At 43.0% G+C, this 107,366-nt stretch overlaps 3 protein-coding genes and 1 non-coding gene across 7 annotated transcripts; 3 read left to right on the plus strand and 1 right to left on the minus strand.

Moving 5' to 3' along the window:
* Positions 1–993: 993 nt before the first annotated feature.
* LOC129828022 (NF-kappa-B-repressing factor-like) lies at positions 994–5,848 on the plus strand. 2 transcript variants are annotated; one of them, XM_055889422.1, is made up of 3 exons: positions 994–1,365; positions 2,585–2,709; positions 2,910–5,848. In XM_055889422.1, exons 2-3 carry the CDS (start codon positions 2,619–2,621, stop codon positions 5,168–5,170), a joined length of 2,352 nt encoding a protein of 783 aa, XP_055745397.1. In that variant the 5' UTR covers positions 994–1,365; positions 2,585–2,618; the 3' UTR covers positions 5,171–5,848. The 2 variants fall into 2 exon arrangements, with proteins under 2 accessions (XP_055745397.1, XP_055745398.1); XM_055889423.1 differs by having other exon boundaries at positions 994–1,324.
* A 683-nt stretch (positions 5,849–6,531) lies between these two features.
* LOC129828023 (ubiquitin-conjugating enzyme E2 A) lies at positions 6,532–10,576 on the minus strand. The gene is made up of 6 exons (XM_055889424.1): positions 10,329–10,576; positions 9,973–10,053; positions 9,700–9,725; positions 8,189–8,278; positions 7,943–8,031; positions 6,532–7,750 (listed from the first exon to the last, which is right to left on the minus strand). The coding sequence occupies exons 1-6, from the start codon at positions 10,370–10,372 to the stop codon at positions 7,622–7,624; spliced, it is 459 nt and encodes a 152-aa protein (XP_055745399.1). The 5' UTR covers positions 10,373–10,576; the 3' UTR covers positions 6,532–7,621.
* A 7,031-nt stretch (positions 10,577–17,607) lies between these two features.
* On the plus strand, positions 17,608–17,679 carry trnae-uuc (transfer RNA glutamic acid (anticodon UUC)). The gene has a single exon. It is a non-coding gene; the product is annotated as a tRNA-Glu (tRNA).
* Positions 17,680–17,971: 292 nt separating this feature from the next.
* LOC129828024 (ETS-related transcription factor Elf-4-like) lies at positions 17,972–103,036 on the plus strand. Of its 3 annotated transcripts, XM_055889428.1 has the most exons (10): positions 39,016–39,515; positions 57,172–57,224; positions 74,496–74,833; positions 86,395–86,566; positions 86,753–86,857; positions 87,163–87,318; positions 87,608–87,691; positions 88,570–88,762; positions 90,714–91,094; positions 99,286–103,036. In XM_055889428.1, exons 3-10 carry the CDS (start codon positions 74,762–74,764, stop codon positions 100,067–100,069), a joined length of 1,947 nt encoding a protein of 648 aa, XP_055745403.1. In that variant the 5' UTR covers positions 39,016–39,515; positions 57,172–57,224; positions 74,496–74,761; the 3' UTR covers positions 100,070–103,036. The 3 variants fall into 3 exon arrangements, with proteins under 3 accessions (XP_055745402.1, XP_055745403.1, XP_055745401.1); XM_055889427.1 differs by lacking the exons at positions 39,016–39,515; positions 57,172–57,224 and adding an exon at positions 17,972–18,527; XM_055889426.1 differs by lacking the exon at positions 57,172–57,224.
* Positions 103,037–107,366: the final 4,330 nt, after the last annotated feature.

Genomic DNA, 107,366 nt, shown 5'->3' on the forward strand with positions numbered 1-107,366 from the left:
CGCGACGGTTGGAACCAATAATCTCCAAATTTGGACAAATTTCCACTGGTCTAATGTCCATTGCTCGTGTTTCTTGGCCCAAGCAAGTCTCTTCTTCTTATTGGTGTCCTTTAGTGCTTTCTTTACAGCAATTCGACCATGAAGGCCTGATTCACAGTCTCCCCTGAACAGTTGATGTTGAGATGTGTCTGTTACTTGAACTCTGTGATGCATTTATTTGGGCTGCAATTTCTGAGGCTGGTAACTCTAATGAACTTATCCTCTGCAGCAGAGGTAACTCTGGGTCTTCCATTCCTGTGGCGGTCCTCATGAGTGCCAGTTTCATCATAGCGCTAATTAATTTTTAAGAAGGCACACCTATTAATTGAAACGCATTCCAGGTGACTACCTCACGAAGCTGGTTGAGAGAATGCCAAGAGTGTGCAAAGGGTGGCTATTTGAAGAATCTCAAATATAAAATATATTTTTATTTGTTTCAACACTGTTTTGGTTACTACATGATTCCATATGTGTTATTTCGTAGTTTATGTCTAAACTATTATTCTACAATGCAGAACATAGTAAAAAATAAAGAAAAACACTTGAATGAATAGGTGTTCTAAAACTTGTGAAGGTAGTATATATATATACCTAATACACATTACGTAAGATAAGTCGACCACCTCCAATATTTTTAGTTCCTCTGCTACATAAGATAATACAGTCGACCACCTCCAATATATTTAGTTCCTCTGCCTGTCTGCTACATGTCGACCACCTGCAATATATTTAGTTCCTCTACCTGTCTGCTACATGTCGACCACCTCCAATATATTTAGTTCCTCTGCCTGTCTGCTACATGTCGACCACCTGCAATATATTTAGTTCCTCTACCTGTCTGCTACATGTCGACCACCTCCAATATATTTAGTTCCTCTGCCTGTCTGCTACATGTCGACCACCTGCAATATATTTAGTTATTCTGCCTGTCTGCTACCAGCTCCGTGGTTGAATGCGGAAACTGACGCCACGATTTCAGAGGGACAAAAAAAATGAGGCTTATTATGGGAGGTTGATGCGAGTAGCTACTGTAAATTCACTTTGAGGGAAATTCTGCAATTGCTCTACACATTTCTGAATGCCACATAACGACCAGTCTCAATATAGCTACCAATGCAGCATTCGAGTCTAATCAGCTAGCTCGCTGACAGCGATGACCCCCCCACCCCCCCGGATGTTATGGTGATGACCGAAGCCTTTTCTGAAGCTGTTAGTTAGCTACGGACATTCAATACGCATTGAACTTGCTAGCCAGCTAACTGTTATTGAAAAACTGACATCAAAGGTACAAACAAAGAGACGTTGGACTTGGAACTTCGCATAGAGGTCAGAGTAGCTCAAATATTAATTTGAGCTAAAATCAATTCGACAATCTGTCTCGTGCTTCATATCACATTTCCGTGCAAGATGATGCATCAATCTTTTTTCAATGAGCTAACTAGCTACCGTTAGCCATTTTTGCTCGTTTACTGCGTCACTTGTTTCGCCAGATAACATGTGGTTTACTTTTAGTCAGATAATTGTCTACAGATTAAATCATAACTAAAATGAGCAAATCATGCTTGAATTATTTGAATTCAATGATAACGTAGTTAGCTGTTGTGCTAGTTGTGTGCATGCTAAATCGGTATACTTCGTAGACATTTTTTAAAATAAATTGTGCACGAAATTGATTCATAATTAAACAGAAATGTTGCCAATGTTAGCATAAATAATTGCAGTTTCCACATTAATGGACGATTTTGACTGAAGCATCAGTCAGCCTATTCTTATTGATCTATCACTGAGCCCCACAATTCTTAGCGATAGTGGCCATGCTGGCAGCTGGTAATAGTTTTTGCGCAGAGGAAGAGGCGAAGCGAGAGGCATAACTGGGCCCAAAACCTGTCTTCTCCAGCAGGGGGCGTTTTGTTTTTTTCTGCTCACCAAGCGAGGAGCTTTTCTTGGGAGTTCAATGTGTCGAATGTGGTCAACAAAAAATGTAATGGTTTATTTGCTACATTAGGCTTATTTGATCGAATAGAAGTTTCGTAATGCATATATTGTTACGACTACTGATATAAGTAGGACAGGTGACATCCCGGTAACTTTGAAAGAAAATAAACACTATATGGGAGTTGTTCCTGTCGTTCACCCGCGTCTCTGCCCTCTCATTGGCTAGAATGGTCCCACCTGATCTTGCCTCCAATCGACTGCCTTCCATTTTTTAAGACATTTATTATCGTTTTTAGAGCGGCCACTTGAGTATCTGGTCAATATAATGGATAATCTGTGACTGCAGTCTGTGAACTGAGTTTGTTAGCTATCACTAGTTATGTTGGTGCCATCTTCCAACAACAAAGCCTATCCTGTCAACTGGATAATGAAATGGGCATCTACCTTGCCTACAGATTTGTTTTTAGTCCTCAATTTGATGTGGGAAGTATAACAACACAAGTTCTCTCCCGAATAGAGTATTTCCGGTAATAAAGTGTCAGTATGTTACTGTGCTAGCATGGAAATACACATTTAGCTTGTTTACCTAATACAGCTGTTTTCTTTTAAGGTATGGACCTGATCTGAGGAGAGAGGTGCTGGATATGGCTGAAGGGATTGACATTGGCGAAATGCACTCCTTCGACCTAGTTCCAAGTGCTGAAGCAAAAAAGAGACCCAATTCATCAGATGGCAGTGAGTGATTTTGGTTCTTCAGATTAAATTCCTTGCCACATCTTAACTAATTTTGGACGTTGTTGAAGTGTTTTGCTTATCTACTGGAAGGTGGCAAATAACTTAACTCAACATAATGTATACTATATCCTTTTTTTATTGTCATATTATTGTGATATACTTGTCATTGATTGATTCTCTGATTTGTTCTTTAATGTTAGGAGAAGAGCCAATGAGGAAGATGCCGGTGTCCAAATTTTGTTCCAGACCGCTGTTTGAGCCTGTGCACTTTGTTAGTGGTGGCAGCAGTGGCGGGTCTGGTAATGATGAGAAGGAGAATGACAAGCAGCGCCGGAGGAGTGAGGTGAACAGTTTGAGACAGCGGGACTCTGACCGTCCCCTTTATGGCAACAACCGAGCTCAGGGCTCCTCTGCAGCTAGACCAGCATTCGACAGAGTTTCATCATACAGTTCTTCTTCTGACTCTTGGAGGGACAGAGATGGACAAAGTGATAGAGAGAGAGATCGAGACATACCCCCAGTTAGCACAAGTGGTTCAGGTTATGGGAGCCGAGGATCCACTTCAAATTATATGACTAAAGTGCAGCAGGACTACTCAGACAGATATGAAGCCCATAGCACTAGGCAGCCGGACTCATACTCTCAGGCCCCTAGGTTTGATGGATATGGAGGAGGCAGTCGGTCAGGGTGCTGGGGGGATTCAGGACGCCAAGGCCTTGGCTTCGGGCATCAGGACAGAGGGAATCAGGACAGACCATCTAGCAGGCCATTCAGCAGAGTCTACAGTAGCCCAGGGAGGAGTAGCCCCTCCTCGGTTTCAGGGTCTTCTTCACAACCCATCCCCATATCTCAAGCCGTACTGGATGAAAAGCAGAGGCTGATCAATAGTGTGGCATCTGCCATAGCTGTCACTTTAAGAGACCCCGCGTTTATGTGTGGCGCTGAATCTCCAAACTACAATTTCATGCTAAGCCGTAGCATCCAGGCCTGTAAGACCAACCCAGAGTACATCTATGTCAACCTCAAAGATATCCCTCCAGCAGACCTACCCAAGAACAGGAAAGTACCAACTGATGGCTATGCCTGTGAGCTGAGATGCCAGTGTGTTTACCTTGCTACTGGATACTCTGGAAGCAAAAACGGGGCAAGGGACCGTGCTTCTGAGCAGGCTATTAAGCTTTTCTTTAAACAGGTGGAGGTCCGTGTAGTGCAGCGCAAATTCAAACACTCCTTGGTCAATGATATTGTGGTCTGCCAGATTAACTGCCCTACCCCTGCTTTTCTACCAGCACTGCGTAACCCAGAGGATAAACCGACGCCTAGCTCCAAGGGGCAATACGAGCCTGACAAACGCAAGCACTGGACAGATTTTGTTATTGTTGACAACGCTCATGATGCCATCTGCATTCTTAACAACTCTGCCGCCTTCAACCGCATGAAGATTGACTACAAGTTCGATGTGGTTCCCAACAGCAGTGCATGGCAATGTAGCGTGTACCTGCAGGACGAGCTGGTGGCACAGGCCAAGGGAAGTAAGAAGACTTCTAAACATACAGCAGCTGAAGAGGCAGTGAGGAAACTGCGCATGAACCAGGCAGCCCGGCAGCAACAACAACCACAGCAGTTCTCCCGAGGGAACAATCCCTCTGACCCATCGGGTGGCCGTTTCGGTCACCAGGGTGGTAGGAAGAAACACTTGAGTGAGCTGGTCATCCTAGAGAACTCGGACAATGCCATCTGCATCATTAATGACACTGCCCAGTTCAACAAGGTAGCTGCCGATTATAAGTTCACAGTGCTACCAGATCACCGCTGGAGGTGTGAGGTATACCTGGAGGGTCAGTATGTAGCGTCAGGCATCGGACCCAAGAAAACGGTGAAGCACATTGCAGCAGAGGAAGCCCTGGCCACACTCAGGCAGACACAGGCTGTGGTTAAATCTAACCTCAGGAAGGACGGTAATGCTGACGCCCTCTCTCGCCACCAGATTCTGACGCGCTCTGGTGAGGAGGCCTCGAGACAAGAGATCAAGGAGGATAACATTGGGAATCAGCTACTCCGCAAGATGGGCTGGAAGGGTGGCGGATTGGGCCGGGAAGGGGAGGGCATCTCTGAACCCATAAAGGTTAAAGAGCAGTTCTCCAGAGAAGGACTGGGTATGGACATGGACAAGTCTGGGAATCAGCTCACCAAACGGAACATCGAGGACATCATCCGTAACTATGCCAGTTCAGACCGCCAGGACGACCTGCGCTTCTCCACTGAACTCAACAATGATGAACGCAAGCAGATCCACCAGATATCCCAGAAGTATGGCCTGCGGAGTAAGTCATATGGCCAGGGCAGGCTGCGCTTCCTCATCGTCAGTCGCAAAGTGCACAAAGACCAGCTCATTGGCCAGCTCCTGCAGGAAGGGCAGGTGGGACGCTACGAGCTGGTGAAACCTCAGGCCTCACACTGACTGGATGTAGAATAGCTCCAACAAACTACCGATGACCGATACTTCAGAACAAAAACAGGTGTGCCTGATCTGGGCAAAGGTTGTACTTTTATTGGGGATGTTTCAATCTTCTAGGCTGGTCTTTTGGGGGAAATACTTCAGTGTTTTCTGCATTCCATTTCCTACAATTGCATATTTTCTGGCATTGTTTTGACGCTTTTTGTCATTCTACAATTTGGTCTTCTGTCAGCTTCACATTTGCACAATATTCTAGTGATTTGTGCAGTAACAGTTGATTAGAGTTATGTATCTTGACAAAAAGGTTCAAAACATTTTAGCAAATGTTTTTCATGGCTACAGAAATAGCCTAAACCAGCAGAATGCCCACCATTTTACCTAAACGTTTCATTAGTAAAAATGTATATGGCATCACATCAAGTGACATCTGTAACTATATGCTGACATTGACACATCCCTGACATAATACTTTCTATGTTATTTTCCCCCCTTGGATAGTTAGATAATTGAAAAATAAAAGCTTCCTCCAAGACTTGTAATATGATTTTTGTCACATGGTAAAAGCGCAGGCTGTGATCCCTTTGAAATGTCAAATGTATACGTCTTAAGTGAATAGTTAACTTGTCTGCTTGTTTTCACAGCTGTAATCAATAAATTAATAAATTAAGTCTTATAATTGTCTACTGTCTGGACTTCAATACTTGTGAGTTGACTGATGTGATTTTACAAATATATTTATCAAAATGCATTGGAACATTTATTTTTATATTAACACTCCTATGAACAATTACTATATTCCAGTTCTGTTCAATGTTTGCAGGTCTGTAAGTTTGTAGCAATATTGTAAAGGTTTTACCTCCACCACTAGTGGTTAGAGCGTTGGACTAGTAGAAGGTTGCAAGATTGAATCCCCGAGCAGATAGCTCACAGATACACTAAATTACCAAAAGTATCACGCATTAATTTGGATTTGGTCCACCTGTTTCTGTATGGGTTAGGGTTAACCCTAAACCTCTTTCTGTATGGACCTGGCTTTGTGCACGGGGGCATTGTCATGCTGAAACAGGAAAGGGCCTTCCCCAAACTGTTGCCACAAAGTTGGAAGCACAGAATCATCTAAAATGTCATTGTATGCTGTAGTGTTAATATTTCCCTTCACTGGAAGTAAGGGTCCTAGCCCGAACCATGAAAAACTGATTGATTATTTGAATCAGCTGTGTATTGCTAGGGCAAAAAACTCAAATGTGCACCCAGGGGGAGCCCCAAAACAAAATTTGGGAAACCCAGGTCCAGTCTACATGAGATTATTATGGACGCGATCGAGAATATTTTTGTCAAATGGCAGTCAAGCATCGATCATCATGTCACCAGAATAAGACCCTCGATATTTATTGGAAAGCAGCATTAAGCTCATCACATGCACTTTCACCCCCCTGTGAAGTTAATCAGAACTTATTTCAACTGCAGCCTAATAAACTGCATAAACCGAGTTGTAGTGGGAAGATCACACACACCATATCACCACGACTCCAAATGTACTTGAATATTATGGTTATCAATATTTACGCATAAAGGCATTGCCACTGCCATTTCCCACATAATTAATTTAACCGACACAAAAAGATCCCACCGTATCAAACAAACAAATTATCTGGCATTTATAAAATTACACCGAAACATCCTTTTTCTATCACAGCTGGCGTGATTTTTTTATACACACACACACACGACATTACGTAACTTGCATAAAACTGTGCATGGAAACATAGTTACTTCGTTTTTTTGTTGTTTCAACATACAGTTACAGGACTTTTGAAAGTGCACCAAGTACGTCCCTTTCTGAAACACTTGATTCCTGATGTATATCATTCATTGATGAAAGCGCCATTTGGCACAAAGCCCCAACAAGAACACGGTTTGTGCATGAAAAAAAGGATAGGATATTGAGATTGACATTGGTTGGGAATAGAAGTCCATGACAGGTGTTCATCAAATTGTTTCTTAGTTAATATCATCCTAAAGCTTCAAAAAGGCAAATGGGCGAGAGAAGCTAGAAACAAAACATTCAAAGAATAGAAAACAAGAAAAAAATGTTGATCCACACAGCAAATCACACTGTAGAGGACTTAAAACCACTAAAATGACAAGATACAAAAGTAACTCCAAATGAACATACCCTTTTGCCTCAAGATAAAAATATGGGGGTAAATTACATTGTAAGTAACCCAGATATAACAACGTACATTTACTTTAATGAAGATGTGCTCTTGTCCAGGAAGAGCATTCTGCATGAAGTGATACAACAACATACAAACCTCACTACAGACACACATAATGCGGAGAAAGATTCAAACCATGATGTGCATTTCATTTCCTTTATGAGATATTTGTCTTCTGTGTTTTCATTTTGACTTGAGGCTGGATATTGTTCATTCTTTGTGAATGGTGAGGGGGTCAACAATCACGCCAACTCTGTTCCACGATGGCAGACACTCTCTTCTCATACTCCCGCTTGTTCTCCTGGTACAGCTGAGCTGCCTGGCTGTTGGCTGGGCTGTTCGGATTCGGCTCATCCAGTAAAGACTAGGACAATGCAATAAGACACTTTTCAATAACAACAATATTCCTTTTTTAAAGAAATTGTTCCTAACATTGAATCAGACAACACCAATATTTGAGGACTAATTAAAGTACATCAAAAGATCTTTACGATGCAAGAATCCAGCGATTTATGAGTATTTCCCGCTGAAATCCTTTGGAGAATGTTGAGTTTACCTGTATTGAAGTTAGGATTGAAGAAACATCATATGTCGGACTCCAGCGGTTCTGAAGAATGTCCAAGCATATACTACCATCTGCATAGACTGCACAATACAAAACATACATTTACTCTTCATAACAATGACTGGTGGATTGACTTGTTGACAAAGATTCAGCCGTTCCATTATAAAAGGATCCTGTAAGCAATACGCATGTTTCTAAAATGCCGTTCCCACCTCCTATCCAGAAAAGAAAACGTACCGTTTGGATGAAACATTTTGGAGACAAAACGCACTGTCGGAGGCTTGTTAGGGTATTCCTCTGTGAATTCTATTGTGAGTTTGAAAGTTCCTGAAATGAGAGAATTTATAAAGTGGGCACATCACACAAGGTTAACTGGTTAGCTCGACAATGACAACAATGGAGTTGGTATTGGCAAGAGTACAAACAGATATGGGACCAAGCTAAAAAAAAAATGTCTTAAATTCAAAGTTGTTCTTGCTGCCAAATGTTTTGAGCAACCAAATAGCATAAGCATACTGTATTTGGCCAATACATTTTTGCAGCTATTCCAATACCAGAGAACATTATCTAGTATACAGAGAAAAAATACTACCGGTAATGTACATAACTGCAACTCAATCACAGACATTCACTTGAACAGAGGATTACTGGTGGCTGGTGGGCCTGATTAGCCCTTGATCACACATAAGTCATTAGACCAGGGGTGTCAAACTCATTCCACGGAGGGCCTAGTGTCTGCAGGTTTTTGGTTTTTCCTTTCAATAAAGCCCTAGACAACCAGGTGTGGGGAGTTCCTAACTAATTAGTGATGTTAATTTAACAATCAAGTATAAGGGAGGAGCGAAAACCCGCAGACACTCGGCCCCCGTGGAATGAGTTTGACACCTGTGCATTAGACAAAGGGGTGTTCTGTAGGGGGCAGTCTTGTTAAGATCCCTGACGCTCGATCAGAACATTAACATGCATCGCGGTTTTGGAAGCATAAGGACCCTACACACCTCGATATGGGTTAGGGTTAGTGTTCCCACACAGAAATATCTCCATGTTACAGCGCTTGTTTACGGAAAACAAATGGCAGACAAGAGACGACCACCTGTGCTAATTAGCAATATAGTATGCGCCGAACACCTGTGTGTATGTGTAACTCGGAAAGTGTAGTTTTGTCAGATGGAGGCACACAGCTGTATGGATCTGTGCTAAACTGCTAAGTGTAGCTTTTTTCAATTTTAAGCATTCTTTCTCGCTGATGAAAGACAAGGGCCATATGTTTCGAAAGCCGTATTACAATAAATGATTACTGACTTTTCTAAACGTTAAAACAGTGTAGGGAATCTAGTTCACGAGGCAGTCATGGGCAAAGTTAATGGCTGAGAACTGTAGTGAGATGGCAGAATGCCACCTAGAGTTTGAGAGCTAGGGTCTGATAAGGCATATTCACTGATGGACATGTCATAAACAGATACAATCCCCTGGGTTTGACCCAAAAACTCATTCACTTGCTGGCAGGCAGTAATCTCAGCTCAACCATGCAACAGGTGAAAGAAGCTCATTCAGCTGGATTGCTGTACTTTCCGATAAGACACCACCTGGTCTAAAATGTACTGTTCCAACTAGCAGGCCCCTCCCAATTAATTAGCCAGTATCATGGTACTGATCACTTCTATTTGAGTTATCAAACATATACACCATAATGTAGCAACTACAGAAAGTCAACACACAGCTAGCTAAAAGTTAGCTAAATCACTTACCATCTTCAAAAGGGGTTCCCTCTGGGCTGGGGGAAGAGAGAAAACAATTTCAATACAGCTAATCACCTGTGTCAACTAGCTTGATAACTTTAAATGCTTCGGCTAAGAGCTGTACTATAAGTTAATTGCTTGAAAATTAACAGAAAGTTCATAGTTAATAATACTCTACTTTGGATACACATTGACGTGCGGGTACCGGCGTTTCTGTACTACACAACTCTACTCATTCTAGCTAGTTAGCTACTAACTTACTTTTAAAGTCCAGTCGCTTACCCAAAAATAACGGCATTCCACACCATGATATTGTTTTCAGAAGGGGCTCCACTAACTCCAGCAGGAGGGTCCTCTTGAAGTCTGAGAAATACGTTTATTTTCGATGGTTAGCATTAGTTAGCAGTTAGCTAGCTAATTAAATAGGCTAACGTTAAAGCTAACTGGCACGGCTAGCTAACGTTCGCTATAACTTGAAACGATCAACGTTAAACTGTAATCTGTATGTTAAGAATCCAAGTATTAGCTAGTAACTTAAGTTATCCAGTAGCAGATAAGATAAAAGTTAACATTTAGCCAGGTAGCTGTGAAGTGAGCTAGCTAGCTTAACAGATTCACCTAGCCCTAACTAACGTTACCGTTTAAAGTCTCTCATTAAACGTCGTCTTGCTGGAGTTGACATCTTATTCAATTGAAAAAAAAAGAGGTGTGGAAACGGTTAGAAGTTACACGTTTTAAAACAAACGAATTTCACAGTAATTATTATATTTCCAAAGATAAGGTTCCACAATCTTTAGCTAGCTAGCCAAATATGTTTGTTTCTCGCTAGGAGTGCGTTAGTAGGACATGATCTGGGCTAGGCACTAAGCCGCGAAAGGGGGGTGAATACGAGGGCATAGTGAGTGTTGCCTGTCTTAGATTAGTTTAAATTCATCTGTAATTAAAATATACAAATAACGTATATTATTCAGTGAATATTCAACATAAAAAATTATTTGTACAACAAACTTCCAAATTTCAATGGTCAAGTATGTTTGAATGTAGCTACCTTCACTTTCACGTTTGTTGTTCCCCTGTAACTATTACGTCAGGTTTAGCATGGGGTTGTTACCACAGCCACAAAGTCAAAATTGTCTATATCGTAAAATTTCATGAAAACAAAAATTAGATTTTTGGTCTTAATTTAAGGTTATGTTCAGGGATACGGTTAAAATTGTGGTTAAGGGTAGGTTTGAAACAGTGGTATTCAAACATTTTCAGCGGGGACCCCATTTGTTCAGACTGAAATTCTGTGGACACCACCCCAAATCTAATGACACAACCTTAAAATAGGTGCATTTGGATTTTTAAATCAACAAATAACCATCAATAAATAATTGCATTTTCATCTCTTATCAAAATTCTGCAGTCTACGCTTAATTTTTTGTTCCTAAAAAATAAATACAATAATTCTTATTATTATTTTGGCAAAATATTTGTGACCCAACTGCAGGTCCTCCGTGACCCCTGAATACTACTGGTTTAAAATCAGATTTAAGAAGAGAAATTGTAAATAGTCGGGTTAAACCATAATTAAGACTTTGTGGCTGTGATAACTAGTGACGACCTTAGCATGGGTGTGCAAGGTAAATTCTAGAATGTGCGTAACAGTTATTGTAAACTGTAAATCAATCTGGGTCCAGTCACGTTAACTTAACCTACTCTAAAAAGCAGTTGGTGATAATCATTGGTGATCCACCAATGGGTATTATTATGTGAACTGAGTGACAGGTTATGGCCAAGATGCTGTGCCAGAGATGCTAGCAGCAGTTTATATAACCTTCAAGCTCAGGGATGGGCAACTTTGATGGGGGTGGGGGCCACCAAAAATCTGAATTAATCATGGAGGGCTGCAGTGGCTTGTGTTGGGCCAGTAACCGAAAGGTTGCTCGTTCGAATCCCCGGTCAGACTTGCTAAAAAAATAACTACCAGACTTATGGAGGTCTATAATTTTTTTTCTGAGGTCTTGGCTGACTTCTTTTGATTTTCCCATGATGTCAAGCAAAGAGACATTGAGTTTGAAGGTAGGCCTTGAAATACATCCACAGGTACACCTCCAATTGACTCAAATGATGGATGTCAATTAGCCTATCAGAAGCTTCTAAAGCCATGACATATTTTCTGGAGTTTTTTTGCCAAAACTAAAGTTTGTTAACAAGAAATTTGCGGAGTGGTTGAAAAACGCGTTTTAATGACTCTAACCGAAGTTTATGTGAACTTCCGTGTATGTAAACTTCCGACTTCAACTGTATGTCGAAAGAGGTTACAGAAGACGAAAATGCAAAAAGTGTCCCACTTTTTCAGAATTCACCCTACTATAGTTCTGTTTGGTGCCATTGCACTCTGGAATACATGTAACTTAAACAGGATGACAGTACTACAAGAACCAGAGCCCTGCCTAACCTAAATACAGGGGGTCCGTAATGTAAACTGGATCTCTTTTCTCCATTGGAAAGCCTATAAGACTATCCCACTTTAGCTACTCCATGCTGTCTATGGTTGGTGAAGAAGGACAACCAAAAAAATGACTCAATTACAACATTTAGACATAATAATGGCAACTTTGTTGTTTATTTTGATGCGCAAATACATATTATGCACAGTTATATCACAATTTGGCCCTGTGCATTATTTAAGACAGTTTTACAATCTTAACATCAAAACAGAAAAAAAGCTATGTCACTGATCTTACCATGCTCTTCATGGCGGAGAGCTTCCTGTTTGAAGCTTGTATTACCCCCTCTATGATGTCACACCAATGAAGTGATGTGAAATTCATAATATGGTTTTTCTGCAAGGTCTTAGAAACAATAGTTTTGATTGTCACTTGTCAGACCAAGAAATAAACACGTCAGGATTAAGCTGTCCCAGTTTAAATGATGTCCCACTTTTTCTGAATTCACCTTGATTGAATTGTTGACAATACACTATATGATGCAACATAAATCTGATGAAGTGCATATCATGCCTTGGGGTCAATTATGCCTTGGGGTCAATTAATCCTCTGAGTTGAGGGCCTGGTGTGCGTCCGGTTTGGTCAGCATGTTAGCAAACAAACAGTGAATTTACACAAGCTACTGGGGAATCGACACCTGCCTACGTTTTCTTTCTCCTCTACTCCAGGAGCTGGGCGCCACTCTGGGCGGGTGGAAGTGTCGCCGCCGTGTCTGCTTTCCACAGCCAACTGGCTGGTGCTAGGCAGAGATCCCTCCACGAATGTGTCTCCCTCTTCCCTGGAGAATGGAGTCAGTAAGCTGCTTCTGGATGACTTGGTGGATGTTCCTGTTCTTGATCCTATCAACCAGCCATAAAGATACGTCACTCAATGTTGAAGTCGAAAGCAGCGGCATCTGGCAATGGGGGCCTCCTTGGCGATGGGAAGTCCGGACCAGACACAGACTTCAAACAGCTTCGCCGCCTTGGATCCAGAGGTTCCGGCACCTTCATCCCTGGGGGCTTCCGCTTCAAGATCGGGTCTGGAGGTACCTGTTCCTTCATCCTCTGTTCTCTCTGTTCGGTGGCTTCTAACTCAGTTTCAGATTTTCAGAGCTCCCCCATCATCGGACCGTGAGGGTGTCTGAGACTCCGGCCCTCCATCAGCCATAATGGATTCTACAGCCTCACAGCCTATATATCCTCGGGGGGTCTGCGAGGCCACTCGAGGTGAAAGAGTGGCCGCACCTCCTCAGCTTTTGCACCAGCTGTCGTCATTGGCAGCTCTATGGTGAGAATTATCTTGGTTCCTGGGGCAGAAACCCTCAGCTATCCTGGAGCACAAGCACAGAACATTTCAAGGCTGCTTCCTACCCTTCTACGACAGATGCCTGGGGCTGACGCTGCTTTTAATAAATAAAAGCAACAAAATACAAAACAAGAAACACGAACAAAGCACAGACATGAAACAGAAACAGAAACAATAACGCCTGGGGAAGGAACCAAAGAGAATGCCATATATTGGGAAGGTGATCAGGGAAGTGATGGAGTCCAGATGAGTCTGATGACGCGCAGGTGCGCGTAACAATGGTGACAGGTGTGCACCATAATGAGCAGCCTGGTGACCTAGAGGCCGGAGAGGGAGCACACGTGACAAAAGCGGCCAATTATTTCAGGCCCGGTACCATCATTGGTCCGCGGCTTTGAAAGATTCAGCAGGCTACTGGAATTACACATCTGGCTAAAAGATTACTGTAGCTCTGTTGGCATAACTTTTATAGATAACTTTGCTCTACAGGAATGACGGAGTTCATCCAAATCATCTTGGCACATGGACTCAACGCATTTCAAGGCTGCGTTGAGACAATGACTTATCAATGACACAAGCCCTGCTCAGATAATCCCTACCATTGTGTCGCTGAGTTGTCGTAGAGCTGCAGCAAATGTACATTGGAAGCATTGGAAGTCATAATGTAAGTAACCTAATTGATGTTCCTCTAAGTCCCCTGAATGTGTCTGTCGATCCTATAGCTATTGTGTCATGTGTCTATGAACCAGAGTTATACTGTTAGCACTGAGGCTGTGTGCCCTAGTAGGAAGTTAGCTGTGTATAGCTCACCCTGCACTATCAGCTCAAACATAAATATCACTGTCATTTCTACTTCTGATAAGCCACTCAGTAAAACAATCAAAATAATCAACCATCCCAGAAAAGTGATATATATTAACATATGTAGCCTAAGAAACAAGGTTCATGAAATCGATATGAACTAGTAACAGATGACATTCATATACTGACTATCTCTGAAACTCACTTAGATAATACCTTTGATGATATAGTGGTAGCAATACATGGTTATAACATCTACAGAAAAGAAAGAAATGCCAACGAGGGTACATTACATAACACACTGTCAATTCTTAACTAATATCGTTACCTATATTAAAACATGTTAGAAACCAAACTATAAGTCAGTGTTTTGACATGATGAAGATATTGTGAGTAATCATATTGAACTATTCTGTTTTTTTCATTTTCAGGAGAGCTGATTGGTGTGGACTAACTGCTCAGGCAGACTGGGAAGGCCATGCAGAACATGAACCCTGACTCAGAGGAGACTGATTTTGAGGACGATGCAATGGACCCCCCACAGATTGTATGCTTCTGGATGACTTCATCACCACCACCACCACTGTTGACTTCACTGCTGACATTCCCACCCGGGCTGCTCCCTCTACAGTCCAACCTGCTTCCTTCAGTGCCAAGTCCGCTGCCACAAGTATCTGACCTGCTTCACCCACAGCTCAGTCTGCTGCCAGCCAACTCCACCCATGCAAAAAACTTGATTGGTTTGATAAGTAGCAACTCATCACTAGTTTCCATATAGACTGTGCTGTACTCCAGCCCTTTTGATCTTCTTTCTAAAATGTAAGGTCTCTATTCAATCAGATACAGAGTTAACCCGCGGTTGCTCTTGTGTGTCACAATCCACTCCCTTCCTACCCCGTTAGAAGTTCAAATCAGTGATAGAAAGTGTAGGCTATTTGGATGGGGGGGGATTTAAAGCCTATCAGTCGAATCAAGAGTAGGGTCTATAGCCTACAATAGAACATCACACAGTGTTTGAATGTGTAACACGGCTGCAGGAACTTCTAACATGGCTGCATGGGTTTTGTCGAATAGAAAGTTTGGTCGTTTTGTGACATCCAATGGCAGCGTAGGCGAATAAGGTAACACAAGGAGCTGCTTGTGGATTTGACAGCTCGAACACAGTTCCACCTCCGATACCGCCAAAGCAATCACTACGTGTGTGTCGACCAACATTAATCTGATTGAATCGAGCCCTAGAACTTTCAGGTGGAGATTTTTCCTCTGTTTGCATGGATGTTGTCATATGTTTGGATCCTTCTGTGTTATTCACTCAGAATCAGTCAGTTGCCATACCCACTCATTAGCTTGTGTGTGTAACGTTTTACATTTGTCATTCATAAACATGTTTCTACATTTCGACCAGTTCTTAGAATGACTTTTGATTGTAGGTAAATCATTATTCACTTCTAAATACAAAAATGTTTTGCTCTCAGAGGAATGTATAATAATAAAAATTACATCAAGAAATATGCACAATATCCACAAAAAAAAACAGAACTGATAATTTAAGATAATAATTGGATAAACAAGGGAGTATAGTACAGTAATAAACCAACCTCAGTGGAACAACACTTCTATATGTTATGATTATGCTACCATAAAATGTTCCAATTAACTCAGGTGATCTTAAATTCACCAATATGAAAAATAACACTTTTAGACACTATAGTGGATGTTTAGAAATGTTATTTCTGGCCAAGGCAGGATTCGAACAGGGGTTTTCGGGGGCCACTCTTGCCCTTTCTCAAACAGGAAAAAAACTAAATTTTCATAGTTTTTCATCATAAATAATGATTAATAAACATTTAACTTATGAAGAAGAAACATCATTTTTTCTTTTCCTCTTTTTTCTTCTCCCCCTTCTTCCTCCCTTATCTTACTATTGTTCGCCAGCTTTGTTACGCCCGTCGCTTTGGATAAGTCGCATTTGCCTAAAAGTGTCTGCTAAATGGCATATTTTATTATTATATTATAATCCATTTTCAGACTAAAGGTCGCCTATAAAATAACGCATATAATAGTAATAAAAACTGCACTTTGTTAAATATTATTTAAAAAAAAAAGGTAGTCTGAAACATTGTGGAAAAACCTGGATCACTTCAAATTTAAGAGAACCGTTTTAGGGGAAATTGCACTATACACAACCTGAAAACGCATACATTTCAATGTAATTGAATATTTGTGTAATAACACACAAAATGACAATTATTTGTTCAAATATGACATTGTCCTTATTTAACAATGCTTACCTTTGGATCCTGTAAAAGCCATTGAAGCGTACACTGAGTGTACAAAACATTATGAACACCTGCTCTTTCCATGACAGACTGACCAGTTGAGTCCAGGTGAAAGCTATGATCCCTTATTGATGCCACTTCAAATCAGTGTAGATGAAGGGTAGGTTAAAGACAGGTTAAAGAAGGATTTTTAAGCCTTGAGATAATTTAGACATGGATTGTGTATGTGGGTGAATGGGCAACACAAACTATTTAATTGCCTGGTAGTAAGTGCCAGGTGCACCGGATTGTGTCAAGAACTGCAACCCTGCTGGGGGTTTTTCAGCTTAACTGTTAAGTATCAAGTGTATCAAGAATGGTCCACCAATGTGAAGCATTGGAGTCATCATTCCTCCTTGTGGAACACTTTCGACACCTTGTAGAGTCCATACCCAAACGAATTCAGGCTTTTCTGAGGGCAAAGAGGGAAGGTGTTCTTTATGTTTTGTACACTCAGTGTATATCTAAAGTAATTTATGTAATATTTTTGACATGAGTAAAAATACTATTCGAATTTTCATTCTAATATGGCATTGCTGTAATGAAATTCCTTTTAACTTCTCAACCACTTGGTAAAGCTCTGTAATTTCCAAAATAATCAAACTGGGGGAAAAACAATTGGAAGTTCTTATTTGACTTGTAAGTAGTATGATTTAAGGGGGAGGGGGGGGGGGGGGGTCTGCATGTTTTTTCAAGAAAAAGGGTTATTTGCTCAATGGAAAGCACATACAAAAAGGGAAGCAATAAACACATTGTTGGAAAGCAGTTACACTTTTTTCTAGTGCACTACACGAAGTCGACACTAGGTGGGGGTGAATTCCCATGAATAGCAGAAATGTGTTAAATTCAGGCTTTAAAACAATTACCGTCTATCAGTAATAATCTAGAAAATAATAATGGAATGGAGGAGGGCTGGTGTAGGAGGGCCAGCTAACTATAACTGACACGTTTGAAATCAATAAAAAAAAGTATCCCCATAGATTTCAGATATAGTTGAGTGCTGCAATTACATCGGTTCCCATATGGTCTAGCGGTTAGGATTCCTGGTTTTCACCCAGGCGGCCCGGGTTCGACTCCCGGTATGGGAATGCACTGTTTTAATATTGTCTCGTTCTTGTACCGCGAACTTGTAATTGTTTCCCAATCAAAGACTGTAACAAAGCAGGACCCGATGTATTATCAGCCTATATGATGATGTCTGAAATATATCTTACTGTTCAACTGGACAACCCATAGAAGCCTATCCACACTGTCATATTTATAACATAAAGTAAATTCCCAAAATAGGCAATGTACCAAAACTGCGATCCCTTAAGTGGGCGGGTTTGAAAGTGTAGCCAGTACTGTTTATACCACACGGGACAGTGTGCATTTGGTTTCGATGTGAGCCACATCCTTGAAGTTGTATATTCAATGCTTTTTTGCTCGTGATTGTAAATTTCATTGGTGTTATAACAATCTGCTAAAGATAATGATTAAGATAATAAAAACGAATTGTCGGTATCCTTTTCATTTCAGCTAAAAGTCCGATACGTAGTTTATTCTAGCCTATCCCAGTAAGTTTCTCAGTATGAGTAACCAACATTACATTATTTTTCACAACATCCTGTTTTTTTCCCCAACCGAATCCCTAATGCTGGCCAATCATTTCTTAGGGAAAATGTGACTGCTAGGAATTCCCCACGCATCGGTTTTCGGTAAGAAAAAAAGAAGAAAATTAACAGTGTAACCTTACGTCAGCCACGCGAACGTAGTGAAACTAGAGTTGGCATATTTACTGTACTGATGATGTCGAGCATCATCTCACAAATGGGATTATTTTTTGGGATAATAACAAGATGCTGATAAGTGCCTACTGAAGATATTATGCTACTGGACGATTTTGATGAAGACATTGTCATTTTAAATGTCTGACATTATAAAATAAGGATTTAAGGTGAGTCTTTGCAATTCGAATTGCTAATGATGTACTTCTAATTTGTTATTTTTTTTATGTTGTCTTGACTATTAGTCTGGAATGTGTATGAAACAGTTCTGTTACCCCCGCCTAAGCAGTCCTTTTCATATCGTAGAATGCTCTCCCATTCAATAAGTTAATGAGCGGGATTGAGTGCATTTTATATTTTTCTTTCATTCATTTCTATATAGACTACATACGGCATTTTTTATTTATGTAACTCCACTTGTAAATCCACAACAAATAAAATACAAGTTATTTGCTGTACTGCATCTATTCACATGGTAGACTAGAACAAATATGGACTACTTTCATTTCTTAAATTCAAAAGAGTTCTATACACAATGTGCTGCCACTGACACACATTACTGAACATTTGACATGAAAAATCACAGAGATGTATGACCCACTGCTCTGCTTTATTAACCCTCCTACTGAGAAGCCGTGTCATTGTGCGATACACCCTTAGAAAAAAAGGTGCTATATAGAACCTAAATGGGTTCTTCGGCTGTCCCCTTCGAAGAACCCTTCGAAGAAGCCTTTTTGGTTCCAGGTAGAACCCTTTTGGGTGCCATGTAGAACCCTTTCCACAGAGTGTCCAACCTTTCCAAAAAAGGGTACTCCCTGGAACCAAAAAAGGGTTCTTCTATGGGGGACAGCCAAATAACTATTTTGGAAAAGTTTTTTTCTAAGAGTGTACCATGCCTTCCATGTGACAGGGGTGCTGTGTGGTAAATGTGAGAGGCTGTTGTGTGCTGCTGACAGAGCTAGCCTGTCTGCAGTGTCTCTAGGTTCCAGTTGCCATTTGTGCTTCATGTGAGTGTGAGGGATCAATTATACAGCCCTGAAAGCAGAAGATTGTTCATGTTTTATCTGTTAAGTAAAGAGGAGTTCAACTGCACCCTACTGTTGCAGCCTCCACAGATATTAGACATCACATTAATAAGCATACCCAATATCTCTTCAGACTCAGAAAATACTATTGGAGAATATTCTGTATCATTGCACCAGTGCTTGTATTTCCCTCTGATTTGTAGAAATGGCATATGGTACCATTACCATTGTTCTGCTGCTCTATCATGAAGTTTGCCATTTAGTTCAAGAGGCTGAGAAAGACCCCGCTCTTTATTTGGCATTCGTATGAACCATGTCTACTCATCATGTTCATCTAACATGTTCATCAGTTAAGATATTATTATTTTCATGTAAAATCACTACTCCCAACTACCAGAAAAATGTGATGGCTTGGATCTACACTAAACTGTGTTTTCTCAAATGACCTGATCTCCTCAACCCATCTGTGGTCAATATAAACGTTTGCCAGATGTTTACATTTTTGGTTTAAGATGCTGGCCTTGTGGGACTTTGCGAGCTGAGAAATCTCATTGGTCTTCCGTGCCTACTGTTGTCCAGAGAAAAGTAGGGGCGAGACAGGGGGATACTTGTGCTCTCCTTATTCGGAGGGTTAAGGGGACGTTTGCGCTGCTCAGCTCAGCCCGTTAGCAACAGAGATCAGCTGGTCCCGCTGACCCCCACCCCTCCTCCACTGTCCACCCACCCCCACCTCTTCCCACGCAACACAGCCCGCCTATCACAGAGGCCCAGTAGATAATTGGAAATCTCAGTCTTCTGAAACCAATTATCCCCAAACAAGAGCTTCTAAATATACTCGTCTGCAGTTTAGTGGTCTCTTGCATATGTTTCAAGCCCCAGACTCCATGCATAGTTTAAAAAAAAATCCCATGGTGCCTGCCTCACTGCACACATCCCACCCTCTTTCCCTCCTTCCCTCTCTCTTTTGGGTCTCGACAGTCATGTGCATTAATGACCCTGCCTTCTCCGCCTTTGAACTTTGTTGCTGGAGGGATTTCTCCTTCACAAAGGGACTTTGAGGTAGTAACCTCCCTTTCATGAGACAGGGCCTGGATTAACATTATGGAGGATGAGAACAGGCCAGGCATCAGGTTTCAGTTAATAGTCAGTTTATGCACACTGACTGGGAACACTAGCCTATGCTTATCTGGGGCTAGTGACATGCCTGGTACTTATCGTGTGACCGTGATGTCACCATCAGCAGGGCACAGCAGCCAGAGCAGCTGAGGATTGTGACTGGGTGACGAAGACTCCAGACAATGGGAGAGCTGTTCTTATTTGTGCTTCATAATATCGAGGGCTGCTATCAATGTCCCGGCCTCAGTCTTGAGTCTTTTCTAACTGGCCAAGAGCTGCCCTAATGAGCTCTTGGATCTGCCCTGGGCTCTTTGTGTACCTCCGACCAAATCTTCGGCTACCCAAGAGGAAACGCAGATGAAAAGAAAGCAGGAGAGTGGGCATCCTGGTGAGTCTAAGGTGATGTGAAAATCAGCCACCACTTCCCTCCATTCTATTGGCCAAATGTACAGTCACTTGATAATAAAATGGATGACCTCTGATTGTGGATTTGCTGTCAACGGGACTCTCATAACTGCAATACTCTGTTTTTCTGACACATGGCTTTCGGACAAGATACCCCCCATGAATATCCAACACAATGGATTCTCCATTCACCAAGCGGACAGGACATTGGATTCATGCACCCAGAGACTACTTTTCTTATTGCCGGGGATTAAAATTCAGCGTCACTAAAACACGTGATGCCCAACTTCTAGCAACACGTCTCCTTCGTCACTAGGGCCAATAAAGTCCTAAACCACTGTTACTCAACCCACAAGCAAGCATACAAGCCCGCCCCTCTTCCCCCCTTCGGCAAATCAGATCAAATCAAATCAAAGTTTATTTATCACGTGCGCCGAATACAACAGGTGTAGACCTTACAGTGAAATGCTTACTTACAGGCTCTAAAAGGTGTGTGTGTGTGTGTGTGTGTGTGTGTGTAGGTAGGTAAAGAAATAAAACAACAGTAAAAAGACATTTGAAAAAAGAATAGCAAGGCTATATACAGACACCTGTTAGTCAGGCTTATTGAGGTAGCATGTACATGTAGGTATCGTTAAAGTGACTATGCAAATATGATTAACAGAGAGTAGCAGAAGCGTAAAAAGAGGGGTTGGCGGGTGGTGGGACACAATGCAGATAGCCCGGTTAGCCAATGTGTGGAAGCACTGGTTGGTCGGGCCAATTTAGGTAGTATGTACATGAATGTATAGTTAAAGTGACTATGCATATAAGATAAACAGAGAGTAGCAGCAGCGTAAAAGAGGGGTTGGGGGGGGGCACACAATGCAAATAGTCCGGGTAACCATTTGGTTTACCTGTTCAGGAGTCTTATGGCTTGGGGGTAAAAACTGTTGAGAAGCCTTTTTGTCCTAGACTTGGCACTCCGGTACCGCTTGCCATGCGGTAGTAGAGAGAACAGTCTATGATTGGGGTGGCTGGGGTCTTTGACAATTTTTAGGGACTTCCTCTGACACCGCCTGGTGTAGAGGTCCTGGATAGCAGGTAGCTTTGCCCCAGTGATGTACTGGGCCGTACGCACTACCCTCTGAAGTGCCTTGCGGTCGGAGGCCGAGCAATTGCCATACCAGGCAGTGATGCAACCGGTCAGGATGCTCTCGATGTTGCAGCTGTAGAACCTTTTGAGGATCTCAGGACCCATGCCAAATCTTTTTAGTTTCCTGAGGGGGAATAGGCTTTGTCGTGCCCTCTTCACGACTGTCTTGGTGTGTTTGGACCAATCTAGTTTGTTGTTGATGTGTACACCAAGGAATTTGAAGCTCTCAACCTGCTCCACTACAGCCCCGTCGATGAGAATGGGGACGTGCTCGGTGCTCCTTTTCCTGTAGTCCACAATCATCTCCTTAGTCTTGGTTACGTTGAGGGATAGGTTGTTATTCTGGCACCACCCGGCCAGGTCTCTGACCTCCTCCCTATAGGCTGTCACGTCGTTGTCGATTGTGTCGTCAGCAAACTTAATGATGGTGTTGGAGTCGTGCCTGGCAATGGAGTCGTGGGTGAACAGGGAGTACAGGAGTGAGCTGAGCACGCACCCCTGGGGAGCTACAGTGTTGAGGATCAGCGTGGCAGATGTGTTGCTACTTACCCTCACCACCTGGGGGCGGCCTGTCAGGAAGTCCAGGATCCAGTTGCAGAGGGAGGTGTTTAGTCCCAGGTTCCTTAGCTTGGTGATGAGCTTTGAGGGTACTATGGTGTTGAACGCTGAGCTGTAGTCAATGAACAGCATTCTCACATAGGTGTTCCTTTTGTCCAGGTGGGAAAGGGCAGTGTGGAGTGCAATAGAGATTGCATCATATGTGGATCTGTTTGGGCGGTATGCAAATTGGAGTGGGTCTAGGGTTTCTGGGATAGTGGTGTTGATGTGAGCCATTACCAGCCTTTCAAAGCACTTCATGGCTACGGACGTGAGTGCTACGGGTCTGTAGTCATTTAGGCAGGTTGCCTTTGTGTTCTTGGGCACAGGGACTATGGTGGTCTGCTTGAAGCATGTTGGTATTACAGACTCAATCAGGGACATGTTGAAAATGTCAGTGAAGACACCTGCCAGTTGGTCAGAACATGCCGGGAGCACACGTCCTTGTAATCCGTCTGGCCCCGCAGCCTTGTGTATGTTGACCTGTTTAAAGGTCTTACTCACGTCGGCTACGGAGAGCGTGATCACACAGTCGTCCGGAACAGCTGACGCTCTCATGCATGCCTTAGTGTTGCTTGCCTCGAAGCGAGCATGGAAGTGATTTAGCTCGTCTGGTAGGCTCGTGTCACTGGGCAGCTCGTGGCTGTGCTTCCCTTTGTAGTCTGTAATAGTTTGCAAGCCCTGCCACATCCGACGGCGTCGCAGCCGGTGTAGTATGATTCAATCTTAGCCCTGTATTGACGCTTTGCCTGTTTGATGGTTCGTTGCAGGGCATAGCGGGATTTCTTGTAAGCTTCCGGGTTAGAGTCCCGCACCTTGAAAGCGGCAGCTCTACCCTTTAGCTGAGAACTCTCTAGGCAAGTAGTGTGGCCTGCAATTTATCACAATATACTCTACCTCAGGCGAGGAAAATCTAGAGACTTCCTTAGATTTCGTGCACCTGCTGTTGTTTACAAATATGCACAGGCTAACCATCTCCGCAACCAGCTTCATCAGGAAATGCATCTCCGACATCATCCCCACGTTGAAGGTTCGCTGCTTCCCCAATCAAAAGCCCTGTATTAACACAGTGGTGTGTGCTAAGCTAAAGGACAGAGCTACCACTTACTGGGCTATCACAGCCAACACTGAGGCTATTGCTGAGGACAAGAAGACGTACATGAAGTCCTGCTACAACCTCCACAAAGCCATCAAACAGGCAAACAACAATATCGTAACAAGGTGAAATCCTATTATACTGGCTCTGACACTCAGTGCATGTAGCAGGGGCTACAGTACATTATGGACTATAAAGGAAGCCGTGATCTGTCAAACAATGCCTCTCTACCAGACAAACTCAATGCCTTTTATGCACGCTTTGACAAAAACAACACAGAGCTCTGCATTAGGGCCCCTGTAGATCCGGAGGACTGGGTGATCTCTCTCTCCAAGGCTGACGTGAGTAATGTTTTTAAATGGTTCAATACTCGTAAGACCGCAGGGCCAGACGATTTCCAGGGCATGTCCTCAGGGCATGTGCAGTCTCCTTGTCCAAGTCTGTAATCCCCACATGTTTCAATCTGACTACCATCATTCCTGTTCCCAAAAACTCTTAAGGCTTCCTGTCACATTGACTACCGCCCTGTGACATTCACATTTGTAATAATGAAGTGCTTTTAAAGGCTGATCATGGCACACATGTGGGAAACATATGCTCTATCACATCCTCTGAAAAAGCATTACATTTGAAGTCCCTGTAATGTCTCTGAGATGCCTGGTTTGGAGTCTTCTTTCCAATCTAGTCTAGTGATCAGTCTCTCTGAGGGAAATTAGTGTCATTTGACACCCTTAACGTAACCACAAGGTAGCAATGTTTGTGTCTCTGACTATAGGTAATTCCACATTAACACTCAGAGCACCGGAATGCCATAACTACTAGAATGGCCATGACGGTCATTCTGACAGTTGATATTTCAATTGTATAAATATTCCATAATAAATTGCTAAATGAATGCATTTATGTTAAAATAGGTAATAAGAAACCTCGGGACACCAAATGCAAATTGTAATCAGTCAGAAAATGTATTGATTGATCCAGAAACGCATAGACTGTAAATACTCAAATAAGATGATAGTGTATTTTGTGACTGTAAGACAACAGTTGCCAAACTACACCTAAATGATATTGAAACTAATTTCACATATAATAATAATAACAATAATAATATATATAGCCTAAAGACAAGATTAAATTGACTATAGTCTGATGGGTGACGATATTATCAATCGTCGAATAGAGAATGATGTGACTGATGACCTGTGCAGCGTGCATTGACAAAGAAGAAAGGAGCTTACCAAATAGCACTTCTTCCATATCATCCTACAGGAGTCCATGCAGATGTTTTGATTGCTATACCCTATCAGAAATAGTTTCTAATGAACCTATTTTTGACAAACAACTGTACAAATTGCGAGGATGCCTCGGTTTTAAAATATTACTTATTCCTAGAATAACCGTGGATCCATGCGTTCCTCAAGTCAGTAGGCTACCGGTGACAATCAGCGATAGCCATTTGGGATATTCAATTATATTCTTACTGTAAAATAGGTGTGTTGACTGTGGCAGGGCCTGGGATGAACTAAACGAACAGGCTGATTTAATTGGCATGGCGCAGCCATAGACATGTCTACCAAGCACAGATAAATACAACTGAAAACATGCTACTCTGTTCTCTTGAAATTAATTAACTTGTATCATGTTTATGACCTTCCTGAATGAAATATTAATGGATTTATTTGTGATTGTATATATTAACACTAGAAAGGTAGAGAGCATAATAATGTCTCAAAATAAACTGAAATGTTTAATTACTTTAAAAAAAAGTCTAAATACGTCTATATAACACACTGTTGTAGTTAGAATCTTAATATCACAAACAAAACTGGAGTTTTAACCATTTTTAGGAGGGCATGTCATTTAAAAAAAAATATTTTCCCCAGCCTGCTCCACTCCTATGATAGTTGAATGTCTCATGCCCAGTTGATGATCAACCGATAATTGCCTCAAAACTGAACCTAAACTATACCGTAACTAATTTCAAACATATAACAGATGAAATAAATGAAGTATAATGGGGGAGAAAAGGGGAGAATGGGTGAGTTGATGAGTGAGGGATTCATAATTATGTAATCCCCAATTGTGAATGAAGAACAAGGCGGGTTCATTCTATTGTATTGATCCATTCTAATTCTAATCTTCAAATGGTATGTACCCTATATCAGTCCACTGAATCCAAGTAGTCTTATCAGTCTACTCTAGCCTACTTGGAGTAGGCTACACAGTGAGAACGTGCATCATTTACAATGGCAAGACCAAGACAAATGGATGGCGGGGAAGACACGGATCACATCTGAAGATTATTATTCTGAGTCATGCTGAACGGCTTTCCGTATTTGGGAAAGGATCCATATCGGGCAGCAGGTGAGCGAGTGTTGGAATATGTTTTTGATCAGAAGGTACTGCTGTACTCGGTGAAAGGAGGAACTCGCCGCTGGCCTGTTACTGTGTCCTACAACATGCTTGACTTGGCTGCTATCACCACACACGTGTTGTTCAAGCAGTGCATGAACAACACCCATGAGCAGGAGAGACTTCATCATGAGTCTGGCACACGGGCTACGTGAGAGACATATGAGGGCCAAGGCAGCAGCAAAGATTCCACGGGAGCCATTGCGCGAGCCAAATTGCACACAGCTCCCGGGGAGGAGAAGCTGCAAGGTGAGCAGATTCACTCGGAAACAGAACCTGGACACCTGCTTCAGCTGCAAGCGACTTGTCTGGGGGAAGTGTTGCAATCAAGTGAAAGTGACAAAGATTTGTGGTGACTGTTCAGACAAGGGATAACAGCTAAATAAAATAGATTTTATACTTGGAAAGCAGTGGCTTTTTTCTGGCCACTCTTCCGTAAAGCCCAGCTCTGCGGAGTGTATTTCTTAAAGTGGTCCTATGGAAAGATACTCCAATCGCCACTGTGGAGCTTCTTCTTTGCAGCTTCTTCAGGGTTATCTTTGGTCTCTCTGATTAATGCCCTCCTTGCCTGGTCCGTGAGTTTTGGTGGGCGCCCTGGCAGGTTTGTTGTGGTGCCATATTCTTTCAATTTTTTTATTAATGGTGCCCCGTGGGATGTTCAAAGTTTCTGATACTTGTTTATAACCCAACCCTGATCTGTACTTTTCCACAACTTTGTCCCTGACCTGTTTGAGGAGCTCCTTGGTCTTCATGTGGTGTTGTAAACTCTGGGGCCTTTCAGAACAGGTGTTTATATACTGAGATCATGTGACACTTAGATTGCACACAGGTGGACTTTATTTAACTAATTATGTGACTTCTGAAGGTAATTGGTTGCACCAGATCTAATTTAGGGGCTTCATAGCAAAGGGGGGGAATACATATGCATGCACCACTTTTCAGTTTTTCTTTTTTAGATTAAAAAAAAAAAAATCACTTCACCAATTTGGACTATTTTGTGAATGTCCATTACATGAAATCCCCCCAAAATACATTTAAATTACAGGTTGTAATGCAACAAAATAGGAAAAACGGCAAGGGGGATGAATACTTTTGCAAGGCACTGTATAGCCTACAGTAACATACACTTGTGAAAATTGTATCATGTTCTTTCAAGTATTTACATTTGGTATTCTAATGTTACCTAACACCTTCATAAACACAACCAAATGACATTGGCACCAAAGGGGGTCCAATGAGTCCAGGCTTTTTTTCTAGTTAAATGTATTTATTAGGCCTTGTGGTACTCCACAAGGCCTGGCTATTCTACTGTTAAATATGCATGAGGTCATTTTGACCATAATGGCTCTTTGAGGATGAAATGATGTATTTTATGATATTTCTCAGAAAGTACTACTAGAATGTAAAATACTCGTATTTAGGAAACGTCAGAGACAGGTGGGTTCAAGGTTTTTATTGAAATGAAGGTGCTGAAGAAACTCACTCAACCATACAAATGTCCCGTCTTCAGTCAGATGTTCGTCCCACACAGAAAACAGTTATGGCGGTTATTTTATTTTCATGATGGTCTTCATCCATAATCGTCGGTGATACTGTAATTGTGCCAGCCCTAAAGACATTTCATGGTGGCCCCCTATTTTTGTTGAAAGACAGTAGGGATCTTGCTCTGTAAAGTTCCTTATTTCACTGCGAGTTGGTTTCAACAACTGAGGCTCTGTCAACTGAGTTTCACGTCCTCTGATATATCAGTTCGATCACTAGGCAGCGCTACAGCCAAGCGGCCGACGTGACGTCAAAGAGAAAGGGGAGCCAGGGGAAATTCCACCTGTAACCCCATCCCGCCTGCATGCTGCCTCTCACAATGTGAAGCATGTGACTCCAGTCCAAACAATACACATGGACTCCATATCTCCATGTGTACTTACTGTCATTTGTCATGTCATCACGTTAACCTCAGTTTTGATGTCTTGTAAACTACATAACTTATCTTGTTTGCCCCCGAGAACTTAAGAGGTCATAGTTTTTGACTCTGTGTTCCCTTTTCTCCAGAGGCAGCCTTGAACAACTGAAAACATGCTCCAAAACAACAGTGCAATGTCTCAGTAGGTTTAACTAAGAATATATCGTTTTTATTCCCATGCCCCATATAGGCTATTACTCAGTTATTACGCTGTTGCAATGGTATGGTGGCAAAAGATGACCAACCACTAGAGATTGACAATCAGGCTGGACTGATCTAGAGGTTTTGTTGCCATCTCGTTTCTGATGCGCCATTGTCTGTTGGCACCAGTAGCGGTGCGTGAGCAAAATCACCGGGGAAGCCAAGCCAGAATAAGGCACATTACATCCTATGTCTTTTGATAATTGCATTTTTTGCTCTATAACCTGTTAGTTCGTATCCCTTGACATCTTGATATATAGGCCTAAGGCCGAGACAATAAGAAGACACAGTGGCAGAATAAATTAAACCTCACCTTTCTTTCATCACAAAACCGGAGAGCAACATCTGTCCAGTGAAGTCCACAAACATATTGCATGTAACAAACAGTTACATGACCTACAGCATGGTCAGGCAAGTTAATATGTTTCTGACATTTTCGGACTACAAAACAACTCTTGATTTAGAACCACGGAGAGTTACCACAAGTCGCAAAGAAAACAGGCGATGCCTCCACTATTCCAGCACCATTTCAACATGACCTAATCACCTATGCTTATTATTATACAGTGACAACTAAAAGATACCAAAAACGATTTAGTCCAATCAACGTAAGCTAAATATGTGGCTGTCGATCGTACTTATTTATGTGTGTATGTACAGTTGAAGTCGGAAGTTCACAATTTCTGACATTTAATCCTAGTAAAAATTCCCTGTCTTAGGTCAGTTAGGATCACCACTTTATTTTAAGAATGTGAAATGTCAGAACAATGGTAGAGAGAGAATGATTTATTTCAGCTTTTATATCTTTCATCACATTCCCAGTGGGTCAGAAGTTTACATATACTCAATTAGTATTTGATAGCATTGCCTTTAAATTGTTTAACTTGGGTCAAACATTTCAGGTAGCCTTCCACAAGCTTCCCACAATAAGTTGGGTGAATTTTGGCCCATTCCTCCTGACAGAGCTAGTGTAACTGAGTCAGGTTTGTAGACCTCCTTGCTCGCACATGCTTTTTCAGTTCTGCCCGCACATTTTCTACAGGTTTGAGGTCAGGGCTTTGTGATGTCCACTCCAATAACTTGACTTTGTTGTCCTTAAGCCATTTTGCCACAACTTTGGAAGTATGCTTGGGGTCATTGTCCATTTGGAAGACCCATTTGTGACCAAGCTTCAACATCCTGACTGATGTCTTGAGATGTTGCTTCAATATATCCACATAATTTTCCTCCCTCATGATGCCATCTATTTTGTGAAGTGCACCAGTCCCTCCTGCAGCAAAGCACCCCCACAACATGATGCTGCCACCCCCGTGCTTCACGGTTGGGAAGGTGTTCTTCGCCTTGCAAGCGTCCCCCCTTTTCCTCCAAACATAATGATGGTCATTATGGCCAAACAGTTCTATTTTTGTTTCATCAGACCAGAGGCCATTTCTCCAAAAAGTATGATATTTTTCCCCATGTGCAGTTGCAAACTGTAGACAGGCTTTTTTATGGCGGTTTTGAAGCAATGGCTTTTTCTTTGCTGAGCGGCCTTTCAGGTTCCGTCGATATAACCTCGTTTTACTGTGGATATAGATACTTTTGTACCCGTTTCCTCCAGCATCTTCACAAGGTCCTTTGCTGTTGTTCTGGGATTGATTTACACTTTTCACACCAAATTACGTTCATTTCTAGGAGACTTCCTGAGAGGTATGACGGCTGCGTGGTTCCATGGTGTTTATACTTGCGTACTATTGTTTGTACAGATGAACGTGGTACCTTCAGGCGTTTCATCCTTGCTCCCAAGGATGAACCAAATTTGTGGAGGTCTTGGCTGATTTCTTTTGATTTTCCCATGATGTCAAGCAAAGAGGCACTGAGTTTAAGGGTAGGTCTTGAAATACATCCACAGGTACACCTCCAATTGACTCAAATTACTTCAATTAGCCCATCAGAAGCTTCTAAAGCCATTACATTATTTTCTGGAATTTTCCAAGCTGTTTAAAGGCACAGTTACCTTAGTGTATGTAAACTTCTGACCCACTGGAATTGTGATATAAGTGAAATAACTGAAATAATATGTCTGTAAACAATTGTTGGAAAAATTACTTGTGTCATGCACAAAGTAGATGTCCTATCTGACTTGCCAAAACTATAGTTTGTTAACAAGAAATTTGCGGAGTGGTTGAAAAACGAGTTTTAATGACTCCAACCTAAGTGTATGTAAACTTCCGACTTCAACTGTATGTGCGTGCTTGTCAGTAGAAACGCCAATGCCATCCTCCTCTTTCATGTTGTCTAAATGGTCTATGACTCTATCATACAGTACATGCATTTCGTTTTTGTTGTCCTAGGCTACCTGGCTAAGACGTTTTCTCGCTAGCCTAACTTCCTTTCATGGGCAACGACGTGCCATTCCAGCCAGTTAACGTTAGCCTAATGTTACTATATCTGTTGAACTTCCATCCTCTCAGGCCATGGGCACAATATATGAATTTATTGTTCGATCAGAATTGCCATTATAATCATTGGCAAGTACGGAGAATTAGTAAAACCACAAATCCATATCCCTATCTCCATCAATGTATAATTTAGGAAAGGGCCACTGGAGGACAACAACACAACGAGATGCAACAATTCAAGTTTTCTGTCAATGACGTTTGGCTTCTAATCAATGTGATGCGATTGATGTGAAGCCAAATCCAAACTGGCTTCCCTTTGCACTTTTTTTGGTGTGCCAGGGCCATTCACAGCTGAGCTCACTCAGTTTAGCTCAACTCAGTTTAGCTTTATTTTATTTAAAAATGTATCAAGGGAGGTCAAATGCTCGCTGGCTTCCCTTGCATTCAGTGCTACAGGTGGCAACAATTTCATGCGCTTCTTGACCAGACAGCATAGATGGGCGCTGTTTTGTTCGCTTGGATGCTTTCTCCAGTGAGATACATTCAGCCTCTTGTCAATTGAAGGACATTTATGAAACACATAAAGATGAAAGACACAAAATAAAAATAAAATTAGAGGAAACCTGGCTTCCTTTGACATCCATGAATACACACCACCGTTTTACACTATTTGATTCGTGCAAATTCAAGATAGAACCACTCAGCCCGTTACTTTTTTGTTGATACTGATGCGATCCATGCATAGGTAGCTTGGGTATTTTTAGTCAATGTAGCAGTCACACTGTGTATCCGATGCTTGATTAGATTGGGGGGTTGCTGGGTGGTGGTTTGACTACTAGGGTGATCCTCAAGCAACAGCCAGCTAAGCTAACCAAATTAATAGCAGTGGAGGCTCCTCAGAGGAGGATCGTCCTCCTCAGTGAATTTAATTGAAAAAAAAATAGTGAAACATTAAAAAAGTGCTTATTTTTATAGTAAGTATATTCACCTCACCAATAATTGATTAAAACACTATTTTGCAATGAAGGTCTACAGTAGCCTCAACATCACTCTGTAGGGTAGCAGCATGGTTTAGCCGGAGGACAGCTATTTTCTGTCCTCTGAGTACATTGCCTTCAATACAAAACCTAGGAGGCTCATGGTTCTCATCCCCTTCCATAGACTTACACAGTAATTATGACATCTTCCGGAGGACATCCTCCAACCTATCAGTGCTCTTGCAGCATGAGCTTACATGTTGTACACACAATCAAAGGATCAGAGAATGAATCTCATACTGAAAGCATAAGCTACAGATAGCTAGCACTGCAGTGCATAAAATGTGGTGAGGATTTGACTCAAGAGAGAGAAAGACAATAGTTGAACAATTTTGAACAAATTAATTTCTTAAAAAATTAAGGAGAAGCAAGATGGAGAGAGCTAGCTATAGTTTTTGTATTTTTTTCCACTTTCATTTTGACTTAGCTAGCGAAATCAGCTAGCTAGTTTAGCCTGCTCAAACACCCGGCTCAAACAGAAAGGGATGCTATGTTAGCTAGCTGGTGATGGCTATCCAACACTGGAACTCTTCCAAGTCAAGGTAAGCTTTTCATTTTACTAATTTATTGCCATCGGGGCCCGCCAGTGTAACTGCTAAACTGCTTGCTGACTGTACTGCATGATTGTAGCGGGTTTACCTATGCGGTAGTTCTAGTAGCTATGTTGACTTTGACGTTAGCTAATATGGTGACATCGATGTAGGCTGTGTGTAGCGGTTATGATATGAAGGTTTGGTTTGGAAAGTTTTTTCCGCCTGGTCACTGTCACAGACAACTGATGTGTTGTGTGCTGAAGTCCACAAGCAAAGGGAAAAGGTGAGAGGAGGAGAGAGCATAAATGCGAGAAGGAATTATAACTACAATGATCAACGTGATCATGCTGTTTGTATGTGGCTGCTATGAAAGTGAATTGTATTTGCGTGTGATCAGGGGTCTATTCATTCCGCCGATTCTTTTGAAAAACGTTCTTAAACGGAAGAAAACGGAACGGAACGGGATAAACATACCTGAATTAGTCCAGTAGAAACTCTGGTTTGGACTAATGATTACACCCTAGATCAGCTAGGTGCAGGCAAGAGTGTGCAAGGCAGTATTGAATATGTCACTGTCTGTCACCTTGATTACTCAAATTTCTCTCAACCTGTGCACCTACATTGTAAACTTCCATTCATGAGCTAGGTTGTAGCAACCTCATGATGGGTATAGGGAAAGATGTTGTATCATGTAGTAGCATAAATCTATCGATATTACATTGAGCTGGGTGAATGGAATATGAATGACAGTCATCCAATATGCTGTAAAAAAAATGCAATATGCTGTAGAAATAAGGCCATGCTCACAAAAAAAATTATAATTGTCCTCCCTCATCTTAAACGGCACCGACCACCACTGATACATAGCAGCCTTTCACGACAAGGAGTGTCGCCCTCTCTTTGCCTACACTGTCATTTGAATTGGTGCTTTGTGTTGGTATGTATGTTGGTCAGAGGAGTGCTAATATGTCTGTCATGAAAGCTTGACGTGCAGAGTATTATCAGTGTGTGTCTGTGACCGTGTGTATGATGAGCTGCCTCCCAGGAGAGAGAATAATCTCACCTCACTCAGCGGATCCACAGCGTCAACAAGTTCATGTGTAAAATGTAACGGCATCTTAAATAGAGAGCTCACAGCAGGTGTTAGCCAGTTAGCAGCTCATCACCTACACTGAGAAGCATTTACAGTATGTAGCCTGTATCTGTCACCACATTATATAGGCTAATGTGGTGAATTATAGAGTGACAGACTGTCCCTCCTTCGGGCCTGATATTTGAATTATTTAATATCTACACTCTACTATTGGCTATTCATTCAACAGTACACTTTCAAAGACTGTGGCCTGTATACACTGAATGTGAAACAAAAATACTTAGTTCTCTTAACGGCAAAGCCCCTGTATATACTAGAAGAAACTTGAGTCCTTCCAGCTGTCAATCACTATGCCCTTGGTGTACACTGAGTATACCAAACATTAGGAACACCTTCCTAATATTGAGTTGCACCTGCCCTCAGAACAGGACTCTGTGGACTGTACAAGATGTCAAAAGCGTTCCACGGGGATGCTGGCACATGTTGACTCTAATGCTTCCCACAGTTGTGTCAAGTTGGCTGGATGTCCTTTGGGTGGTGGACCGCTCTTGATACACACAGGAAACTGTTGAGTGTGAAAAACCCAACAGCGTTGCAGTTCTTGACACATTCAAACTGGTGCGCCTGGCACCTACTACCCCGTTCAAAGGCACTTCAATGTTTCAGTCAGTCAGTTCACCCTCTGAATGGCACACACAATCCATGTCTCAAATGTCTCAAGACTTAAAAATCCTTCTTTAATCTGTTCTCACACTGATTGAAGTGGGTTTAATAAATGACATCTTTAAGAGATCATAGCGTTCACCTGGATTCACCTGGTTGGTCATGGAAAGAGCAGATGTTCTTAATTGTAGTATACTCAATTAAGTGTATATTACATTAGACAAGCGTTTAAACATGAGAAAGTCGGTCAGTTAGCCTCAGTGGAGATAGCTCCAGTGTTTGTCCCGACTGCAGGTAGCGAATACTGTTGACAGAGGTGTGATGTGGACTGTCTGGAATGTTGGCCTTGCCATGTGTGTTTAATGTTTAATGTGATACCTAAACGGTAATGTGTCTGGTCCTTCCTGGGAAAAAAAATCAATTTAACTCCTGCTGCTCTGCTCTTATGTACTCCAAATATGCACAGCTATAAACAGAAGATTTATGTTTGTTGTCCACTTCATTTGTGTAAGGCTTTAGTACCGCACAAAATGGGATGCAGTCTTACAAAATAACATGTAAACATCGCCAGGAAGTCCCAGGACTTATTCAGAATGCCGCAATAACCTGGATAAATAGAGCTCAATTCCCAAACTGGTCTATGAGAGAGTGAGTGACTCAGCTGTAGGCAATGTGGATTTAATGCATTTCCATTCAGCTAAATGCCTACACCCCTCTCTCTGTTAGTTCTGTGTGGCTGCAGTCATTGCAATCATCCACAGTCATTGCGGTGCGTCAGAGTTGACCATTCCTAGTCCTGGTTGGTCGTAGTGTGAGGATGTCCGTAACAATAACCAAAGCTGCATAATCTTCTTGACAATTTGTAATCTGCCAATTAGCCGAAGGTTGAAAGAGTTGGTGAACTAGAATTGATTGTCTCCTAAGGGGGATTGGCCTCAAACAAGCTGTCTGGTGTTCATATGAAAATATTCCAACAGTGCGTCACAGACTTTTGCTTTTATCACCCATTGTTCAAAGCAAGTCTGTCCCGAGTAACATTGACAACTTTTTTTTTCTCTGTTTCATTTACAAGTGTGTTGTGGTGTTTACAGCACTTGTACCTCTTTGCCCATCTCAGTTGGGCTCATAGGAATGCATCCCTGCCTGTTCCTCCTGCTCCTGCTCCTGCTCCTGCTCCTGCTCCTGCTCCTGCTCCTGCTCCTGCTCCTGCTCCTGCTCCTGCTCCTGCTCCTGCTCCTGCTCCACCTTAATCTGTTTGTCCCGTGAGGCCTGCTATCTTGGCCCTGTTAGCCTTGGCTGAGATCTTTCCTTGGCTATGTCCCAAATGGCACCCTATTCCCTATTTAGTGTACTACTTTTGACCAGGGCCCAAAGAGGACACACCCCTCCAGCTCTGAGTCACTCATGGAACGGCCATCAGCTGACCTCGGAGCTGCACAAACAGCACTGCCTGTCCCTTCACAAGGCTCCACATCTCAGGCCTTCAAGATTTGGCTTATTTGCGGTCTTCAATCAGGCCCTTAACTCAGATTTATACCCTTTCATAGTACTGAGCTGAGATAAGATGTACTGTACTCTACTGGCCTGCGTACACATCCACCATAGCTTCTGGAACTGTGCTGGAAAGGACTGGACAATGTGAAAAGAAAATGTCAGAGCCAGGGCTTTTCGCACACATAGGCGTTTCGGCTGAAGTTATTGGGTAGTGAGTGCCTATATGTGCAAGGCATTTGCCCATGTCTAGATAAGCTATGTCAGCTGATTAATGTTGAAGTGGACAAAACAAATTCGAAAATGCACTAGACCTAGCTCTACGAAACAGACTCAGTTTAATCTTTGATTCCGGTCTTTATTTCTCTGCCTCTCCTTTGAATTATTCTGCTTGAAAGAGAGGGAAACAACTTGGAACAAACAGATCTTCAGGCAAAGTGTTGCTGTGTCTGCTTTTTAACAGAACATGCTGCAGAAAATGTGGCCTTTTTGTGGCGATTTTCTGTTTTCGTTGGACTCTGATATGCAACAGCAGCAGTATATGACTTAGCCGTTTTTATTTTTAGTCTATGAAGGAAAAATGTGTCTCTTCACTTAGTCAGCGAGGTCACATGGTTGCGTTCTGTTCACATCAAGGCTGCAGCTCTCTCTTACCCTCCACACTCTCCTTTTTGTGTCTTGGCTAGATTGCCGTTTCAGCTTACTTTTACGCCAATGAGCTAGTTTGGATATTGAAACTTTTTGTTTCATTTGTAGCTTTCCCCCTCCCTATAGCCTTTTCTGTGCGTCACTTGTCCCCTGTGGCCTTGCTGTATACATATGTTTCAAGTCCTAGCTTTTATTACATGACTGTGCTCGTTTAGCTACTGTGCTTAAATATAAAATATGGCACACATATGAAACTTCACAAGCTAATAACGAAACACACACCAAGAGGCTTGATATAGTGGCCCCATATCTAGCTTAAATACTTTTTTCCCCTCCAAGGCGAAAGTACAGCCAGACCCTAGATTTGGTGCAAGTAATATCGGCCTACAGCTGAACTGAGGAAAATAGCCTCCGGTGGCAGAGTGACAGTCCTCTGAGGTGAAGAGATGGAAAATGGAATAGTTTCTGAGGCCTACATCTGCCGAGCTATCATCTTATTCCCTCTGCAGATAAATGGGGACTACAGTGGGGACTGCAATGGTGGATAATGTAGTCTTTGGCATGGGCGCTGGCAGAAAGTGGAACAAAATGTGCCTTAATGAGACTGCGGTAGAGAATAATGGAGTGCTGCTACCTGTGCCAACCTTGAGCTCAGTGTCTCTTGAACCTTCCCTCTCATCTGTTTTCTTTTCTCTCCTTTTAACATACCATTTTTTTGTCAGCGAAGTCAATTATCCCACCACCCGTTACTAGTGTGTTGCTTTGTGTATGCAAATGACTTCAATTAACAGACAATTAAAAAGTCAAGGTAATTGTCTACTGTCTGAACTGGTGTCTTTGTTGGGGGGGAAGTTGGAGGGAATGGATTACCGGGACTTCTCACAGAAGTACTATAGATATCAATCAAAGCTGTAGTATCACGCCCAGATACTACCAAGACTTAAGTTTGCTTGTACACTGTAATCTATATGTCGATTCATATTTGGTAAGACAATGCAACTTTCTCAATGAGAGACCTTAACCCCATGTTCTCTTCGACTTTGATAGGACCAGGACTAGCCTCAGGGAAAGCCACGCTGCCATCAAAAATCCTAATTGAAACGCACCACCAGACACTATTCACGGATGAATGAAAATAATCAGCACATCCACACTATTTACTGCAAAATTATTAAAGCAACTTTCCACCAGGCTCCAGCCATGGTCCTGAGATCAATTAGTGTTGACACAAAGATAATCGTTGATCGTCAGGGTTTAGATAATGATCCCTGTTTATGTGTGTGTGGTGTGTGTTGGTATGTTTACATCTCACCATCTAACAACCCTGGGTTTTTTAAAACCCTGGAGTCACAGGCTTAATAGATGCGAGACCAAAGCACAATGCTCTCAGATTGGGGTTTGTTACGCGGAGTGGAACAGGGGAGCCCAAGAGCAGACTCAGACGAGGAGACTGGGATGAAATAACCAAGGTATTTATTGAAACACAGGGGGGAGATGTAGTGCAGGTTAGGGGACGCTCGGGCGGGTTGCTGGAAACCAGGTGCGGAGGCTGAGGTTGGAGCGAGAGGGGTTGAGACAGGGTAGAGTGGGGAATCCAGGACAGAGTAGCAGGATGACGAGACGTGGGACTGGAGACAGGGACCAGAGTCAGAGCAGGCAGAACTGTAGCGGAGAGGAAAACAGCGTCAAGCAAGGAAAACAGGCACAACAGGATCTGAATAGTAACAAACGGCTAGGAACGTAGACTGACTGAGCAGAGATTACGATCTGGCAGCATGGAAGTGGCAGGGCGGAGTATTTGTAGAGGTCTTGATTATGGAACAGGTTGCTGGTTGGGATCTGCTCTGACTCCAGCGCACCTGTCTCTGCCCACACAATCACACAGAGAGAGAGGGAGAGAGCACTGGGGGAGAGGCGGCACTGGGGGAGTGGCGGCTGTGTCAAGGAGACACAGGAAGAGCAGTAGAGGGCGTTGCAGGAGCAGATGTGACAGGGGTTAGTGAAAGTTTGACCACATCAAATATAGCTCCTTGTAGCTGAGATGTCTCACCTCTACACACACACACACACACACACACACACACACACACACACACACACACACACACACACACACACACACACACACACACACACACACACACACACACACACACACACACACACACACACACCACAGAACTACTCAACTTCCTGTTTGTCAGTCTGATTGTTTCTGATAAAATAAAGATGCTTGTCAAGGCTCATACATCAGAGCACAGCGCAGGATGAGTTGGGGGATGGTGTGTGTGTGCGTATTTGTGTGTACGCGAGTACGGCCACTCATGTATTAGCATTATATCATCCAGGTGGGTACAAGGGGGGAGGAGGGGGGTCTATAGACCCACTTGTGCTGAGGCATTAGCTAAGACCAGTGGCCTGCCTTTGATGTCTAATTGTGGTCAGGTGATACTGCTTTGGTCTTTATAGCCCACTATTCTTGTACCTTCCAGTGAAGTCACATAAAAAGTTGGTTTTATGGTGGCCTCTAATGCCACAAGAGCTACTCCCCGGGATTTACCTCTTACTGTCTCATTTGCTCTGCCTTAATGACCTCCAAACTAATTTCAAATATCTAACTCTGCTTTGAAAGCTTAAGGATGAAAATGAGCTCGTATTCTTCTCTGACCCATATTTTTACATTCAAGTGTGTCCCATGTCTTGTGTTTGCCTTGAACCATTTTCCTTACAGACCAAGACAAGACTTCTTTATAGTGGTCGGTCAAAGTCCAAGTGTCCTCGAACGAATGCATACCAGACTAATGGTAAACTGAACTATGCATTTACAGCACCCTTCTTCCACCCCAGCACTCCTCCGCAGGAAAAACGTTGCTCAAGGTGTGGCTTACTGGTTGGTCCGTCTCGCTCTCCCCTCCCCCACCTCCATCCTTCAGCCAATCCCCAACACCTGCCGTGACTCACCTGAAAGGATTTGCATACAGGGCCCACCCTGACTTGCGATTGGCCAGGTGCAGCCACTCTGCCTGAAGGCTCCCCCACCAATGGATGTTGTGCTGCATGACTCACAGGGAGAGCCAAAGGCAAGTTGCTTCACTACACTTCTCCTTTTTAAAAATTCAAACAGCAGCCATTGCCTCGCTTTTTCTCCTTTTCAGTTTTGTGGCAGAGGTAGAGGGCAGGTCAGTGTTCCACACCTTCTGTACAGCACTGTGTCCCTCTGCTCTCTGGAGGCACTTCCTCACTTGGATTATTTTTCTTAATTGCAGTGGTATCACTTTTTCCCCTTCAGTTTTTTAAGTCACGTAGATCTGTCATGTGCTCTACTGTTAACATGGAGTTCGACACCCAAGCCCCGTGTCTTTGAGGTTAGTGACTGACGTGTTTCTTTCAATTGTTGATGCTATTTTGCTTCTTTATGGGTGAATAGGTGGTACAAATCAATTAGAGTTGTTTATACGGGTTATGTATTTACCATATGTGTTCCTCATTTGGTTTTCTATATTGCAAATGTATCACAAGAAAAGAAAAAGTAAGATGGCAAGTCAACGGCAAGAAAATGTAATGTTGATACAATTCAATGCTCAGCATTTGTGGCATGTTTTGTGTGTTTTCATACGTGACACATTTCATAACACGCTTTCTTAAAGATACCAACCAAGACATGTACCCATTGCTGTCAGTGACAATTTTTGGGGGGCCAGCACTAAAACTTTATCAAACACCTTTCATAAAACCGGGTAATCATTTATAGCACTAATACAACATACTTTATACCCTTCCATGCTTTTCCAGGAAAAGTGTAGACCGACATTGAGCTCAGACTTAAAAGACGTCGTTCAGATGTTAAAGGGTGGATAGCCAGAATAGATTGCGACCCTATGCTTGCTTACAGCTGCACTGGGGTCAGACAGGATCCTGTCTAGATTAAGACACAGTGGAGCCGGCGCCAGATATGGCTCAGAAAACGTACCTCAATCCAGTGATGAGAAATACTTTGTACTCTGAATTGTCCCATTATCCCAACTGTTATACCAAGAAGATTGAATGAGTCGTCCGACCCCAGCCTGTCCGACCCCAGTGCAGTTGTAAGCAAGCGTAGGGTTGGAATCTATTCTGGCTAAAGGGTGGATTGCGTGATGCTCAATGTTCTTGACACACCTTAGATACAATTTGTATGTTGAGGTATGCCAAGTAGACTCAAGCAGTGTTTTTGAAATGTATGCTTTGATTCTATCTAGGTTTAATTGAAATGAAAGATATATTGTTTGTGAGAATGATCATTTGCATGTTTGATGTCACGTCTTCGTTTTTTTTGCTGAGAGTCATTGCCATATATGGCGCGCTTTAGCTAGGGAGTGAGCCATGTTTTGCAAGCCCCCCGACCAAGCCCACATGAGCGTTTACAGTTGGTCATGGTGTAGAAAAACGTGTAATTATCTTTCATGGCAACTCTGAGTAGACCTTAGGCCATTATTCTGAAAAGGTTATGTATTCTTTTCACTGACTTTGCTTTGGTCTGGCTCTAGCCTACCACTAGAATCTTTTCTTTTAAAAAGTAATTCATTGCTATAGTATCTAGATTCTAGAAGGTGCTCCTCCCCACACCCTGCTGTTTGATTTCAGGCTTGCTTATCAGGACTTAAATCAGGCCACCGGAGCCCTGCATGAATGTTGCTCATTCTGTAAGGCAGATGAAGATCAGCAGGTATTCATTGCAACTCACGGGGGATGACAAAAAAGCTGGTGCTGGGCCACCATTATCTTCTACGCAGTTGTGGTAAGTTTCTGTTGCTAAAAATTGCAGCCGAGATAAAAGCATGCTTCCTGTTTCACCAGAAACATGCTCTGCACTGACAAACTGCCCATGAGCTTCAGAAATGGTCCGAACAACACATTGTGCACACGCCACTGAGCAAACATGGAACTGTTTAAACAACACTCATACATGCAAACGGAGCCTTTATTGAAGTTGGCAGTTGGAAATGTCTCTGTGGCACACTAATAACAAAGTGCCCCATATATTTTGTTGTATGGACGCAACAGACCTCGAAAGACCCAAAATAAAGCGGTTTAACTTAATGTTGGCTCAATAATCTTCTCACATATCATTTGAGAAGCTTTCATTCTATCCTGGAGATCTGAATTGATCAAATCAGCCCTCTGTGATCGTTATCCTGATTCATGCAGGCTATGCCAGGCTGATGATCATGGCAACGAGACAAAACCAGGCTGCCCCCTTTCCCCTCTCTATATCTCGCTCATGAAAAGTCCTAGTTATGAGGTCACTGTTTTGGTCTAGGTCATCAGGGTCTACACCTGGAAAATGTTGGATTTAATCCCATGAGTCAATAACCCAGTTCGAACATTGGTGAATAGTTCAGTTGTGCCCCGTAGCTATTCCCGAATTTGCATCTGACCCAAATCTTGCCTCGTGCCCACCCTGGCCTCTTGATTTGACTTGTAAATGAGGCACAGTACCTGAGGTTTGGCCATGACGTGAGACAAACACACAACACACCAGAGCAGCCCATTGTTGGCTTATTGAGGGACTGTAGAGAGGAGCCTAGTTTCTGTCACAAGGGAGGGAGAGTCAGAGAGATAAAGAGAGGGAGGAAAGGAAAGGAGGGAGGGAAGCAGTAGTGTCAGGTTGGCTCCTCACACAATACAGAGTCAACAAGTCTTAGCCTGTAATTAGGTCATTAGGCCTGGCCGAGGAGGAGGAGGAGGAGGGGGGGATTTAATCAGACCAGGCTTGGCATGCCTGCATATGGAACAATCGAGGGTTGGGTTTGTTCTGGTTCACATTTTCTCTTTTCACAATCCGGCCTTGTGGCTGGCTTTGAATGACCCAAGGGCAGCAGTTTGTTTGAGCTGTATTGCGGTTGATGGGTAAATAAGCACACTCTGTGTCATGCTGTTGGCTTGTCAGCAGTGTTGCTGTGACACATTAACCATTTTTTTTCTCTCACATAGTCTGTCAGGGGATCTCTGGCAACGGGGATGACATGATCTCAGGTGACGGGGATGACATGCCATGGTCTCAGGTAACGGGCATGACAGGAACCTGTTTGGGTTGGCAATTCTAGGTTGGGTTATGGTCCCTTTCCTTGATGTCCCGTGTGGCTCAGTTGGTAGAGCATGGCGCGTGCCATGCCAGAGTTGTAGGTTCAGTTACCATGGGGGACCAGTATGAAAATGTACGCACTCACTACAAATGTTCCCTGTAAACTGCGCACAGCTCCCCTCAGACTGCAGCACAGAAGAAATATGAGCCTGCACAAATAAGAACAATATTGAACTTCACTCAACTTTCTGCAGTTTGAGTTAACACTATCAACGTTTCACTCCACTGTGGGAATTGTGATGGAATCAATGCAATATTAGCCACTTTCAGTGTAATAGACATAAACAAAACGAACTATGCAAGATTTAGTAGGCAAAACTAACTGTGTAAGAGATTTTCTTGTAGGCAGAGCTTGTTGGAGTAGGATTGTATTGCATTGACAGGCACGACTCAGGCCAGTACTCTACACAGACCAGTGCGCCATGATGAATCAGAGCTGCACTAGGCCTATATGCAAATAGCCATTCCCATATATGGATCTGTGCCATTCACTATGAACTGGACTGTGTTTAGGATACAGTAGGAGCGGTTGCAAGTTGAGATCAAAGTGAGAGCTTCATGTAGTCACGTGTGCACATTTGTTCATATTGTTTGCTAGTTAGTGAGTTCTTTACTCAGTTATAGCCAATTTCTAGTCAACAATGGGGGAGTGGTTGCTTCCAACAAGAGCACAAAATGTGTGCATTTCTAGCCATCTTTGAAAAGCGAGTCAAGTAAAGCGCTTTTTTGTCTTTAAAGGGGAAGTGTTGTATTTTGAGGCAGTATAGAATAAGTAGCCAGTACACAGAGCGTAGCATAATTTATCTGATTCTCTGTAATAATTGTATGGGAATAATAATTCATTTCATTTTGTAAAGTGGTTTCTTGCATCAAACACAACATTTTCAGTCACCTCCTTGTCTGAAGGACAAGTGGATAAACAGGTTAATGTCAAGCCCTGCGTGTTTTTTTTCTTCTTTAAAAAACAAATGGAATGTAGGCATTGAACACCACACATTGGCTGCTACTGTAGGCTGAATGATAGAACATCTATTTCCATGTTAAAATGTCATGTTCAAGTTTGCACTCAGCAGACCTGAAATTTGCTTAGTGTCGAAAAACTTTGGAACATTGCTCACCACTTTAAGACGCTTTGGAAAAGAGTGTCTACTAAATGACTAAATGACTAAAATGTAAATGTTTAGGGGTTTAGCGGCTTCACACACACATCTAAGGCCTTAATGATGGGAAGATGGGCTGTAACAAGTCAAAATGTGCTTGAGGTTATCTGAATTCTACACCTCTGGTTTGAAACTCCCCCCAACCCCTCCTTTATTGTGGGGGATGCTGCTGACTCTAGCTAGCCAGATAAACCAGATGAAGACCCATACATGGACCCATTCAGTATCAATAGCCTTCAACAATATATCATATCGATGGTAAAAGTGGGTGTTGCATGAAATCCGTCGTTTTTAAAATAAAAATGTCATTTTCTGTGACATCGGAGCTCACGCTAGTCGCCCTCAATTCCATCGTAAATCGCGGAGCTGAGTTTAGTCGGCTAACAGTAACTATGCGTTTCTGACTGTTCATGCCAAAAGTGCATGGTGGACATTGGCCACATTTGAAAGAGTTAGTACCCGGTGACGGTCCTGTGTTTCTTGCGCTGCATTGCCTGGCTGAGGGTCCTTTGTGTTGACCCAAGAGTGGATTTGCATCACGTTTCCATACTCGTCTCTCTATTTCCATTGAGCAACCAACCCACAGCTCTCCCAATTTTGCAACTGTCTGACACACACAAACAAGCTGAGACTGGCAAGCCATTGTTCTGAGGTACGGGGGAACCAGAGTTGTGAGTTGGGTGTCTAATTACTGGAAGTAGAAACATAGGGCAGAATTTCTGCTCGCAATGGAATAAGAACAATTAGATCATGTGAATTTCATTACAGTGACTGATGATGCTGATGTGATCTTGTTCGGCCACTGCTCTATGTGAGCGATCTATAATGCAGAGCTATATACAGGTAACTGACAAAATAATGAAAACACTTGAGTAAATGAGGGATACAAAGTATATTGAAAGCACGTGTTTCCACACAGGTGTGATTCCTGAGTTAATTAAGCAATTAACACCCCGTCATGGTTAGGGTAAAAAATGCTGGGCAGACCATTATTTTGGCTACCATGACTATGCCCCCATAGAATGACAACGCCCCCATCCACAGGGCACGAGTGGTCACTGAATGGTTTGATGAGCATGACAACGATGTAACCTTATGCCATGTCCTTCACAGTCCCCAGACTCAACCCAATTGAACACTTATGGGAGATTCTGGACTGGCGCCTGAGACCGTGTTTTCCTCCACCATCAACAAAACACCAAATGATGGAATTTGTCGTGGAAGAAGGTTCTCGAATCCCTCCAATAGAGTTCCAGACACTTGCAGAATCCATGCCAATGTGCATTGATGCTGTTCTGATTCGTGGGGACCCAATACCCTGTTAATAGACTTTATATTGGTGTTTCCTTTATTTTGGCAGTTACCTCTGTCACTAATCAGTTCCATCTGTCAGCTTGAGGTGACTAATTATTTAAACATGCACAGGCCATGTCTTCAGTATTTTCAAGTCGCTGTTAATATCTGCATGATTATCATCCCTAGTTCAAATGCCTTACAAAGAATCATGAGATGTTTTGGGATGCAAGATAGTCAGTCTCACAGGCTTGTTTGGTTTGTGAACCAGGGTGATCAAGACCACATCTGAGTCCTGTTTGGGGGACCCTCTGAGCGGCACGCTGTCATCTACCTCCCTACCAAGTCTCTTTTTCCTCTGCCTCGCGGGATCTTTAGCCAGCTCTATTGCCTCCCCCCATAACCAACCTCCCTCCCTCTCTCCCTCCTTCCCTCCTACACTAGCCCTGAGGAATGGGCAGGTGCACCCGATTCCCACCACCATGCCCCCAGCCAGCCCGTTATGGTAATAAAAAAAGAGTGGTTTGTGTGGAAGATGGAGTCACACCTTCCTATTGATAACGTTCTTGGTTCTTCAACATCAGGCCTGTGAGCTGAGGAGGTGGAATCTTTACAGCTCTGGGAATAGAGTTGGCAGTGTCAACAGGGTGCCTTGGGTTATTGGTGCCATAGCAAGGCTAGTTACTGAAATACAATGGAAATTCAACAGAATCCATCATCTTGAAAATTATGATTCTTTCTTAGAAAGGACAACAAATATGCTCAGGCTTGTCAAGTAAGTCAGCAGCATACTGCAGGAGTATGTGGCATGTCTTTAATGATAAATGTTATTGTAATTTCCCATTAAAACCTCAATGATTCAGTAGTGCCTCTTGTTATATGTCTGTATCTATCAGGGAAACATCACATGTATTTGGGCGGCAAGAGAAATATAGAGTTTTTTCAGCAATGACGGCTTATTCATTCAGATGGAACAGTGCCGCTGGCAACTTTTCTTGTTTAGTGAAGAGATGGTAGGTGGAGTAGTAACGTTTCCACCAACTTCAACTGACATCTCAGAAAAGCACAGTATAATTATGTGGCCTCTGCACATGCATATACGGCATCATGTTTTTCTTTCCAGCTGCCATTGGTCCAGACCCACCCTTAATGAGGTAACATGCCTTTAAAAAGACATTACAGCGCTTCGACTGCGGGACACGTCAAGCCTAATACCACAGATGTAGGATCTTAATTTGACCAGTATTGTCGTAGAAAAATAATCCTGCTGCAACAGGACAAAAGTAGGCCACATGAAAAGTGTAACACTGTTAATATAACAGTGTGTAAGCGCAGATTTTCAGTGAATTTATGTAAATCATGAAGCTCATCTGGACTTCCTGCAGCGCAGGAAAATTCTCAGCGGCAAAATAGTTGCTGAGACGACACCTGGATTCAAATGTCCACCAACCAGTAATTTGAATCCAACTCTAACTTCTACTTCTTCGCCCTATAGAGTATCTCTCACGGCTGGCTTAATACAATCTGTTACACTGCCGTCTTCAATAGCATCTGGGCCTGCAATGCAGCGCCATGTAATACAATCAGCCATTCTGACGCTGGGAGATAAGGATTTGTCTTTACGGTTTTCGGAGGCTTGGCTCCCAGACGGCCCAGTTGCACTGTTGTCTGTGGTTGGACGGGAGTGAAGTGGGCCTCTGCACTCAGTGGTGTGGAAAACTGTGCCCTTTATGCCTTTCATGACTCCAGGAACACAGACTCCTCCTGTGTCTGCTATGTTCTGAGTCCTCACCCAGACACAGGCATGTGCCCACAGTTACGAGGACTATCTCAGAACCTCTGTTCAAATGCCAAAGCCTTGTTCGTCCTTAAAACTGTCCATACCTTCCATGACTCCAGTACAGAGAGGGATCTTGTCTGCTAGGCTTCTGACTCAGACACATGCAATAGCCCACAATTACAGAGACAAGATCAGAACCTTTATCAAAATGCCTTGCTCAAGACTTTGGAAGACAAGCTCAGAATCTCAGAAGCTGAGAATAATAATTTTGCAGTTGTGAGTAGAGCCAAGGCCAGTGGGGAGGACATGAGAACAGTGTGAGGTATGAAGGGCAAAACCAGACACAGGATGGCTGCTTGGACTGATGTTGTGAGAAAGTGGCTTCACAAGTGTTAGACAACAACCGTGGTGCCATCATGAAATTATAAATATTCTGCATGCGGATTGGTCTGTATTGTGCAGTTTTGTAGCTAATAATAGCTTGGGTCCTAAAAGGTTGCAGCCAAGGATGGAGATAGTTCTGTAGAACGTAAAATATGTTGATAATTATGTACTCAAAATTCACTTAATTAATGAAGGAACTTTCACTGTACCCAACATTGCCACAGAAAACATGTCTAAAAATAATCTGATGACATAAGAAGCCAGCTCTTATTTCTGAGCTAGAACGTCTCCTAAAATGATCCACGCTGCCCTGGCCATATCAAAGTTCAATATTAATGCAGTCACAAAGTGGCATCACTGAGCCTGGTTGAGAATGGCTGCCAGTGGATGAGTGTGAGTTGCCAGCCATTAAGCTCTCCCAAAGCAGCCTCTCTAATACAGTAATGTAGCGGAGATCAGCTTGGATCAATAAAGATTGAGCTGAGATGAGAGTGAGGATGACAGGGAATGCTGTCTGTGGCTTGGGGCATGATGTACTACAGTACCCATAAGGCCTGTCTCCTTACCAATACATGGCTTGTATGTATCCAGGACAGGTTAGTACATACAGTTGAAGTTGGAAGTTTACATACACTTATGTTGGAGTCATTAAAACTCGTTTTTCAACCACTCCACAAATTTCTTGTTAACAAACTATAGTTTTGGCAAGTCAGTTAGGACATCTACTTTGTGCATGACACAAGTAATTTTTCCAACATTTGTTTACAGACAGATTATTTCACTGTATCACAATTCCAGTGGGTCAGAAGTTTACATACACTAAGTTGACTGTGCCTTTAAACAGCTTGGAAAATTCCAGAAAATGATGTCATGGCTTTAGAAGCTTCTGATTGACTCAAATGATGTCAATTAGCCTATTGGAGGTGTACCTGTGAATGTATTTCAAGGCCTACATTCAAACTCAGTGCCTCTTTGCTTGACATCATGGAAAATCATGATGTCAAAAAAAAATCTACAAGTCTACAAGACCTCCACAAGTCTGGTTCATCATTGAGAGCAATTTCCAAATGCATGAAGGTACCACGTTCATCTGTACAAACAATAGTACGCAAGTATAAACACCATGGAACCACGCAGCCATCATACCGCTCAGGAAGGAGACACGTTCTGTCTCCTAGAGATCTACTCTAGTGTGAAAAGTGCAAGTCAATCCCAGAACAACAGCAAAGGACCTTGTGAAGATGCTGGAGGAAACAGGTACAAAAGTATCTATATCCACAGTAAAATGAGTCTTATATCGACATAACCTGAAAGGCCGCTCAGTAAGGAAGAAGCCACTGCTCCAAAACCGCCATATAAAATCCAGACTACAGTTTGCAACTGCACATGGGGACAAAGATCGTACTTTCTGGAGAAATGTCTCTGGTCTGATGAATTTTTTAAAAAATTGTTTGGCCATAATGACCATCATTATGTTTGGAGGAAAAAGGGGAAGGCTTTGAAGCTGAAGAACACCATCCCAACCGTGAAGCACGGGGGTGGCAGCATTATGTTGTGGGGGTGCTTTGCTGCAGGAGGGACTGGTGCACTTCACAGAATAGATGGCATCATGAGGGAGGAAAATTATGTGGATATATTGAAGCAACATCAAGACATCAGTCAGGATGTTAAAGCTTGGTCGCAAATGGGTCTTCCAAATGGACAATGACCCCAAGCATACTTCCAAAGTTGTGGCAAAATGGCTTAAGGACAACAAAGTCAACGTATTGGAGTGGCCGTCACAAAGCCCTGACCTCAATCCTATAGAAAATGTGTGGGCAGAACTGAAAAAGCGTGTGAGAGCAAAGAGGCCTACTATCCTGACTCAGTTACACCAGCTCTGTCAGGAGGAATGGACCAAAATTCACCCAACTTATTGTGGGAAGCTTGTGGAAGGCCACCCGAAACGTTTGACCCAAGGTGAACAATTTAAAGGCAATGCTACCAAATACTAATTGAGTGTATGTGTACTTCTGACCCACTGGGAATGTGATGAAAGAAATAAAAGCTGAAATAAATAATTCTCTCTACTATTATTCTGATATTTCACATTCTTTAATGTAGGTTATTTAAGCATTCTTAATAGTTTGTATATCAAATTGGGTTGTGTTACACTTAGATGCACTGGGAGAGTTAAACCAGTCAAGTTTTTGAGCATTATTCCAATATGATTCTTTCCCTTGGCAAATTGCCATTCAACTTCGACTCGAGTGGAAATTTAAAGAGTCTTTCTCCCCTCTAACTCACGTTTACCTTAATCACTACCTACTCTCTCAAGTGCTGCTCATTAGTTCTGTTCCATTGACTCAAAACACTAATTGTATATTTTTTTCCTTCAACTTGTTAAATTGAGTGTTTGAGCTTCCATCACTGTGAAGGATGGCAACATTTACATCATTATCCTCCTCGCAGAAAGATTAAGTTTAGAAATGCATGCCAGTAAATTAGTTACTCACGGAGAGTAGCTCTTTGAGAGGTGTGTGACTGAAATACTCGTTCACGGCTCTGGGAGTGTGTGTTTGAATATACATGTATATTCTCTCTCTCACACTCACTCACTCACTTCTCTGTCTCTCTCTCTTTGTTCCTAAGCAACAGACATTCCTTGTTTACCTATACATTTTTAAAATTGTGATTCTCATCAGGAGAAGTCGCAGGCCCCCAAGAGATTGTTGTCTATTCCCTTCATTCAAAGTAGCCTCTGTGTGAAGGCTATCATGTTTCTTAGACATTACGGGATGGTACTCTAAAATTACACGATACTCAGACACCTTTTTGGCAATGTTGTGTGCGTATAGTGTCATATAGGTTTCCCACCTAGAATCATACACACTGATCACTCAGTGGTAAAGTAGGCCTACTACATTCATTTCACCTCCTATGGTTGAACAACACATCGCCATTTTGCCCCTCTTATAGAACAATGCATGTTTGTCTCTATGGCCATGTGGTTTATTATCCTCATATCCTGCATCAATGATGCACCTTCCCCTCTGCTATCATAAACAAATGGCCTGCTTTGTAAAGCCCGGCCGGTGCTGCTACACAAATATTGACCTGTACTGGCTTGGCTCCCTCTCTCCTACCTGCACCCAGCCTCACACCATACAATACCCTGCAGGGAAACCACATGACAAAACGTAATCACTAGAACATGAAAAGCCACAGCAATTTGATGGATGTTCATTTTAGTAATTATATTCTATGATTCTGAACACAATTGGTCCCAAGCCACTCCCTCGCCCCTACCAACTCACTTGGAGGGCCCTCCATTGTCACGTGTTGCTTATGAAACTCAGAGGGTGATTTCCAGACTTCCAGGGGTGAGGAGATCAATAAACCCATCAACTTTGGGACACATTCATGACTTGAATGATGCAATTTATGTTACACTTTAAAAAAAAATAAAAAAAATAAACATTTCATTTTACATGATATAAACCTCAGTAACAGTTCATTAGGGAGATATTTCGTTTGTTTTATGTGGCAAGTCTTCGAAATCAGAGAAAAAACAAACACACGTGTCATATAATTAGCCACACCTCACTTCCGACACATCATTTTCCTCACAGTAATGCTGTTTTTCTCATAAAAACTGGGAGAAGCAGTAAATCTCTCGTCAACCCTCAGAAAAGGAAAGACTTGCATGCGTTCTGTTGATGTTACCTCTGTATGTGCCGTTAAGGGAAAAAGGCGTGTTTCTCTGTTTTGAGCCAGCTGCTTCTTTGCAGCACTTGACCTAGTACAGTTTGATTTTTGTGTAAAAAAAACACAGAACGTCTTTTTAAAGCAGAGATCCCGTCCTCATATCCACAACAACTTTGCCATGATAATTGCCCGTCCAGTGCTCCATCCTAGGACTTTAACTTCCTCAACTTGCTCAATGGTCACCCTCTTTATGTACAACACTAGTTGAGGTTTATGTCTTAACATTTGTTTTGAACCAAATACAATGCTTTTAGTTTTAGATGTACACTGCTTTCACAAAGTACTCATACCCCTATACTTATTACACATTTGTTGTGTTACAGCCTGAATTTGAAATCTAACAATACAGCTCCAACTATCATCTTATTATCCATTTCTTTTAACCAATCATCAGTCATCTGAGTCAGTACAGTACAAGTTGACTGCCCTTTTCTAGTTGCATGGTGAAAGTCAGTAGGTAAGTTTGGTCAAATATAATCCTCTCCGTCAGTTTACCAAGAACAGGCAGCAAACTGATTGGGCGGCTGTTAGGGTCAGCAAAGGGTGCTTTGCTATTTTTAGGCAGTGGAATTACTATAGATTCCTTACACACCTGTGGACACACACACTCCTTTATGCTTTGGTTAAAGACAAGGCATATAGGGGTGGCAATACAGTCTGCTACCATTCTCAATAGTTTACCATCAAGATTGTCTATACCTGGTGGCTTATCAATATTTATGGATAACAATAGTTTTTCCACCTCTCCAACACTGTCTTGACCAAATTCAAAACTGCAATCCTTCTCTTTCATTTTTGGATATTTTATTTATTTGATTCATCTTTTTTTACCATATGATGGTTCTGTTAAATGTTATTTCACTTCTGAGTTTTTCCACTTTACTAGTGAAATAGTTGAAATGATTGGAAATATCAATTTTTTTGGGTTGAAAATGACCCACCAACCCACCAATTATTTATTTCAGCTTTTATTTCTTTCATCACATTCCCACAAGCTTTAAGTTTTCTGCCCATGATATCATTTCAGGTACTCCGAAGTCTTTTTCCATTGTGTTTAATGTCATTTATTCTTGTTTGGTAATATAACTTCTTCTTTTTGTTCAGTTTATTCACATAATTTCTCAATTTACAGTATGTCAACCTATCAGTGAGCAGCCTAACTTGTTTGCCACCTTTTTTGCATAATTTATTTGAACCATACAATTTTTCAATTCATCATCAATCCAGTTGGCTCCAACAGCGCTCACAGTTAGTTTCTTAACAGGTGCATGCGTGCATGCTTGTCAACAATTGGCATGAATCATTTTACAAATACTTCCAGTGCTGCATCTGGATTCACTTCCTCATACACATCAGACCAACAACCTTTTTGACATCTTCAACAAGAATCTTTGGCTTTTCTTGTTATTGCCACAATGTTATGGTCACTACAGCCAATGGAAACTGATATTGCTTTTGAGCAAAGCTCAGCAGCATTAGTGAAGATATGATCAATATATGTGAATGTCACAGATCCAACACTATTGATATGCCCTCTAGTTTGTTGCGTGATAACCTCTGTCATATTACAGGCATTAGTCACAGTTATAATCTTCCTCTTGAGAGGACCGCTAGTTGCTAACAAGTCAATGTTCAGGTCACCCAGAAAATAGACCTCTCTGTTAACATCACACACATTATCAAGCATTGCAACACATATTATCCAAATACTGACTGTTAGCACTTGGTGGCCTATAGCAGCACACCAAAAGAAGAGGCTTTCGATGAGGCAGGTGAACTTGCAACCACAAAACTTCAACAACATTTGACATGAGATCCTCTAAAGGTTTATGGTAATATGGCTCTGAACATATACAGGAATACCTCCCCCATAGGCATTCCCGTCTTTTCTGTAGATGTTATATCCGTGTATTGCTACTGCTGTATCATCAAAGGAATTATCTAAGTACATTTCAGCGATGGCCAGTATATGAATCTTATCTGATGTCAGCAAGATTAATTTCATTAACCTTATTTCTAAAGCTACATATATTAATATGGGCTATTCTTAGTCCTTTCCTTGGTAGCTTATTAGAGATATGTGTGTGTGTGTGATGTGGGGCTGAAGCTACTGACCCTGATGCTCTGCGCTCTCATTCCTCCCAGGCTTTTGGGAGGGAGGGTGGACAATGAGCATGTCGTAGCGGATGTAAGCAATGTTCTCGTGCTCTGTGGCAGCTTTCATAGCTGGGGTAAGTTCTTTCTGCCTCTGGCGCACAGCTTCAGATAAGTTCCTGTTGAGGAAGATGTTAGTTCCTCTTAAGTTCTTTGCTCTCTCCAGAACAACCACCTTGTCCTTAAAACTCAGGAACTTGACCACTATTGGCCTGGATATCTCACCTGGGCTGGTTACATGTTTTCCAGACCTGTAGGCGTGCTCCCCCTCAGTCTTCATATGAGCCATCTTGTCACGATCGTCTAAAGGATAATGAGTGGACCAAGGCGCAGCGTGTGAAAAAGACATTTATTTTATTGGAAGACAAAAACGAACAAAAACAAAACAACAAACGTGAAGCTATAATAGACTAAGTGCACACATGCAACATAGAACATAGACAATTACCCACAATCACCTAAAGCCTATGGCTGTCTTAAATATGGCTCCCAATCAGAGACAACAATAAACAGCTGTCTCTGATTGAGAACCAAACCAGGCAACCATAGACTTTCCTAAACCTCTACACTGAACACAACCCCATACACTCTACAAAACCCCCTAAACAATACACACACCCTAAACTAGACAAAACACACAAACGTCCCCAATGTCACACCCTGACCTAACTAAACTAATAAAGAAAATCAATATAACAAAGGCCAGGGCGTGACAGTACCCCCCCCCCCCCAAAGGTGCGGACTCCAGCCGCAAAACCTGACACAGAAGGGGAGGGTCCGGGTGGGCTCCCTATGGCGGCGGCTCGGGTGCAGGACGTGGACCCCCCCTCCACCATAGTCACTATCCGCTTTGGTGGCGCCTCTGGAACGGCGAGTCCCGGACTGAATAGGACGGAGGGGCAGCTCCGGACTGAGGGGCAGCTCCGGACTGAGGGGCAGCTCCGGACTGAGGGGCAGCTCCGGACTGAGGGGCAGCTCCGGACTGAGGGGCAGCTCCGGACTGAGGGGCGGACTCTGGCTGACTGACGGCTCTGGCGGACTCTGGCTGACTGACGGCTCTGGCGGATCCTGGCTGGCTGGCTCTGGCGGATCCTGGCTGGCTGGCTCTGGCGGATCCTGGCTGGCTGGCTCTGGCGGATCCTGGCTGGCTGGCTCTGGCGGATCCTGGCTGGCTGGCTCTGGCGGATCCTGGCTGGCTGGCTCTGGCGGATCCTGGCTGGCTGGCTCTGGCGGATCCTGGCTGGCTGGCTGACTCTGGCGGATCCTGGCTGGCTGGCTGACTCTGGCGGATCCTGGCTGGCTGGCTGACTCTGGCGGATCCTGGCCGGCTGGCTCTGGCGGATCCTGGCCGGCTGGCACTGGCTGGTCATGGCCGGCTGACGGCTCTGGCTGTTCATGGCCGGCTGACGGCTCTGGCTGGTCATGGCCGGCGGACGGCTCTGGCTGGTCATGGCCGGCGGACGGCTCTGGCTGGTCATGGCCGGCGGACGGCTCTAGCGGCTCGGGACAGACGGGCGGCTCTGACGGCTCGGGACAGACGGGCCGCTCTGGCGGCTCGGGACAGACGGGCCGCTCTGGCGGCTCGTGACATACGGGCGGCTTTGGCGGCTCGGGACAGACGGGCGGCTCTGACGGCTCGGGACAGACGGGCGGCTCTGACGGCTCGGGACAGACGGGCGGCTCTGACGGCTCGGGACAGACGGGCGGCTCTGACGGCTCGGGACAGACGGGCGGCTCTGACGGCTCGGGACAGACGGGCGGCTCTGACGGCTCGGGACACACGGACAGTGCAGGCGGCACTGGGCAGACGGCAGACTCTGGCCGGTTGAGGCGCACAGTAGGCGTGGTACCGGAACTGGAGGTACCGGGTTGAGGACACGCACCTCAAGGCTAGTGCGGGGAGCAGCAACAGGACGCACAGGACTCTGGAGATGCACAGGAGGCTTGGTGCGTGGTGCTGGAACTGGTGGTACCGGGCTGGAGACACGCACCATAGGGCGAGTGCGTGGAGGAGGAACAGGGCTCTGGAGACACACTGGAAGCCTGGTGCGTGGTGTTGGCACTGGTGGTACTGGGCTGGGGCAGGGAGGTGGCGCCGGATATACCGGACCATGCAGGCGTACTGGCTCCCTTGAGCACTGAGCCTGCCCAACCTTACCTGGTTGTATGCTCCCCGTCGCCCGACCAATGCGGGGAGGTGGAATAACCCGCACTGGGCTGTGTAGGCGAACCGGGGACACCATGCGTAAGGCTGGCGCCATGTATGCCGGCCCTAGGAGACGCACTGGAGACCAGACGCGTTGAGCCGGCTTCATGGCACCTGGCTCAATACTCAATCTAGCCCTGCCAGTGCGGGGAGGTGAAATAACCCGCACCGGGCTATGCACACGTACAGGAGACACCATGCGCTCTACCGCATAACACGGTGTCTGCCCGTACTCTCGCACTCCATGGTAAGCATAGGGAGTTGGCGCAGGTCTCCTACCTGACTTCGCCACACTCCCTTGTAGCCCCCCCCCAAGAAATGTTTGGGTTTTACTCACGGGCTTCCAGCCTTGCTTCCGTGCTGCCTCCTCATATCGCCTCCTCTCGGCTTTCGCTGCCTCCAGCTCTTCATGAGGGAGGCGATATTCTCCCGGTTGTGCCCAAGGTCCCTTACCATCCAGTATCTCCTCCCAAGTCCAAGAATCCTGTGTATATAGCTCCTGCTGCTGCTTTACACGCTGCTTGGTCCTTTTGTGGTGGGTAATTCTGTCACGATCGTCTAAAGGATAATGAGTGGACCAAGGCGCAGCGTGTGAAAAATACATTTATTTTATTGGAGGACAAAAACGAACGAAAACAAAACAACAAACGTGAAGCTATAATAGACTAAGTGCACACATGCAACATAGAACATAGACAATTACCCACAATCACCTAAAGCCTATGGCTGCCTTAAATATGGCTCCCAATCAGAGACAACAATAAACAGCTGTCTCTGATTGAGAACCAAAGCAGGCAACCATAGACTTTCCTAAACCTCTACACTGAACACAACCCCATACACTCTACAAAACCCCCTAAACAATACACACACCCTAAACTAGACAAAACACACAAACATCCCATGTCACACCCTGACCTAACTAAACTAATAAAGAAAATCAATATAACAAAGGCCAGGGTGTGACACATCTGCTGCTTTTCACTGATAATTTGTCTTACTTTCTCCTTAGTGACGCCCCAGTTCTCATGGGAAGACTCTGTTATGCTGGTATTTCATTGTCTGAAGTGCGATAAGCTCATTTGAAGAAGAGATAGTGTTCTCTCAGTTTTCTATGGTGTGAGTGGTCCTGGCTGTCAGGGTTTTAGATGGGTATCAGATTGTAAGAGCTGATTTGGTGGTTGTTTAGCTGTTTACAGACAGCTCACTCTTAGTTTTAATCTTTACATTTCTGCTAAAGCTGCAAATTAAGTAATTTCACAACTAATCTGTGGGATTTCTAACTGAAGTGATTTACCCAAAGGAAATATGCCACAATTTCAGAACCTAATATATGATTCTACTCAATGCAGTACTATAGATGCAGGCAGATGCGTCATGCAAGTGATTTGTTTGAATGGGCACTGATTACCAAGTTCAATGTCTTTGAATTGATTGTTTTAAAAAAACTGAAGAAATCTACAAATGCATAAAATTGAGGGGACACAGGACATGTGCTCACTTCAGTTTCCCCATGTCCTCAGTTTCAATGCCTCTGGACGCATGCAAAAAACTCCTTCGCCCACAGGCAGGTCCCATCTAGCACATTTGGTTTCTTGGAAGTTGTGGGAACGTCCGTTTTTGGTTTCCAATTGGTTCTGAGAACGAAGCCATACGTTTCCGGAATGGTAAAACAACGTTTTTTAAACGGAAATTAAAATGCATTTGACTGATTGATTGATGTTCTGAGAACATGACTTTAAATAGAACCATGAGGAAACCTGCAGAAAATGTTATGCTGAAGTACTGAAATTCCCACAGAAGAACATTGTTTCTTAACATTCTCTAAACGTTCTGAGAACATGACCATAAATAGAACCACGAAGAAACCTGCAGAAAATGTTATGCTGAAGTACTAAAATTCCCACAGGAAATACATATGGTTCTCAGAACGTTATATGCTAGCTGGGTATCCTGCATCATTCCCAGAATATTGTGGGAAGGTTGAATGAAAAATAACCATAAGACAACCACGCACTCACCAAGCTATAAGAAACACAGCTGTGGAAGCTTTTTTTTAAAGCATTTGACCCCAAACTTTGGCAAAGTCTGCGATAAGATTGAGGCCAATGAAGCCGAGTTAAGCTCCTCTTTCTGTAGGTGTGCTGACTGTGTGTGTGTTGTTGATTTGCAGCATGCCTGACGATGGGTGGACGCACCAGCCCGCTTTTGTCCAGACCTGTTTTGGTATGTACCGCTCTTAGCAGCCATGTCCCCACTCCCAGAAGGAGCCAAAGCCTCAGTGTTCTGATAGTACTCCAAGATTTGAGGGCACAATTTCAATACAGGCTCGGTATGCTGTAATTTCTGCCTCAAGCAACTACTGGAGAAAAAAAGTATCTTGACTGCATTCTCCTCCCCGTTTGATAGCCCCTCTCTATGGAACCATGATTCTTAGGGTGAGCCTTGCCAACTTGCATGTATTACCAGTTGGAGAATGCAAAGCACAGTTTCAAGGTGCAGTGGTCGTCTGATGAGGCTAAAAAGCAGGAATCTCACTGTCAACTTTTTTTTTAGTTCAAGGTTGCTGCTGCATGAGTGGCTGTGTGTGAAGCATGGGTTTTGTGCTGCTGGTATGTTTCAGGCATGGTTTTTCTCTCCTCTTGCCGACCTGTGCTGTGACATGTTGGTATTAGCACACATGTAAACAGATCAGGGATGTGTGTGTGTGTGTGTGTGTGTGTGTGAGAGAGCGAGATGGCGGGGACAGTGCTATTTCATAACCATACCATGGAGCATAGTTTAAAAAAGTCCATGTGAGGGCCATTGGACTTGCAATTAGCTTCAGAGGGCCATGTTTTAGCAGTAGTTTCCAGTTCATTTGGGCACAAACTGGTAGAATCAATGTTATTTCAACGTAATTTGTCAATGTACTGTGACGTGGAATCTACGTGGAAAATACATTGGATTTGAAATAAGTCATCAACTGTTGTTTTGAGCGTGAAATTTCAATCACAGGATTATGTCATCATTGTAACCAATTTTCAACATAGACAAACCTTGCATAAAATATGTAGAATTTGTACCTTTGAAATAACGTCAGATCTTCAACGTCATTGCACAATGTACTTTTATTGTAATCTCAACTGCAATCCAGGTCACTTGGTTGCACTATTAGATGGAGCACAGTGATAACACATTAAGTTGTTTTATAAATACAAAATATCTGACATTGTATTCCCATTTTAACTTTGTTGCGCTTTTAAATGGTTGAAAGCGCTGTGATAACACATTTAGATGACAAGTAAACCAAAAATCCAACATTGTTAGGTTGTGCTTTAAAAAAAATCTTGTTGAAAGCATACATTAGGAATTCAACAAACTTCTGGCTTTCTTTTGGAGGGGGTGAATTGATCAACGTCTCAACCAAATATGAATCCAATTTTCACGTTGAAATGATGTGGTGTCCCCAGTGGGATGTTAGCGTTTAGGCAGCTGTTGCTTCGGAGATATGTTGTTTCTGTAGAAGGTTGGGATACTGGATGGAGTTGAAAGTGTTTTTGCTATTCCAGTTTGGTCACGTACCAAATTCTTCCCGCACGGCAGCCAAAACAACGGGAGAGTCTTCAAAACAAAGCATTTCAAATATTTCTGAGTATAATTGTCAATGCCCAGTAGGAGGCAGCTGAACTGAGGCTGAAAGAGAGGCATACTTTAGTCGTCTCTGTCTTGTGTCTGTGTTTTTCCATTTCGACCCATTTTGTCACTCAAACACATAAGGTCCTAAAAGCCCCGAGAGAGAGAGAGAGACATAAATGACTAACACCCACCCAAGCTCATATCACAGACTTCAAAACCATTAGATATACTATCAAAATCATACATAAACCTCAAACTTTCTTTTGACGTGCCTTGAGAAGTAGGGAAGTAATTCTTGGACCAAGGACAAATGTGGAGATTCTTCAGCAAGAGAGTCATCCGTCTACACTCACATTTTGCAATCATGTCAGTTTGCTATTGGATCCTGCGAATTGGCCTCAAGCTAATTATTTCACCTCAGTGCACATGAAGCAGGTTGGAGATGGGGGCAATGATGATGAGCAAACCGCCATCTCCCATGTGAGATGTGTATTGCTGCTCTTCAGCACATAATTTCCTATACTCATATACCATTTGTTTGGTCACATATGACCAATAGGCACCTTCGCAGTTTCCAGATGCTAATCATTCTTGATATTTTGTGAACAGGTTAAATTGCCAAATGGACATTTGAATGAGTAGCTTCTAGTAGCGATCAAGTAGCTACTAGCTTTACTTAAGAGATATGGGGACATATGTTTTTAGTGTCCCTTGCTGCAACTTCCTGTCCTGCTTTCACAACTCGAATGTCTCTTCCTATCTATGGTGTGTGGGCTGTTGCTACATAATATAAATAGATTGCTGGTGGTGGGGTGGTAGTTCTAAAAAACATATATTTTTTTATTTTTTTAGAATCCATGGTTAAGACGGTGGGCCCATTTACTGCTGGTAAAATAGAATATATTACGGAATATACAGTGCATTTGGAAAGTACTCAGACCCCCCTCAGTTTTTCCACATTTTGTTTCGTTATAGTCTCATTCTAAAATTGAGTAAATTGTTTTTTTCTCTCATGAATGTACACAAAATACCCCATAATGACGAAGCAAATATTGGTTATTAGAATTCTTTGCAAATGTATAAAAATGTAAAAATAAAAATATCACATTTACATAAGTATTCAGACCCTTTACTGAGTACTTTGTTTGATCGGGTTCAAGTCTGGGCTCTGGCTGGGCCACTCAAGGACATTCAGAGACACTCCCGCTGTGTGCTTAGGGTCCTGTCGGAAGGTGAACCTTCTCCCCAGTCTGAGGTCCTGAGTGCTCTGGAGCAGGTTTTCATCAAGGATCTCTTTGTACTTTGCTCCGTTCATCTTTCCCTCGATCCTGACTAGTCTTCCAGTTCCTGCCTCTGAAAACCATCCCCACAGCATGATGCTTCACAGTAGGAATGGTGCCAGGTTTCCTCCATACGTGAAGCTTAGCATTCAGGCCAAATAATTCAATCTTGATTTCATCAGACCAGAGAATCACCCTGCATACCACTGCTGGCTTGCTTCTGAAGCTAAGCAGGGTTGGTCCTGGTCAGTCCCTGGATGGGAGACCAGATGCTGCTGGAAGTGGTATTGGAGGGCCAGTAGGAGGCACTCTTTCCTCTGGTCTAATAAAATATCCCAATGCTCCAGGGGTTCGTGATTGACACTGCCCTGTGTGTAGGGTGCCGTCTTTCGGATGGGACGTTAAACGGGTGTCCTGACTCTCTGAGGTCATTAAAGATCCCATGGCACTTATCGTAAGAGTAGGGGTGTTAACCCTGGTGTCCTGGCTAAATTCCCAATCTGGCCCTCAAACCATCATGGTCACCTAATAATCCCCAGTTTACAATTGGCTCATTCATCCCCCTCCTCTCCCCTGTAACTATTCCCCAGGTCGTTGCTGCAAATGAGAACGTGTTCTCAGTCAACTTACCTGGTAAAATAACGGTAAAATAAAATAAAAAATAAATAAAAAATCTTGTTTCTCATGGTCTGAAAGTCCTTTAGGTGCCTTTTGGAAAACTCCAAGTGGTCTGTCGTGCCGTTTACTGAGGAGTGGCTTCTGTCTGGCCACTCTACCATAAAGACTTGATTGGTGGAGTGCTAGAGATGGTTGTCCTTCTGGAAGGTTCTCTCATCTCCACAGAGGAACTCTGGAGCTTTGTCAGAGTGACCATCTGCTTCTAGGTCACCTCCCTGACCAAGGCCCTTCTCCCCCGATTGCTCAGTTTGGCCGGGCGGCCAGCTCAGGGAAGAGTCTTGGTGGTCCCAAACTTATTCTATTTAAGAATGATGGAGGCCACTGTGTTCTTTTGGACTTTCGATGCTGCAGAAATTTTTTGGTACCCTTCCCCAGATCTGTGCCTCGACACAATCTTGTCTCGTAACTCTACGGACAATTCCTTCGACCTCATGGCTTGGTTTTTGCTCTGACATGCACTGTCAACTGTGGGACCTTATATAGACAGGCGTGTCTTTTCAAATCATGTCCAATCAATTGAATTTACCACAGGTGGACTGCAATCAATTTGTAGAAACATCTCAAGAAGGATCAATGGAAACAGGATGCACCTGAGCTCAATTTTTTTGTCTCATAGCAAAAGTTCTGAATACTAATAAAGGTATTTCTGCTTTTTAAAATTCTAAAAACATGTTTTGGCATTGTCATTACAGGGTATTGTGTGCAGATTGTTGAGGAAAAAATGAATTCAATCAATTTTCGAATAAGGCTGTAACGTAACAAAATGTGGAAAAAGTCAAGGGATATGCTGAGCTGCTCCTACCTCTGTGGATATTTGGTTAAAGTTTTAGGCCTTTTTGTCATATTCTGCTAATCTTTTGGGTATGAAATATCTGTTCAGGTTAAATAAGGGACTGTCTTAACCCTGTTGCACGTATGAGGAGAGAGGAAATGTGCATAGGGCTGTTCCATGTTCTCTGCGTCTTTGTGGCTGTCTCTGTTTAGACTTTATCCTCTATTGCACTTTAAGAAGAAGTTGTACGAAAGGGTCAACCTTGAATGTTTATATTTGGTAAGCTTCGAATGGAAATTTGTCGCCAGAACAGCTGGGCTAACAACTCACAAAATACCTTGAGGGGCCTCACATCCTGATCTCGCAAGTTTACCTTCTGTTTCTCACGAGATCGGGATGGTTCGTACGAGGCTACCGTAACTACCCACTGGGCCAAAAAAATCTACACTGTTTCCACGTCATTTCCACCCGAAAAGCCATCTACGTACTGTAAGGGTATTTCATATTTTCTTTACCAAACTTGTAACATAAATCCAATGACAGGGTGACATTTTTGGTTGATTTCACTTTGAGTCCAGATTAGTTGACAACTCAACCAAATGTAAATTAAAACTAGACATTGAACTGACATCTGTGACAAGTGGGTATTAACTGTCATGGAGAAGAACTATAGGGTTGATTGTTAGGACTACTGGCAGGACAGTGTTACAGGAACTTGGTTAGAATTGGCGTGAAACCCAATGATGAAAGGGGCCAGCTTTGGTCGTGCGGTATGGTGCGCTGCAGTGGAAGGCAACACCTTGCTCAGGATCACATGGTGGTTTCTATGTGTGTGTGTGTCTATATGTGGGATTGTCAGATGAGCGTGTGAGTGTGAGTTTTGAAAGGGCACGTATAGCATATCAAGGTTAACAAGAAGAGGCCCACTGACTCTATTTCCATTCACTAACACGGTCATTATGAACAGTAAACTTAGTATTACTCGCTGACATGTAAAAATATGTAATGGGGGTTGAGGAATAAGTCCTTGTTTAAGGTTGGTCTTTCTGAGGAGATACATTAATCAGGTCTGCAATCACAATACGGGAATTTTCTATACACACACGAGTTTTGGACTTTGGAAGGCACAGAGAAGGGCTAGAAACACGTCAAAGACCGAATCAGTTAGTTAGAAGGAAGGAGGGGGAGTTGTGCGAAAGAACTTTCCACTCTTGCACTGAGAAGTTTTCTACTGAATGTGGTTTAACAGACAGGAAGTCGCTGAAACCCAGTGATGCATTTCCTGTCAGTGCAAGCTTTACAGGTCAGTTTGTGGCTGCTGTTTCAATTCTCTCAATTATATTTGCCGCCTCTATTTTCACTACACTCCCTTTTCTTTCTGTTTCCTCATGCATGGTATGCTCTGCCATGATATGAGGGTTGTGTGTCAATATATTTCCAAAGCATCAGGATACTTGTGTAGGCTACAAGTAAGCTGCAATTGATCATTTAAAAAACATTCCTAGATTTGTATGATTTAACATCCATATGAAGACTCAATGCAGAAGTCATGTGAATGTTGGTCATCTCACTGTGATCAATAAATTAATCATACACACATAGCTGATATTTCTGCTTTAAAAAGTAGTAAATGACCATGCAAATGATCATGGATTAACAGGCACTGATGTGGCTCTATGAGCTGCGGGTTAGCACTAGCAGCACCAGTCTGTATCACACACCACAGAATGCTAGCAACAGCTCTTCAGAATTAGCCCGTGCGAGTTAGCACTAGCAGCACCAGTCTGTATCACACACCACAGAATGCTAGCAACAGCTCTTCAGAATTAGCCCTGGCGAGTTAGCACTATTATCTCCAGTCTGTTGTCACACACCAAAGAATGCTATAGCTCTTTCGGGTTTGCCATACTAAGTTAGCAGTAGCGGCACCTGTCTGGGTGAGGGTGTGGGTGCTGCTGCCTTCGGCCTTGTTTTTATCGCTGTCTTCATTTGACTGTGGCACGCCAGCCGACGCCGTGCATTTCTACAACAGACAGACATCACTGTTGGTCTGGAGGAAGCTGCTGTGTTTAGAATGACAACTCCATTATCAACTAGATGTTGTTCAACGTCAAACTCAACTGACTCATACAGAATAGAGTAACCAATCCCATATCACAGACGTCAGGCATAACAGAACAATAACAGCACTGTTGAACTGTGTGTTAATGTTACTGTTAATGCAACACCACTAACTGAAATATATCAGAGTGCAGACATAACAGCAGCATGTTTTGTTGTTTTACTGGCCGCACTCTCTCTTACTGGCTGTTATTATAGGATGCCTATGTCCACTGCCTTCCTTTCTGGCCATATATCTCGCCCCGGCATGGCAACTTGCAACCCCCTATTACCCAATAAAGTTTTGTCAACGTTTAAACAAGCCGTGACTGTGAGCATTGTGCCATAGCCCATGCATGGACATGTACATGTGCTGAGCAGAGCTGAGAATACTACTACCAGTTTATATATACACACACACACACACACACACACACACACACACACACACACACACACACACACACACACACACACACACACACACACACACACACACACACACACACACACACACACACACACACACACACACACACACACACACACACACACACACACACTGGTGTAGGTTGCGGTGGCAGTGAAAGTACATTCTGTGTCTGTGTACGCTCTGTTCTTTGTCTGGCATGGCGGTAGCAGCCTCTTAATCGCTGTCCCTCCACTCTGTTGAATTAGCAAACAGCCACCTCATAGGACTATGACCTTTGGATAATTCCCAATCAACTGGGCTAGTTTGCCTTGAAAGGTTGTCTGTTCTTTCTTCCGTGTGAGATGATGTCTCTGAAAACGGTATCTTTGCCAACTTGCAAATGTCTTAAAGACTCTTTTAAAGTTGAATTGTCTGTGCCCATGTCAGGGCAGTGGCTACTTCATTCTCTCACTCAGTAGGGGTGTGCTGTTGTTGTTGAATAAGATACATGTCTTAGCCTCTAGTCTGCTAAAATCATGTGTTTTCTTTCCCTATTGATGTGCATGAGGCCAAACAGTTCAGGCAAACAGTTAGCCAGAGAGGATTCTACTATAGCAGGGCTCCAGGACTGACTTGACACCAGCCTAATACCACAGTCATTTCCTCAACAGGAACCCAGAAGCATTCCTGCAAAACAGCACTTCTCTGCTGACTACACTTGATGACCACAAAAAATTGGTGTTGTCCTCAGTTTTTCTGGGGTTTTCTGCCAACATGTACATTGGTATTTTGCTTTGCTCTCTAAGGTCAGGCCTCTGTAAATACAGCTGAATTGGGTTACCTTCAATGTAGCCTCACTTTTGCCAGGCTAATAGCTAGCAGTTTATGGGAACTAGAGCAGGGGTTCACAAACTTTTTCATTCAGGCCCCCCATCCAGCATTGCCCCCCCCCCCCCTGTTCACACCCCTCTTGTTGGCAGAGAAAAAATGTAAAGTTTATTTCCTGCAATTCTACAATTTTTTTCACGGGGTGCAATTTTCTTGCACTTCTCTAGAGATACTCTACTGTTCAAAAGTTTTAGAACACCTACTAATTCAAAAATGTAACAAAAAAAAAAACTATTTTCTACATTGTAGAATAATAGCGAGGACATCAAAGCTATGAAATAACACATATGGAATCATGTAGTAACCAAAAAAGTGTTAAATAAATAAAAATATATTTTATATTTCAGATTCTTCAAAGTAGCCACCCTTTGCCTTAATGACAGCTTTGCACACTCTTGGCATTCTCTACACCAGCTTCATGAGGTAGTCACCTGGAATGCATTTAAATTAAAAGGTGTGCCTTCTTAAAAGTTAATTTGTGGAATTTCTTTCCTTAATGCGTTTGAGTCAATCAGTTGTGTTGTGACAAGGTAGGGGTGATATACACAAGATAGGCCTATTTGGTAAAAGTCCAAGTCCATATTATGGCAAGAACAACTCAAATAAGCAAAGAGAAACAACAGTCCAGCATTACTTTAAGACTTGAAGGTCAGTCAATACGTAACATTTCAAGAACTTGGAAAGTTTCTTCAAGTACAGTCGCAAAAACCATCAAGTGCTATGATGAAACTAGCTCTCATGAGGACCGTCACAGGAAAGGAAGACCCAGAGTTACCTCTGCTGCAGAAGACAAGTTCATTAGAGTTACCAGCCTCAGAAATTGCACCCCAAATAAATGCTTCACAGAGTTCAAGTAACAAACACATCTCAACATCAACTGTTCAGACGAGACTGTGAATCAGGCCTTCATGGTTGAATTGCTGCAAAGAAACCACTACAGTACTAAAGGACTCCAATAATAAGGAGAAACTTGCTTGTGCCAAGAAACACAATCAATGTACATTAGACGGGTGGAAATCTGTCCTTTGGTCTGGAGTCCAAATTGGAGATTTTTGGTTCCAACCACGGTGTCTTTGTAAGATGCTGTGTGGGTGAACGGATGATCTCCGCATGTGTATTTCCCACCGTAAAGTATGGAGGAGGAGGTGTTATGGTGTGGGGGTGCTTTGCTGGTGACACTGTCTGTGATTTATTAACCAGCATGTCTACCACAGCGATACACCATCCCATCTGGTTTGGGCTTAGTGGGACTATCATTTGTTTTTCAAGAGGACAATGACCCAACACACCTCCAGGCTGTGTAAGGGCTATTTGACCAAGAAGGAGAGTGATGGAGTGCTGCATCAGATGACCTGGCTTACACAATCCCCCGACCTCAACCAAATTGAGATGGTTTGGGATGAGTCAGACCACAGAGTGAAGGAAAAGCAGCCAACAAGTGCTCAGCACATGTGGGAACTCCTTCAAGACTGTTGGAAAAGCATTTCAGGTGAAGCTGGAATGCCAAGAGTGTGCAAAGTTGTCATCAAGGCAAAGGGTGGCTATTTGAAGAATCTGAAATATAAAATATATTTTGATTTGTTTAACACTTTTTTGGTTACTACATGATTCCACATGTGTTATTTCATAATTTGAATGTCTTCACTATTATTCTACAATGTAGAAAATAGTAAAAAATTAAGAAAAACCCCTGAACGGTAGTGTACATTGGAGGCTAAGCTTTTCTGTCAGTCTCTCTCAGACTTAGACTTAACCACTCAAGTGGAGGCATATATTCCCTTTGTGATGAGCTGTACTAATTGACTGCAGTGGGTCTGTTTTCCTAACCTTTGCGGTGTTTGGATAGTGAAGAGAGGACTTTATGCCCATTGTCTATCATCTCCGTCTAAAATCGCATTTGGAAAACCAAGCGTGTACTGCCTGAAATGCCAGGAATGCCAGTCTGAGTCAGTTTCCTCGCTATTATTGCCAAGCAGGAAAGAACGCCACACTCCTCTTTGTTCTCCCTCTCTCACTTCTCCCCTTTACCCCCGAAGGGCGCACATCAGATCAAGAGCTATTCTGAGACTCTGAACTCAATCTCTCGATACAGGGCGAGTGAGTCTTTGAGCAAGCATTACCACCCATACTACAACCACCAATCACATAGTTATACCAGAACCACCGGAGCATGCTCCAACCACCCTATAACAACGTCACCTCTTTTGAGTTAAAAAAATAATTAGAGAAAGGAACCGGGGTTGATAAGAATATTTTGTTCTTGGTAGGTTTTCTCATATCTCACAATGTTTGTGTGGTCGCCACATGTGGGCTGACACATTGCCTAGTTATTCAATTGGCTAAATTACCTCCTTTCATGGTTAACAATGAGCTCAGCTGAGGAGAGCGAAGAGGGGGAAATAATGGCCTGCTAGAAGCTGTACGTTTGTTCATGAAGCCAGGGGTGTATTCAATTTCGTGAAACGTTCAGAACATTGCAGATAGAAAGGTAGGTCTAACAAATAGAGCTAACACTATTCTCTATTCCACCAGACAGTCATGTCTGTTCTACACAATACAACGCTCTGTGACGTCACTCCCTTCTGAACAGACCCCAGGCCTCTAATTGGTTGTTGTTGCGACTGCCAGTCACTTTGCGCCAGGAGAGGTGGAGTAGTCTTCTGCTGTTTGTTCTTTGCTAGCTACTCCTCCTCAATATACAGCACGTACAACAGACTGGCATGTTTGTTTGAGGCAGGGAGAGGGAGGGAGAGCGTGGAGCACATCAACCACCAGTCACATGACGTGTGCCACAGTGGAGTGGTAATTACTTCTACTAACTCCAGTAGTACTCAAGAGGAAACACTCTTTTCACGCCACTTCGATACTAAAGTAACGTTTTCGTAACAGGTTAGGAGAACCTGTTACGAAAACCTCACTCTTAACCTCACTCTCCTAAACTGCTAAATTAATGTTAGGAAAAGGGTAAGGGTTAGCGAAATGATTTCCTAACCTGCTATGAAAATCACTTTATATTGAAGTGGTCTGAAAAGAGTGTGTCCCAGTACTCATGTAGCCTGTGGCTGGCCAAGAGTGGCCCCACGCAGGCTAAAGTTACACTGCTTTATTTGCTCTGTGGAGGCTTGGGAAATTGAGTAACACTCTTAGATATAAAGTCCCCTGTTTAGTGGACCTGCGTGGTTCTGGTACCGGTTCCGACTGACATTTTCGCTTATGAATCGATCTGTGGACACCGTAACAACACTCTTCCGCCTGTTTGAAGTAGGATGTGAAATCTGGCACCACTTGATGCTGGGATGTCCCTCGTACCATTTCATTCGCTCTTCTGACTGTCCATCAACTCCTGGCTGAGCCCACCATCACAGCCACAGACAAAGCACATACATGCCTGCGAAGTGGTCACTCTAGCACATTCAGAGATCGATTTTGTCAACTTTAACAATGTAAAATCATTCATATATTTTAAACAAAAAATACTTTGTTTGTCGTAGACAGACAATATTAATATGAGATGAAAGGCGAGTTCCTAACGAGGTCAGGAAGCCAATCTAGAGCTCTGTGTGATGTTCACGGCAATGGGGGCAGTCATGTTGATAGAGAGATCTTTAGAAAATATGCATATTGTCTCTAACACTAATCATACAATTATGTATTTTACACGTACAAGGAAGGTGAACTCTTATAGTTAGTCATTTTATAATTTGATTATACTGCATTTAGAATGCATATAAGTCATTTCAAGCCTTATTCATACAGTTTTGTTGAATAGGAAATACATCATAAAACATTTCATATTTGTATCATATTTGTACTGTGTGTCTTCAAAAGTGAATACACCTCAGCAATTTATAATTTTTTTTTCACAGAAAAGTAAGATGTTAACCTTTGTTGGAGTATGCCGCATTACTAGTTATTGTTTATGGCCCTCTCATGATAAATAAGGGTTAGATTACATTTTAGTTACCTGGTGAGCTGTTCTGTTTTGCTTTTTTAACTGGTGAGCTGTTCTGTTTTGCTTTTTTAACTGGTGAGCTGTTCTGTTTTGCTTTTTTAACTGGTGAGCTGTTCTGTTTTGCTTTTTTAACTGGTGAGCTGTTCTGTTTTGCTTTTTTAACTGGTGAGCTGTTCTGTTTTGCTTTTTTAACTGGTGAGCTGTTCTGTTTTGCTTTTTTCCCCTGTCGTCTTCTCTGACTGACGTAATGTAGAGTGATCTCAGCCTCCCTCTGCCAGTGCAGACAAGGCAGCAGTTGTCATGTGCTCTGGGATACTGTACAGGTCTCTCTAATGGCTGACTGTCTGTAGTAATCTGTCTACCCTCAGCACTCTGCCAACTGGGTCACCCAGATCAATGATGCGATAGCAGGAGGGATATAGAAAACACACACACACACACACACGTACACACGTACACACGTACACGTACACACACACACACACACACACACACACACACACACACACACACACACACACACACACACACACACACACACACACACACACCTTGCATTAAACCCTCTGATAAAAAAAAGCCAGGCTGTCCTATGGTGATATTTCTATAGGTTTGATGACAGGCTTTTTCTGGCATCTGTGCAAATTATTCATTCAGTCACAAGCCTATCTGTAAACTCTGACTAAGACAACGAATGTAATAGAATTTGAAAGTGCCATGGAACAACCATACTACTGACAGTTATGGTGGATGGCATGAGGAGTAAGGAGAAATTGAAGAGAGAAATGAGACCGGATGGTAGGGGTCATATCATATTCTGTCCTCTCTAACAGTTCATTCAAAAATCTACATTTTTCACGGCCTGTATTCACAAAACACTCACATTTGAATTGATTGAACTTGACTTTGAAGTGAACTGTCCCTTTAAGTCTAGAAGGGAACATTGGAGATGGACAGTACCAATGAGGTCATATACTGTATGATGTCTATGGGAATCTAGGCATGCCCATAGACTGAAATAAATATATGCAGCCAGGAATGGGCTCCCATATGAACCTGATCTCTAGATGTTTACTTTCTTCCCAGAGAAGCAGAGAGATGGGATTCTGCTTAGTCCAGGTTTATGCGTGCTGTCTGCTCCATGTGTGGCCCCTAGCCTGTGTGACTACTGAGTGCGGGGAGTCACTAAGTTGTCTGTCTGCCCACGGAGGTAGTTTAATGTGGTGCCTGGAACTGAAGGCTCCATCTGCTCCACCTCCCATTTAACCCCACCAGGAGGTCCATTCCCCTGGGAGGGGGCAAATCTCCCTCCTGGCAGTCATAGGGCTCCAGCTTATAATGGCCAGCTGTGGGTGGCAGAGGTGGGCATGGAAACTATCCATGGGCAGAGTGAAAGAGTGAGCGAGAAAGAGGGAGGGAGAGGCTGTGTGAAATGAAAGGCTGGCCTTCAGTACTCTTCCCACTCTTCCTTTCCACTCCTCTTCTCCTCTCCACTCCCCCTTTCCCTCCTCTGAGCTTCACGTTATACATTTACCAAAAGCAGGCAGGGGGAAGAAACAAGAGACTTTTAATCAGACATTTGTTTGACCTCCCTGCCCTGCCCTCCTCACCCCCACCTCACCACTTTCCTCCCCCAATTTTAACTCCCCGTCTTCCCTCTCTCACCCTCCCCCTTTTCACCACCCCCTCAGAGACACAATTGAACTAGGAATGCACTTCGTCAGTCACACAGGCATTTCAAAGCAAACAGGCCCCACCCTGCAGCAGTGGAGAAGGAAAGGGGGTAGGTAGGGGCGGCTGGGGGGGGGGGGGGGGGGGGGGGGGGGGGGGTACTGTTGCCATCTCTATCTTTCTCTCTCCCCTCTCTACTGTTTCCAGCTCTCATCTCCTCCCCCTTCCACCTCCCGATTTAATCTTGAACCAGACCCCCGGCCCCTCCCCTTCACATCCACAGCCCTTGAGACCATCATGTGGGATGTGGGCTACGCTCTCACTACAACCCCACTATCCCTCCATACATCCATCTCTTCCTCCCTCCCGAAGGGGGCTTGGGCAGAGACCATCAGAAGAACAGTGTTCTTTTTCCAGAACTTGTTTCCTGTTCTTCCACCCCACCCATGTGCCCCCCCCATCATTTACACTGGCTCTCATGACCAGGGGTATTGCCCCCCCCCCCAAGGTACTACAGATGTGACGTCAAAGGGGGACTAGTCTACTTACCGCTACTGGGCTTTGATGGAGTAAAGTGGAGCAACACTGACTGACAAGCCAGACGAAACTCTTCTGAGTTTATGCAAAAAGCAATCAAAAAAATGTCTTCAATCAATCAATCAAAACCAGCCTAAAACCCCCAAAAGCATCTTTGTGATCCGTGTAGTTATGTCTAAAGTTGATCTAAAATTGAAAAAATATTTTCCCCCCTCATCAATCTACACACAGTAAATAAATACCCTGTTATGACAAAGCAAAAACATGTTTTTTTCTATTTTTTCAAATGTTTAAAAAAACAACGGAAATATCACATTTACATAAGTATTCAGACACTTTACTCTGTACTTTGTTGAAGCACCTTTAGCAGTGATTACTGCCTCGAGTCTTCTTGGGTATGACACAACAATCTTGGCACACCTGTATTTGGGGAGTTTCTCCCATTCTTCTCTGCAGATCCTCTCTAGCTCTGTCAGGTTGGATGGGGAGTGTTGCTGCACAGCTATTTTCAGATCTCTCCAGATATGTTAGATTGGGTTCAAGTCCGGGCTCTGGCTGGGCCACTCAAGGACATTCAGAGACTTGTCCCGAAGCCACTCCTGTGTTGTCTTGGCTGTGTGCTTAGGGTCGTTGTCCTGTTGAAAGGTGAACCCTCGTCCCAGTCTGACGTCCTGAGCACTCTGGAGCAGGTTTTCATCAAGGATCTCTCTGTACTTTGCCCTGTTCATCTTTCCCTCAATCCGGACTAGTCTCCCAGTCCCTGCCGCTGAAAACCATCCCCACAGCATGATGCTGCCACCACCATGCTTCACAGTAGGGAGGGTGTCAGGTTTCCTCCATACGTGGCGCTTGGCATTCAGGCCAGAGTTTAATCTTGATTTCATCAGACCAGAGAATCTTGTTTCTCATGGTCTGAGAGTTATTTAGGTGCCTTTTGGCAAACTCCAAGCGAGCTGTCATGTGCCTTTTACTGAGGTGGGGCTTCCGTCTGGCCACTCTACCATAATGGCCTGATTGGTGGAGTGCTGCAGAGATGGTTTTCCTTTTGGAAGTTTCTTTTATCTCCACAGAGGAACCCTCGATTGCTCAGTTTGGCCGGGCGGCCGGCTCTACAAAGTGTTTTGGTGGTTCCAAACTTTTTCCATTTAAGAATGATGGAGGCCACTGTGTTCTTGGGGATCTTCAATGCTGCAGGCATTTTTTGGTACCCTTCCCAGATCTGTGCCTCAACATAATCTTCTCTCGGAGCTCTATGGACAATTCCTTTGACCTCATGGCCTGGTTTTTGCTCTGACATGAACTGTCAACTGTGGGACCTTAGTCAATCACCACCTTCCGGAGACACCTGAAACCCCACCTCTTTAAGGAATACCTAGGATAGGATAAAGTAATCCTTCTGCCCCCCCCCCCCTTAAAAGATTTAGATGCACTGTTGTAAAGTGGCTGTTCCACTGGATGTCATAAGGTGAATGCACCAATTTGTAAGTCGCTCTGGATAAGAGCGTCTGCTAAATGACTTAAATGTAAATGTAAATGAAATATAGACAGGTGTGTGCCTTTCCAAATCATGTTCAATCAATTGAATCTGAGCAATATTTTTCGAGTCTGATAGCAAAGGGTCTGAATACTTATGTAAATATTTATTTATGCTTTACATTTTTATAAATTAGCAAACATTTCGAAAGACCTGTTTTTGCTTTGCTATTATTGGGTGTTGTGTGTAGATTGATGAAGAAACATTTTTATTTAATCAATTCAAGAATAAGAATGTAACGTAACAAAATGTGGAAAAAGTCATGGGGTCTGAATACTTTCCGAATGCACTGTAGCTTCTCACTGAGGTGACAGCTATAATCACACACTTTTTCAAGTGACTACAATAGAAACTGAATGTGAAGCTGGGTAATGGATGTATTGGATCTTTCCATGTGCTCCGTGCTAGTCTTGATTCTACTTTGGAAGACTGTGAGAGTGCATGTCAACCCAGCTAAGAATTCTATGGAGAGAGAACGTTTTTGTAATGGTACCCTAATGTTTGAGTGTACAGTTTTCTATCAGTTATGGGGATTATTCTATCTGTGTTAGCAAAAACCTTCTGAGAACATTTTAGCATGTTTTGGCATCAGGGTTAAGAGAACATTTCCTTAATGTCAAACAGAACATGGTTACCATGTTCTGGGAATATATAATATTCCCAGAACATTTCTTTGTATCAGTTGTCAGGACATTGCCTGATGGTCCCCCCCCCCCCAATTTCCACTTGTTACTGTTGTCGAGCCAATCAAGGCCCTGATTTGTGAACCTCTGATCCATTCATAGCTCTTTTTCTGTTGGCAAAGTAATGGATACTCACACACACAGTGTTTTTACATACTGTTTTCAACTTATATATGTCACACATGTTCATTTATACAGTAATTATTATTCAACAGTCCTCACCTGGGATTTGAACTCACAACCTCTTTGTTCACAGTACACCAATCTTCCTGCTACACCACCATGTCCATGTCAAATACTGGTTCATCTGACCTTGATCTGCAACAGTAACAAGGCGTGATGTGTAACTATGTGACGTTCTGACAACTGATACACAGAAATGCTGCTGCAATGTTCCCATGAAACATGTCTAGAACATTAATATCTTAAATTCTGAGAACATGGAAACCAAGTTCTGGGTAAGTTCTATCTTGGAAACATTCCTTGCACATCACGGGAACATTCCTATGAAAACGTTAGTAAAAGACATAATGAGACTCTTAAGGGACATTCTCTAACGTGGGAACGTTTGTTGTTAGCTGGCGGGCAGGCGGGCAGGCGGTTAGGGCCCCCTGAGCCAAGAATGAACCAGTGATCTGAATTCTCCACTGGAACCAGCAGTCTTCATGGGAGAAAGCATATAGTGAGGCCCGTGGTTGTCTCCTATACCCTTTTCACACTTTTGTGGTGACCCAAACAGTACTGTGCTGGCTGGGATATTTTCTTACTTCTTGGCCTCAGACACATAAACATTACTCACACACTCTGAGTGTGGACCCTCTCACAAATTACTCCCATAGGCTTAGTTCAACAGGCTTAGTGCCTATAGGCTTTAGTTAATCAAGGTAACACAGTTTTGTGATGCACAGGAGACCCGGGTTCGACTTCGAACCCCAGTCAGTCACAGCTGGTCTTACACACACATTTGGCTACAAATAATCAAATTGCTACCCAGACTATTTGCATTGCCCCCCCATTTTACACCGCTGCTACTCTCTGTTGGTATCATCTATGCATAGTCATTTTATTAACTCTGCCTACATGTACATATTACCTCAACTAACCGGTGCCCCCGCACATGGACTCTATACCGGTACCCCCCTGTGTATAGTCTCGCTATTGTTATTTTACTGCTGCTCTTTAATGCCTTGTTACTGTTATTTCTTATTCTCACTCATATTTAGTATTTTTTAAACTGCATTGTTGGTTAGGGGCTCGTAAGTATGCATTTCACTAAAGGTCTACATCTGTTGTATTCTGCGCATGTGACTAATAACTTTTGATTTTGATTTGATTGAATAACTGTGGTTACTGACATGTTCCTTTCTCTCAGGCAGGTGTAGATGCTCCAGACGCAGCAGGCCCCAGGAAGAGGCTGCCTCCATCTAGGCTCAGCGCGGCTCTTCTCTCAAACAAGTGTGAAGAGGCCACTGGAGAATCTCAAGAAGGGAAGCCATTTTGTTGTGACCCACAGTGACTCTTCAGCAGTGACATTGACATTTGAACCTTGGGTGCAGTCTGGTGGATTTTCTGGACAGTCCCTGGAGGGGTAGGAAAACACCCTACCCATCTGTGTCCTACCCTCAGATCTTCATCACCATGGCAACAGCAGTGCAGCCCAATGAGCTAGTGTTTGAGTTTGCCAGCAATGGAATGGATGAGATCAATCAGGTACCTGTCATTACATTGGAAATAAGCAGTAGTCAATACCAGTAGTGTTATCAATATGTACCCCCACCAATATAGAAATGTTAAAGCTGGAATCTGCAGTAGTGAGAAACAGTGCCCTTGGCTGCCCCACCACCATTGTTATTGCTTTTGTTGCCGAGCTGAGGAGCATGGTGAAAAATATTGCAGTACATATTGTGCTCATCTATGGCACGTGCAATGATCTCATAGGGGCAAAACATTGCTTGGTCATTGTTTGCAGTAACTTTGTTGTTGTAATATCGCAAACGGATGTGGCTGTTTCACCATTAAGGACTCCAGCTTTTCCAGGGAAATTTTACAGATCATATTGAGAAAAGTATTGAAAGGATTTGCGAAACAAAGATTATTTAAACCAAAACTGACTTATAAATGTAACTTTCGATAAACAACATGGTCAGAGGGATTTGAACAGGGAAGTCAGCAAGCCAGCGGGTCAGAGGCTTTACTGTCTTCGTGACGTGATGGAGAGAAGGAGTGGAGGAGGAAGGGATGCCAGGGAGAGGACTGGGAAATGGAGTGTGGGCTGTTGGCAGGACAGAGACGGAAAGTGTGAGGGACCTGGGCCCGGTTTCCCAAAAGCATCTTAAGACTAAATTCATCGTTACAACCATTGGGAAACTGGGCCCAAGAGTTGGGACTATTTTAGTATGCGTGGGAGGAGACGGTGGGGCTTTGCCAGGACCTGTCAATTTAGGGCACAAAGGTTACTCTGTGTGTGCTTGTGTGTCTCTGTGTGTGTATGTATGTAGATGTAGAGGGACGAGTCGTCATTGGCTCCTCTTGCCTGAATAGCACTGGTTCAGGCCTAACCAGACAGACCTGTTGTGGGAGGCTGTTTGTGAGGTGACGCGCTAATTTCACTGAAAAGCTTACCATTGTTTGGAAATAACAAAAGGCCTCCTCTTGGGTTCCTCCCTGTGCCCACTCAGTCAATTACCTGAGGATTACATTGCCTGTCCACGTGGTAGCCGGAAAAAATATCTTAAAATAGCACTGGGATAACTTATTCACATTTAGCGCTAATGCTAATGAAGGTGGCTGTTTTGTTTTCGCTGGAGCTAGCTTGTCTGAAGGGTTTATCTTTCTGTATGGGGGCTGTGGAATCAAAGAAAGCCACAGCTAGCCTAGCCTGCTGGACTGTAATGATTAGCCTTGTTATATTGGATTTTACAGTCAATAAGTAGCTCCCTGAGTCAGGGCCATGGTGTAATGACTTCAGAATTATGTTTAGCTCAGTTTAGTGTCTGAAAGCTTCTATTATAAAGTTCTATGGAAGCCTGGTGTGGTCATACACATTTACACCCACTCACATTTTTTACTGAATAGTAATTCAATTACAGCACAATTACAGCACCCCATTTTAAGTATTTCAGTTGTTATCTGTGGTGTGGCTATGCAGTGGTGTCATGCCCATAGGGGGCAAATGCATGTGCCCCCTCAGATTTGTCCTGTTTTAGAATTTTTCAGATGTTAAATTAATTACTAAATGTTTTATCATAATTATTTATATAAAGATCTGACAGCGGTATTTTGCGTTGGCGGCACACTGACTGGACCAGCCCTCCCACCTCATTCTCTATAGTAAGTGGTTCCTTTCAAGGTGCATGGAGAAAATAGTCCCTAGGCAGGAGGCTATATTGTCAGTGGAGGAGGAGAGAGAGTGTAGAGTGACTCACACAGCATTTTATTTGATTTTACCTGCCAGCGATGGGCAGGAGGTAAGTTTGTAAATTAATTTGATCAAGCTATGTAGCCTATTGATTCCTTGATGAATAAATAAAACATATTTTTTTGTTTCTCTGTAATACTAGCCACCTAGCAATTTTATGAAGTTGGCTTAAGCTAGCCAGGTAGATTGTGAAACTATCTCACAGCCTCATAGGTAGATACCAAGGCATTTCAGGCTATCAATCAAGTTAGAGTAGCTTGTCTAACTATCTTACATTGCCTTCAGAAACTATTCATACCTCTTGACTTATTCCACATTTTGTTGTGTTACCTGAACTCAAAATTGATATTTTTTATTTTTTATTTTTATCTCACTTACCTACACACAATACCCCATAATGACAAAGTGAAACATGTTTTTAGAAATTTTAGCAAATGTATAAAAATGTAATATAGAACTATCTAATTTACATAAGTATTCACACCCATGAGTCAATATTTTCTAGAACAACCTTTGGCAGCAAGCTCTCTAAGAGCTTTCCACACCTGGATTGTACAACATTTGCCCATTATTGTTTTCAAAATTCTTCAAACTCTGTCAAATTGGTTGTTGATCATTGCTAGACAGTTTTCAGGTCTTGCCATAGATATTTAAGTTGATTTAAGTAATAACTGTAACTCAGCCACTCAGGAACATTCACTTTCTTCTTGGTAAGCAACTCCAGTTAAGATTTGGCCTTGTGTTTTAGGTTCTCCTGCTGAAAGGGGATTTCATCTCCAAGTGCCTGTTGGAAAGCAGACTGAACCAGGTTTTCCTCTAGGATTTTGTATGTGTGTCACGATCGTCTATAGGTGAAAGAGAGGACCAAGGCGCAGCGTGATTAGAATACATTCTTCCTTTTAATAATGAAGAACACTTAACAAACAATACAAAATAACGTGACTGCTATAACACTGAGCGCAAACATGCAACACCACATAGACAATTACCCACAACCCATCTAATGCCTATGGCTGCCTTAAATATGGCTCCCAATCAGAGACAATGATAGACAGCTGTTTCTGATTGAGAACCACTCAGGCAACCATAGACATACCTAGACACCTACACTGAACACAACCCCATAAACTCTACCAAAACCCCCTAGACACTACAAACACCCTCGACTAGACAAAAACACACAAACATCCCCCATGTCACACCCTGACCTAACTAAAATAATAAAGAAAACAAAGATAACTAAGGCCAGGGCGTGACAATGTGCTTAGCTTTATTCCCTTTTTTTCTATCCTGAAAAAAAACCTCTCCAGTCCTTAACGATTACAAGCATACCCATAACATGATGCAGCCACCACTATGCTTGAAAATATGGAGAGTGCTACTCAATAATGGGTTGTATTAGATTTGCCCCAAACATAATACTTCGTATTCAGGACAAAAAGTTAAATGCTTTACCACATTTTCAGCAGTATTACTTTAGTGCCTTGTTGCAAACGGTTTTCTCAGTTTTCTCCCATCACAGCCATTCAACTCTGTAACTGTTTTAAGGACACTATTGGCCTTATGGTGAAATCCCTGACTGTTTTCCTTCCTCTCCGAGATCTGAGTTAGGAAGGACGCCTGTACCTTTGTAGTGACTAGGTGTATTTATTCGCCATCCAAAGTGTAATAACTCTACCACAGGAGGTTGGTGGCACCTTAATTGGGGAGGACAGGCTCGTGGTAATGGCTGGAGTGGTGGAATGGTATCAACTACTTCAAACCCATGGTTTGATGCCATTCCATACGCTCCGTTCGCGACATTATTTTGAGTCGTCCACCCCTCAGCAGCCTCCACTGAATTACTCCAACTTGCTCAAAGGGATATTCAATGAATGCTTTTTTTTAACCAATAGTTCTTTGGAAAATCTCCCTGGTCTTTGTGGGTGAATCTGTGTTTGAAATTCACTGCTCGACTTTATGCGTGTGGTACAGAGATGAGGTAGTCATTCAAAAATCATGTTAAACACTGTTATTGCACACAGAGTCAATGCAACTTTATTACGTGACTTGTTAAGCACATTATTACTCCTGAACTGATTTAGGCTTGCCATAACAAAGGGGTTGAATACTTATTGACTCAAGACATTTCAGCTATCAGAGTTTTTGTAAAAAAATAAATATATATACACAATTCCACTTTGACATTATGGTGTGTACGCCAGTGACACAAAATATAAATGTAATCCATTTTAAATTCAGGCTGTAACAACAAAGTGTGGAAAAAGTCAATGAGTGTGAATACTTTCTGAATGCGCTGCAGTTAAGGTAACCTACGCAGAAAAATATAGATATTTTTACATAGAATTAGGCATAATGATCATGGCTCTTGATTGCAGGAAAAAGCTGAATGCACAGACGAGTGTTTGAAAAATGCTAAATTCTTCAACTTCAACTGTCACCCCACCTCTATCTTCATGAACCTCGTGCCCCGTCTAAAATAATGGGTGCATGACACCCCTGTGACTATGGCATATTTTCCATGAACTTCCTCTATCAGCCCCATTAGGGGATGTTAAAAGTATATAGGTGGGGCTAAAAACCGCGACATGGGCAGGTAAAGCAGAAGCGGGTTGATTATAGGGGAACCTCTCACACACAGGGGATTGCTTTCATAGCCGAAATTGGGAACTCAGAGATGCTAATACTCCACTGATCATTATATCTGGTTGAGAGCAGCAAAGAGGAAGATGCAGCCAATAGGGCTTTGTGTAATTCGTACTAAATACCATACTCTGTTTTGCACCTTTCATTATCTTGTTGAGATAGTTGAGTGTCTTTTGGCTCATAGGAAAGTTAGCTAGCTGGCTACCCACTGGGCAAAAACTGGTTGGCGTGGTTTCCATGTCATTTAAACAAAATCCTATGTGATGACCCTGAATCAACGTGGAAAACTGATTACATTTGCCAAAAGTAATAAACTTAAGGGAATTTAGTATTTTTTTTCATCCAACTTTTAACCTAAATCAAATAACATGGTGAAATGTTTCACTGATTTCATGTGGAATCCATGTTAGTTGACAACCAAATGCAAATCAAAGCTAGAAAGGACGTCTGTGCCCCATTCTGTCAAAACAACAACAGACAGACAGACACAGACGTCTTCTGCCCCGCCAGCAGAATCTGTGTTGGTTTCAGTGTGGTGGTAATGTACAGACGAGTAAACTCAGCAGACTTACTGGTGCTCTCTTTGTCTGGTCACTAAAACATGCACACACACAAGGTCACAGGCATCAGTGACGGGGCTCCCGACCGACCGAGATATCTGGTATTGTGTCTAGCTACTAAAGTCTGAGAACAATAGACAGCATGCTGTTGTGTCAATGAAACGTCAGCTTTTACAGTCGAAGGACACAACAAACGGCATTCTTTATCTTTGTATTTCCCAAGTGGAGGTCCCAAATGGTCTCATGACCCACCATTGATACTGACATCATGGAAAAGCAGCTTGTTTGATGGACAGTGTTCTGAAACCTAAGATATATTGTTTGTGAAGTTAATAGAACAGTCCCTGAACTCCTAGCTATGTTTACATAGTCTAATTGTTTGGTAATGACTCCTAAAGGTTGAATGATTCCACGTAATGCAGTTGTCTGTGGCAGGCTGCTGTTAGTTTACACCACTGCTACTCTCTGTTGTTATCATCTATGCATAGTCCATTTAATAACTCTACCTACATGTACATATTACCTCAATTAGCTTGACTAACCGGTGCTCCCGCACATTGACTCTGTACCGGTACCCCGCTGTATATACTGTAGTCTCGCTCGTTATTTTACTGCTGCTCTTTAATTACTTGTTACTTTTATTTATTATTCTTATTTGTACTGCATTGATGGATAGGGGCTCGTCAAATCATCAGTAAAAGTAAAAAACTCAGAACATTGATTTTTTATTCCATTTATACCTATTTGTTGTTCATTACACCATTTTGGAATTTTAAGTCAAAGTGTTGTTACTGGACTTTCAACGTGACAAGGTATTTGGCTACTAATGTTTTTTTTTGGGGGGGGGGGGTAGTACAAAGCAGCACATAGATAGATGATAATCAGGCAAAGAGCTGTAGTCTGTCTCCATCTCCTGGTAATTTTCAGAAACTGACACTGAATTAATTTATTCTCTCTGGCTATGAGAGTGCAGGCCAAAATAATTTGCACCATTTCATTAGAGCATTTTTGGTTGTTTGATATTTAGAATAACTTAACCTAACGTAAAGGGCCTGCAAGCTACGAGTCCTGCCTGCTCCATGTCCTTTTTGGAGCTGGAACTGAAGTCTTTTGGGTATGTTATGGGAAAAAACAAACAGAAAGAGGTGCCATACACACAGCCTCCTTTTGTGGTGCTACTGAAGACAGGAAAATAACAGTGTGCTGACCGAAAAATAAAATCTGTGTCTTTACTCCACAAGGAGTCACAGAATGAGAGATAAGAGAAGCTTATCTGGGAAACAAACTGCTATGTCACATTGGTAGACCTACTGTAGACAGTGTTTCCCCTACCATTATATAGAGCCAAGTGGGAACCCCCAGCTATAGGTCTGTTCACAAAATTTTTATATTTAAATAAACCCTGAATGTTTGTTTGCAACACCTCTGGAAAATAAGATAAGGGGAACACTGGTGGACGTGGTAAGTGTTGAAAGTGTTGCCAAGTGAGCTTTGTTGCCACACGCAACAGTTTCTCATATGGCCGTCATACAGTTTGGCCAGAGCTCTGGCAATTTCCTTAGTTGAGAAATGTCCTCAGCTCTTCCTGTGTTGAGAAATGTTGTGCTGGAAATGAGGGCGTGTGTCTGGAATTCCCAGCATCAAGAATGTCCCAGTGGGCCGCTGAAACACTGTTGGAATGAGCTCCCCCTCATATCAAATCAATGCAAACAACATTTTATTCATCACATTCACATATTTAATAGATGTTATTTTTATATATATATATATATATATATATATATATATATATATATATATATATATATATATATATATATATATATATATATATATATATATATATATATATATATATATATATATATATATATATATATATATATATATATATATATATATAATTTCCTGGTGGCCAATTGGTAGTTACAGTCCTGTCTCATCACTGCAAGTCCCGTATGGACTCAGGAGAGGTGAATGTCAAGAGCCGTGTGTCCCAAAGAAAGCCACACTGCTTCTTGACACAATGCCCACTTAACCCAGAAGCACCAATGTGTCAGGGGAATCACCACACACCTGGCAACCGTGTCATTGTGCACTGCCCGCCACAGGAGTCACTAGCTCACAATGGGACAAGGACATCCCTGCCAGCCAAATCCTTCCCTAACCCAGACAATGCTGGGCCAATTGTGCGCCGCCCCATGGATCTCCTGGTCGCAGCCAGCTCAGCTGCGACAGAGCCTGGACTCAAACCCAGAAGGTAGCACTGTGATGCAATGCCTTAGACCACTGCGCCACTCGGGAGGCCTTAGCAGATGTTATTGCGGGTGTAGTGAAATGCTTGTGGTCCTAGCTCCAACAGTGCAGTAGTATCTAACAATTCACAACAATACACACCAATCTAAAAGTAAAAGAATGGAATTAAGAAATATAGAAATATTAGATTGAGCAATGCTGGAGTGGCATTGACTAAAATAGAATAGAATACAGTATATACATATGAGATGAGTAAAGCAGTATGTAAACATTATTTAAACATTATTAAAGTGACTCGTGTTCCATTATTAAGTGATGGCTCTAGTCTGATGGCCATGAGATAGAAGTTGTTTTTCAGTCTCTCTGTCCCAGCTTTAATGCAGCTGTACTGACCTTGCCTTCTGGATGATAGCGGGGTGAACAGGCCTTGGCTCGTGTGGTTGATGTCCTTGATGATCTTTTTGGCCTTCCTGTGACATCAGGTGCTGCAAGTGTCCTGGAGGGCAGGTAGTTTGCCTCCGGTGATGCGTTGTGCAGACCTCTGTTGACCCTGCCACATACATCGCATGTCTGAGCTGGTGAATTGCGACTCCACTTTGTCTCTGTACTGACGTTTTGCCTGGTTTCCGAGCTGGTCATGGGTGCTCGTCAGCCACGCACAAGGTCCTAAATGACATCATAACTGCCATCGATAAGAGACAATACTGTGCAGCTGTATTCATTCACCTGGCCAAGGTTTTCGACTCTGTCAATCACCACATTCGGCAGACTGCCTTGCCTGGCTCACTAACTACTTCTCTGACAGAGTTCAGTGTGTCAAATCGGAGGGCCTGTTGTCCGGACCTCTGGCCTCTGGAAGTCTCTATGGCGGTGCCACAGGGTTCAATCCTCGGGCCGACTCTTTTCTCTATGTGCATCAATGATGTCGCTCTTGCTGCTGGTGATTCTCTGATCCACCTCTACGCAGACGACACCATTCTGTATACTTCTGGCCCTTTGGACACTGTGTTAACTAACCTCCAGACGAGCTTCAATGCCATACAACTCTCCTTCCGTGGCCTCCAACTGCTCTTAAATTCAAGCAAAACTAAATGCATGCTCTTCATCCGATCGCTGCCTGCACCTACCCACCCGTCCAGCATCACTACTCTGGACGGTTCTGACTTGTGAATATGTGGACTAGAATATGTGGACAACTACAAATACCTAGGTGTCTGGTTAGACTGTAAACTCTCCTTCCAGACTCACATTAAGCATCTCCAATCCAAAATTAAATCTAGAATTGGCTTCCTATTTCGCAACAAAGCATCCTTCACTCATGCTGCCAAACTTACCCTAGTAAAACTGACTATCCTGCCGATCCTTGACTTCGGCGATGTCATTTACAAAATAGCCTCCAACACTCTACTCAGAAAATTGGATGCAGTCTATCACAGTGCCATCCGTTTTGTCACCAAAGCCCCATATACTACCCACCACTGCGACCTGTATGCTCTCGTTGGCCGGCCCTCGCTTCATATCCGTCGCCAAACCCACTGGCTCCAAGTAATCTATAAGTCGTTGCTAGGTAAAGCTCAGCATTATCTCAGCTCACTGGTCACCATAGCAGCACCCACCCACAGCACGCACTCCAGCAGGTATATTTCACTGGTCACCCCCAAAGCCAATTCCTATTCGGCCGCCTTTCCTTCCAGTTCTCTGCTGCCAATGACTGGAACGAACTGCAAAAATCACTGAAGCTGGAGACTCATATCTCCCTCACTAGCGTTAAGCACCAGCTGTCAGAGCAGCGCACAGATCACTACACCTGTACATAGCCAATCTGTAAATAGCCCATCCAACTACGTACCTCATCACCATATTGTTATTTATTTTATTTATTTTGCTCTTTTGCACCCCGGTACCGCTATTTGCACACCCATCTTCTGCACATCTATCACCCCAGTGTTTAATTTTCCATACTGCAATAATTTCGCCACTATGGCCTATTTATTGCCTCACCCCTCTTATCCTACCTCATTTGCACACACTGTATATAGACTTTCTCTATTGTATTATTGACTGTATGTTTGTTTATGTGTAACTCTGTGTTGTTGTTTGTGTCGCACTGATATGCTTTATCTTGGCCAGGTCGCAGTTGTAAATGAGAACCTGTTCTCAACTAGCCTACCTGGTTAAATAAAGGTGTGGAAAAAATCCACAGATGAAGGGGAGGAGACAGGTTAAAGAAGGGTTTTTAAGCCTTGACACAATTGAGACATGGATTGTGTATATGTGCCATTGAGAGTGAATGGTTAAGATAAAATATTTAAGTGCCTTTGAATGGGGTATGGTAGTATGTGCCAGGTGCACCGGTTTGCAGTGCTTGAGGCGTCACTATAGACCCGGGTTCGATCCCAGGCTGTGTCACAGCCGGCCGTGACCAGGAGACCCATGAGGAGGTGCACAATTGACCCAGCATCGTCTGGGTTAGGGGAGGGTTTGGCCGGATGGAGTTTCCTTGTCCCATCGTGCTCTAGCGACTCTTTGTGGTGGGCCGGGCACCTGCAAGCTGATGTACAGCGTTTCCTCCGACACATTGGTGCGGCTGGCTTCCAGGTTAAGCGAGCAGTGTGGCTTGGCGGGGTCGTGTTTCGTGGGACGCGTGGCTCTCGACCTTCGCCTCTCGAGTCAGTACTGGAGTTGCAGCGATGGGACAAGACTGTAACTACCAATTGAATATTGGGCAGAAAAAAGGGGTAAAAGTATATATATTTTTTGAAGAACTGCAACACTGCTGGATTTTTCATGCTCAACAGTTTCCCGTGTGTATCAAGAATGGTCCGCCACCCAAAGGACATCCAGCCAACTTGACACAACAGTCGGAAGCATTGGAGTCAACATGTGTCAGCATCCCTGTGGAACACTTTCCATGCCCCGACGAATTGCAGATGTTCTGATGGCAAAAGAGTGTGCAACTCAATATTAGGAAGTTGTTCATCATGTTTTGTACACTCAGTCTTGTACAAAATCAGTTGAAAATGATCTAGCGTTATTACCAGCAATTTACGTCAATTCTTGCTAGGTTGGTCCAATGAGAAATATGGGTTTACGTAGATACAGTGGGAAGACAAAGTATGTGAACCCTTTAGAATTACCTGGATTTCTGTATAAATTGGTCATAAAATGTTATCTGATCTTCATCTAAGTCACAACAACAGACAAACACAGTCTGCTTAAACTAATAACACACAAACAATTATACTTTTTCATGTCTTTATTTAACACACCATGTAAACATTCACATTGCAGGTTGGAAAGATTATGTGAACCCTTGGATTTAATAACAGGTTGACCCTCCTTAGGCAGCAATAACCTCAACCAAACATTTTCTGTAGTTGCGGATTGGACCTGCACCACAGCCAGGAGGAATTTTGGACCATTCCTCTTCACAAAACGGTTTCAGTTCAGGGCAACTCTAACCAACATCTCCAATCTCGTCTCAATGATTGTACTCCAGGTTAGCTGACTCCTGACTGCAATTAGCCTTTGGAGAAGTCCTTATCCTAGGGGTTCACATACTTTTTCCAACCTAAACTGTGAATATTTAAAATGGTGTATTCAATATAGACAAGAAAAATACAATAATTTGTCTGTTATTAGTTTAAGCAGACTGTGTTTGTCTGTTGTTGTGACTTAGATGAAGATCAGATCTAATTTTATGACCCATTTATGCAGAAATCCCGATTAATTCCAAAGGGTTCACATATGTTTTCTTGCCATGTCTCATGTCTGTCTTTCTGTATGTGAAACGAGAATGAATAATTTATAAGTAAGTCGTACCTTTTTGTTCACCTGCATGTGGACAAAGCCAATGTGTGAGATATATCAGAACAACCGTAAAAGCACAGTGTGTAGGCCTACATGAACTTTACCATGGCTGAGACTCAGATTTTTCACTTTAAAATGTATACCAAACAAAACCATTGATTTCAAAGTTTAACAAACAATATAACTCTATGCACAAGGACAACTTTTACAAATCTCCACAGAAAATGTAACAAAAACACATTTACCAGAAGAACTGTGCAGATATAACGTTTGGTAACAGAATAAAATGGATAGAGATTTTACCGTAATTCTGTTACTGTAATAAACTTTGCATCTGCACAGTTTTACCAGAAATGTTATTTTTTTACTGTGAAAATTGTTCGAAGTAGTCATTGTGCATAGAGCTGTATGGTTTGTAAAACTTTGAAATCAATGGTTTTTGTTTGGCATACATTTTAAATGGAAAAATCAGTCTCAGCATAATATTGCTATCGTGGAAATGCCCATAAGATAAAACCAAAGCAATAGACACACACATGTAATTCTGTGATCTAACGTCTGTGGCCTCTCTGTGTGTTCAGCTGGATGACCCATCCGTGTTTCCAGCTGTCATCGTAGAGCAGGTGCCCGCCGCTGACCTGATGCAGGTCTACTCGGGCATGGAATCGGACGAGGTGGCCAACGGCATCATGGTGGACACCACTCTACACGTGGTGGAGGAGGCCATTATGGTCGGAGACGTGGGCCTCTCAGGTGAGGGGGAGGAGGAGATGATACTTTACACATGCATGCCTAGGGGATAGGGACTAGGGTTGTTTCCAGACAGGGCCTGGTATTTACCTGGAATGCACCCCTAGTGATTGTAACATCCTTTCAAGTTTGTCTTAAAATCTGTCTGTTTCATGTTCTGATGACAATCCTTGTCTGATTGGCCAATAGAAACGACGGTGTCAGACACAGAGGACAGCATGGAGACCAACGAGGCTGCGGCAGCCCTTCTCAACATGGAGTCACCGAACAACATCCTGGACGAGAAGCGCATGAGTACGATTATTGTTGTTTTGTTGTTGCAATTTGCTAGGAGGGAGGTTAGGGGAAGGAGTATTTTTTAAATCGTTTGGTACCACTTGTTTGTTAACTGAATCCAATTTCTACCTCAAAGCATTTACCACTTTCAAAACATCGTTAAAACGTACACGTTTTTGATGAAGGCTGTTTGTAGGCAGTTTCATTTGTAGTATTTTCACTAATTCCCATAATTATCTCTGGCTGTTGCTTTAGTTCACAGTCTCATAATATTACATAACTGGGAGTAATATTGACTGTACTACTTTTTTCTATTGCTGTAGTTCACACCTATGGGACCATGTTGGAGTCTGACTACACCTACATCCCTCTTCGGCCGGAGGCCAATGGCTGCATGGATGTATCGCTGGACGAGGAAACATCCTCCATGGACGAGATCCCTCAGAGGAGCGTGTCCAAACCACAGAGGAAAACCAAAGGTACTGCAGGGGGGTCCTCCTGGACTGTAGTGTGACAAAACATTAGGTTGCCAAACAATGTTATTTAGTCTTGTTTTTAAACCTTCTAGATTAAAATATTCAATTTACACTCATGTTTCGAAGAGATTTTTTAAGAGTTACACAGGAGTGCATTGGTAAATATATTTGCTTATTAGCCACGGCTTACAGCCTTATTAGCACAGTGACAGTGTTTTTATTTACCCACTGACAGTGATGTGCTTAATTTGGTGTCACAGTTTTGACCTTAATAACACTTCTCCTGTCTTAGTGCGCAAGCCGCGGGCGGTGCGTCCATGCTCCCCCATCACCACTCCCAGCCTGCCATTCAAGAAGAAGAGCAAGGAGGGCAAAGGTGAGCGTTCTTCTAAACCAGCTCACTTCTCGAAAAACAGCCAATTGAAATCATGGTCTCTCCTGGCCCCTTCTCAACCAGCGTGTTTAAAAAAAACAACCAATCAAAATCAAGGTCTCTCCTGGCCCTGTCTCAACTGACTCACCTCTTGAAAAAACAGCCAATCGAAATCAAGGTCTCTCTCTTGGCCTATTCTGTGGGCTAATGTGCACGTTTCTGCCTGTAGAGTGGTGCAATCAGCAACCAGCAGCCCATGTCGTCCAGTTGGGTTGGACCTCAGCTTGCTAATTGATGGGGTACTCTCAAAGTGCTGTGTCTCACAGGGAAATAACTGTAATTGCGGCTGTGTGTTCCCTTGCACAGCACAGAGAGGGGATGGGGAGAGGGGGTTGGTTCAGCTGGACACATATACAAGTGGCTGCTGGAGGGGTTGCTGTTTCTAAACACTTCTGGTCCTAACCGTTTCACAAACATGAGTAATCTACTGCCAGAGCCCCATCCAATTTTCCAACCCTAGATACACACACACACACACACACACACACACACACACACACACACACACACACACACACACACACACACACACACACACACACACACACACACACACACACACACACACACACACACACACACACACACACACACACACACACACACACACACACACACGAGGAGAACGGCAAATTCATTAATTTAGGTTATGGGGAGGGAGGGCTGTAATTGCGTCTCTGCCTATTTTTTCATTTGTTAGGTAAAACATCTGCAATGCTTAAATTAGTTATGGACGGGTGTAGTAGAGCTCCAAGCTCACATGTACTGTATTAGGCTCACATGTTAAAATGGCAAATTCCTCTGTTCTCCCCCCTACATAGGGAACACCATCTACCTATGGGAGTTCCTCCTGGCCCTGTTGCAGGACAAGAACACCTGTCCCAAGTACATCAAGTGGACGCAGAGGGAGAAGGGCATCTTTAAGCTGGTGGACTCCAAGGCTGTGTCCAAACTGTGGGGCAAGCACAAGAACAAACCCGACATGAACTATGAAACCATGGGCAGGGCACTCAGGTGAGAGGAGTGTTATTACACATAGTGTTCATAGTGTTCGGAAACCAATAACTAGCCTACGGATTTTGCTGCACTCGTTATGTTTAGGGGTCTTAGGCCTAGCTACATGGTCTGCAACCTGATTTGACGTGTTCATAAATGTGAGAAGTAAGCATATGCAACCAGGTATTGAATGCATGTGCCCAGGGAGACAGCCACCTTACCTTAGGTCCAGGGCCAGCACAGTCATGACTCCCCTGATCGTCCACCAGATTAGTATTTGTTTAAAGTGGTGATCCTAAAATAAATATATACAAAAAAGAAAACTACAAGGGAAAACCTAGTCAATTGCACAACTGGATGCATTCAAACGAGATGTGTCTTACACAGACTTTCCCACCCTGGGGATTCAAACCAGCGATCTTTCAGTTATTGGCATAACACTCTTAACCACTAGGCTACCTGCCGCTCCTTACAAAGAGTCATTCCTAAACTAAAGAGGCTAACTAACACAGAACCACATCAAACACTGGTAGGCCAAGTTCTCTGGCCTACAGATTGCCAATCATCCTGACAGCTCCCACCTTTGGACTTAATGGGATACTTTGGGATTTTGGCAGTGAGGCCCTTTATCTACTTCCCCGGAGTCAGATGAACTTGTGGATAGCATTTGTATGTCTCTGTGTCCATTATGAAGGAAGTTAGAGGTAGAGGTAGTTGTGCGAGCCGAAGCTCACTAGCGTTAGCACAATGACTGAAAGTCTATGGGTATCTACTAGCATGCTAGCAGATACCCATAAACTTCCAGTCATTGTGCTAACGCTATCTCTAACTTCAGCCCTTGACTCTAGTTCGTGCTGCCATCTGGGGATGCATTGTGAAAGTGCATGGTAGTGTGTTTGTCTATGTTCTAACACTAAACTTGTAAGCGAGGACTTGGTGGACTGTATATTCTTTAGGTTTAAGTGTTACTTTATGTGTTCGCTCCTGTGTGCTGTTAAGGGCACAGATGACAGACGGGTAGGATTCCAGTTGAGGTGGTTTAATAAATGCTGAATATGCACAGGCATGGAACAGCACCGCACACTGTATGTAGTACGGATGGGCTAAGGCAACTAACTTGCTTCAACCAAAGTGTGTGTGTGTGGTATATCAACAAGGACGCACACTGGCCTTGGCTAACACGATGAACGCTAACTGGTGGGAAAACACAAGGATGGCTGGAGCTTTCTCTCACTTGCCTTCTCTCGAGCTGATCTTCTCCTCAAAGCTCTCGTATGATGAACTGACATTACTGATATGATTAACTACAAATACTTCCCAGCCTTTTGTACAAAACTACCCCTCATATCATAACAATAGAAATAGATAATTGGCCTGCACAGTTAAGAAGGGTATGCTAAAATGTCTGTGCACCTGTTGCAGTAAAAAGCACTACAGAAAGTAAAAAAATATAACAAGTGCTTCTTGATCACATAGACGCCAAACCGCACATACAGCATATGGTGTTGCACCTGCATAGTGTCGTCCTCAAGTGCAGAAATAACAAAATCTCAACTCGCCCCCATCCTCATCTCGAAGGCAGTATTATAACATCAAGGAAGCATACTGTTTTAATACAGTGAGCAAGGCACTGGGTGTCAGGCAGACAAGTCTGGCTGACATCTACAAATAGAAGAGCCCACACAAAAGGCTATTATGGACCCCAGACATCCTTTGTACCAGGACTTGAAGTCACATATGAGGTCAACATTATCAAGGACCAGGTTATAGAAGAAATAGAGAAAAGCAGTCATCTATTCCCGTGTCACCTTATTCAAGGTATTCAAGGTGGACCTTATTCAAACCTAGCCCGTTATTATTCTGTTTGTAATGTTACTTCATGTTTGCTCAATACCACAAACAAAATGTCCTCCAAAAGGGACAACTAAATCCTGATCTTACCTTAACTGTGACTACTCTCCCTCCTAAGGTATTACTACCAGCGCGGTATCCTGGCTAAGGTGGAGGGCCAGCGGCTGGTCTACCAGTTTAAAGAGATGCCTCTTGACCTAGTGGTGATAGATGATGAGGACACATGCCCCGAACTCAGCGCTGGCTACGGGGGTCAGCGCCCCAGCCATCACGGCCGGGGAATGGGTGGCCGTGGAGGCCCCAGAGGCGGTCACGGAAAGAACCATGCTCATGGGCGCCATCCTATATCGGTAAAACAAGTGAAGAGAGAGCCCATTGATATGGATGGAGGGCTGTACCATGAGGTCAACGGGACACATGCAGAACAGATGAACCAGACGGTCCACGTGCTGCAGCCCAACCAGGGGGCGGCTGTGCCGGCCTCCTCACACAACTCGAGGTAACAGATGGATGGACATATGTACACACACATGCATTCACTCGCACGCATATCCATACACACGCAGATGCACACATGCACACGCACACACAAACACACGTAACATAGTGAACCGTGGCAATTGGACCTAGGCCTGGGGAAAAAATCTTCCAAAACAGTGTACCAAACTCCCAAATCTCAAAAAACAGAGACAGCACCCGCACTAGCATTACCAGCAACTACAACCTCATTGCTTACTTAACTTATGGTAGCCTAACGCCACCACTATCACACTGTCACCAAAACAACAATAGTGACACATCAAAGGATGTGAGCTTGGCAGGCTCGTGATGCTGAAAGGACAGGGGCTGTAATACAGTACCTGCGTACTTCATTTAGGAGAACGCACTTTTTGTAAAACACAGACAGATGGAAAGATAGCAGTCACACACACACAGCATCATGTTAAAGAAGAAGCAGCCCCTTTCACTCTGACATAATAAGCTAGTAGGTTCAAATCGTAAGAATACAAAAACACAACCATTATGTTAATCATTTCCAAATCATAATACAACTATTATTTCCCTTGGCAAACATAGTGTCCCAACGCCAGGGTTGTGGGTTCGATTCCCATGAGGGACCAGTATGTAAAATGTATGCACTCACTACTTTAAGTTGCTCTGGATAAGAGTGTCTGCTAAATTACTAAAATGTTAAATGTTCAGCATACAAGGTAACCAGTGATCTAAGTAGTTAACAGGATACAGAATTGCAATTTGAATTCAAGTAAATATAATTGAATTCTGTGAAATTCAAATGTCTATTCTACATTAAGTATAGTCTATACAAATATACATTTTGTGCATCAAACATGTTGTTATATGCATGCAAATAAAATATTGTTGGGTCATTCCATGTAATTTCAGGAAGCCAGGACACCCACCATCTCAGATTGTTCTAAAATCCTTTCTGTAGTCAGAAACAGATAAGAATAGCATTCCTGCAAAATTATTTCTGAGAAATTAAGCAAATTGATTGCACCCAAATTGGCCATTTTAATTTATAGGATTCATAAAATATTTAGTAAATATAGTACCTTACATCCGATTTGGACCAACCTTTTTTCTAACAATGAGTTTGACACGAGTAACCCAAAGAAATAGTAAAAAGCCACCAACGGACCCCCAACACACCACTCCAATCCCAACCAAACAACTAGTATACAGTATTCGTTCTCTATTGACAAGTAGGATGGAGCTGTGACTCAGAATATTGTTTATTTATCCTATGTAATGCATTCTCAGTGAATTTGGTGTTTTTTTCCCGCTGTTCAGAGTTTGTTAGGTTTTTAGGTTTATGTCCCGTCCTACATCCTGATATTACCAGGTCCTGACCACTAGATGAGATCTGGCGATCAAATTATATTTCAACAAAATAATGTTGCAGGAATGGTAATCTTATCTAACAAAACAGAAAGGATTTCAGAACAGTCTGAGATGGATGTCAAATCCTCTTTCTTGTGCTTTTTGAGGTGGAACGACCATGATGAAACAATTGATTTTCAGGACAAAATCTTCAAATGAATGATCAAGGAAAACAAAACCTGTATTCAAATATTCAGAGTTATTATATTTCATGAATCACTTAGATTTAGTTAAAAACGAGGAAAATGCTACATTTCCCAGAATGCATTAATTTAACCCTCAAGTTGATCCCAAGGCCTTAAAAAAGAGGCCAAACAAATGAAATGATTGCTGGAAATATAATTGGCTATTCTAAGCACTAAGGTTAAAATAGTATATGAACATTGTTTCCAGAAAAATTAGATATATTCTTTGCTATCTTTTATTTTTAAATGTTATTTTTTTTACCTTTATTTAACTAGGCACGTCAGTTAAGAACAAATTCTTATTTACAATGATGGCCTACCAAAAGGCAAAAGGCTTCCTAAATATAGGACAAAACACACATCACGACAAGAGAGACAACACAACACTACATAAAGAGAGACCTAAGACAACAACATAGCAAGGCAGCAACATATGACAACACAGCATGGTAGCAACACAACATGACAACAACATTGTAGCAACACACCATGGTAGCAGCACAAAACATGGTACAAACATTATTGGGCACAGACAACAGCACAAAGGGCAAGAAAGTAGAGACAACAATACATTACGCAAAGCAGCCACAACTGTCAGTAAGAGTGTCCATGATTGAATGATTGAGTCATTGAAAGAAGAGATGAAACTATCCAGTGTGAGTGTTGGCTGCAGCTCGTTCCAGTTGCTAGCTGCAGTAAACTGAAAAGAGGAGTGACCCAGGGATGTGTGTGCTTTGGGGACCTTTAACAGAATGTGACTGGCAGAACGGGTGTTGTATGAGGGCTGCAGTAGGTATTTTAGATAGGGGGGAGGGAGGCCTCAGGGGGTTTTATAAATACGCATCAACCAGTGGGTCTTGCGACAGGTATACAGAGATGACCAGTTTACAGAGGAGTATAGAGTGCAGTGACGTGTCCTATGAGGTGCATTGGTGGAACATCTTATGGCCGAATGGTAAAGGACATCTAGCCGCTCGAGAGCACCCTTACCTGCCGATCTATAAATGATGTCTCCGTAATCTAGCATGGTTAGGATGGTCATCTGAATCAGGGTTAGTTTGGCAGCTGGGGTGAAAGAGGAGCGATTACGATAGAGGAAACCAAGTCTAGATTTAACTTTAGCCTGCAGCTTTGATATGTGCTGAGCGAAGGACAGTGTACCGTCTAGCCATACGCCCAAGTACTTGTATGAGGTGACTACCTCAAGCTCCAAACCCTCAGAGGTAGTAATCACACCTGTGGGGAGAGAGGCATTCTTCTTACCAAACCACATGACCTTTGTTTTGGAGGTGTTCAGAACAAGGTTAAGGGCAGAGAAAGCTTGATAGATGCTAAGAAAGCTTTGTTATAGAGCATTTAACACAAAATCCGAGGGGCCAGCTGAGTATAAGACTGTATCATCTGTATATAAATGGATGAGAGATCTTCCTATTGCCTGAGCTATGTTGTTGATGTAAATTGAGAAGAGCATGGGGCCTAGGATTGAGCCTTGGGGTACTCCCTTGGTGACAGGCAGTGGATGAGACAGCAGATTTTCTGACTTTATACACTGCACTCTTTGAGAGAGGTAGTTAGCAAACCAGGCCAAAGACCCCTCAGAGACACCAATACTCCTTAGCCGGCCCACAAGAATGGAATGGTCTACCGTATCAAAATCTTTGGCTAAGTCAATAAAAATAGCAGCACAACATTGCTTAGAATTAAGGGCAATGGTGACATCATTGAGGACCGTTGCAGTGACACATCCATAACCTGAGCAGAGACCAGATTGCATACCAGAGAGAGAATACTATAGACATCAGGAAAACCAGTCAGTTGATTATTAACACGTTTTTCCAACACTTTTGATAAACAGGGCAAAATAGAAATTGGCCTATAACAGATAGGATATGTTTGATCTCCCCCTTTAAATAAAGGATGAACCGTGGCTGCCTTTGAACCAATGGGAACCTCCCCAGAAAGGAGAGACAGGCTTGGCGATGATAGGGGAAGCAACCTTAAAGAAGAAAGGGTCTAAACCATCTGACCCAGATGTTTTTTGGGGGTTAAGTTTCAGGAGGCCCTTTAGCACCTTGGACTCAGTGACTGCCTGCAGGGAGAAACTTTGTAGCGGGGCAGGGGGAAAAGGGTGAGGAGCATCGTGGATAGTCATATTAGAAGGGGTGGAAGATGAGGAAATGTTGGACGGGCAAGGAGGCATGGCTGAGTCTAATAGGAATCCTGACTTAATGAAGTGGTGATTAAAGAGCTCAGCCATGTGCTTCTTGTCAGTAACAACCACATCATCAACATTAAGGGATATGAGCAGCTGTGAGGAGGAGGGTTTATTCTCCAGGTCTTTAACCATTTTCCAGAACCTCTTGGGGTTAGACCCACAGAGAGAGAACTGCTCCTTAAAGTAACTAACTTGGCCTTCTGGATAGCCTGAGTTATTTCTAATTTGCCTGAACGAGAGCCAGTCAGCCTGGGTATGCATGTGCCGAGCCTTTCACCAAATGCAATTCTTGAGGTGGAGTAACCACTGCAAGATCATGATCAAATCAGGGGCTGAACCTCTTTTTAATTCTCAATTTCTTTATGGGGGCGTGTTTGTTAACAATACCACTGAAAATATCAAAAAAGAAGGTACAAGCTTCTTCGACAGAGGGGATCAAGCTGATTCTATACCATTGTACAGAGGCCAGTTCATGAAGGAATTGTTTTTTGGCAAGCATCTATAACAAATCAGGACCGGTCGTTTCACTGAGCAGCCATTACGAACACAGGCTGTAAAACAGTGATCACTAAGGTCATTACAGCAAACATCAGACTGATACCTATCAGGATTATTTGTGAGGATATCATCAAGGAGAGTAGCCTTTTCTGGGTGTCTGGAGTCATACATTGTGGGATTGGTAATAGTCTGAGAAAGATTTAGGGAGTCTCATTGCTTTAAGACTTGTGGTCAGGTGGTCAGGTGGTTTAAGCATGTCCCAGTTTAGGTCACCGAGCATGACAAATTCAGACTTAGTGTAAGGGACCAGGAGAGAGCTTAAGGCAGTTAGGGTACAGGCCGGTGCTGATGGAGGACGATAGCACCCAGCAACAGTCAACAAAGAGCTATTTAAAAGTTTAATGCTTAAAACCAGCACATCAAATTGTTTGGGGACAACTTGGTGGAGACCACCGAGCACTGAAGGTGATCCTCGGTTAAGATTGCCACTCCCCAACCTTTGGAAAATCTGTCTTGCCGAAAAAGGTTATAACTAGAAAGGTTAACATCAGTATTCAAAACATTCTTCCTTAACCATGTCTCAGTAATGACCAACACATCTGGATTGGAGCTGTGAATCCACACTTTCAATTGGTCCATTTGAGGTAATAAGCTTCTCGTGCTAACGTGCAGAAAATCCGGGCTTTTACGAGAGCAGACGTCAGTGAAGCAGATATCAGAGCACAAGTCAGAATTGGGGCTAGCAACAGTAGATGGGCCAGGGTGTACATGCACATTTCCAGATATCATCAACAGTAATACAATCAAGGCATGGCATAGGACAGTGAGAGCTCTGCAGTGCAGATTTATAACATTTGAATGTGCAGCAGATGGCAACAAGATCATATTGTACAGCAATTTCATAAGGTAACATGAGTACAAAGCTGGCGAGAGGTGGTTAGAATAGGATGGGAGGCCAAAAGTCTGTGTTACCAATAGAGAGTCAGAGTCCCGAGTGTGGGAACAAACATAGTCTGTCCCACGGTTGGGTAAAGAAAGTTCGTAGTCAACAAAGCATGAAGGGGTCATGAGGCAAATAGCAAAATATTAAAAACTTGGGGCTAGCCAATGTAAGTTCAGAGTCACTTGCCCGAGGTCACACTGGAAGTATGACTGAGTGAAATTGCACTGAATTCAATTCTACTTCCTGTTACTCTATTAAAATTCTACATCCTGTGTGGGGTGTGGCCATTTCAATTCTAATTTCAACTCATGAGTTTAACGACAGTCAATTCTGAATTGAGCCCAACCCTGTTTCACATGTATAACACATTATTTTCAACTGCAAGCGAGCTGCAATAAAAAAAAAACTGTTCCACTCACTAGATGATAATGATTTGAAAGTTTACTTCTTGTTGAAAGTTAATCTTGAAAAGGGCGAAGCTAACATATTAGCATCAACATCCTCTTCGATAACACCTGTTACTGCAGCTGCCGCCGCACACAAGCCTACAACAAAAACTAGCTAGATTAGACCATGGGAAAACTGCTGCTCGCGATAGCGCAGTGACTTGTCTGCCTTTGAGAGGGCGGAAGTTTCCATACATTTTTATGAAAATGGTCCCACCCATTACAAGTCAAAATGTGATTGGTTGATTCCACTGTCACTCCAAATATCTGCTCTAATACGGTTGAATGGCATATGCCTTCTATCGAACTTCTGAGGACCTAGTCAATCTTTAAGCTACAGTTGAAGTTGGAAGTTTACATACACTTATGTTGGAGTCATTAAAACTCGTTTTTCAACCACTCCACAAATTTCTTGTTAACAAACTATAGTTTTGGCAAGTCGGTTATGACATTTTCTTTGTGCATGACACAAGTAATTTTTCCAACAATTGTTTACAGACAGATTATTTCACTTACAATTCACTGTATCACAATTCCAGTGAGTCAGAAGTTTACATACACTAAATTGACTGTGCCTTTAAACAGCTTGGAAAATTCCAGAAAATTATGTCATGGCTTTAGAAGCATCTGATAGGCTAATTGACATAATTTGAGTCAATTGGAGGTGTACCTGTGGATGTATTTCAAGGCCTACCTTCAAACTCAGTGCCTCTTTGCTTGACATCATGGGAAAATCAAAAGAAATTAGCCAAGACCTCAGAAAAAACATTGTAGACCTCCACAAGTCTGGTCCATCATTGGGAGCAATTTCCAAACACCTGAAGGTACCACGTTCATCTGTACAAACAATAGTACGCAAGTATAAACACCATGGGACCATGCAGCCATCATGCCAATCAGGAAGGAGACGCGTTCTGTCTCCTAGAGATCAACGTACTTTGGTGCGAGAAGTGCAAATCAATCCCAGAACAACAGCAAAGGACCTTGTGAAGATGCTGGAGGAAACAGGTACAAAAGTATCTGTATCCAAAGTAAAATGAGTCCTATATCGACATAACCTGAAAGGCCGCTCAGCAAGGAAGAAGCCACTGCTCCGCCAGAAAAAAGACAGACTTCGATTTGCAACTACACATTTGGACAAAGATCATACTTTTTGGAGAAATGTCCTCTGGTCTGATGAAACAAAAATATAACTGTTTGGCCATAATGACCATCGTTATGTTTGGAGGAAAAAGGGGAAGGTTTGCAAGCTGAAGAACACCATCCCAATCGTGAGGCACGGGGGTGGCAGCATCATGTTGTGTGGGTGCTTTGCTGCAGAAGGGACTGTTGCATTTCACAAAATAGATGGCTTCATGAGAAAGGGAAATTATGTGGATATATTGAAGCAACATCTCAAGACATCAGTCAGGAAGTTAAAGCTTGGTCGCAAATGGGTCTTCCAAATGGACAATGACCCCAAGCATACTTCCAAAGTTGTGGCAAAATGGCTTCAGGACAACAAAGTCAAGGTATTGGAGTGGCCGTCACAAAACCCTGACCTCAATCCTATGGAAAATCTGTGGGCATAACTGAAAAATCATGTGAGAGCAAGGAGGCCTACAATCCTGACTCAGTTACACCAGCTCTGTCAGGAGGAATTGGACAAAATTCACCCAACTTATTGTGGGAAGCTTGTGGAAGGCTACCCGAAACATTTGACCCAAGTTAAACAATTTAAAGGCAATGCTACCAAATACTAATTGAGTGTATGTAAACTTCTGACCCACTTGGAATGTGATGAAAGAAATAAAAGCTGACATTTCACATTCTTAAAATAAAGTGGTGATCTTAACTGACCTAAGACAGGGACTTTTTACTCAGATTAAATGTCAGGAATTGTGAAAAACTGAGTTTAAATGTATTTGGCTAAGGTGTATGTAAACTTCCGACTTCAACTGTATCTAGCTAGATTTATCTCCCTAGTGACCACCAAAGAAAATTCCTGTTTGCATCTTTATTTCCTCAGTTTTAACCCTTTCCTTTCCTACACAAACTGAAGAGATTAAATCAGAATGTCATTGAAAATAATCATGATATCAGTGAAATATGATTAAAACAATGAAATAGAAATGAAAACAACATTTTTGGGCCTTCTCTTGAGAGTCCATTCAACATAAATGTATTGTGTGCTATTTGTTCTTGTTGAACTGAAGGCTGTATAACATAATGAATAGTTATTTGCTGCGTATTCTGTTATACCTTTCACAACTTAGGTGTGGTCTGTTGCAATCAGATTTTGAAAGCTCATATAGAATGACAGTATGTAACATGCTGGAAGCTACTTGTGTCCCTAAAGATATGTTCTATACTATAGTAGATTACACTAGAATAGTGTTCTATTTAATTCTGTGTGTCAAATGGAGTCTGAACCTGACTGTTAAGCTCTTTGTGTCAACTGCTGATTCAAAAAGGGTTTTATAGTATACATTTGATTGACCTGATCTCCTCTTTCTCCTCAGGAACATCAACATGGCTACCTCCGTTCCCATGGTCCTGACATCGTCCGGACAGTTGCAGCCCCTCCTGTCCAATGGTGACTCCTCCAGCCACTCTTCCCCGCCCAGGATTATCCTCCACACTGTCCCCTCCACCACCGCGGGGGGAAAAGATGTCCTCACCATTCAGACGGCCTCCTTGGCCACCGGAGCAGGCAGCCTCCAGGACCACCACCATCAACACCAGCAGCCCCAGTTTCTGGTCACCAGTCTGGGCTCCACCACGGGGGTCATCAACTCCACCACGGCTTCCCTCAATGGTCTCCCCCGCCTAGTTACCCTCAACGCGGCCACTGGTCAGCCCATGGTGGCCCAGCAACCAGGAACAGTCATCGCCACCGTGCTCAAGTCCTCGAGTGGTGACGAGCTCCTCCATGGCCTGCACGGCATCAAGGAGGAGATGCTGGACCCTTACTACCTGCAGTCGTGGGTTAATGGAGACCCGTCCTTTGGGATGGAGGCAGGGGAAGCAGAGCTCACCTACAGGACTGTGATCATTGGGGCGAATCAAAGTCTTGGGCAGAGCCAGGGAGAGACTGGCAGCGAGTCTCCAGTGAACGGACACCTTGCCCAGGGAAGCAGCCCCAGCGAGGGCCTTACCCCTGTGGAGGAGCTGGAGGTGCGTGGGGAGATGGCTCTGCAGCCAGAGCACATGCTGGGGGTCAAGGGGCTCCAGGAGCTGCCGGAGATCACCCTCCACCTCCCGTCCTCCTTCATCCAGATCAAGACAGAGCCCACGGAGGCCTAGTAGGCCTGGACTCTCCCACCAAAGCTGGACTATTGGAATCAACATAAAAAAAGACTTCTTAACTAAGTTTCCTTTTCCTTATCCGAATGATAATCTGATTTTGAAAAGCAATGGATTTTTGAAATATAGAGCGACAAACAGGCCAAATGTTGGCTCCTGCAGGATATTTTTATTTACTCACAGCTGTTCTGGTCACGAGCCTACATTTGACCTTCAAGGGATTGTTTTGTGATGTGTTGGTGAAGGCTCCATCGATCCAATAGAGCTCCACAGTGGAGGTGTTATAATACCCATAAAACCTAGCTGTCAAACAGGGAAATGGTTTGAACCGTTTTTGTACCATCCATTTTTAGAAACACTTAAAATGAGGGTGGTTTCGTGTAGGCGTACTGTGGCGTTACATTTGATAACCATGTAAATCTCTCTTGGACAAGGTGACTTTTATCAATATATTCGGTTCTATTTACTCTCAGACTTGAAAATGCTAATTAGCATCAAAGTAGACATCATGCAAGACTACAAATCCCTGCAAGCTCCTACACGTCATCTCTAACTGACACTTTGCTAACAGGTATTGTGTCAATTTAAAACTTGCACAAGACAGTTCACAGAATTATCAATTTAGATACATTTTGCCAATTTATTCATTACTAAATTTAGCTAACGTTAGATACTTAATCCAGAGATTGTTACCTTTGCCTCGATTCGGCAGTCTCGTCCAGATCATCATGGAATTTGTAGTTCTTTATGATAGCCACATTAGAAGCTAATTAGCATGACATTTTTAGGGGGCAAATGCAGGCAAACATATTGATAAAAGTCACCTTGTCATAGAGAGATTTACACAGTTATCAAAACGTCACGCCAGGGTAAGCCTACACAAAACACAGCCCTTATTTTAAGTATCTAAAATTCCCTATGGGACAAATGTATGGTGGAAAAACGATTGGAACCATTTCCTTGTTTTTCCGCTAGCTTTTATGGGTATTATGACTCATACTGTGGTACTCTATTGAGGTCCTATCGAACTATCTACCTACCTTGCTACTGTCAGTAGTCCCGCCCCCTTCCTAAACCCCGCCCCACCAGGAGAATAGCCATTGGATAACCAGGAATCTCCCCTACCACACGTGCCAGTTAGACTACTCCATTCTCTACCTACCAGTACATCTCATCAGACTTGTGTCAATTCTAACAGAGACAAAAACAGGAAACTAAAAACAGGAGATGGGAACTCATGTGGGAGAATGCAATGAAATCAGACTTGTTGAGTAGAAAATGTGTAATTTTCTGCACGCCGTCTCCACTTTTTCTTTTTCTAAGGACGATGAATGGAAATCTTTTCTGAAGAGTGCCTTATACGGAAAGGTACACCGGTTCAAACTCTTGATTGGTAAAGTCTGTGAGGAGAATAAATGACAGTTCAGATTGTTTTGACGTTTCTGGAATTTCTTCCAGATTCCACCCTTATTATCACATTGTTGATTAGGTGTGCATTCCCCTTCATTACACATGGCCTTACAGCAATGTGTTACTATGGAAATGTGCATTTTCCTGTCCCCTTGGACAATCCAATCACAAACCTGTTTGTATATAACTGCAGAATTGATGCAGGGAGAGAGAAAGAGATGCGGAGGAAAAATAAAACATGTTTTACTAGCCTCCTATCTCCCCATTAAGGCATTTAATCTTGTTTATATATATAGTATATACTGAACAAAAATATAAACGCAACATGCAACAATTTCATTGATTTTACTCAGTTACAGTTCATATTAAATAAATAAATTAGGCACTAATCTATGAATTTCACAAGACTGGGAATACAGATATGCATCTGTTGGTCAAAGATACCTTAAAAAAATGGGCCTCACAATGGGCCTCAGGATCTTGTCACAGTATTTTTGTGCATTCAAATTGCTATCGATAAAATGCAATCGTGTTCTGTGGTATTTTAGAGTGACCTTTTATTGTCCCCAGCACAAGGTGCACCTGTGTAATGATCATGCTGTTTAATCTGCTTCTTGATATGCCACACCTGTTAAGTGGATGGATTATCTTGACAAAGGAGAAATGCTCAGTAACAGGGATGTAAGCAAAATTGTGCACCGAATTTGAGAGGAATAAGCTTTTTGTGCCAATGAAACATTTCTGGGATCTTTTATTTCAGCTCATGAAAAATGGGACCAACATGTTTTGAATCTCAATTATATATATATATATATATATATATTTATTTTGTGAATGTCTAAATTCTTTATTATTTACATATGCAAAACCCGAGGGAAAATATACAAAGTATATGAAATGAAATAACAGGATGTCATTTTTTTCTTCCAAAAAGCTGATATTAAAATTTTTAAGCATTCCATATAATCAGCGCAGTGTTGATGATGACATTTTTTCTCTTTTGTACTCAAAGTGATTTGCTCTGAAGCAAATGATCTTCTCTGTAGATATCACCTGGCCTGTGTCATTTTTAAACATTGTATTGTATGTGCTTTGGTTCTTCATCCCCTTTAACAGTGGACATACCTCTAGCTGGAGTGAACAGCAGACCATCTGACGCACTCTAGCTCAGGACCTGAAGACAAACTTTACAGAGCATCAGTCTTATGTCAGAGTTCTCTGTGTCTGCATTGACAATCTGAATGTTGTACAGTACAAATGTGATGCCAAGTTATGACAATCAATGCTCTCTAGGGTTACAAAGAGGACCAAAATTGTCTTTAGGGTTGATAATTGACTGCATTGACATCTGTGGGTGGGGTTGATTGGATTTTCTTGCTTACAGACGCTTACGTTGTATATACAACGCAAGTATGTGCTGGCCAACATTTTCTTTGTAAGCACTGTTGTATGTGAGATGTTGGGGGTATGTCCACTCTGTCTGTCCGATCATTGTGCTTGATTGTTTTCCTTTGTCTTGGGTTTTCCATGGCTTCCTCCTATGCTGAAACTAGATTTTTTTAAGAAAGAAAATATAATAATAAAACAAATTTTGCTTCAATTTCGCTTCAGTGTTTATTCAATATAATACACTGGAATCCAAACTGATCTCTACTTTCAACATCAGCCCGAGACTCAGTCTTTTTAAGCAGGCTATCAATATGATATCCTGGCATCCAAACTGGTTTAAAGCATATCTTCCTTCACTGTCCCTGTACCCGGCTCAAACGAGTGATCCTTTGCTCACAAACACACGTGACCATTCTCCTTGACAACCGTTTGAGCTATACAGAAGGTACCAATTGGATAGCTCCATCGGCTACATTTCAAGTTTGCTGTGGAATGAGCTTACGGCACATGCTTAACACAAACACAAACACTCCCAGTTTTTGCCCATCAACATCTTGCTTAAAGGGAGCTCTGATGAGGGACAAGGTGTGTCTAGCCATATGTCTATCGCTCTTCCACGTCTGTTGCTGTAACAACAATAGAAAAACGTGGGTCTGCTAGTGCTACTGCAGCAAATTTCCACACGACATGTAGAAACGATATGTCTACATGAAACAAACCGGCAACAATTGATTAATGAACAACAATAAGCTGTTCTTTGGTGCAACTAATGGCTATGAATTGTGCTTGGAACCAATTGGTACCTTTTGAAAGTAAGACGGCGCCGACAGAGAGAGTCGCCTCGGTTCTAGTCCTCAGGAAACTATGCAGTATTTCGTTTTTTAATGTATTATTTCTTACATTGTTAGCCTAGAAAATCTTAAGTGTTATTTCCTAGAGCCGGGAAGATTGGGTATCAGAGCGACGTCAACTTACTAGCACTACGACCAGGAATACGACTTTCCCGAAGCGGATCCTTTGTTCGAACCACCCAAAGGCATTCAAACTGATTCCAGAGGCTGACCCAAAACAACGTCGCCACAGAAGAGGTAGACGGAGTGGCCTTCTGGTCAGACTTCGAAGGCGGGCACACCACCCACCGCTTCCGAGTATATTACTCTCTAAGGTCCAGTCTCTAGATAACAAGGTAGACGAAATTAGGGCAAAGGTTACTTTCCAGAGAGACATCAGGGATTGCAACATAGTCTGTTTCACAGAAACATGGCTCTCTGGGGAAATGCTGTTGGTCCAGCGCCGTCAGGAATAAACATTTCCCGCGGGAACAAGAAGGGTGGGGGGTGTATGTTTCATGATTAACGACTCATGGTGTAATTGTAACAATATACAGGAACTCAAGTCCTTCTGTTCAACTGATCTAGAATTCCTCACAATCAAATGCCGACCGTATTATCTCCCAAGAGAATTCTCGTTGGTTATTGTCACAGCCGTGCATATCCCCCCTCAAGCTGATGCCACGACAGCCCTCAATGAACTTCACTGGACTCTATGCAAACTGGAAACCATATATCCTGAGGCTGCATTTATCGTAGCGGAATCCACGCTTCAAGATTGTTTTGATGTTCCGGGTAGCCTCAGAGAATAATATAGATTTATACTCTGATTCGGTGAGCGAGTTTATAAGGAAGTGCATAGGAGATGTTGTACCCACTGTGACTATGAAAACCTACCCTCACCAGAAACCATGGATAGATGGCGGCATCAGCGCAAAACTGAAAGCCCGAACCAAGGCACTCAAACAAGTGAAATGTCAGTATAGGGACTAAGTGAAGTCGCAATTCAACGGCTCAGTCTTGAGACGTATGTGGCAGGGTCTACAGACAATCACAGACTACAAAAAGAAAATCAGCCACGTCACGGACACTGACGTCTTGCTTCCAGACAAACTAAACACCTTCTTTGCCTGCTTTGAGGATAATACAGTGCCACCGACGCGGCCCGCTACCAAGGACTGTGGGCTATCCTTCTTCATGGCCGACGTGAGTAAGACATGTAAACGTGTTAGCCCTTGCAAGGTTGCCGGCCCAGCTGCATCCCTAACCGCGTCCTCAGAGCATGCGCAGACCAGCTGGCTGGTGGGTTTACGGACATATTCAATCTCTCCCTATCCCAGTCTGCTGTCCCCAGATTCTTCAAGATGGCCACCATTGTTGCTGTACCCAAGAAGGCAAAGGTAACTGAACTGAATGACTATCACCCCGTAGCACTCACTTTTGTCATCATGAAGTGCTTTGAGAGACTAGTCAAGGATCATATCACCTCCACCTTACCTGTCACCCTAGAACCACTGCAATTTGCAAACCATCACAATAGGTCCACAGACGAATCAATCGCCATCACACTGCATACTACCCTATCCCATCTCGACAAGAGGAATACCTATGTAAGAATGCAGTTCATTGACTACAGCTCAGCATTCAACAAAATAGTTCCCTCCAAGCCCATCATTAAGCTTGAGGCCCTGGTTCTGAACCCCGTCCTGTGCGATTGGGTCCTGGACTTCCTGACGGGCTGCCCCCAGGTGGTGAAGGCAGGAAACAACATCTCCACTTCGCTGATCCTCAAAACAGGGGCCCCCACAAGGGTGCATGCTCAGCCCCCTCCTGTACTCCCTGTTCACGCATGACTCCGTGGCCATGCACGCCTCCAGCTCGATCATCAAGTTTGCAGACGACACAACAGCTTGATCACCAACAATGATGAGACAGCCTACAGGGAGGAGGTGAGGGCTCTCAGAGTGGGTTGTCAGGAAAACAACCTCTCACTCAACGTCAACAAAACAAAGGAGATGATTGTGGACTTCAGGAAACAGCAAAGGGAGCACACACCTTTCCACATCGACGGGACAGCTTTGGAGGAGGTGGAACGTTTTAAGTTCCTCGGCGTACACATCACGGACAAACTGAAATGGTCCACCCAAACAGACAGTGTGGTGAGGAAGGCGCAACAGCTCCTTCCTCACCAACAACAGGAGGCTGAAGAAATTTGGCTTGTTACCTAAAACCCTCAAAAACTTTTACAGATGCACAATTGAGAGCATCCTGTCAGGCTGTATCACCACCTGGTACGGAAACTGCACTGCCCACAACCGCAGGGCTCTCCAGAGGTTGGTGCGGTCTGCACAACGCATCACAGGGGGCAGGCTACCTGCCCTCCAAGACACATACAGCACCCGGTGTCACAAGAAGGCCAAAAAGATCATCATGGACAACATCCACCGAAGCCACTGCCTGTTCAGCCGGCTACCATCCAGAAGGCGAGGTCAGTACAGGTGCATCAAAGCTGGGATCGACAGACTGAAAAATAGCTTCTATCTCAAGGCCATCAGACTGTTAAACAGCCATCACTAACACAGAGAGGCTGCTGCCTACATACAGACTTAAATTATTGTCCACTCTAACAAATTGGATCACTAGTCACTTTATTAATGCTACTTTAATAATGATGTTTACATATCTTGCATTGCTCATCCCATATACTGTATTTTATACCATCTATTGCATCTTGCCTATGCCGCTCGGTCATTGCCCATCCATATATTTATATGTACATATTCTTATTCCATCCCTTTACTTTGATTTATGTGTATTAGGTAGCTGTTGTGGAATTGCTGGATTACTTATTTATATTGCTGCAGGGTCGGAACTAGAAGCACAAGCATTTTGCTACACTTGCAGTAATATCTGCTAACCATGTGTATGTGACCAATAACATTTGATTTGATTTGCTCAGCTCAGAAGACAGACAGACAGACAAAAATGTATGTTCTAGAAAACAGCAGAAGCAGCTGTGCTGCTGGTTTCTAAAGTGATTTTATTGTACGCATAATGGTATTGAAGTAGCTCGAAGCTTTGAAGTTAGAGAGACATAGTGCTGTGTCTTGCGTAGTAGGTGGACAATCTGTAACATGGCATTTGAAGAAGAGGAGAAGAAAAGGCCTTTTATGAAACTGGAATGAAGCCTTTAGCAGGCTGAAGGGACTGATTGGACTGTACCTCGGAGTCCTCCTCCAGTTGCTGTTGGCAAATACATACATTAGTATTGTGTGTGATGCGGCTAGTCCAGTTGTGCTGGGGGACAGCGGTGGCCGTGGCCTACTGCAGCTGGGTTTGGCTGCTGCACACACTTGCACGACACCCACACCCTCTCCCCAGAAAGCTGTGGACCACACACTCCTGCAAAGCCATAGGTGACTTGTTTCAGGAAACTAGGCATATGTCGCGGGTCACTATTTCAGAGGAGAAACATTTTTTATAAACATGCGTTTTTTGGCAGAAATGCCTTCTGGAACATGTGAACTTTCATGTGCTTTAACAACAGACTTGTATGCCATCTGTAAATACGAATAAAATTGTTAAATTATGAGCCGAGTTGGTTTAGCCACAGAAAAAGTCAGCAACCTTCCCACTACCCATGATAGGCTGAGATAATGAGTGGGCTG

This window comes from Salvelinus fontinalis, chromosome 29 (genome assembly GCF_029448725.1).
Source record: "Salvelinus fontinalis isolate EN_2023a chromosome 29, ASM2944872v1, whole genome shotgun sequence".
Classification (NCBI taxonomy): Eukaryota; Metazoa; Chordata; class Actinopteri; order Salmoniformes; family Salmonidae; genus Salvelinus; species Salvelinus fontinalis.

Bases quoted from the DNA above. Each gene is read 5' to 3' on its own strand.
- LOC129828023 (XM_055889424.1), bottom strand. From the start codon at position 10,372: ATGTCAACTCCAGCAAGACGACGTTTAATGAGAGACTTTAAACG. The intron at 10,054-10,328 runs GTAACGTTAGTT...CGTATTTCTCAG, and splicing joins TTAATGAGAGACTTTAAACG to ACTTCAAGAGGACCCTCCTG. The intron at 7,751-7,942 runs GTAAACTCAACA...GCATTGTCCTAG, and splicing joins CAATCCTAACTTCAATACAG to TCTTTACTGGATGAGCCGAA.
- LOC129828022 (XM_055889422.1), top strand. From the start codon at position 2,619: ATGGCTGAAGGGATTGACATTGGCGAAATGCACTCCTTCGACCTAGTT. The intron at 2,710-2,909 runs GTGAGTGATTTT...CTTTAATGTTAG, and splicing joins ACCCAATTCATCAGATGGCA to GAGAAGAGCCAATGAGGAAG.
- LOC129828024 (XM_055889427.1), top strand. From the start codon at position 74,762: ATGGCAACAGCAGTGCAGCCCAATGAGCTAGTGTTTGAGTTTGCCAGC. The intron at 86,567-86,752 runs GTGAGGGGGAGG...ATTGGCCAATAG, and splicing joins CGGAGACGTGGGCCTCTCAG to AAACGACGGTGTCAGACACA. The intron at 91,095-99,285 runs GTAACAGATGGA...CTTTCTCCTCAG, and splicing joins GCCTCCTCACACAACTCGAG to GAACATCAACATGGCTACCT.